At 27.1% G+C, this 101,656-nt stretch overlaps 6 protein-coding genes across 11 annotated transcripts; 3 read left to right on the top strand and 3 right to left on the bottom strand.

Moving 5' to 3' along the window:
• Positions 1-3,033: 3,033 nt before the first annotated feature.
• On the bottom strand, positions 3,034-28,187 carry LOC112602780 (serine/threonine-protein kinase NLK). 2 transcript variants are annotated; one of them, XR_003115129.1, is made up of 9 exons: positions 27,455-28,186; positions 18,781-18,910; positions 18,658-18,713; positions 7,136-7,328; positions 5,992-6,201; positions 5,616-5,804; positions 5,294-5,498; positions 5,025-5,185; positions 3,034-3,383 (listed from the first exon to the last, which is right to left on the bottom strand). XR_003115129.1 is itself a non-coding variant. In XM_025351101.1 (9 exons), exons 1-9 carry the CDS (start codon positions 27,670-27,672, stop codon positions 3,374-3,376), a joined length of 1,305 nt encoding a protein of 434 aa, XP_025206886.1. In that variant the 5' UTR covers positions 27,673-28,187; the 3' UTR covers positions 3,034-3,373. The 2 variants fall into 2 exon arrangements, 1 of the variants encoding a protein (XP_025206886.1); XM_025351101.1 differs by having other exon boundaries at positions 5,092-5,185; positions 27,455-28,187.
• Positions 28,188-36,044: 7,857 nt separating this feature from the next.
• Positions 36,045-47,168, top strand: LOC112602461 (syntaxin-16-like). Of its 2 annotated transcripts, none has more exons than XM_025350533.1 (7): positions 36,045-36,167; positions 36,713-36,990; positions 37,048-37,168; positions 37,244-37,409; positions 37,469-37,755; positions 37,837-38,020; positions 39,764-40,807. In XM_025350533.1, exons 2-6 carry the CDS (start codon positions 36,734-36,736, stop codon positions 38,017-38,019), a joined length of 1,014 nt encoding a protein of 337 aa, XP_025206318.1. In that variant the 5' UTR covers positions 36,045-36,167; positions 36,713-36,733; the 3' UTR covers position 38,020; positions 39,764-40,807. The 2 variants fall into 2 exon arrangements, 1 of the variants encoding a protein (XP_025206318.1); XR_003115112.1 differs by lacking the exon at positions 36,045-36,167 and adding an exon at positions 47,033-47,168 and having other exon boundaries at positions 36,698-36,990; positions 39,764-40,563.
• A 91-nt stretch (positions 47,169-47,259) lies between these two features.
• Positions 47,260-69,170, top strand: LOC112602463 (clarin-3). The gene is made up of 5 exons (XM_025350534.1): positions 47,260-47,484; positions 63,529-63,777; positions 67,337-67,525; positions 67,594-67,729; positions 69,002-69,170. The coding sequence occupies exons 2-5, from the start codon at positions 63,558-63,560 to the stop codon at positions 69,132-69,134; spliced, it is 678 nt and encodes a 225-aa protein (XP_025206319.1). The 5' UTR covers positions 47,260-47,484; positions 63,529-63,557; the 3' UTR covers positions 69,135-69,170.
• Positions 69,171-72,462: 3,292 nt separating this feature from the next.
• Positions 72,463-77,664, bottom strand: LOC112602456 (ubiquitin thioesterase trabid). The gene is made up of 11 exons (XM_025350525.1): positions 77,418-77,664; positions 76,869-77,106; positions 76,577-76,795; positions 76,361-76,505; positions 74,475-74,693; positions 73,969-74,174; positions 73,625-73,901; positions 73,322-73,566; positions 72,904-73,094; positions 72,682-72,830; positions 72,463-72,617 (listed from the first exon to the last, which is right to left on the bottom strand). Exons 2-11 carry the CDS (start codon positions 77,041-77,043, stop codon positions 72,539-72,541), a joined length of 1,905 nt encoding a protein of 634 aa, XP_025206310.1. The 5' UTR covers positions 77,044-77,106; positions 77,418-77,664; the 3' UTR covers positions 72,463-72,538.
• Positions 77,665-79,455: 1,791 nt separating this feature from the next.
• On the top strand, positions 79,456-90,107 carry LOC112602454 (dynactin subunit 1). Of its 4 annotated transcripts, none has more exons than XM_025350522.1 (25): positions 79,456-79,557; positions 79,644-79,882; positions 80,027-80,160; positions 80,250-80,276; positions 80,335-80,587; positions 81,003-81,125; positions 83,011-83,185; positions 83,253-83,664; positions 83,739-83,898; positions 83,976-84,182; positions 84,245-84,427; positions 84,490-84,622; positions 85,378-85,568; positions 85,633-85,770; positions 85,830-86,015; positions 86,100-86,313; positions 86,370-86,569; positions 86,806-87,033; positions 87,138-87,315; positions 87,394-87,557; positions 88,020-88,094; positions 88,160-88,315; positions 88,376-88,465; positions 88,526-88,686; positions 90,017-90,107. In XM_025350522.1, the coding sequence occupies exons 2-25, from the start codon at positions 79,697-79,699 to the stop codon at positions 90,060-90,062; spliced, it is 4,020 nt and encodes a 1,339-aa protein (XP_025206307.1). In that variant the 5' UTR covers positions 79,456-79,557; positions 79,644-79,696; the 3' UTR covers positions 90,063-90,107. The 4 variants fall into 4 exon arrangements, with proteins under 4 accessions (XP_025206307.1, XP_025206306.1, XP_025206308.1 ...); XM_025350521.1 differs by having other exon boundaries at positions 79,458-79,562; XM_025350523.1 differs by lacking the exon at positions 80,250-80,276 and having other exon boundaries at positions 79,458-79,562.
• A 9,886-nt stretch (positions 90,108-99,993) lies between these two features.
• Positions 99,994-101,121, bottom strand: LOC112602483 (zinc finger MYM-type protein 5-like). Its single transcript, XM_025350576.1, has one exon. The coding sequence runs from the start codon at positions 101,119-101,121 to the stop codon at positions 99,994-99,996; it is 1,128 nt and encodes a 375-aa protein (XP_025206361.1).
• Positions 101,122-101,656: the final 535 nt, after the last annotated feature.

Raw genomic sequence — 101,656 nt, 5'->3', positions numbered from 1 at the left:
ATACAATGTAAAACGTATAATAATAAGACACGTACGAACGTATTAAAAAATTTACCGGGAGAAACTTGAGTGTTCGCGGTTTTGATTAAACCGCATAACATCGTATCGGACTTATCGGAGGATAAAATAATACGCGTGCATACAGCGAGATATACATAAATTAAAATAATACCGTAGAAATATATTATAAAACACAGTATAATATAACATTTCAATTAATCGCAATACAATGCTACATGCATTATCCATGATTGTATAAATCATACAAAATGTGTTATACTTATGCGTTAAGGTTAACTATCCGTCGCTATCCCCTCACCGCTCTCTAGAACGGTACTTAACACTACACAGTGGAAAGAGGGTTTTGCGTGTGCACCACAACTGTTATTACCATACTGCCGCCAGAGAAATTAATTATTTCATCACCACCGTATAATAGAATATTATGATATTGTGGTAGGTACTATGATATGCGCATGATAATATAGATCCGGAGATAACGTGTCAGGTCAACGAATCGCAACGGGGCGCGGGCAATCGACCGAATAATAATTAATTATACAACGTGGAAAAATACGTAATAACGGCGGCTGTTGCCTATTACGCCCATACAGTATGTAGATATTTAATAACATATAATATTATACATTTTAATATGTAAATAAACAAATATGAGGTATAAATGGTACTGGATTTCGTTAGACACTGCTTAAATGATAGATGCGGGTTTACTGCAGGGCTAACGCGTGTTCAAAAAGTTTAGAAAAGCGAAGAATATATATTATTAAGTATCTATAGCACGGAGATACGACCCGAAGCCCCCTTTGTTTCGGTAAATGCGCGGTTCAATACTACAATCTAACAATTATTTTTGTATTTTATTTCTTACAATAGTCATACTTAACTGAACTTTGACAAAATTGATCTTAAATTTAAGTTAACACAATACCATTAATAACTAAGAAATTCTTTGTTAGCACACGATTGAAATGAGTTTTAGAAAAAATTACATAATTATAACTCTAGATATTCACGAGTTTACTTCAAAAATAAACGTAATATCTTTTTCGAAATAGTGAATGTCCACTGTTCAAAGAATCCCTCTGTAGTCTATATAAATCACCAAAGCATATACTTATATATTGCGTACGAATAGATCTATTTATACACGATCGAGTGCGGATGTCACTGCATTATAACGATTCGTTTCAGTTTTTCAGCGGGGTGATTGCAAATACCGCGCATTTTGAGTGAGCTAAATTTGACCTTTCGATTGTTTTCCATACCGAGCACAAATTGTTCAACCCAAGAATTAAGTGAAAGTGTGCAGTTTGAGAATTATGCCATATATTCAACAATGACAAGCAGGCACTTGTTGTTTCGACGAAGGTACCACCTAGAAACTACAATACACGGTAAAATATTTAAAAAAGCGATGTTTATAGTATGTGTGTTCTTATAACACATATAAAGTGTACTTTTTAAGTAAATAAATAAAATAATATATATATATAGACACTTTTATATTATAGCACCGATTTATGTTATCTCGTACCACTTAGATTTTAAAAATACAATCAGTAGTAACCAATATTTTGAATTCTACCTCGTCTACACATAAAGAATGTTTTATATCACCTTGTTATATTAATATTAACACATAGAATTAAATGATGTAATATCCATCAGCAACAGTGCGTTTCCACATATCCATGCGAAAAACAGAGAATAACAAACGATAAAAACCGCAAGATTCTCTGAAACGACGCTAAAAGCAGTAATGTGACCAGATGAGAAAATCGTCGAACCATCTCATGTGGTTTTGGTTTCTTATAGGGGCACGGTTTCGTTTTGTATACAAGAGGGTAAATCGCGCGTGATGTTCTTTCGTGAAATTATACGTAAAAAGAAAAAACTTATAAATCAGCCACTAAAGAAGATTTTCGATCGTTAGAAGTGTATAAAAAGTATTACAATGTGTATGTGTAATAGAATTCTGTTGCAGTTGTCGCAACTGACTTCTACTAAAGTACTTAGTACAAAAGTATGGCTAAAAACGACATTTTTTATTTTATTGGTAATTCACTACGTCGTTGAAAAAATATAGTTGTGGTTTTACTATAGGTACATAATAAATAATATATATATCTAACGGTATTATGGTTTTTGCAAACAAGTTTGTAAGGATACACGTAAAATAACATCGTTGAAGCACGAGAAGAAACAAAAACAGAAATATATTATTAAAATTTAATAAATCACCCGCTCTATTTGTTAACAAAAAAAAAAAAAAAAAAAAAATTATAATAATAATAATAATTCACGCAGCTATTACAAATATCATGTTTCAAAAATCTGTGTAATTACATAATAAAATATATATGTTGTTAAATACATGATATTATAGTCCAACCCGTACAAATGATTACTTAAAAACTAACACTCCGAATGTAGGTATGCATTGTGTGTTATTAGGCGTATTTTGAATACAAAATAATATTTATAGTACGTCGATTGAACAATACAGAGATGGATGGAGAAAATAAAATAAAAATAGTGACATAATTACAATACAGCGTGGTCGTTTTTCGGGTTCGCGAAAAAGTACATGACAATTAAGTGCAATTCACATATTATTATAATACACATTTAAAATGTACAAATAATTATTTACATTAAAAAAAAAAAAAATCATTTAAATACGTTATTTACAAAAAGTATTTTCCACGCACACGACCGCGTTGTCGTATTCGTCTTTTACCGCGTTAATATATTATACATAATTAAAAAATAAAAATACACGTCTTTCCGATACATTACATTTTATGACCGTTTAAAGCTGATGTTACGTACTTAAGCCGATAGCGTTCAGCGTGTACGTATGCTTTTAAAAAACATTACCGAATGAGTAAGGTTTAAAAAACGAGTATCATTTATTTTTTCATATCTATAATAAATAGATACGTTATTACAATAAAATATTGGTAAACATCGAATATCAGAGAAAATCGTTTTTATCGTTGGGGAAAAAAATAAAAAAAAAAAAAAAAATATAATAATTATAAGAAAATAAGCGTACTAAAAAAATAAAATAAAATAAAAGTTGGGACACTGAGCTTTCAATCGTCAAAATAAGTAAAAATCAAGCATTTTTCTCACACATACAATAAAAAGAAAAAAAAATTCAGAACTATGTACAATTTTTTTTTTTATGTTTAATCTTCTTGTCTCGATTTCATTGTGTTATGTTATATTCATTCAGTCTCGGTCTCGGGGGGCCCAATTTGAGATCCGGTTATCACGTTAATATAATATATATATATATACAGTGTAAATACATATAAATATAAGGAATTGAGGCAGTCTGCTCCGATCAAACATCACTGAAACACGAGAAAAATCAATTATCACAACATATTATTGTATTATTGTGGTATATGTTAACTAATTTTACTCCATTAGACAGAATTAATTAAAGAAATAATAAATATAACAAAACATAATTGAGGGTCATAACTCTTAAAAATAAAACGCACGTCGTTAAAATAGGAAACCTCTTGTTGGTTACAAAACATCTCTTAGAGCTATAGTATTATATTTTTATTTTTTAGATTTTACTGAAGACTACACTATTGTCATAAAACATAATATTATATTATCTATTAAAAGACATTGACATTATAACCAGTACATCGTCCAGAAACCATACAAATAATGTAATGGGGGGGGGGATGTTATCATTTAAAAAAAACTCTGAGGGCGGAGACAATAAATGAAATAAATCGATACTGTACTATAATGACGTATTCAGTCTAACAACACAATATTGAACTGCAGCTGTCATCACAAAATACATACATAATATACGTATACACACACACACACACACACACACACATTTATATAATTATAATTTATCACCGACAAATATATGGAAATATATTTCACTATCAGCATATGTAATCGGAAATAGCGAAAACTTCATGTTATGAATTGCATTGATATTGTTGACAATTTTAAGTATTCAATTTCAATATGAGAGTTTAAATTACATATGCCAAATTTTTCGTTGGTGAAAAACTAGTAATTAAGCATTTAGTCAAAAATAACACTTCTCATCATATTTATAACATAATTATACGTGAGAAAATTATATATAATATTTAGTTCTTATTTTGGTTATACAAATTTTCCATGGAAATTATTTTATAATTTTTTTAAATAGAGAAAGTAGACTTTTATCTAAATATTGTGTGTATAAGGTTGTCAATAAAAGAAAATGTAGAAAATATAATCGTTAATTATAATTAACAATATTATTTTTAATTATATTAACAATAAATATTATTGTTCTTTGAAAAAATATGACTTGAACTCTAAATTGGTATAAAATAGTATTTATTTTTTTATTCTTTACTATACAAAAATTCTATTAAAAAAGTAATAAGATCAAAAAATATTTCATTGAAATAAACAATACAAATAATATTTGTTTAATGTATAAAAACCTGCGATTTGTTCAAATTTTTGGTTTAATCCAACAAACATTGATATACGCTATTAAAACAATGTACATTGTACAATATGAAATTCGTCATGTTTAAAAATAGAAATTTTTTTTTAAACAATTATAAATGTTAACGCCGAATTTACTATTTTATATTACTGCGCAACGGTACAATATTATCAAGTATCTAACCGTAAACTAATAACAACGAAACGCATATTCTCACATATACATATTATAAAGTAGGTCTTCCAATAAAATTATTCAAAATCAAAACGGTAGTCACGTTTGTGCACATTCACAAACCGATTAAAAATTAAAAACTTTGTTAAAAATATTAAATAAAAATAGAAATAAAACACGTGTATATTTGGATACGTTTCATATCGAAACGGCGACATACATGTATACATAAATGTATATATTTCATAAGATAATTGTTAATTGTACATGCTATGCCGAGATATTATAAAATGTATGTATATATGCATTATGTATACAATATTTATATAGGTACCGGTTAGTCGAGGTGTAGTATGTATATTTGGTGATTCAGAAGAGTTGGACGTTTCTCACAGCCTTACCTCGAGAAACTTTTAAATGCCGCCGACTGGGGATTTATGCACAATGGCACGCGGTGACTGCTCAACTGGTCACCGATAAACTTGTGAAGTTCCTCTGTAAGACATTAAGATTTAGTAAAACGTGTATATGGATACTGTCACCGTAACATTTTCTTGACGAAAATTACAAAAACAAAGTTACCCTATAGGTATACATGCGTACCTTTGACTTGTTGTACGTTTGACATTTTCTTCTCCCATTTGTCATCGAACGTCTGCGGCGCAACCGGTTCATAGTCCATGCAGAAATGCCGGAGACCCGTCAATGGTACCGTGAAACAGCATTTACACATACAACTATGATACCTGAGGCGACCCTCGTCTATATAAGGATGGACTAGTGCGTCCATAACGGACATCCGTTTATCCTGCATGTAATGTAAAGAAAAAACCAGAAGTTAATGAAGAGAAAATGAAAATGTATAGCGGTACATAGCAAAGAGGCTATTTCAAAGGTTTAACTCAAGTTGTATGTATACACTTACCGGGTTGAAAACTAGCATTTGGGAAATCAAGTGAACCGCCTCATGCGTCATCAACGAAGACAAAGAGTACAATAACGACATGGACGGTTTCTTCATGCGTCGTATGAGCATATGGGAACGGGCGGCCGGACACGCGTGGGCCATGTCTTCCATGGTTGGCGTACCGAGCAAGTCCGTTATCAACTCCAACTATAAAAATAAAAAATAAAAAATGTATACATAAGTTAGACTAAGTATGCACACATATAATATTATAATCATTCATACGTCATAGGGTGCGTACACACTTATACTAATAGGTATTATATCACCAAAATGGTTATCATATTTCCCATATCTACAAACACTCAACTATAGGAGTATTTGAGTGACTTACTTGTTGAACCGTGTCTTGGCCTTGGAATAGTATCCGCCGAGTGACGAGTTCGGCGAATATACAACCGACGCTCCACACGTCTATGGCCGATGTGTAGTGTTTGGCTCCCATTAATATTTCCGGTGCCCTATAATATTGCGTTACTACTTCTTGAGTCATGTGTTTCGTCTCATCCGGTTCTTCTACTCTGGCCAGACCAAAGTCACATATCTTAAAACAGAAGAAATGTGAAATATGATATATGTTATAATTGCGTACTTATATTATAAATGTTATAAATCATGTTAATAATTTAAAGGAAAGAACTTTTTCAATTTTTTGCATAAACACGATGCTACAACGTTTGAAAAAAATTATCTACAAAATAGATAAATGAACAAAAAAATTAAAAAAGTATGCGTTTTATCATGAATTTGCTAAAAACAACGGGACGCTCTTGGTGGTCCCAAATTTTATGATAACATTATCATATTATAATGTAGTAGCTTTACGGATTTTAATAATTTTTAACAATTTATGATCACAAGTAGGTACATAGAAATGCTTTTAAAATATTCTCTTTTATAATACCCGGAAATGGCGGAAACAGTATAAACGTACATGGCCAAAGCATAATTTCAAAAACAGGAAAAGAAAACCGAATCAACTATACAAGACAGAGAGAGAACTTAAAACTGTATAACGTAGTTACAGCATTATATACACGAATATCGCGATATAAGTGTATATAGCTAATTTTTATACCTTAATATGAAAAGTTATTTAAATTTTTTCAGGGAATTAAGAGATTTTATAAAAAATGCATTTTTAAACAGTTTTTTTATTATTAATACATGCAGTATTTTCATATATATATACGTATATATATAATATATATAATTTTAATTAAGTTACTACGAAAAAAAAGAAATACCATCCATCGAATCACGTGATGCAAACGACGATAGAACTCAGGCGTGAAATTAAACCGTATTCCAAATTGAAATATAAATTATCATTATTATTATTAAATCTAGACCAAACTGTGAACTCTAATTATGAAAAAAACACGATTTCAACATATCACGAATCAATAAATATTATATTAACGTAAAATACATATATTATACAGTAAAATACTTTTAATATAACTAGACATACATACCTTTAGAATACAATTACTGTTGACGAGAAGATTTCCTGGTTTGATGTCTCTGTGTAATATTCGTGCAGAATGTAAATACTTAAGACCCCTGAGGATTTGATAGAGAAACACTTTTATATGGTCCGGCGACAGCTGCTGCGGTGACACAATAATTTTGTGCAAGTCGCTCTGCATTAGTTCGGTTATCACGTATCTATGAGGATGTTACAAGTCAAGGAAATGAAGAGACGATGATATAATAGACATATATAATATAATGAAATATTGATGTACGCTTTTATAAAGTATAAAAAATAATAAACATACGAGACAGCACTCTTGTTATCCACGTCTAGTTCACTATTATAATGTAAACAAACGACATACGGTGCGGGGGCTGAGTACATGATGACTTTAACATACTGTATTTTTAGAATGATGGATAGATTTTTATAGAACGACACTACCACATGTTTTAAGGGATCTTTTTGTCGTTTTAAAAATAAAAAGAGGGGAAAAATGAGTATTATCGACGACATTACGACAATATTATTAGTTATTACTCAACCGTGGGTATCCAATCTCGGGGACGACGACCGCAGTATATACAATACGAATAGAGTAATGCTAAACGGAATAAAGCTGTAATATCCATTTTATACAGTAGAGACGACCCCATTTTTCATCAAGACTTAAAGTAAATACAAAAATCGAACGCGTCGGAGCTATTTGGTTAATCGATTGCTGCGTCAAGTCTACGACGAAACGTCAGTATTTAATCAAGATCGTATTACCAGACATACATTGTCCGGGGATACTATTATATACTCGTATTCTAACGACGACGCGAGTAGTCTAAATTATAAACTTATTTTATATGTGTCAAACAATAATTATTATTATGCAATATCCGTATGCGAGTACACGTTAATATATTAAGCAATGCCATAAAATTAATGACAGAATTATATAGGTAATAAATAATAATATATTATAATTTATATGATATACATATTACAAACATTACACTATATCCGTGTGCCGAGTATAGCTTTAATTTATGATGATCGCTCGTCAAAAACCGAGGTGAAAGTAATAAAAGAAAAAAAATATGACCGCGTTCAAAATGATTATTATATATATAATATTATATATTATTGTAATAATCCTAGAGATGCAGCTGCTGAAAATTCGAATTTTTAGAGACGAACTAGGGGAAACACAATAGAAACTGCAGCGCGTGCAATGCGTATATATCCTTGACGACGACGGATAAGTATTGTCAACGTTCACTAGTAATAAATTATCTGTACATACTATATACACACTTGATTTGTGTAGTCTTATGATCACGTGGCAATGTATAATCGGAAAACACAAATGAAAAAATACTAAAAAATAACAACAAAATTCCTTAATGCTTTTAAACAATAAGAACTATTATAGAATTTAATATCAATCATTAACACGCGAAGAAACCCGTATATTTCCATGAAATATTGACTTTCTTATTTAAAATAATCGTGTTATCTTGAATGCGCGCGTTTAATCGTTGACGATGAAGACATTATACGAGAATCGAACACAAATCCTCGAAGCACGAATATAAAATTTTTCATCTAAATATATAACATTCAAGGATAAAATAAACGAGTTTAAAAAAAAATTAATAACAATGAAAGACGCGAGAAAAAATATCAGATAATACTATAGATCGTAAAAAAGACATCGTACAACACCAATAGTAATATACGTAATGTAGCACGATACATTGTGATTTTATTCTTCAAAAACTAGTTAATGTGTACATGTTAAATTTTAAGTTTATACTTACAGTTAACTAAACAATTTAACGAGTTAAAATGAATACTTCTCGGTGCTGTAAATAATAAGTGGGTACGATTTAATTTATGTGTAGTAATAGATAAATATATTATATACCAACATTATACAATAGACTAAATGCGTATACACAATGTTGGATACAATAACATTATGTATAGATGTCAATAAAACAGTCACGAGACAAAAATATATTACGCCAAAATCAAGAAAACAGAGCACATTAAAATATATCGGAATAATTTTAAATGTTCGTTTTGAATAATAAGAAAAAAAATACAAAAAGTCAAACGAAGGGTATAGTTATACAAAGAAAAACATTTTATAATAAGAAACTCATGTCTAAATACTATTAGCACATAAGTAAAGAGTAGTCTGCAATTGCAGTGCACCTTAACCTTAACCTAACAAATATATATTTTTCGTAGAGCATGAGAGGTACGTAATATTGAATATACATATACGTATACTATATTAGTTAAAAAATATAAAGCAATGTTAATATGTTTTGGTGGTTTTACAGTAACATTATAAATATATATTATATTAAATAAATAAGACTACCTGAACCAGTTGCCTTCGAGTAAACATTTTAACATGGGTATTTTCTCCCTAAATATCCAACTCCTACAAAACAAAGAGATAGACACCCATGAGGCTGTTATATTTTACTTCTCCCATACGCGATTATAGCCCTCCTCCACTATGTACTGAATACGAAATTTAGGCTACATAAGTATAGTTTTACTTAACAGAAACTTTATCAAAAGTCGAATAAACCGAATAGGGCCCATATTAAATAAATACCAGCGCGAAGAATTTATTGCACATTTGGTTGCCATCATAATATATTGTTATATTGAACGGGAGGACAAAACGAACTAAAATATTTTATACAAGGGGAACGCACGATATTATACTCTGACGACTTGCCAAAAAGAGAGAGGGATAAAGATATATATGAAAGCTATCAGCCAACGGCGGTGATCCAGTGTAATGAATGGGAGCGGGAAAAAAATCCATAGAACGTTTTGAAACAATGTACCATTATTGCATATATGTACATAAATATTAAATGCTTAGTTTAATACAACAATCGTTTGAATCGATTTTCAATTAAAAGTGACGCAATATGGACAAAACTATATTTATGTGTATACAAAGAAAAGATTAACGTCGTACCTAAGCATTCAAAATAGCAATTATCGATTAAATGCGAATAAAATAGATACATTTATATATATATATATACTATTTCGGCTGTAAAGTTTATCTAAATTGTACGCTTGTAATAAATGTATGACAAAAAAATATAATCTGTAGGCGTGAAGCAAGAAAAAATATATAAGATTCACAAGACGATGTCCGCAGTCCAAAAAAATCGAGTATTATATGCTACACCACCGCCACGTGATGACTACCTCGGTTCTTCAGAGGGGGTAAGTAAGAGTGCGAGATTACTAACGCGCACGAACACAGCTACAACTCGCCCCTTTACTTAATGCACGCACAAGTAGCATAATATATAAGGGAGGGCCTGTCGAAAAAATCGAAGGACGTCCGATCGTAAACAAACACAATCTATAAATACGAGTATACCTTTAAAATTACATAAGTACTTGAAAATTTTACAAGCAAGCAGTTTTCAAATAATCATATTGAATGTAGACAGTTAAAAACGTTCAAAAATCAACCATAATTAGAAATTAAACATGTTTTCACGTTTATGTACACTTATAGAAATGAGCCGATCAAAGTTTTATTATGACTATTATACTACTATAATACGACAACGATATAAGTGAAGCTCGTAAGTAACGCATACATGACGCTGAGGGGACGAAATAACAATCAGTGGCAGAGAATTATTTTTTAAAGGGTAGTCGTTGACTATAAGTGTTGCGTCCGGTTTACTAGAGACTGGATGCGGGACGTGTATTTTATTCATAATATATTCGCAAAGTTAATACCGTTGTAGTTAGTACCGTACACACACACAAATATATATATACATTGTGCACAAACGTACAAACTACACGTTATAATAATTCAATTTCCGTCAGTTTTCTACACACATGCCTCTTTGTGTATGTATGCAATGTACGACGCAAAAACACATTTTAATTGCCCAAATCTATTTGTATTTCAACAACACGTGGATAGAGAAGACTTGTGTAAATCACTCAAATAATTTTTAAGTTAATTCACTGATGATGAGTATACAAGGGGGAGAGATTGAGAGAGAACACTATGGGCAGAGTGCAGGGAGGTAGGCGAGGGCACGAAAGAGGAGACAATGTCATATAACCACGCATGTGGCCGTTTTCAACTTGCAGATTGTAAATATTGAATATTAGTGCGCCATATGCATAAATGAACAAATAAACCAAATATTAAAATTTTTATGGAACACAACCGGATAAAATTGTAAATAGCCAAGATTGATGACCTTATTTTACTAAAATATCTACGTATGTGTATCATTGAAACTGTAAGATACGTCATGTATTCAAATGTGAGCTTAAGATGCAATAATCGTATTTTACGTTCTTTAAAATTTTTAAACCCTATAATTAAACAAAGAAACGTTAAAAAAATAATAATATTATTTATTGATTACCTACTGAAATTATGTCACATTATATATTATAAATGTTCCACAGACTATACGAAGATGTTCGCAATGAGTAATAAGTTGTTGTTGCAATGATTCGAACCCAACGAGTTTCTCAACAATAAATATGCGCAAATACTTCATGAATTTGAACGTGGCAATAAGTACATATATGCTGAGCATTTTTAATTCAACGCAATTTAAAGTACACCTCTTAAGAATGTCCATTCAGTTATCTAGTGAACTACACAAAACTCACGACAATAATAACGGTTGAAAAAATAACTAGAAACAAGATTGTATGGCGCAGTTAAAGTGGTTAAATTACTTTAAAAAAATATTTACTAGTTAACATTTTAATTTGATTAATAATTTACAATACATAGAATAAATTATAAAATTAACTATCAAATAAATTCAATATTCTGGTCCCACGAATGCAGTCAAATCATAATATAGTATACAAACGTAATAATAAATCTAAAATAACTCTTTAATAAAGAAAAAATATGCGTTGGTGATTTTTTTCTTTTACTTACTAATTACGTTAACTAAGTATATGATTATAAAACGTTTAACGTGGACGTGGACGCGACGATTTTATTGTGTACATACATATACATAGCACACATATTATGATGATGAATATTGTACTATGGTGCGATAAATAAAAATTCTAATAATTTTACGAGGTAGGTACGTATAACACGATAAACAACAGTCAATAACCTTCCGACGGTTAAAGTAACGTTAATTGAACAGCTCCTGAACTGATTTTATTTGAAATCGATTATCATAAAAATGAGATAACTTAATAACAAGATTACAAAGGATATATGGTGCATGTGTAATCGCTATAATTAATAACACGTGATGACGGTGACACATCTCTAACTTAGTCATCATCATTATTTCCGAGACAACAGCATACCTACCGTCACTTCCGCATGGCCGTTATGGTCATATGGGGTTCGTATATAGGATAAGTTATTTCTAAATGGTTCGTTAAACGTTAGCCGAGTTACATGAATCGAATGATAGGGATTATATTATTAAACCGATTACTGAACAGTTCAAAAATATGATTATTAATATAATATCTGGAGCAGAGAAACGAAGCAGTAATACAAGAAGTAGGAAGTATAAATATGTTTGACCCTTTTCGATTATCTTTGCTCACTTTATACATAGAGAAAATGACTTTTTTACTTTTATATTTTTAGTATACAAATACAAAATATATATTTTAGTGCCTGGCCACAAATGTGTATACAGACATACAATATATAATATAAATACGAAAAGCGCCATGACTACACCGTCTCGCGTTTTTAACGATCTCCCGGGCTCGCAAAATTATTAATCCCCTTCAGGCAAGTCCACACTCCACCACCCCCGTCAACAAACGACCCGTCACGGAGGTATGGTGGATTTTGAAACGGGAAGGGCGGGACACAGCCACCGAGAGGAAACAGGGGCGTCGTCAGTCTCGGGTCGAGTCGCCGGGCCATCTGCCTCGACCGTAACCATGGAGACCGTATCATTACGCCGCGGCCCGCCGCTACCACCGTGGGATTTTAAATTACTGCCCTTTCCCCTCGGTCCAGGCGGGTGGCGCCCACTAAGGGCGGCAAAGGCGGTATACGTGGCTTACTATACTTCCACTGCCACCCTTTCTGCAGCAGCAGCAGCAGTAACCACGCAGCAAAGGCCATACCGCGTCATCGCACGTGTCACACACACACACACCGGACGCGGACTTTAGGGAAAAGCGAAAAGGGCTCCGCAGCCGAAGGATTCGATTTTTTTCTCCTGTTTTTCATCCGTGTATTATATTATAGTTGCTGCTGATGCTGCTGCAGTTGTTATATTACATATACCTATAGCGTATTTGTCAGGGGCTGGGAATGATCAATACGCACCGTTAACAAAGGGGAGAAACGGCTCGATGGAAGTGTGCGTATAAATATATATCTTATACATAATGTTCTTACTACACGCGATGGTTTTTTGGAAATTTGTTGATTGCGGACGGTGAAAACACCACCGACCGGTCAACGAAAATTGAGTGGGAGAAGCCTCGGCAGGTGCCCTTGGAGTGAAGCACTCGCGGGAATGCGCCGGCAACGTGCAACGGTCCGGTCGGGTTCTGGCCGTAACCGATATTGTAGAAAAACCACCGCCACCATGTTCAAGGTTTCTCTTGATTTGAAGTCAAAGAGAGTCACTGAACCGAATCGATTATAATATATTGTGAATGCAAATATGAAGAAAAAAAGAATACATCCCAAAAATACACATATAGTAGACGTAATAGTCAAGATAAGCGACAGTTATACGCGATGACTACTACTGAATATTGTGCGGATAAGTACACTAACGATTCAAGCATCTCGTCTAACCCCGGAGACCGGAAGAAAAGCGTTTCGTAATGTTTTACAGCATTACATATTATATACTATGATATTGTAACCAAAAACTAGGACAAGACGTAAAAACAGTATGAAGCTTATTGGCGTGGAAACAATTCCTTTCGAAAAAAAATACATTTCGCTTATTATGAGTGTGCTCTGGTTTTTCTATGTAGATAGTAACGTTGATCTAAAATCAGTAAAATTTATAATCAACATTTTATTACGTTAAAAAATAATATAAAGACATTACCTATCACTTGTAACACAATTTTTTTTTTACTTCGGCTTCCTAAGGTGTTTCTTAATAAAATTAAGAAATTCTATTTGAAAACTATATGTTAATCTATTTGTAAAATATGTATATGTATTTTATATTTCTCGAGCTAGAATTTTAAATTTAAAAAAAAAAAATTTATGGTTTCGTTTTTTGTTATGTATTTATATGTATAAATGAAAAATAATCATTTTTGAGTTAACAGAAGATAAGTACCCTATTCCAACGCGCACGCTTACGCGACCGTAGAATCGATGTGCACGGGTGTATTATTTAAAATTCCAACAGGCCACAAGTAATGTGTGTACAGTATATTATACAATCTATTTATCTATATTTTACTATTAATCAGACAATCCGATACGTCATCCTTTATATCATTTTCGATGTCGGCGGCACATTTCTCCGAGACAACGAATTTAGAACGTTCTAATAAGCTTATCATACGTATTACGCATCGGAGGACGCGCGTATTCGCGGTGAACGTGCGAATACAGAATGCGTGTCCGTTCACAAAATTAGTCTCGTTCCGTAACCCAAATTAGAAAACACGATATTATTTACCTATATAGTTTGACAAAACACTATTAAAAAAGCCAAAACGAAACGATCGCCGATCCGTCCTCAATATATATAGTTTATACACAACTGCACTGAGTTATATAAAGCAACTGATGACGTTAACCTGGGGGTGGTGAATGACGAAAAATATAAGCGGCACGCGGAATAAAATAAAAAGATTCAACGAAATATGATCGAAAAACATAAGAATTGCACTTTGAAGTATGTGTACACACGCAAGCGCGCAATTACTCTAAAAAATTAACAAATACGTATATTATTATTTATGAGCCAATATTGCAAAGTGCAGTGCGCGCGACGACAAACACATCGCAAAACGGCGGAGAAAAAAGGGCGATGGACATGCACAGTGAACACATTTTCAAGCGTTATTTACAATATTATAATATTGTGTTAAACATAGAATATATTTTATTATTATAAAATATAATAAATACATTATTTTTTTTTATTTTTTTACTCTATACCGAGTCGGCACAGGTCAATTACACCCGGCCTGCAATGCACACGTATACAACAACAATTTTCCCGTCAAGGTTACCAACATTTCGACACCTCCCCCGCACCACCGACCAAGCCGGTCACCAACGGGTGATAGCCGTCTCAACAACAGTGATCGCGTACCGCGCGGCCGTCAGTCGGTTTTGTGTTACTACCGCGCGGCGGCGTCGGGCCAGGCGGGCGGGATACGGTGCGGGGTAGCGACGGCGCGAACACACACGCGCGCGCGGAACGTCTTCGCCCGGGTCTATGGGTCTTTGTACGATGAACCAGTTTTTCCCCCTGTACAGAACTCCGGCGTCAGCGCCTCCTGTACACACTCACGTATACATTCGAGTACATGTGTGTACAATAATAATATTATTCTCAGCAGGTAAGCATACACACACGAACGCGTGACCAAATATATATATGCCTGGATAAATAAGCACCATGAAATACACTTAAACACACACATACACGAACCCAGAGGAGAATGGTGTGTTATACAGACGGACCCTTTTTATAGTGATTTTTTGGAATGCATCCCCAGACAATAACGGATACGATAAATGTATAGGAAGGTACAGGTACCCGCATGCAGTACTGCGCAGTGGCCTTCTGCTGCGCGAGGCACCGACGAAACAATATTATACACGTCAAGCAGAACACTGTAAACTGCAGATACTAGAGAGCTATCACAGCTAATGGAGTATTAGACAGTCGTCGATAAAGAAAAAAATACAATAGAAAAAGCAATTTTCCTGTTCCTACTCGCGAATAGAAGAGAAAGTGTAGTGGCTTCTTTTTATCCATTATTGCAGTCGTTGTCATCATTGTCATTAAAGTTAAAATCATTGGAAAACCCCTGTATAAGAAAATTCCGGGAAAATCAGTTAGCGCCACCGGACTTTTCTTCAATACGCCGTATCGATTACCACACATCAAATGATAAATGTACATAACACCACTTACTATTTTATATATGCATACATGTATTATTTAAGTCTACGTCAATATGAAATGTGCACGAAAACAATTACCAACTTAAGACACATTCAAGTTTTACTTGTTGATAAAAATGTTCATTCAAAAAATATTTATTTATTATTATTAATATTTAAATTAATCTCGCAAACACAGAAAATTATACTTCGAATAAACAATAAATATCACTATTAACTTTTTTATTAAAATAAAAAAGCATAATACGTCAAAATGTGCAAAATAGTTACAAAAATTTTAAGCTATACCAGTACTATACCTACTATAAATCATATGGTATACTATGATATAAAATATAAAGAGATTAATTTTCAAGAATAAAAAAAATCATAATGAATTTTAAAATAACAATAATAAAGTTATCAAACATGTTTTTTAACTATGAATTATGGTTTATTTCACTTAAAACAAATAATAATAATAATATAAAAGCCATATATTGAAATAATAGCAAGGTAAGGAGATTATAAACGCTAATACAGAGAAAAGAAAATAATATTCAAAACAAATTTAATTTGATAAAAATATTTTAGATGTTTGAATGAATTTTTTAAAGCAAAACGTAAATATATTTAAATCTATTTACTTAATAAAAAGAAGTAATAATTGAGTTTCGATTTATTTAAAAAAAAAAAACAAATTTGAATTTGAATAAATTGAGTTAGACGATAAAATATTTTTTTAAGCCAGTACCTATCTATTATAAATACTTACATAAAAAATGTGTACTTTTAAAAAAATAATCTAACTTAGACCAAGTATTTTACACGTTCAAACAAGATAACTAAAACCTAAGCACAATATAATGTTATATCTCCCCTCTCTCTTTATAAACAACTTTAGTATTATTGATTGGAGCAGATGATTATGGGAAAATAGATTTACACAAACGAGGGCTGTTACTGTATTACTCGAATAAAGCCCGCATTCAATATTGAGTACTGAGTATTGTATTATACACGCGTATCCTGCAGCCAACTCAACTGGTTTTAACTCAAAAAAGTAACCGTCAACAAAATAAAAAAAAAAAATTGAAAAGGGGAAAACGTGTACTTGCATGAAGGGCGACCGATGGGAAAACACAAAGAGTTGAACGACCTTCACCCTCACATTTTCAAACGGTCTACTGATTACTATTGCTGCTTTTTTTCGCAGGATGTAACGTAAACGCAGAGATTTTTCCAAACATCACACATAAACGTCAAGAGCCGCCAAGGGGGGTGTAGCTTAGCAAACGTTTACGAATTATTCTACCGTTTATAAACAACTTATTATTCTGAAATTTTAATGTAATAATATCAATATAACAATATTTATTCTCCTTAGACCAAATGTATAACTATATGATTTAAATAAATATTTTTTTTAATTTAAAAGCGTCTGGATTTAAATCTAAAAATAGTACGACAATAGCTGATGTAAAAAATTGTTACCACAGTTAACATAAAGATGTATTATTTAACTTTCTAAATAAACAGGCGGATTTTTTTTGCGATTATTACCATGTATCTTATTTGTATTCATAATTCAATAAAATATAAAAGGGTGCAGTCCTCTTTGCCATCATATTAGTTTACAACAAAAATTGAAGGAAAATCAGACGCCAGAGATCGTCAATTGTATGTTAAAAATATTGTGCCATCCTCATACATATACATTATTCACTACCTATATAATCATTTGTCGTTCTTAGTATCATCATACACACAACAATAATCTCAGAGGTTTATGCATTCGAATGAAACTATAAACACCGTATACGTGCTGTCTACAGTTACAAACACACACAATAGTACCTAGAGACAAAACAAGATTTCAATGTATTTTGAAAATACAACAAAAAAATAATACAATGTACCTTGTTATTATACATATAAATCATACGAATTATTACACACATGCGCGTGTACCTATGTGCACCTACAACAAATTTCTCCAAGTACTCTTATATTTTAAAACTTATAAACAATATATATTTTATCCAAATAGTGAATATGAATGTGTACGGTTACGTTAAACAACCGCCCAGTCTAGGGCGAATAAACCCGCTATTACTAAAGACCTATGAGAAACAAAGAAGAGACAGGAAATACTGGTTTATAATGGCGAGGTAGGTAACATTGTTATAAACCGAGTGACTAATGCGTATTAGCTCGATAGGAATGCACGGTCCTATGCCACTACAATTTAATGTCATCGAATTATCCATCACTTCATCGCGCGCGCGCACACACCGTGATGGTTATTACGGAAAATATAACACATTTTTCCGGATTGTCTATACATGGCGAGGTACTACCTGTGGTCGATTATAACATAATAAAAAGGATACATTTCTTGAAAGAAATCCAAATGAGGCGGTTGCAGAATGTCAAGGGCGGACAATACCTATATAAGAGTAAAAAAAAAAATCATAGTATTTTTAACATTAACTAATAGTTTTTAAAAAACTTACATTTTCGTGTTTAAAATTGCATAACATTTTTAACTCTCTAAAAACTCGTTTCGAGGAAACTAGAGATTGAAAAACATTTGGAAGCTTTTTCAACGCGACTCTTCGTCCGTCTCGTGGATCTGTAACAGCCCTGTAAATACAATTAAAACGATGTTATTATGATATATTAAACTTAGGTAAAGGTAAATTTTAATTTCTTAAATAACGTTAAGAACATCGTTCCTATATATATATAAGTATAATAAAGATTACAATAATTATGCTGATTAAATACAATTTTCATTGAATTTATATGGCCTTGTTAAAAGTTGACTAATATTCTATTCTTACAATATGATTATGAATAAGGAATTATGTTTGGCAAAGACGCAAAAGTCTACGGAAACAGTACTGAATAGAAAAAACACTTTTGGCGCATATGAATCGGTTTCCCCCTTAGGTCAGGGTCGATTTTCAATCATCTATCGCATCGATTTGACGTCTATAAGCTTATCAAACATGATGATGATAATCAACTTTACATGTAATATGAAAGAATATTATTTTCGAATAATATGTACGATAAAAATATAACATATTAAAAACAAATATTAGAAAAATTTACAGATAAAAAGATAAATTGTTTATAGTAATTACATTTAAATACGGCATACTTTAAAATACACCTGGATTCTGGAGACCGGTTTAAAAAAACATTTGGTTTACTTTTGTAATTATTTTGAAGTAAAACACCATACGGGAAGATTATAAAATATTGCATGAAAACTAACAAAACAAAATATTATAAGCCATCTGTCAAAGAATAATATATTATACACATACCTATATATATTAAAAACAAGAGAGAAGGGCATTATTCGTCATTCAAAAATTCGGACAACTGCAAAATGATGAATGCAATAAAATTGATCGTGTTGTGATTATATTTTCCCTTCCATTCACGTATATGTATAAGCATCATGAATCTACATATACTCGTATTTTTTTAACTACAGTACAACTTTTTTAATAACATTTTTCACAGTTATTTGATTATTATTATGTATGAGAGATATTTGACTGTTAATGCTACTGCTTCAGTTCACAGTTGATGGGAAAAAGAAAGCGTAGAGACCGTGTAGAGGTTTCATTGTTATGCTTTCGTTTCATATCAAAACACCAAGTGGAACAATAACCATGTTACATCTCGATTGAAGACGACAACGCGTTTTCCGACCAAATATCGTTTACTGGCAATCATCGTGTCGACCTATCCTATATTTTACACTATATAGAACCGTGTTCCTAAAGTATATTTTTTTTTTGTACACAATTCTAATTACTTAAGTACCTACAATCTACATAGGTAACATTATATGCTATTTGAACTCCGCATTATTACATAAACTAAACCGCCGCTATAATATTTATCGTTAATAATTTATATCATTTGGTTTTTTTCTATTTATTATTATTATTATTATTTTTTTTTTTGGTCAGTACTGCCGTATATGTTCGTGTATTATATACTGTAAGTTTCAAGGACATATTCATTTAATAACTTCTATACGAGCGCTACCAGGCACATACCACAGTTTTCAGACCGTACATATTATTTGATCCGATAAAGATGTGTATCTCCTACTACTCTCACTGCGGTTCCTTCATAATTGTCTCTCCCCACAAACACAACCATATAAACGAGTAAATATATAATTATTATTAATTATTTATATACTGATAATAATTCAACTCCTGTATCAAAACGCCTCGATAACTGTTATTTTTATTTTTATATTTTTTTTATTTAGTCGCAGCGGACTACAAGATTAGGTACACAACTTTTGCGTAAGCGACACCTGTGCCAGAGGAGTTCGAATACTGCCGGCTAAGATCTAGCAGGTGTCTGACACACAATAGCAGCTTGCAATCTTGTATACAGCAGCCGACCACCAGCAGCATCGGTTAGATATTTTCAACCACAAATAAGCATACATACACATACACATTTATGTATATATTATATATATGAACATAATAATAATACACGGCTTCCCCGTTGTACACGCTGCAGAGCATACACGAAATTAAACAATAAAAATAACACATGTGCATCACAAGAACATAATAATAAAATATAGCTAATAATAATAAAAAAATTGTTAAGTGCTGCGTCGTCGCGCGTCACAAGAGTTCTCGTTCATTCACGTACTAATAATCGTCCTTTATTAGCTGAATAGGTTTTTCAACCAGAGTTTGTATAACGAGAGCGAGCAATAAATTCTGGTTGGTACCTAATATGTACCATAAGATACGATCATAAGACGCTTGAGGTATGAGTAGAGGGAAGAGGTCAAAACTGTTTATTTGAAATACGCGTCTGGTCACATGACGGTTTTCTTCGTGGGAAATTAGTGTTATGCCGTGTACAACGGTATACGCATGCGCATATACTGCAGAAGAGTACCGCGGTCGAATTCCCTAGTGGGTTGTCTTTCTCTCCTCGGGTTTTTGTTTATTATGTATACACATAACTATATACTATACAGTTAGGTTATTATTATTATTATTTTTTTTTACATAACAGTAATAATCATTAAAAATACCCTGTGAACAACGTCCCTTCTACACACAAACGCACATTCTATATTATATGCACGCCATTCTAACATAGAAAATTGTTAGGTACAATTGACTTCTAAACGACGGTGTATATGCAGCACACTGAGGCCTATATGGTATGCGAACCGCGTAAATATCGATTCATTTAAAGTAGCAGCAGCGACGGCCGACTCAGTTGTTGTACCCGTCGACCGCCCCACTACACATTATATGCATATACACTATACAGCACACAAACTACTCGAACGGATCACTAAATTAAATATGGTTTGATCAACTTAACAGCGCAATTGTACTATATATAAATATAAATAGTATATGTATATAAAACGATGTGCGTATACTTGTGTACACGCAGTGGTACGATAATGTTAACATTGACCCACGACAATATTATATTGTGTGTAATCTATAAACTGATAAAAGATGTTCGTGCACAAAGGTCTGTTTGTTCGAAATTCGAATTTTTTTGTTTTGAAAAAAATACGTATAATATACTTTGTGGTCCGTACTAAGTTATTTTACACGACGCGATGTGTGTATCAGCTTGATGAGCAAAAATATTACTAAAAAATTTCGAATTTTCAATATTTTCAATCGTCCTGCTATTCGGAAATCCAACTGTGTCAATCAAAGTTCAGTATTAAAACACTTTTGTTTATTCAACACTAAGACTTTTGCACTGAATTATATATACAGTATTATTGTATTCTAAATAATAACTGTACTATAGTCAAACACATTATTTAAGAATATTCATAACATATATCATTATATCAGTTATTTTATAGTGATCAACATTCAACACACATCAGTAGAGAGAGAAAGAGATATTTAATAATAACTAATATTCTGTCATTAAGGAGTATTATATAATATGCTAACCAATAATAATAAATAGTCTAAAATTGAAAACATTATAGTAGTTAAAAAATATTGTTTATCGATTCAACAACGTCATGGCGGTGTTATTTGTTGATTTTCATTAGGTTTCATCACTTGTATTCAATAAATTTTTAGAAAGTACCTACTTACCTAAACACGAAAACAAAGCATAGTGGAAAAACTATGGTAATCCACATCAATACATATAACAATGTTTTGTCATGAATCATATACTATTTTAATAAAATTAAAATTTTAAATGTACCCATATTAGAAGATGATATATAATAATGTAAGATAAAGACTATTATCATGCTCAATAATACATATTAAGTTAAATAATATATGATATAACAGAAAGTTTTTCTAATATTATAATGAGATTAATTTATTATATTTTCAATAAGTATTAAATAAATGTGGATAACAGGAATTATAACATTTACATTTAAATGTGGGTAGATACAGTCGAAGCGTAACGTCTATATAGGGCGGCTCCAGTCTGAATAGGTTTTGGTTCGTTGATTATACATTTATACATTTATACCGATACAAAAACCAGGGCAACCTTAAAAGTTACGACAGAGGCCTCACTGGTAGGTGACTTAGTCTAATATGTACAGATTAAATATAAGTGTATATTATATGTAAAAGCAAATATAGTAATACAAACCATTATGCAATAATAAACTATAATGGCACTTGCTAGTAATAATTATTACAATAAAACAATATCGTATAAATAGTCTCTTTCTTATGTGTCTTACTTCTACGAGAACAAAAGAAATATTAAACATAGGACCAACAGCAAATATTTAATTGGAGAATAAACAATGAATGAGTACCATTTTAGAAGTCCGCCACAAAAACGTTGTAGAGTGATTATAAAATAATAAAATATCAAAAAAATAAGCTACTGACAAAGCCACAAAAGAAAATAGATTTATCGTACAAAGCCAATTAAAAAATACTTGACATTGGCATTAATATAATGTACAAAATATTATATATGCACAAACGAAAAGATTTTTGAACATCTTAACTTATACGCGTGTTATTTATTTTCAGTATACAAAGAAGGCATATGCACAGTGCACATTACGTAATGCCACATAATATAAGGTATAGGTAGAATAGTAGTATAATTGTGGAACTTTATCCCGAAGCAGCTGAGAGTAGGTATACCTGCTTAAAAGGGTCCAGACGTATCCAATAACTGTTTGGTATTTTTCCGTCGTGCACAGATGTTAAGGCTGCATAGCTATAGGCTACGACACCTGCAACTCTACAAGCATACAACAGGCAGCCCTTATGGTCCTTCCAAATCGGTTTTCAAATAACCAAAGACCACGACAAAAAAAACAGGTTTGATCCCTCAAACAGACAATATATGACAACATCTGGCTTCCCAGTTCACCTTGAAATTTTACAATTTTCAACTCGAATTCGAACAACGTACCAACATTTTTTCCGGTTAATTCTATATTTTGTATAGAAATGTAACAACAAAGAATATTATAAAAAATATGGTACCTACTCGTATACTAAAATAGGCAAACTTTCTTTTGTAAATTCTAAATTATCATAATCATAGAAAACGTTTTATACATTAACAACTAAATTAGTTGGTCTATTAAAACAACATAATGGGAAACCTACTTATTATCAATACTTCATTGAAGATTTCTGGGAATGCGTTAGTAGGATTGTACTTTTTCGGCACATTCTCACACACAAATATTAACAATTTTTATCTGTTATATACCTTTGTATTTTTACCAAAAAATACACCAATATTGATAGTAATAATCATGAAATAAGAATAAATTAATATAAATAATATTATTAAATATTGAAACCAAATACAGAATTCTAATTCCCTACCTATTATTAACAGTATAATATGTATCAAAATTAATTGTTAAATATGAATTAAGAATTAATGTGGATCTCAAATGGATTAAGTAATTACAATTTTTAAGTAATCAATGAACAATGATAAGAGAATATTTATTTTTTAAATATTAATTCGAAGAAAATTTAAATGATAAAACATTAAATTCCTTGAAATACGTGTGCATAGTTTTGAAAGAATATTTTGTTTTATAAATCAATTGTTTAGTTGATCTTTTTAAATACCAGATAGTGTTAAAATTAAGTAACCTTCAACTATATCATGGTCAGTTATTTTATAAATCATACATGATTTGGAAATAATATTGTTATAAAAAAGTTCTAAAGCTAAAGAAAAACATAGAAAAATAATTTTAATATTATTCAGCAATAAAGAGTGTAGGTTCATATTCTTAATTTTTTTTTTTTTGGACAAAAAACTATTAAAATTACATTAGGAACATTCATATTATGTTATCAAAAATTCTTGACCCTTTTATATTATTAATAATATAGAATAGATAAGAAACATGAAATACTAGTATTGTCATATCAATAATTTGTGTTAACATTATAATTTTATTTTTACATGTATATAATTATCTTGAATTCAAATTTGTCCATACATTTATATTGGAAATTAAATTAAGCATACTTATTTAAAAATAATAAAATGATTTTATTATTTCTTTACTATATGTAATTTTTAAAGTAAATACAAATAAAAACTAAAATATGATCAAGTATTTGCTCCTCGTAACATTCCTCACCATTGACCTAATTTTAAGAACATAAAACAGAAGCCTCCCGATTACAGATTTTCCTTGAATCAATTTTATTATTTTTCTGATGTTATATAACATATTTATTATCCAAATTAAAATATATTATCTATTAAAAATAGATATGTCTTCATAATATAATAGAATAAGCAACTATAGTTAAATTTTAAATAAATTATAATTACTCACATGGGTAATATATCAAGATTTTTAAGTTTGTGTCTAATTTATTAGTAATATCTTTATACAACAGCCTTTTACATAAAAAAAATAACAACTACATTTTTTTATACTCAGTCAATTTAATATAAGTATATAGAAATAAAAATAATATACTTTTGTCCTTTTACTAAACTTTTTAAAATAATTTTAAGTAAAGGATTGTTAATTAAAAATTAGAAAACACTTTTCTTAAAAAATCTCGATTATAGACTAATAAATTCTTATGTATACTTAACACAGTAATTGGATTTATGAGACCATCAACAAACAAAATTCATATTAAAGTAAATAAAGTCTTCTATTTAAATTAATATTTTAAATGAGTAATACATAATAAACCCGATAATAAGTTTTTACATTAATCATAAAACTTATAACTGAGTTTTACCTGTAATTTTTATCTTCGCATTTTGACAAATGGAGTTAGAAATTATGAGTAAGATTTTTATGTAACTTTAAATTTATTGATTAATATTGAAAACTAAATAGCAAATATATAATATTTGTAGATATTAAAAAACAAACTTAATGCAGTATCAACATGATAAACAATATTTAAATGTTTCATATTAAAAATGTTTTTATAATAGGTTTTTTTAAATTCATAAAACAAAAAAATAATAAGAATATTATAAAATTAATTTTTAGATGAATAAATTAAAGAAGTATATATTAATTTATTATAATTAAACAATTTAAGATAATAAAGAGTTTAAACAATTAAATAACAATTAACATATTATAATAATAGTAGTTAGTAGGTACCACTACCAACCTACCTAAAGTCATTTTTCAAAATTAATATTCAAAGGTATCAATTGTAATTAAAAAAAAAAGATTACGACGGTGTTTATCATTTATTGATATTTACAGTAATAGTTGCGATAACACAACAATTATTAACTAATATCTGAGTTTTTAGTTTTTACTGGCCCTCGAAATTTTTTTTTTGATTTTCTGGACCTCCATAGAATTTAATTGCTGACCCCTGGACTAGGACTATACTGATTTCACCTATAGTTATAACTGTTATAAGCATATAGCGTACATATACCTAAATTTCATACATATTATGTAATTTGTACATATTTGTATACATTTAAAATAATTCTCAAGAAATAAATGTATTCTTAACATAATGTTATGGAATAATAATTAGGTACCTTCCTTAGTTTAATTTTATTGTGTTCATTCACTTGTTATAAAAATTTAAGAATATACATAAGTATAAGATAATAATAAATCTTATACCTAACCGAGTTTATCTTTTCATAACAATAAAATTAAGTGATTATTTTAACAATAATTTTTATTGTAAAGATATTAATGTAAGAATCAAGAATTATGTCAATACTGATCACTCTACTTATAGGCTGTATTAGATATTATTTGCTAACTTAAATTATTAAAATATTAAATGTAATTTCAATTTATCCTCATACTGAGTAATATACAACCTTAATATAATATATGATATTATATCCTACAGTAATTTATTGTTTAGCTATTTTAACATAAATGTATTGAGACACAGTTTTAATTAATCAATTTTATAACAAAATTAGTGTTTATTTTTTTTATAAGGAAAATATATTGTACTGATCTTCAAATGATTTAATCAGTGTTATTATAAAAGTAATATACTAAAAATCTAATAATGTTAACAATGTGATTACAATATCACTTATCAGTTAATACTAAAATAATAGTTAAGCCAACAGATCTCATGCACATATACGACAATATCAGTATAATATTAAACTTGAAGTACCTATAAGGATCATACCTATTATTTGTGTATCTATACATATGGATATAATATAAGCACTTTAAAGACAGTACCTTGATATTTTAGGTTTATCATAGTGAATTAGGTATCAAAATATAAGACATTAGGTACGTCTATTGAATTAAACGAAGTACCATCTTGAATAGTTCATAAAATATATTTGTTAAGCATAACGGCAACTTAAATATATACTGGACAATTGAGTAGAACAAATTATGCCATTTATCTCAGTAGAATAATGTGAAGGGATGTGCCAAAATAACAGAATAAATGGCTGACGAGTAGGTAGCGTTTTGAAGCAGGAGTATACCAGAAGAAATCTATAAGTGGATAGTTTCAATAAGTGTAATAGGTATATTTAAAACATTTACTTAATGATATTTTGTAACACAATAAAGTGGTATGTTGAAAGCTGGATGTGTTTGGTGAGCAAACACATTGCACTAGGTAGAAGTGTTACGATCGTGTTCCAAAAAAAAGACATAACTGATGGTAAACTTACCAGACGACTCCAAAGGCGCCATATCCAATCGGTCTGTCGGGCTTATAGTCCACCGGATGTGCGGTGGCCGATTGCGCGGCATGGTGAGACTGCTGCTGAGCGTGGAAAAACTGTTGCGAGGCACTGGCCTGCTGGTGGTTGCCCACTGGACCGTTCGTTGAGCCCTGCATCAGCGACATTGACACCCTGGAGTGTCGGCTCGGGCCGACCACAGCCATAACAGTACGTCAGTGACGGTTAGTCCACGAATTCCGGCGCACGGCGGGTTTCGTTCTCATTTACGGTGCGTGATAATCGACGACGACGACGACCAGTGAGCTCGCGGATCCACCGACACGGTTAGCAACGTAGATCCCGTAAAATATTGTGTTGTAGTACACTCGTCAACGTACACGTTTTAAATTATTTATGATTAATTATCTCGGAATCGAAGGAAAATTATTGTTTTGTCTAGGCAGTGGGACACTTACGCGCGTGATAAGGACCAGCGGCTGGTAAGACAAAAGACGATAATAATAATAATAATAAAAACAACAACAACGTAGAGTAAGATAAAAAACGACGTACGATTATACAAAAACACAAGAGAATGGGACAATATTATTGCAACCGTATTCGAACGCGTGCCGTCCGGGAGCCACCACACGAATACGAGACGAACAACCGTTTGCCAAGTCGTTCGACCGACACTGAATCAGATTATCAGCATTCAGAATGACTACTACTGATTGAGAAAAGGGAGAATCGGGCGCGCGCGCACGCACTCACTATGACGGCTATACAGCCGCTGCCTGGCGCTCACGCACGCACTACACCGAGCAGCTGCGGGTCAATGGAAGTGATAAATGGTTACAGTGCTGCCGGATGCCCCATCCGAGTGGAATAAGGTCTACGGTAAGAATGGGTTATTATTGTCCTCGCCTGGCAAATCAACGTCTGGTTCGCCGCTCACAACACGTTATTAGATGATTATTATTATTATTATATTTTAGTATTTTACGAACAGATAATAGAGGATACGGATACCCTGAATGACTTCACTAACTACTATAGTATAGCTGCAGCAGTGGCGTCGAGAGACTGCAAGAGGGCTGTACTAAGCTCTAGGACAATAAATCGTCTCATAACTAAAATGTGGCGGTGGTTAGGTACCCAAGTGGGCACTGAGAAAGTGTCGAATACTTTAGAATTTTAGATACTTGAGTATTTTGTATTTATATACAATATAATATATTGTATACTATAAATTATAATTATCTATACTAAATTATAAAAATACTAGTATTTATAATCAATGGTATCACTTAGTAAAAGGATTGCGCTGCGATCGCATTAATTGCTATTTTGTAACTTAAACCGCGTGTAATATAATACACTAGGAAATAGGAATTATTCATGTTTTTACGTTCTTTAATATACATATATGCAATATTTTTATTTTTTAATCAAGCATTATAAATTGAATAGCTAGTAAAATTATAAATTCATGTATACGCACATACAGAAATATACTTCATAAACATTTTATAATTAAATATTGTGTAAATAATGAATTAAACAATCCTGAATTTGTGATCACTGTGTCTATAATATCAATGTCTAAGGGCATTAGGTAGTAATTTTTTTTTTTTTGTAATGTAATCAATTATAAAATTTACGGATAGCTAGAAAAAATATAAAAAACTTTAATATTATATGAAAAAATTAAAATTAAAAGATTAGTAAGTGGACACTACGATCTATTGTACATCTGAACATTAAATGTCGAGCAACTCACTATTATGGAAGTGTTAAATTCGAATTATTGAATTTACAATATGATTTATTTATAATTTATGATTTATCACTGTATACGAAAAGTGATTCTAAGCGGAAATGATCTATCAGCTTATATCATCTAGTGATAATGTTTTTTTTTTTTTTTATAATATTATTTATTATATTAAAATTTAAAATCATTCATTTTAGTTTTAGTATTATGGTAGGTTCATTATAAATTATAATGTTTCTGAAAATATTGCGTTATTAGTATTTAATTATTATTATTAAATGTATTTATACCATATTATCTCAATTTGTAAATAAAACCCAAAGTTTAATAACATCTTTCTGTAAATTTCGCAAAACAGCGTAAAAATAAATTAATAGAACATATAAATAGATATCTTGAAATAAATAAAAATAAGTAGGTATAATAAAATTATTCATAATAATATAATAACACCTATATATAATTCCGTTTTTCTGATTATAAATAAATTATTGTGAAATTTTATTTTAACCTTTCTAAAGTATACCTACAAATTAGATTTTGTCTAAAACTACCCCCAAAGCTGAAACATACATAAAACCCCCCACATTATTGTAAAATCAATACATTTATCGTTTGACTCAGAATCTAAAATAAAATTGGTCCAGGAGCCCTTACAGCCGACAGCCCTAGGGTAAATAATAAATGAATTTTAAAAAGTAAAAATAATAACTAAACAATATTTTGTAATAGAAACTAAGAATATAGTCTGTATTAATATTTAATATAAATAATAAACATATTAAATGGAAAAAAAGGTGCAGGAGATAAAAAAAAACAGGGGCTAGCTCTCAATTAGGCGAGGCCGAGATTAGGTTATAAAACAACACACAGTGAAACTGTTTTTACACAATGAAATCAATGAAATATAGTCATTTTTTGTTCGTTATAATTTTCTATTAGATAGTTTAATAATAATTTATTGTTGTCGTTCTATTGATTTATTAATATGGAAACTATTTAATTATGAATACTTTGTAATTTAATAAAAATTTCTGGTTAAATATATAAACATGTTTGAATGATTATGATTTATGATGAAAATTTGCGTTAAAATAGGCATAAAATGATTCACTAAAATTTATCGATTTTGTCAACTTGAAAAAACTTTTGCCCAGCCTTAGAAGGAAAAATTGCTTGTTCATAAATTATAACTAATATACGTATTTTTTTAGTAAAAGTAAAATGTATCTAGATTGTCAACGTTTGGTTTAGTGTTGTAAAAGTCAATACTAAAACAGTAATGTAGGTAGCAATTTCATATTTTCTGATTCATTTTTAAATTCGGTTACAAGTCCAAGTCTCTGAATTACGCACTACCATGCCAGTAATAAAGACAACCATATCTAATTTAATTTCGAGCCTATATGTATTATACAATATATAAGCATTACTGATTTTTTTTTTTTTAAATTCGTAATAATTTTATTTAGTTAGGTATAATAAATTAAATTCAATACTAATTTCATTACATATAGTTAATTTATTGTTTAAAAACATTTTTGATTAGTTATTATCTTTTAACAAATAAAAAAAGAAAATATATTACGTAATAATATGATTACTGATTAGTTACTAGTTATACTAGTTACCATGATAATAAATCGAAAAGACAACAGTTAAAAAGTTATCAAAAGAGTATGACGATTAAATAAAAGTGTAAGTACCTATGTATTTTATAAATTATAAATTATGAATAAATAAATATAAATTATCTCTATTATTTCTTTTAAAGTATTTAAAATAAATATAATACAGTAAAAAAATGTATTTAGTAAAATTTACAAAATTTTAAGAGAATATATCTATAAATTTACCTGATTTACCCGTAAAATCAATAAATACATTTATCGCTACATTAAAAACCTAAACCTAATATAATTAAAGAAGTATAAAATTGTATAAATACTATAAATGTATACAAAATTAAAGAACTATATTATAAATTAATTTTCTGTTTTATTTATTTTTAACAAAAATAATAACAATATATAGTGTATTATATAACTTATATAGAAGCTCTAGTGACTAGTATAGAACAAGGTAGTTCAGGTCTGTGTATCATCTATTACTTTAAAATTTTCTAACTTAACACATAATTTACACCTTCGCATATACTAAATAAAATTAATACTTAAGATATAAATATGGGTAGAAAATGACTGCGAACGTTTGTCCTTTTTGGCAACACGATTGCATATAAATTTTACCATACACCTAATAAATATTTAGTAAAATATGTACACTTCTATAACAATTAACAATCAATATGAAATAATGAAATATAGGTACCTACCGACTACCAAATGAAAATAACTAAATAATTGTAAAATAATTAATACATAAATAAAATTATCAATAAATATTAATAACGCTTAATACTTCGTACACGATCGTATACTTAGTTAAAAATCAGGTAAAATCGTATGCAATCATGTAGCTTAAAAATGTATCAGCGATAACGAACGTACGCAATCGTGTTTTACCCCATCTCAAATTTCTTATTTAAATTTAACTTCAATTTATTATAATGCTACTTAAAATTGTTAATTGGTATATGTATTTTAAAAAATTATCTAAAATATTGGCTATTAGTAAATTGGAAAACCAAAACCTGGTTGTTACTTGTTGCAGCAATTTTATTGTGTTGGTGGCCTTTGCTATATTAATAAATAATAATTATATAGAAACAAATATAACAGCGTATGCCCGTATAATGTTTTACTTATTCAGCATTTCCATTACCTACTATGTTAATTGGAATTGTTATTTAATTCAATTTATAGGACGCGTGACATATTATTATTTATTTTATTTTTAAGTATTGTTCCGTGTTCAACGTTAATTTTATGTACCGTGAGCATAAACCTGGATATCATTATATAAAATTAAATAATTGAAAATGTTTAGAGTTTTTAATATAAAATGTAAGCAATAAAGTACAGGTAAATAAAAATGATGACAAAGATCAAGGTAGTTTTTTCATCTAAGCAGAACAAATTTAATTACACTTTTCATCTGTAGCCTTAATAAATAAACTAGGTATCTATAAATAAGATTACCAGTGATATGATGATTTAAAAGACCTAAATTAAGGTTCTATTCAACATATAATAAGTAGGTTAATATTAATTCACTTTATTTGTTTATTTGATATTTATAGTATTTTATTTAATATTTTATTCAATTTTGGTAATATTTTTCATTGGATACTTGGATTTCTAAATTGTTATTTACTATAAGAACAAATTAATGAAAAATTGATTTTGCTTGAAATTTAGTTTCAAGCAAAGTTTCAAGTTTAAAGAACAGCGAATCTTATTATTCTTATAACAAAATATATGAATGAGTAGGTTAGAGAACAACATTTCTATAGATGCAATATTATATTTTACATTAAATATCGTATTTTTGAAACGGATTCAGTTGAATTTTCATTCGAATCATCAGGTTTTAGGATTTGGAAAAAGCAAGTATTTTTTGAATTATATATTAGAAATTATACTCTAATAAACTAACAAAGATAACAGTTACTAGAAATGTCTTAAATAAAATCAGTAATGATTTGATTTATTAAAGATTTAAAAATTCTATTAAAAAAGAAATATTTTCCATTTTATAAAAATGTTACAAGTAGCCTAAGAAGTATTTTATTTTACTGTGAACTTTGCAGCATTTAAGCAAAATTTTTTAGCTGTACGGAAAATCAAGATATTTATTAGAACATCTATGCTTTAAGACCGTTTTAATAATCTATTTATTCCTTGCATAGAAAAATATTTGACAAAAAATATCGGTAGTGAAGATATTTAAAAATAAAAATTCAAAATCTCAAGGATAACGATTAACCAATGATCAACAAACATATAAGTTCATATATAGCTCTCATTAATATGTCTATTTTTATATATTCAATGTTAAAAATTGTATTAGTTCTGTAATAAAAAAAGTTACTTAGGTAATAACATAAAATAATACAATTTACAATTAATCAATCAGTTTATACTGAATTTTTTAGGATGAATGTTACAATGATGAATTTATATTTAAGTATATTTTGTAAATATATTATATACCTAATAATCAATTGAAATACAAAATAGAACTATTAAATACCACAACCTTAAAAAATAAAAATAAATTCTCATTTATAAAAAATGTATACCTAGATAGTTAATTATAATTGTTAGAAGTTTTTAAGTTAAGTTTTTATAAGAATCAAGGACAAAGCCTTCCCTCAATGACAAGATTTATGTAAAAAAAAATAGTAGCCCTCCTCAATATTTTTAATGAATTTTCGCTTATGGTACTGTATAATTAAACAATTTAATAAAACATTAAAACCTATTATTTTTTATGCTGATGCATGCCATATTGTTTTGTATTTAATACTATATACATAGTCATATGATATAAACTACATTACTTATAACAGTTATAAAAAAAAATTAATTTTCTTTAAAGTGATGATGATACAGATTTAACGAGAACCGAAAATATTGTTTTTCAAGTCCTTATAGTACAAAATATAAATAGGTACGTTATATGACATAATAAACTAATTAACATATTAATTAATTACCCATTTGGTTATTTACATAAATATACCTATTATTTATTAATGATTATGAATTGTAAGATAGTGGATTATTCTTTGGCCACCCACATTAAATAGATGACAGTTGACAACGTCACATTGAGTGCTTAGTTCAGCTGTGATTGGAAAAAATAAAGAAAACTAAAATCGTATTCAACAGCGCTATCTAGTTGCATGTGTAAATGAAAAAAATTAAACATGAATAATTATTCAGATTAATAATCATATTATTCATATTATATTTTTAGTTCGTGACACGATAAAGGGAAAAATTTTCTTTGTATCGTAGTTCGAGATATAATTAATAGATATACATTTGATTTATGTATCTACCAACTTTATAGTTACTTTGATCGGTCGACGGTCGTTATCGACGTACTCGTATTATAATGGTAGGTACCCAGTTTCCTACGTTTAGTTTAACGTATGGATACTCGGACGAGGTCTGAACACTCGTAGAACATCCTTTTATGATATAAAAAAGATATTTAAGTTTTAAACATTCAAAGTAATTTAGATAATATTCTAATCTTTGATGGTTGAAACACTAACGGCCAAATATCTAAAAATATGAAATATCGACAAACCAAAGTTTGTTACATATTACCAAAGTAAATGTATTGAAACAAATTTTTGCAGTAAAAAAAATAATTAAAATTAAAAAATAAAAACAAATTATTTTTTCCTTTTAACACCATGATACAATCAAAATTATTTTTTTTTTAATTTAAATGTTCTTTATTACTTATTACTTATTAGTTATTTATGAATTACTATATTTTGTTTTATTAGGGTTTTAAATTTATGTATTTTTTGCTATCAAAAACAAAATTCTTAGTTTAAAACTTTTTTTTAAACAATACTTTTAATAATATTTGTTTTTATTAAAAGAATAATAATTATCTATAATTTGATTTATAGAAATTACAACAACGGTCGATATTTTAAGCTGTTAATATTTCAACTGTCAACATTTTAACCTGTCGAAATTTTAATTGTAGATGTTTTGTATCATATCTCTTACCTTTAAATTTCATAGTAGACTGTTTCAATAAAATTTTTGAAATTTTATTTTTCCAGCTTTTACAGTTCATGAATAATCTTTGCTGTTATTACCAGTTCTCTCAAACTAATTTTTTTTTTCTGCTGTTTTCTATTATAGTTCCGATTTAACTTTAATTAAAAAAAAATAATATCACTTAATTTTATAATTATATATGCTTGTACACTATATAAAAATAAATAAATGTATTATCTGATAAATTAATAATTATGTAATATATTACACACTTATTATAAAAATATTATACTATAATATTTACTAAAGAATTAGAATTTAGATTTTTTCCTTGCTTTCTGTTTTGCAAATCGTTAGTAAAATTTAATTGAAATCGATTAACTGTAAAATAGAATTTTCTTATTAGAATATCATTAATGATGTAAAAATTTTTTGAGTTTGGCTTGTTCCATATTTATTTCTTATTTTTATTAGTTGTAAATTGCTTTTTAAATAATTAGCAATTAGGTTACTGGATAGTTAAATTTAATCTAAGAGTAATTAAAGTATTTAGGATTACATTCTATGATTTATAACACCATTATTATTTGTTAAAATTAAAATGTAAAAACTCTATAGTAATTTTAATTTTGAAATATTTGTACTTAATTTTTAAAGCAGGAAATAGAAGTTTTTCCTGATAACTATGGTTATGAATTTAATAAACTTTGAAAATTTATAAATGCGTTAAAATAATATATAAATCATAATTGCAAGACATTTTAGATAAAAAATTGCATTGTATCTATAAAATAATAATATGCATAATGTCCAAAAGTATGAATCAATATTTTTAGACAAAAATGAAATATTTAAAATCGGTTTGAGGAAGAATCGTAAATTTTCTTTTAAGTATTGGATTTAGTCAACACTTTAATACAAAACACATAATTTAATAAAATGTATGCATTTAATTTTCGATAAATTTAAACGTTTATAGAAACAAATTATGAAAAGATTGTTATTGCTATAGCTGTTATAGTGTTATCTATATATATTCAAATATTATCCCTGAAGAATTTTATTTTTATTAAATGTTTGATACGGTTTGGATGATAAGGCCACGTTTTAAATATAGTAGGTACCTAAATATGTCAATGATGATAACGCGAAGTGATAACAGGCGTGTCAATAGTAAAATTAATATTAACTTTTTATTTAGGTTTTTCCATATGTCCTTTTCCTATTTATTTGTACCTATATAGTTTCAAAACAAATCGTGATTCAAGAAGACTTACTGTGTATTGAGGTAAGAATTGTTATAAAATTAATACCTATTTGAACATCAATGTGAATGTATTAATTACCTATTTATTTTTCACTTAAAAAATTTACAATAACTCATAACTATATATAGTATAATATACTTTATTTACTGGGGGTAAATAGATTAGTAGGCATGTATTATCTAAAATAAAAAAAGAGTGCATACAATATTATGTATTATTTCAAAATATATGATTACTTATAAGCGCCTAACTATTTTTTATTTTAACATTTCACAGTCAGTAAACATTTTTCTAATGTTTTTTTACTGTATGGAACTGCTTATATTTTATAGTAGCTTAAATATTTATTAATAAAAGCTCATTGTATAAAATAAGATTTTATTAATATTTATAATTTATAAAAATTAAATAATAAAGGGTTTATCTTCCAGTACTGGAACTGTATACTATTGTATTTTTATAAGCTCAACAGAAGTGCATAACTTATATTTTTAACAATTAAGTTTGTTATATTCTTAATTACTTAATGTACTGTTATAAATTAATTATTTTTGTTATTTTATAGATAAGTAAATTTGAAAATAATATGGCTACTAGAAGTCTTACCGACATATTTTTGTTAATGCGAACAAATTCCATCCAGAGTAGGGGAATTTATTCATTTCAAGGATCTAAACATAATGATTATGATACAGACAGTGATGAAAGTATTAATGATAAAGCAGCGTTGATGGAAGCTGGTCGTTCTATGGTTAAAACAAATTCTATCGAAATGCGTTCTCAGGAAAAAGCTCCACCAACGTGGACAGGATTACTTGAAGATGCTCAATATTCAATTACCAGGTTTTAACCTAATAACTATTTTACTTTAAAAACATGTTTAAAATCATTTATTTTTAGGTTACAGAACAAATTAAAAGAATTACAATCATTACAAGATGCACAAGTATTGAGACCTACCTTAGATGATTCTAGCTTACAAGAGAAACATATCCAAGATCTCACATTAGATATTACAAGAGTATGAATTATTAAGTTTATTACTAAAATAAAGCTAATTAGTTATTAATACTAAATAAAACTTATAACATTACAGATATTTGGTTCAACTAAAAAAATAATTCAACAAATCCGATTACATTCAAATGGTTTATCGGGCAACAAAGAATCCCAACTTTCATACAATGTTTCATCTGCTCTAGTGTCATCATTGCAAAATTTGTTCAATGAATTTCGAAACTCACAACAAATTTATCTTAACAGTAACTTTAAATAAGTTAAACTATTTATATGTTATTATTATGTAAACTTATGTTTTTAGAAATTAAACATAGAGAAGCTATGTCATCACACATGTGTTTTGATACCGAAGAGAACACTTCAAATTCTGATTTACTAGATATGTTTGGTAATAGTTCATCTAATTCTTTTGGACAACAGTTACAGATGCAACAATCAAATCAATCACAAACATTTGCTGCTATACTTATTGAAGAAGAAAACGCTAAAATGGCAGCTCAGTGGGAACATGAGGCAAATCAGATATCTAGTTCTGTTCTTGAACTTAATAATATATTTAAGGACCTTGCACATATGGTTGTTCAACAAGTTAGTTTAAGTTTCATAATTCTTATTTATTTAGTTTCTTTTAATAGTATATGATTCTAATTGCATGTCTGGATTCTATAGGGTAGTGTTTTAGATCGGATAGACTACAATATCGAACAAACTGAAATCAGAGTTAAAAAAGGTGCAGCTGAGTTAATAAAAACTGAAAAATATCATCGAAGTAATAGAAAAATGAAATGTATTTTGATTCTAGCTCCTATTTCAATTATGTTATTAATTCTTTTGGATATAACAAAATTTTAAGGTATTTATCTTATTGTTCTTTACTTCTTATTTACCAAAAGTACTATTTATTATTAATCGTTATTTAATATAAATTTATATGATGTTATTATGTTTATCATTAACACAATTGAAACAAAATGTTAAATATATTATTCTAGCTTAAATATATTCTGCTTTTAATATTTTATTATTGTCAGTTTGTGCCAAATTTTATAAGTCAACCATTTGTTCTAAATTTGTTTTTGTTTACTTGTGCTGGATTTATGTATAATTATTTTATATAATTGTTCATAAATGAATTATGATATTGCGATTTATCTTATAGACTATATAATAGATTTATGTTTTCCCTATAAAATGTATTAAAACTGATTCTTGTAAGAATTGTTAAAAAAAATTGTGACTATGTTTTTTTCTATATTTTTTTAACTGGGGTATGACTTATTTAAGTATAAAAAACCTTGTATTACTATTTCAAGATTTTTAATTTATAAAATTGTATCATACATATGTATAACCAAAATAAAAGTAAAAAATTAATACAAATATCATACAAATAACCAAACTGTTGATAAATTATATTATTAAGTCTAAAAAATTGTAATTTAAGTACTCGGTGAAAAATTTAAGTCTATGCTGTTATTTATTTTTAAATATGATGAAAAAATTATTAAAAAAAATTATTTTTCTTCATTGTTTTGATAAGTACTAAGAATTTTTTACTTTTAAACAATTTGCTATCAGGAATTACTTTCAAAATAAATTGAAGCTTTATTATTTTAAAAAAAATGATAATATACAAAAAAAAAAAAAACACATACATTATTGTAAAATTAATACATTGATAGCATCACTAAGAATCTTAAAAATACATAAACTATATTATTTTATTTAGATGTTGTTATAAAGAGGGGGGGATGTTGATTAATAAATCATGTCAACAGAAAAATACTTATAATATATAACCTCCACTATACATGTTAACGTATTATTATATTTAAAGGAGATTTACTGATTATTCATCAAAAGATCCTAAATAAATATTTAAATTTTTCCACCTTTAAAATTTAATAGGAAAAAGTAAACGTCATAGTAAGACCAATGCATATGAATATAAATATTTAATGATTATGTTTTTATAAGTTTGTTTCTTTTTAAAAACTGTATTATAGTTAATACCAAATTTGTCGAAAACTAATGTTAATGTGTAAATATGATTGCTGTTATTGCTAATGAACTTCTTTAATTATTAGAAAAACTAAAAAGTATTAAAAATTAAAAATGTTTGAATTTTATTTTATTTTTATATAATATAAGTAAAAAAAAAACTGAACATGCATTACATAAGACATATTTAGCATGTGTATATTATACCATATTTGTTGAATTCATATAATATAGTCCGTCTATAGTACTATAGTACACTTAAAACTTTAGTTGATAATATATATTATTGTTGGAACAGTTAATAGTGTAGGTATCTATAAATCTTACAAGTATATTAGTAACATTTTCAAAAATTATTCAAATTATTAATAAAAAAAAATTAAAATATAATATTATTATAACATTATTTTTTTAAACTCGCATAAAATATTACTAGTAAGTACGTATAAAGAATAAAAAAACACCTTTAGGTATAATTTTACTCTAGCACAATCATATTTATATAATATTCTAGTTATTTATAAATATTAAAATACAACAGAATGACGACATCACCTATATTATATGATATTTATTTATTTTACTTATTGCGTAGGTACATGAATCATGAATGGATAATCGATGATGTTTCTTCTCGTGCTCCAATCCTCGAGTCCTTGATATTACCTACCCGATGAATGACATTATCGTGACCACCGTGGGTAAACTTTAATTATGTGATTAATCCATACTGATATAAGTGAATGTAACTTGAAAACGGGGCCAAAGTAACCTCTTTCTAGCGACTATGCAATTGTTTATACATATTGCTATATCGTTACATATTCCCAAACGTTCAACACCGTGGATCTGCTGCGGATGCAGAGGTCGATCAAACGATTGATGCCAGTTCAGTGGCGGCTGTATAGCTAGGCTCAAAATTGGTAAAAAAAATAAGAAAAAGAGAAAAAAACACACAGTGAGTAGATAATTGAGCTGGCGAGCTATTATGATTGGGGACACCTAAACGTTGTTGACGGGGTGGTAGCATCCCTGACGTCTGTGACGCTGCAGGAAGAATCTCCGGACGTGTACCCCTAAGATTTCCAGTGATGGTAGAAATCTCGGGTGGAGATGAAGCCGATCTATGGAGACATGCTGATACAGTATATAGGATCAGCAATAGAGCGTAACCGAACGACTGTGGTAACGCCTTTGGAATCGGTTCAAAAATCGGTTATAATCACGGACATTGAAGAGACAACATCTAAATCCGTACAGACTGGCCGGATTATGCATCTGTCCGTAGAGTAGACGCTGGTTTCCAACATGACTTCTAAAATCTCCTATCAGACAAGCGAAGATAAACGCCGCCACCCGCAAAGGAGTCGACGTTTTCTTCCTTGGATCCAGAAGGTAAACTCCTAAAAAAAGTAAGATTGTATGAGGGTTCTGGTCTGGTTTAAAAAAATTGGTATGCATCAATTCCGTTCATGAATCATGAACCCTGATCAAAAGAAGATTAACTACAAAATATTAGTTTAGTTTTATAGTTTAATCCAAGGAAACTCAACCTTTTGATGTCTATACTTCCTTTTATGCTATATTGTATGAGACCACCATGCCCTCACCTCCTTTAAGGTTGAATTATAATTAATATATGATATATATATATATATACATTATAATTTAATCAATCCAATATAAGGGTATTGGTTCAGAATAAATAAAACTTTTTAATCTTCAATATATTTTAATCAATATAGATATCTAAAAGATATTATTAAAATTATTAAAACTTTTTATGTCTTATGATTTTTAAAATTTTCATGCTTTTCCTGAATCGTTTTCTTATCCTCCTAAGGAGTAACATCCCCAGATCGATAATCAACCCGGGTTTATTCGATCACAAGTTTATTTATAATAATGATTTCGGCGCGTAGTATCGACGGTCGACCGATCGCTTTTGACTGACGAGTTTCCGTTGCGTGCCGGAATAAAATAACGTATCCAACGAGTCGAATGCCGGTGCAGCGGTTCACCGATTTTTCGCTCCGGAAACCCGCCTACTACTATTATTCCTACGGCTACACATTCACAAGTCGTGGTTATCGCGGTGTATCAACGTTTACCATCCACCGTCGCACAGACAACCCGCCTCTGCCGTCTGTTGTAGTTGTATGAGTGTGACACCAGACGGTCTCGGTTGTCTTGTGCCGGAAATTCACGTTCACCCTCGACCCGTCGCGCAAACTATTTCATTTCATACCAGGCCCCGTAAGCATAGGGATACTATCTGGTTTTTATTTCATTCCATTATTGTTCGTCTTAATTTTTAAATTTCATTTTCATTTTTGTTGTCGAAACTATGTTTTATTATTTCATATAGTATACTACCCTACTTATTAACCTATATTTGTATTCACTGAAAATATTTTTCATTCAATCATTTATTTTGTATCATGCATGTAGGTACATTTGTTTGAGCAGGGTCGTAATTTAATTAAGAGAGAATTGCAATGAAATATTCTAAAAACCAACCACAAAAAAATGTATGATTCATATTGTTTTGTCGCATTATTTTTTATTACACCCGTTTTAGTTATATTTTTTGAATTACTTAAATATTTTATCACTAGAAAGTAGGTCGAAGATATTATTTATTTATATAATCTCATAATTTTTTTATATGCTTTAATTAATATTTTTAAATTGTTCGTGTTAAAAAGGTACCTACGTTTGACTTACAATATTTTTCACACCGTTTTATATCTAATAGACTTTAAACACTTAATGCTATTTTTACAATAAATATAACGTTGAAAATTGCAATAGTCATCAGTTTATAATTTATAGCAATAGTCTTTCTAAATAGAAATTGCATGTACGACAAAACAACTATCAAAAGTGTGAATGACCATGTTTTTTACACGAAAATTGTGGACTTCTAAACTTTAAACACTCAAAGATCATGGCATTATAAATATTTCGATGAACTTTAAATCTCCTCTGGGAATCAGAAAACTGTTTCAATATAACAACATAGAAACATAACATATTATGTTATTAAGTTTATAACAGTAAGATATAAACTATCGTTACCTACAATCAAGTTCACGAGTTCGAAAAACATTAAAAAACAGATAATTCATCTAAATGTTTTCACGACTTATATGCGTTAAGTATATTACTTTTTTACACTATTTACGTAGGTCGTAGGTAGGTATTTGTATTATTTCTTCAAACCTACAACGATCCGGTCCATTACTAATGGAATAGTAATGATTCATTATTAAATATTTAATCATCATCAAGTCAGCCTTCGTTTGTACTCCGTACAGTTAGCTACCAGTTACCAACAACGAATTCTAAAAAACCGTCATGAGAAATATAATTCAAATACCTAGTCAATACCCGGTAATGTACATTTTAAACAACAAAATCATTATCTATACTTACCTAATATTGCTTGGGACGAATCCAAAGCAATAATTTTGGGAAGGAGGGAGTATTCGTTTGAATGACACCACAAAAAAAATAAATATATTTTTTAATTTTTTTTTAAAATTATGAAATGATTACCATAATTTTAAATTTATCTTACTTTTAATTATACTTAAATTATTTAAAATGTTTAGAATCAAAGAAACAAATTATTATTTATAAAAATTCCTAATTGTGCATATTTGGTCGTTAAATACATAGATATGTCAGATGTATATTAGTATACTAGTGTTTTATTTTTCTTTGTGTGAACATTATATTAACTATAAATAGCATAAATAATTAACATAGATTTTACTGATTTTACTTATATTTTTTAAATTTCTTTAATTAGTAATTACCCGTATAATTAAATAACTATTTATTTTATTTTAAATTAAATAATTCTTTAGAAAATTTAGAAACATATAATATGTGCTTGTGGTGTAACTCTAAGATTTAGCTCCTAAATATTGCAGTTTATTGCTCTTTAATAATTTCTTATTATATGAAATCCAGAATGATATGTTAACTCGTATGGAATACTAAATACTATTATATTCACAATACGCATTTGTGGTCGTGAATCATAATGACACACGTGTTTACTTTCTCCTAAATGATTTTGAAAACGAATGTTTGTGTTTTCAATATTTGTGAATTAAGTTTTTGTTTAAAATATGTATCTATAATCGTTGAAAATGTAATAACTATGTAAAGAATAAATGCGGATTATGACTTACCTATTCAATTTTAACGGGTATCAACGATTTCTTCATCGTCAGTTTTCAATATGAATAAGTAGTTTTCAGAACGAAACATTCTGCTCTAAGCTATCCAAACATGATATTATAATTATATTGGTTGGTATATTATTATTACGTAGGCATATTTTCGAAATATTATATTATCCACGAAATTTACTGAAATATAAGAATAAGTATAACCTATAATATGTACCTACCTATCTAGCTTTATATACCTAAATATTAAAAATTAGCGGTAAGGCTACACGTACCTATACTTCAACAAATAAAATTTAAATTTATGTACATTAGTATATTTTATTTTTATACTTTTTTTTTTAAAAAGATGTATTTTACTAATTATAATTAAATCAATGTGATATTTTTGGTACTCAAATCGAATAAACGAATATTTAAAAATACTAAATAATTTTTAATTTGTGTTTACATATGAGAAGTAGGTATTACTGTTCTATTCATTTGGCACTGATTCAATAAGAAACCTAATTATGGGCTGTATAAAACACAAACGTTTGATTTATACTTTCTGGTTACCTATAAAATATTGAATTATCAACCATAACAATCATAAAAAAACAACCTATCATACCAACCTTACCCCTACCTTAGTTTATAACCCCTACAACAGCTAATGGCCCTAGTCGCCGAAGCTTAAGTTCAATAAAAAAAAAAATTGAATTTCATTTGCTTGAAATGACTATTAATCGATAACTAATTTTAAAATTTATTATTGCATAAATGCCATAAATGAACATAGTAAACATAATACAAATTATCTTACGTTTTATAAATTCAGATAATGAATTTCTACAGTGTGCACATAGTAAGTACATTATTAAGTATGTTATAAGACAAACAAAAACGCGCCATACCTACTTACGCTTAGGTACGCATGTGATGGCTTGTAAGAGAAATAAAGAATTCATTTTTGGGTTAAAACAAATTATAGGTATTTAAAAATCTCCATTTAAAAAAAAAATATTAATATTTATCCAGTTATCGTTATACAACTATTCAAATTGGTGTGATAGTAAACTTAATTTTGATGACCTGAAACTCTTCTAAGTTTACCTCAGTACTACTGAAAGGTATATTATGTACTCTGCTGGGCCAACTTCAGTATTTTAGAAGCTTTCAACATAACATTTTGGACTCTTGTACCTACTAAATATTTTTACGGGCTCTATACAAAACTTCCAATAATAATTTATCATAGAAAAATTATAACTTTGGAAATTATATATTTTCTTAAGGTATAGACATAATATTGATTAATGAGAGTTCATCATCAGGCATCAGGAGAGTTGAGTTGACTATAGTTTTAGAAATCAGGAAAGATTATTATCGCCCTGAATTTTGTTTCACATATAAACTAATGGCAGTAAGTTTTCACAAAAATGGAGGGTAAAATCTTCTTTTAATTTAAAATAAATAACAAATTGTTGCGAAAAAATTTAATCCATCTGCCCATTTTTTTATTTTATTTTATTAGGTAATTGCAAAATAAATCCAATGTAAAATATATCAATAAAAACTGTACAAATTATAAAAACTGAATGACTATGTATTTCAAGTTAATAATTCGTAAAAAATATGTATTGTAACTTGTAAGTGTATACAATATACTATATTAGGTATTTTTTTTTAGAAAAATAAAATTTTTGACTTAAGTAAATATTTTTTTAAATTTTATATAGTTAATGACAAATATGTTTATTTTATCTTTACAGCTTATTGCTTATATTCCTATATATAGACAGAATATAGACTGACTAGGAACAAGTTAAACCTTACCTAGGTATTAAAGACACTTCCGAATCTTTGTAGAACGATAAGGATACTGATGTCGATTGAATATACAACAATTGTTCAATTATATTACTGAAAAAAAATAATTTTGCTGAGAAAACACGGGAAAAATGTATGAATTTCTAACAAATATTCGATACTGATGGCGGAATAGAAAATCTTGCACTATCGATTACAACCATATAGGTAAATGTAAATGATATGCTATTAAATTTATACATTGTAATTTATATCATTGTAATATTATAAACAAAACAATACATAAAAGTGTCTTGTATTTTGTATGACGTATGAATAAATACTAGTTAAACGAAGATTTAGTATAAATGGATTATTATGCAGAAGAAGCTATCAAGTCATGTTTTTATTCCATGTATACGTAATCATCAGATTTTCTAATAAAATTATATTAGGAATAGATCAAGTTCTGTCCAAATTGGACACCAGAGAAATATATCACGTTAAAGTTCCCATATAATATTATTTTTATATAAACATCTATCGTTCAAATTATATGATGTGAATCGATTAATATAAACTAGAACAAAATTTACGCCATCACTCCCTTTTGGCCTTTTCATAAGGATTTGCTCGATATCTCAAACTGTAATGGAACGAAAATTATATAACACAATAATTAGCGTTTATTGCCGTATAATTTATATTATGTATTATACCTATATAATTTTTTATACAGTTAAATGAATAACAATTTATACTTGTTCAATGATCAATTACATGATGATTAATTAGTTTAACGTAATAGCTGTAATATGAAAAAAAAAAAAATTAGAAACTAATTTAGGCACCCATTTAAAACAAGCGTAAATAGAAATGATTACTCTCTCATAAAACTTCTAGATTTTACATATTTAAATTTATACTTCTACCTAATAATACTTTTTTTTTTATGTTTGATAATAGGCAAATAGTACAGATTTATAAGGTATATTATTATTTTCACTATTCATAACTTTATTTTTAGAATTTGCATCTTAAGTGTTTGGAAAAAACAAATTAAACTATTATGAAAATCAGAAAATATACATAAATATAAAATTATACCTACTAATTATAGTATATATAGCTGTTAATCGTTAAAAAACAAATCAAAGTAATATCCAGTTAGTAAGTAATTAAGTAATAAATAAATAATAACTAGGTTCCATTAATAGATACATATGTGTAGGTATTTTAGTGTTAAGACTTCAAAGAATTTATGTAAAATAACACAATTTGCTATATTTTTATAAGTATATTATGTAAAGATACAAAATTAACATACGGATATCCTAAGTTTAAAATATTAATGAAAGACTCTCTATAAAATACACGAACAAGTCCACTTTTTTTCAAGAAATTATATTTTTGATTGTTTTATACAGTATTTTTTTACACCAACATATTTCAGTTCAAGAACAAGATATTTATACCGTATATTCAATTGATGATTATAGAATTATTATATGCTAATGGACTTCCCTTGGTCACGACTACGATGTTAAGCACTAAAAGCAGATAAGTCCGGACTTATCTGGTTATTTGCTAACGGTAAAATGTGAAAATTTTAACTAATAAAAAGTCATTAAGATTCACTTATGGATTTTATTATCGTACAATTATTAAATGTGTAATAATAACTAGTAACCGCAATAAAATTAAAATATGAAGATGCCGAGAAATTATTCAAAAATAAAATTTCGAATTAATCTACATTGCATTGAAAGAAGATCAGTGCATCGTTTATAAATACTTTGCGTTATCGTTTTGTATAATATATAGGTAATCAATATACTTGTAGGTAAGATTTTTTTTTATGTGTTTAGGAGGATATGACATTTGCTATATCTACTGATGTGGAAAAAAAGAATAAAAATTCACCATGCAACAAAACCTTCGCCCACCTGTTCTATAGTACTAAAGGTTGTATAGAGCTTGTAGTTTTCGGCGTACCTCTATAATATTCCTACAGCATGAATAATGTGAGTGGGGAGATACGACCGGCATGGAACGAGCGGAACTCGGCTACGGACCCATCGTCAGTTTATGTTGAACCCGTCGTGATTCGTCCTCGTTTATTCAATTCGCACCGCTGGTTCGTGTTAACAATGCATTTTCTTTATTGAAAATAGACAAGCTCACGATTCTAATATATTCAAAATAGTTGTTTTGCTTATCAGTTGATTCCTGTAAGCGTGAAGTTACTTTCAACGGTAATTGGCAGAGCAGATAGTTTGTCACTTCGTTACAATTAATATTCTTGCGGAATTCTTATCATGTGAGTATATATTTTAAGTAAAAAACAATAATATTTTATTATTTTATCGTTACATTTTTGGTAAACGTGTAGGTTCATACCTAATATATATTATATTTTTATTTCTAGTAAATCTGTAGAAGTTATAATATGTTTTTGTTTTACCTACATAAAAACTGAATATACCTACCAGTTATATTAAAATTTTGAATTCTCGTAACTCTTTAATGTTTTTTACAAATTGATCCAATCATGACAGTTTACAATTAAAGTATTAATAATAATATACATATATATTTATTGGGTTTTGTGATAATATAGCAGTATATTATTTAGATCAGAGGTAAAATTTGAGATGAAAGGTCCTAAGGTGTATCGTGTATGAATATTTTAATATAGATGGTGTTTATTGATGTTTATTAAAATATCATAATCAATTGTTCCTCGACATTTAAGAATGATTTCATTATTTTTAATTTTTAGCTGATATAAAATGACAAAAATTTTAGTTCATATAGCTTATATATTGTAAGATAAACATATATAAATTGTAATATTAAATAATCTTATTAATAAAGAAAAAATTTAAAATTATAATTTGATGTGCCTAAGTTAATAAACTAAAATTATGACCTATGGGCTATGACTGTTGTCATGTTAACAGTTGAAATCACTGTTCCCAATACCTACCCTTATTTTATAAGATACTAGAACTAGATCAATACTAGATTCTTTACCCTTAAGTCCTAATTGCACCTATCAGTAATTATAATTTTTAAATCTGATTTTTTGTTGATATTATTACTTTCGTAAAATATTAACATTAAAATTTAATGTTCAATAAAAATTAATAACGAGTCCAATTGTTTTGCTTTGCATATTGTAAAAGTATTTACAATATAGGTACCTATTAGGTACCTACTACCTATCATATAATTTAATGTTTTGAAGTTTATTATTCACTATTTTTTTATTTTTTAATTTGGTTATAAGATGATGTATGAATTAAAAAGTTGATAACGGCGGTCGGTGAGATTAAATTTTGATTTTTTTTTTATTGTTTCACGTTGCAATACCAAATAATAAATATCCATATAGATACGTAAAAATGTGTGTAGTAGTGTTTCAGTACCTACGTATCCATAGGTGTGTGCACGTTCAAAAATTTAACTTTTATTAATAATTATTCTGTACGGCTATAAAATATAGTACTAAATCAAGAAAGAGTACTACTATAAAATTAATGTGTACAACCTGTGAAAAAATCCTGTAGGTACATATCATTTATTATAAATTATAATTATATACCTACCTACTTTAAACTATCAACAGTATTAATAAATTGATTACTAACGGTTGGTCCGTCTATCTTCTATTGCAATAATAATACGCTGTATACAAATGGTATTTATATCATATACTCGTACATCTCCGCTTCCAAAATTTTCGAAATGTTTCAATACAAATAATGTACGTACATCACGTACTATATATATATAACGTTTTTCTTCGTAATTCACGCTCGTTTTTTGTTTTATTTTGTTTTGTTTTTTTGTTTACATATATGTACTTAATGATATTACGCACGTATAGGTATAGAATATAATATCCACAGAATAATGAACCTTATCGATTGAGTCCGTGTATAATATCGTTACAAGGTCCTGCATACTATTGCAGTTGCGTACCACAAACCCAGTTTTATCCGTCGTAAATATTGTTATATACCGGCTCGCATTATCAAACTCGTCGTGTACCTGCTTACTTGTTGTACATAAAGTATAAAATGGCTTTTTGTCGGGTTTTCTATCGTTGTTTCGTTGCTGTACAATGCCATTTAGACCGCGTGTGTACCTGTAATACGCACGACTCTGACACAAAAAATGACGGCGACGTTGACTTTTTTGTGTGTCGTGTGCAAATGACGCCATCGTGTAAGCGCTGTAGGTATCTACCTACAAACTTAATGTAATATAGAATTAGCACATACAGGTAATTACGTAATTTTGGATAATTGCGTACAAGAGTCTGTTTACATGAAACACATGATATCATCTATTTTAATATTGTTTAAAATATACATTTCCTCTATACAGCTTCCAAGAGCATATGCCATATTTGCGATTTGTATGTGTGTATATTATTAATAATAATATTATGTATTATAATCGTGAGGAATCGAAGATTCCACTCCGCAACGATTATTTGCAACATTTCCCACGTTAGACGCATAAATACGCGAATATATTATGTGCACATCGTGATCCTGCAGGTTGCGGGGGATCAATATACCGTAGTTTAGTTATGCAATATTATTCAATTGGAACGTTCCGAGAAAGACGCTTCAGAAATGAGGGGAAATTGGCTGAATTGGCATTCAAGCGAATGTTAATATTATTATTATTATTATTATTATTATTATTTTTGTATCCAAATACGTTTATTTGCGATGGGTATAGAACAAAACGTCACGGAGACAACCTCACGTTATTTGAAACGAAAAGGGAATTCCATTGTTTTATAATGAAGGTCGGCGTTTAATCCGCTGCAATTACAAGCGCCTACAATTCTGCAGTCGTAGTCTGTACAACGATATTATTATAGGTACATTTTTATTAGTATACTTTTAAATTTTTTATTCCTAACCAGAATTTTATTTGGAGTATTTTGATGAATAGAAATCAAATTTTGGACAATTATTTAATTAATTATAACTTGAAGTATTTAAAGCTTATAATAATATAAGCAAAGTAGTGGACTTAAACTTCACGGGATATCTATATGGCTGTATCACATTTATTTACTAATAAAAACTTTAAAGACTTATAGCTATGAAATTATTTTGTAAACTAAAATTCAGTTTTTACGTATCGAAATAATTCAAATACAGTCTGCTGGGATTAAAAATGTATGATATCGTTTAATAAAAACTTATAACAATAAAAAAATTTTTTTTTTCCAAAATTTTGTTTTATAACATTGTTAGAAAATATTTTCAAAAACTTTAGTACCTAGTTTATTTATTTTTTTAGAAAGAATGAATATTTTTTGATAAAATAATCGGTATACCTTATACCTAGTTACCTATACAGTATACAGTATATCTATTACTATAATATGTTATACAAGTATCTCAATATAGGTATTTTTTTTGAAATCGAAAAAAAATCATCAATAATAATATGTACCTATGCTGGGCTATGCTACCTAAATTATTATGGTATTATACTATTATATTATTATTATTGGGCGACGGGTCTGCTGCTGTGATTGCCTCGCGCGCATTTCTATATATACGAAATAATAACAGTTATTAACGCCAATATTGCTCGGCGACATTTTACGGTTATAGCACTGCATCGGCCAAAATAATAATAAATAGGTAGCTGTTTAGGTATTTTACCAGTACTACACAGCTGCACTTTCGCCTTCGAACATAATTATTCAAAAAGATGCGCTGTCGCAGTAATTGTTCGTATCTTTAATAATAGTCTGCAGTTTCCAGAGGCAGCTGTATACTTATAGATGTATAGTATAGGCATTGGTGCAGAATTCTCATAGTACCTACCGATTTAATAACAGTCATAAATCGTTGCGATTGTCGTTATTACTGCGTTTAAAATTGAACAGCGTACACACAATCGAATTACTGCATTTATATGCTAGTGAATTGTTAATTATTATATTAAGTACTAGGCAGCTTACCTATATTTATCCACCCTGGATGAAAAACAATAATAGGTATTAAGTATGTTACATTTTTTAAACTGTACACTATAATATTGAAAACGACCAATGTAGGTATGCGTATTTAAATAAGAATCTATGTGTATCTTTGAAAGTATTCAATTATATTTTACGTTACTCGTGACGCATATACAAAATACTATTAAGTTTTAACGTAGGTAGGTAATAATTTAGTATTTAGTAGTCACTGGTTGCTTTCGAGCCTCACTGCGCAGACGACGCTATGACAGGCGACAGTATTGTTGTGTACGAAAGGTTTATGATGGAAACAATAGTTTATCAACCTTGACCGCCGTTGTGCGTATTGTATAACAACGCTAACAGTAGTTGTCTCTTGAAGGTCCGTTTTTGAAGCTGTAGTCCGTGTGTGTAGACAATTAAATAATTACCAAACAATATACATTTAATTAGTCGATAAAACGGTTTGTTGAACATCTTATAGGTTAGTTAGGTATACTTACATTAAAGCTCGACAATACAGAGGGATGATGTATTGATGTCTCCGGAAAAATCTTATCATTGAGAGTTTAAAATTATAGTTAGGTATGTGGTTTTAGGTAGGGCGTTTTACCTATGCATAATATATTTGATGATGTTATTCGTTATGTATGTGTCATTAGTTTTTTAGGACAAAGGATAACGCTGTTTTTAGCCAGCAATACTAGATCATATTATATTTGAATAAAATATAATAAATTTTAAAGTATAAGTGACCAATATGATTATATATATATATATATATATATATATATTTGCGTATGTATATATTGTAATAGTAGAATGTGAATATAGACAAATCTACAAATAGCCAATATCCGTATTACAAATGATATATAAAATCCATCTTACTAAGAAATTATGGTATGTACCTATGAACTCCATGAATTTATTTATCGATATATTAATATACATTTTTGATTGCCATGAAACGCAATATATTATATTGCTGACATATATTACAATATATAATATTTTTTCCCGTTTAATAGTTCTTCAACTTTTTTACAACGCCAGAATTCAAAACTGTTAAGGTACTCAAAATTTATATTAAAGTGATAATCATCTTAATAAATTATTTTAAGGATAGACGTATATGTCTGTAATTGAAAAATTATCTGAAGGTTATACGAAAAAACAAATCATGCCGAGTGGTCGTTATAACAACTTTACTATACGCGTGATGATTTCATTATATCCAAGTGATTAAAGTGCATCGAACAAACTCAGACGCATCTATTGGATTTGGCACAGCATTCTTTAATCTCTAGGGCAAAGTTAATTAGTGCCGTCCACATTAAGAAAAAAAATTCAGGTTACGGTATAAAAGTGGAGAAAATGTCAAAACGTTTAGTCTGTGGTTCGTGATTTGTACGAAGGCAAGGGCCTATATAGGGTATTTATGCGTGTATTGTCTTGTAATCTAATTTAATGAATATTTGTACGGATTCCCTTTTACGGACGACTTGACTAATTTAAATATATATATATATTTATATATTGCATCACGATATAGACGATATAGTATATTATGTCTGCCCATGAACACTAAATGTCTATACAGTTATATATTACAATATATAGGTACGCTTTACGCATTTGTGTTTTTGTTTTCGACAGTGAATTTTAAATAATATATTTTATTGGAAGTACTTAAAATTGGTACACTGGTCGCTACAAAAAATAGTGGTCTCTATAAGCATGGTATAATATATCGTAGCTGTAAAACAGGTTATATTATATATTATCAACTGTTATAGTCTGCAGTGAAAAATATTTCGACTCATTCTATAAGTATATGTGTATATTATGTATAAGAGCAGCCATATAAAATTAAAATACAGCAGCTGCGGAGTGTTTCGTTCAGCGTCAGAGCTGGACGACATTTTTGTAAAGTGCACGTGGCTGTTTTAGTGAACCTAAACTGTTAATACACTGTACGTGTGTGTATACAATAATATACAATATATTATAATATTGATTTTATGCGTAACATTTTATATTGTGTAGCTGTAGCACCATACCCCTTTTTTCGGAGTGCACCTGCCAATGACTGCGATCCCTGTTTTTAATCGAAATACATATAATTATAATGATATTATATAGTATAACTACTATAATAGTACTATATAAATAGACATTATATATTTATATACCTACATTGACGTTTTACCGACAATAATATGAAAACGGAACTCGATTTATTCTCAGACCATGCGTGGTAGCGTGTAAAAAATACATTTTCATGTGCACAGATGCGTTTTTAACGGGGTTAATAATCATTGTAAACAGAGCCTAACCTATATGTTATATAGTTGTATGATGTAATAATAGTTTCCTTATCCCGAACGACAGCGTGTATAATATTTTTTTGTACGGACACCCGATGGCTATGGAGATCACTAAACCATATCGTAGCTGTACAATACACCTACAATACAGATCTCTACATAACATAGATATGTGTTCGGTATTCGATCAATACTGTAATATAATGATTCTCAGATGATCGCAGCGATCGTCATGTAGATGCTTCTTCGTGTAATATTCGTATAAGGCTACGATTGTCTAACAATGTAAATATGTAATATCATTTATTATTACTATACACGTGGGTACCCATAGTCGTTGCGCGTGACGTTCCCATTTTACTTCACACGTACATAAATATCGATAAATATATTTGAAGTTAGATATGTAGTCGGATTATTATTTGGATTTTTAGTTGTATGTAGGTAGTCTCCATCAAGCACACAATATATGCTAATACACAACGTAGTTCATTCAAATTGATGTGCATTGATGCGTTTGATTTTAATATATCTATAGAGAGAGAGAGAATTCTAGGAAATTTAACTTGACCAGCTGCAGTATTCGTTGGTTTGCGTTTAAAACAATGAAATTATCCCAACATCACTACGCAATATACTCGTATATGCTGAGTCAGTGACGCTGCCATATCTTATATTTTATAATAGTGTTTCCATCTATAAGTAATAACTGTATATGTTTTTTTATGATATTATTTCCTTCGTTTTTCATAAAAAATATTTGCATATGTTTTGATATTATACATAACTATATTATGTACTTATATGTGTGTATAGTCAATTAACATTCCAGATGATCATCCATCCGAGATTTAATATATTATAGTCTACATATATTATGTCGTACATAGCTATTGTATTACGCGGCTCAGCATTTGACTTCAGCAGTTCAACGTTATACATTAAGAATGTATTTAAGTATATATTAAGAACATACATTTATTAAAATGATAGTCAACCAATTGCTCATTGTGTTATGATAGTAGATATCTATAATATTTATTCGTATAGTAAAATTTCGATTGTTATAATATTTTAATATACGTAATAGAAATATTTTTCAAGAAGTAGTGATATTTTTACTGTAAGCTTATATACTATACATATTTATGTATTTTGTCATAAGTTATTATACAAAAATATGGTTAACTCATAAATACATATATTATCATAATTCATATTAAATTAATTATAAACTATAAAATAACGAATTTAATGAGTATTCGCGTCTATACTTACAATTAATATAGTATATGCATACCTAGGCAATAAACTTTATTAACTATAAAATATTATACAATATATTAATTGTAAGTATTAATGATATTTGTGATAGATGTTTCAGACAAAAGATTTATTCAAGTATTCAAAGATTACGATTATTATAATGGTATATACACATGTATATGAAAAAATAACGGGTTAGACTATGGGAATTAAATTATAATTTTATACTCTTGTACAGATTGTACTGTATTATTAAACTGTATAAATATGATACTAAAGTCGTTATATTGAATTCTCATTTATAAATATATATAATTTAAAGACTAGAGTACTATAATATATATATATACTGTTGAATATAACAACTTTATTAAAATTTACAAAATAACGTGCACAATAATATGGAAAAATTTTAAAAGCTATGTATAAGTATAATATTACATTGTTTATACAGGATACAGTAACTTACGTAATATTTCCTCTATTTACTGATTAAGAAGTTGTATACATTAATACAATTATAACACTTTTGTCGATAATATTGTCTATACGATCAAATATATATACCTACTTATTATATTATTTATTTATATATATATATATATATATATACCTACGACCTACCTAACTGATTTAAATTGTTTAATTAATTTTGAATGCTAAAAGCTTAAAATAATTTTACGTACCTATTATAAAATATAGTATTATTAAATTTAAAATAAACAAATCTCGTTTATTACATATGAGAATAGTAGATATTATATTGTATAATATGTCTCAATTCTTAAGATCTGTATTGTGTAGCTCATAATATTATAATAATAATTTATTTTTACTTTTTATATAATATATTTTGTAGACTTTGACTTTAGTAAATTATATATGCGTAGGTGCAGTACCATTTATTATTAATATTATGATATAAACTATATATTGTAGGTACCTACTTGGTAGAATTTTGTAACACGACATGAAACTATTAAATTTCATAAATTATAGTGTAATAAAAAATAAAATATTATTCATATAATATATTCTTATTATTAGTACTTACAAAATGCAGTAGTTGCAATATACCTACTTAAAAGTTAAAGTCTATTCAATGGCATCATTGCAATCATTTTCATGGAGTATGAGGGTGTAGATTTGCATCCTACGTCAATAATGAAACTGTTTTATTATATGATTATTTTTAAATCAACAATTTATTCTTAAAAATATATGATTTATGCATAAATATTAAACGTATTCAATAATATCTCTTGTAAATAAAACTGTATAATGTATAATGTATATTGTGATAGCCAATAGGTGTACGATTATGTATCTAATTTACATTTTATAACTGTGAATATTTCAATGTATGAAAGTAATAATTATTATGATATACATATTATAGGTACTACATAAACCATTGATTATATAAATTTAAATTAAACTTTACTACGAGTAGATATAAACTACCATAATACATGGTATTATACTTATCTTTACAAAATAATTTACATAATATATTAGTGGATGTTGGTAGGTACAAAACCGAGGCCTAGAACCTGTAAATTATAGCTAATAAGTAATTGGTAACTAATAAAATCTATTAATAAGTCAAAAATAAACAAAAGATCAATTATTGTTACTTTTTATATAATTTTTATTATGTTTATTATTTATATTATACAAATAATTATTTTGATCACGCTAATTTTATATGTTTACCTATATAAGCTATACCTTATATTATAACAACATCTGTGAAAGTTTGGAAAAATGGTTTACCGGAAAATCATTTTATTTAAAATTAAATCATATTAAAAGGAACTGAATAAAAATAAGTTTTCTTTCATAAAATAAAATAATATACCTACTTATCTTTAAGACATAAATATACGACCCACTATACATTAAAAATTATTTTTATCGGACTGGCTTGCGCGTGGTAATGACGTTAAATGGAGACTTAAACGCCCGTGATTTTTTTTCTTTATTATATATATATATTACCTATGTATTTACAATTAGGTACCTAATCGACGCAATAAATACATCACTTGTTGATCGTCGACTCTAGATCGTATCCGACCTACTTAATGCATTTATTTGTATAAATCTACAGTTTTATGCAATGTGTACAAAATTGTTTTGTATGTCGTGTTTTTTGTTTTTCGTTTTTTTCTTCATAAAATCTTATCGGATCATCTCTTCGATCACGCCGTAAGCCAGTTTAATCGGCCAAACCTATGGTCCGGAGAGCGGTCCAATGACCCTGCTCACGTGTACATCAAATTTAATATGCAAGACGTGGACTCGTGCACCATTTAATATTTTATTTTATACAAAATGATAATACGATAAGACGGCGGGGCGGCGACCGATACTACAGTATATTATATACGTGCATCAGTACATGCTGCATCAACATAAAATTCAAAATTTTGTAATGATTATTAGTATAAGCATAAAATATTATGTACAAATATAGATTATTATTTACGTAGGTGGATATATTCTTAAATTTAATTGTACCGCACATATAATTTTAATATTAGCACGCATACAAGTAACCTTGACCCATTTTCGTTCGAATAATTAGCATTTGTGTACATATAGGGAAAGTGAAAATTCGGTGTACCTATACCGATATTGTATTTTGTACTCAGAGTAATTTAATATTTTAGTTGCAATCATTGTATCGTGGTATTATTGGTAAAATGGTTTTGATATTGCATACGTGAAAGCCAATAATAATAATATGTATAATGTATACATAACCGTATACCGTATACTTTCATATAATAATTATACATTGTAGTAATCATTAGAGCATATCAATAATTCCCCTCGATCTCCAGCAGGCGTTTATATTTAACTTGTGAATTAGGACTATAAAAGTTTTGTGAAATATTTTTTTAAATACAAATATTTAAATAGTTTTTTGGTAAAATTTGTTTTTATAAGAATATTTTTGCAATTATATATTTTAAATGAATACGTACCGACATATATTTTGTGATTCATTACAATATTGTTAGGATAATGTAATTATTAAGCTGGCAGTGATATTGGAACTATGACAATATGATGACGGGATACGTGTTATATATTATGACATCCGAATCAAATCGATAAAAATAATAATCATATTAAATATATATGTATATATATATATATATATTATTTATAGTTAGATGCATACGGTAAAATATGATATTTTTTAGAATCTAAATAGTGTAGTCCGTTCAAAATTTCAAATAACCGCGAATAATAAACATAATATACAATCCGTAGAACATATTAACAGTATAGTATATATAGTATATACTATAATATTTTTTTTCGATAACACTTTTTAAAAATTTGAAAATGGTTAGCAACAATAATACGAACGAATAATTCAAACATGGTTAACGAATTTCCTTCATATACCTAACTATACTGTCTTATTACTGTACTATGTTATAGGAATAAATAGTATACCTATTCTATATTATAGATTCTTTGTAAATATGTTAAAATATAACATTGAGGACATTTCTGTCTTCGCTATGGTCAGGTCACTGTGTTAATTACTTTTTGGACCATGGCTAATTTTCTAGTACTTATCATCGTGTAGGTACATCCGGCGCAGCTCAATTCGATTAACAACAAAACACGGACATGAGTTAATAATTTGGTTATAAAATCATTGAAAATATTATATAGATATACCGCATTTAACGAGTCTAAATACCTATATTCATAATAAATTTATATTTTATATTAGGTATTTTGCATAGTGAAAAATAATAAAAGAGGTAAAGAATTGTTTATGTTTATACCTATATAGTACGAAATATAAGTACTATATCGATAAATTTATAATTAAAGTAAAAATAAACAATAGAAGTATAGGTACTATATTTTAATTTCTATCCTACCTACCTACCTACCAACTTAATCAGTTAAGTATTATTATTACTAAATACTGATGATAAAAGCTTATCATATCATAGTTAGCACATTTATAAATTTGGCTTTGGTGTAAGCAGGTATAGTACATTATAATACATAATATGATATATATGTATAATTAACATACAATATATTATACAAGTATTATGATAAAACTAAAATTTGAAAGATTTATTAAAGAGATATTTTAAAATTATGAATCTGTATTATATAAATAATAAACTAATGAGTAATCACAGTAGTGAATTTATAAAAAAAAAAACGGATGTAGGTATTAGTTATTACAACAATGGGGTAAATTATCATAACAATACTAAATATTTTACCAAAACGATAAAATTTTACCTTATACTATGTCTCTATCTTTTATTGACTATTTTTATTAGTTTAACTGAAAATTGAATTGAAATATTATTAATCAATTAACATGCATTAAACTAAACTAGTACTTAGTTTAAGGTTTAATAAATGGTATTATTGAAAAATTCTAAATTAATAAATTGAGATAACCATAATACAATAATATTATACTAAGTACGATGTAACTTATAGATATAGCCGATATAGAGTGTAGCGTGTTCACTTAAAATTGAATTGTTGAAATTAAATGAAAAAATCCTGGTATAAAATATAAATAAGTAAAGAAAATTTTCATCAAACAAACGAAAGTGTTTGACGTGCCACTTTTTATAGTCTAATTTTTTTTAACGTTATTCCTATTAAATTCAAACATTATTAGTTATTATTTATGTGCATATATCATCACTGAGCCGAGTTTTTGTCGGTTAAAAATTACGATTTACCTGCACACATGGATCTGTAATATTATACGGTGTGTATACTTTGAATATTTTCACAGAAAGGTTTCAGAAACCTCATAGTTCGTACATAAATATAAATTAAATATTGTACTTATTAGTTATATTATGTTATTTTATTAAAGCCATTGTTTTAAAACCTGTACAGTGATGCATATAGATATATATATATATATATATATATATATATAGATGCATTGATGCTTTTTGTGATGTAATGTATGAAATTTAAGAAATTAATAGATATGTAAAACGTTTGGAATAAAAAATACCTTGAGAATTGTTGAGGAAGCGATTTATTTATTTTTTTAATTGGAATATTACATATATATATATATATATATATATATATAATTAAAAATTAAAATTAAAATTTTGTTTTAAACTTAACATTTTTAAAGGGGGTCTAAAGTATATAAATATCTGTTTTATTGTAAAATATATTACATTGTAGGTATAGAGTATAAGACACAATATAAGTATTATATATTGTAATATGTATATCATATTATAAACTAATAGAAACAAATTCTACAGTTGAATAAAATTAATGTATATTAAATAAAATTAAAACATACAAAATAAAATAAAATAAATATATATCTACACACAGCTAGTAGGTAATATATTAAAGGCATCTACAACCGTATATGAGTTTATTACTATAAGTGTATAACTATTAACTATACATGTTGTGAAATTACTCGTATAACCATAAGTTTTATTCAAATTATAACATGTCAAATATATACTAGTGGACAATGTGACTGTCATATTTCTTTATGTTGTTAAACTGAAAACCATAGCGTAATAATTAGATAAACCAAATATGTAATTACTTTGGTACATTTAAAAATACAACAAATAAATCATTAGATTTTTCGAAACCATTTAATTAAAAATTAAAATATCAAACATGTACTTTTTAAAATACACGTTTATAAGAATTTAATTAGGCTATAGATATAATTTTATTAACGTATAACCATTACTTCTTCATAATTGTTTTTAATTTAAATGTCTAAACTATTAACACATTCAGTTAGGTTACCTTGATGTATAGTTTGATTTAGATATAATTATAACATATTCAGGGACATATTCCTTTGTGAAAATAAAACATTTTCTCAGACACTTTTAAATATAAATTATAAACATTTTTGTAAGTACATATTAATAAATTATACCGTATGTAACAGGTTTAATCGAATGAAAATTGTTGCAATAAATCATAATACACCCTATTGTTGAGAAAAAATATGAACGTTTTTTTCATCGTGCAATTGTGTTGGTATATAATTTATAAATAAATAGAAATATAAACGGAGTGGACAAGGTCAATGGCTGTATACTACATTAGGTGTCAAGACTATACCTGTATCCATTAGTCAAGTGCTACTTAATAACTGGACCGTCTAAAGTTGGCACAGCACGAGAATGTAATTTTTTTCTTAGGATTTTAATTTTATGCAATTAGTAAAGATGTGTACCCCTATGTGGTGAGTTCGAAGAAGGAAATCAATTATCAAATATAAATTATAAATTATACAATACTGTGTTCTCAAATAGTTTTTTATGTTTTAATTATGAGCTATTATTCTAACACTCAACACCTACATATGTTATATTTAAAGGTTATAATATAAAACAAAAGTATATCGAAAAAAATAGAAAATAACTGTATAGATATCGTGAACACCAAAATACAATTTTACATTCTTGATATTTTGTACGTCACATTTTCTCAGTTCTCTGTAGCTGATTCTTTCAAAAATAACGATTTAATTCGAGGATTCTACCCTAACAATATAATTTATAATATTATTAAATATTCCAAATGTTTTCACATTTAAAAAATAATAATATGACTGAGAAAGTAGAAACATTTGATCATTTTACATTATTATACAGTAACCATGAAACTATTGATTAGTCCGTAATGTCGTGATAGAAAATAATTTACCGCGAGTACAGAAATAGAAAATCAGTTAAAATCATAGAATTAAAATTATAGGTACGAATATTTTTTCCACCCGTCTTATACTGCATGGAATTCTGGCAACAATCTTATTTCGTACCAGCTACTAATGATAACGAATCTGTGAGAATGAGGAAAATATGTGAAATATGGTAGCAATAAAGTCGCTTTCATAACTTTTATAACATTAATTCACTTATAGTAATATTTATTGAATATATTGTAGATTATTTTATATTTATACAGGTAGTCAATGACCGGCAAATAATTATATTTTTGTCAGGCAAAATGAAATAAATAAGTATCTATAAAAAATTGTTTATAAATATTTAAATTAAATTTGTATGCATACAATTTATATTTTTAAAAACATATGTATATAATTTTTATACACTTTAATTTTATGTTCTCAACGTTTCGAATTAACTATTTAAGGTCTACAAGTATACAACTAATTAATATCTTATGAATTATATATAGTTGATGTAAAATTATGTAATGATAGTTTTATTTTAATTATTAATGTATAACTATAAAATTGTTAATAGAAAATGTGTGTATACTATTTTAACTTTATTCATCAACCATCAATACCTTTGCTAATTAACTCTTTGATTTTTAGATAGTATTAGTTGTGTATAAGCGTGTGTAGCGTAGATATATCTATATATTGGTGTCTACTGGAATATTATAAAAAAATACTAATTAGACAAAAACATTGTACCAATAGCTAAATAGTCACCTGATATACATTTAGTATCTATGAATAACTGTACTGCGAATATTTCAAATCTTTAGACTTATCAGTTATCTACTCGTATATCGAGTAGGTAATATATTATGTGAATTTTAATATCAATAACTTTTAATGTTGTTTCATGCGTATAATATAAAGATGATCAAGTTTATTAATTTTGACTAACGACTAAAAAAACGTCATTTTTTTCGTATAATTTGTCAACGACAAATTGTCGTGCCTACAGTGAAAGTCACTATAAAGAGCGAAATCGTTTTCCACGCTGCACCAAACGTTTAATTGGTTTCTACGACTTCCTCAGTCCTCCACATAGTAATATATATGGTCGATTTCCATCACGGGATGTCTACTTTTTTTGCCGAGTGCTCATAAATTGTATATAGATTATACTTGACGTAAATACCTATTCGAATATATGCGAACGTCATTGAAATATATTTTGATTTTTTTCCCGTTCACAACCTTTTTTATGCATCACCGAAAACGTTATTAACGAATAAGTACTTTAAACGGCATATAATGTATATTATACAACACGTGCGGAAAAGTAACATAATGGAATGATGCGCTCAACGTTATGATTATACGGTACGTACGTATGTTGTATATTGATTGGTATTGTCATTTGTGTGGAGGAAATTAAAATGACAAAGCGTCTTAACGTTAAACTTAAAAAAATGCGATTAATTCTTTCGGGACATACGACATAATAATAATATATAGGTACACGCTAAAGTAAGTTTATACGTACTGGTATGTGCATCACAATATCCTGCAATGGATATCATAATATTCATATCTTATCCATTTTTGTGTTATACCACAGAGTATAATCGTAAGTAGCTATTAGACGTATTCATCATCAAATTAAACGTGTAATTTAATTTGCGAGTAGGTTATTATTATTATTATTATTTCTATCTTCTATTGTAGTATAATAACACGTATGATGTATCTATATTCTATAGTTCATATTATACCTATCTATATATAGACTTGAAAATGCATTACGTTTATTTGACGTAAAACGTGTATACCATGGGTATAAAAAAAAAATTAAATAAATAAATAAATCGATACATCATGCATGTCTATAAAATATATACATAATATACTATAACTTACGCAGGTACGCCACCGTGTTTTCAATCGTGGCGGAAGTCGGACGCGTATATTATAATTTATAATCATTATATTATCAAATATGATTCGCTGAAAGTGCTGAAACGTATCTATATATATTTGTGTTCAATTGATTCGCAGGTGAACGGTTTGTGGCGTCGCTGGGAACGATGAACTTGAACAAGCGCCGGTTGATATTCTGCACGTTTATTTACTCGTGCGCCGCCATCGGGCTCATTGGCGCTGGCCTGGGCTCTAAACGATGGGTCGTGGCATCGGCTCGGCGCACTTCCAACACCACCGAGTCTGTGGGTCAAGTCAACCTAGGGCTGTTCTACGGCGATAAGTACTTAAATATTGGTTATGGACTGCGGACGTACAACGTCGATGGTAAGCGGTATAGGTACTCACGCTAACAATATTGTCAATGAATTATTTTCGAAAATGCAATTTGAATTATAAAATATACTGAAGCCAGCGGTATAAAAATATTTCACGATATTTCCTACCTATTTATATACGCATATATTATGTATAGCGCCTAAATAAATTAATATAATTTATTGGTATAGGTAATATTACGTAAAATATTTTTATATTATTGACTGGATTATATTTTTTGATTTGTGTTGCATTTTCGAAAATAATTTACTCGGAGATACGTAATATGATCTGTTGGCCATAATTTGTTAACTTAAATACATAATACACAAGTACATTGTTGTGACTAGACATTACAAATTTACACTCGTAAGGGATGTTAAAATTAATTACCCGACGATTTTTTTTCCTTCTAAATAATAAGTTATGTAATTATAAAATTATAAGATTTTATTTTCTTGCAATTTTCTTCTTTACTGAGATAAATATTTTTTTGGCTATAACACATAATGTGGGATGGTGATTCTTACATAAAATTTTTGAATTTTATTGGCAAAATTGATTTTGTTTTCTTAATGTAAATCAAAAATTAATTAATGTGAATTTAAATTTTTACTAAAAATTCATACTAGAATTTACTATAAATGATATAAGTTTCGAAATATTTTAAATCTTTATATGACAAAGTTTTATTTATTGGGAACTAAAAAAAAAAGATTAACAGAATTTGTTTTTATTGTGTTATTTCATGAAGTAGCTACTGGGAATTTTGACCCTTTTGGTCTTAATTTGTAAATTTTTTAATTTTTTCAAATTAACATCTTTAAACTAACCTAACTGGGGTTTCTAAAATTAAATTAGTGGTACTTTATTAACAACTTCGAACAGCCTTCTAGTTGTAATTATGTCCTTTTACCTATATGCATATACCTACTGTATACTTATAGTGTATAATAATATCTGCTATTTATATTACCTATACTTATTTAAATTTATTAACATACCTTACACGTTTAATATTATACTTTGTTGATAATTTAGTTTTTATTTTTCATTTATATTTATTGGTTTTTAAATAATTTAAAAATGTGAATTATTTTATAACACAACAATCTAGCATAGTTTCATTAATGCGGGTATAGACGCCTATTTATTTTTTTATTTGTACTCCTGCATCTACTTTGATGATACATCATTGGCCATACCTATACAGTTATTATACATGATTTAGTCACTGAATACCACTAATAAAGCATAAACCATTATGTAGGTGGTAGTAATTGCAATGTACTAGTATGTAGGTAGGTACTATAGTCTATATTGTAGTTATGTATTGTGAGCATTAAACAAATTTCGAACTATGAGTTTTCTAGGTTTTAGCTTTACACATACCAACTTGGATCATGTTCTTATAATAGTGACTAATCTAACCTGTAGGCGGATATATAGGCAGGTACTTGTGTGTACAGTGTACCTATACATACTTCAGCACTTGTTTTACTTATATGCAAAAAAGTAAATCTCATTGTGAGGGCTTAAAAATAACCGAATGAAAGTAGAACAGCTAAAACATAGTTCTCTCGCATAGGTATAGTTTTTCGCGTGGCCCACACAACACACGAATTCGAGATCCATAATTAGGCGTGCAGCCATGCAGATGCTTCACGAATGAATGAAGCCTGTAAGATTTGTAGGTACGTTTCACTCTAAACGCTCACGCAGTCGTTCCACAATGAATTCCGTGCAAATGTCCTGACACCTAGTGGATACATGATTACATAGGTTGAGAGAGTTTATATGCTACCAAATCATTGTATATATCTGTGTATAATATACATGCAAGTAGGTATTATATACTTATCCATTAGACAACAAAAAACTAGTCGTCTCACGAAAGTCGGCAAGTCAATTAGGAATTAGAGAATGCGTCTGAACGATTCTATGCATAAAAGGTAAAATTTGTACGGGTTTTAATGCGTTTAGTGTTGTTTTTCATATATATGATAATGCACGATTTATGAATGTGCATGATATGTAGGAATACACAATATATAGGTATGACTATCACGATATAACACAGTATATTTAAATTTATGTACTAAAATGTACAGTAATGAATTAATAATTATACAGTTATTAAATTGCTCATGGGTATTTAAATAGGTTCCAAATATATAATGTGATAGTGATGGTAGTATTATACTATACGAGTAGATAATATAATACATTGGAACCTACTTTTAAGAGTAATTTAAACACACTTATTTAACATGGTAGCTACCCAATCGTAATATCCGGCACCTATTTCAGTTTGTATATTGGATTATGAGAGTCCTGGCTAAATGACACTGGTGGTAAAACACAAATGGGTAAAAAAAAATACAAATACCTACCACAAACACGAAAAGGCAGTGGTGTCTCTGGGAGTTTCCCGAGTGCGTCCGAAATAAGGTATCAACCGAATGCGTCCCAAGAAAAAAGGTCATATTTTTGATATAGTCTTGGTGCGTACCAGTTCATTTAGAGTTACCCTGCAGGGTGCATCACAAGGAGGTGAACCGGCTTACACCCCAAAAATATTTTTTGATTCTAATTCATAATTATTTATTTTATTTTAGTTTACACCCTTGAATTAAGGTAAGTGTACTAATCATTTTTAAAAGTTTTTTTTTTTTTTTTTTAAGACAAATTTTATTTATTAATTTTCATAAATCATTATAGAAGTTTAAATGCAATTTCCCCATTGTTTCCAGTATTCCACAACCATAGCTTTAAGAATAAAGTATTATAGTTGTATATTTGAACCAACATATTCGATCATCGTTAAATCACTGAAATCTATATCTTGAAAGGTTTATTTGATAATTTAATCTTAAATAGGACCTATAGCTGTGGACCGAGGACGCACTCGTGCTTTTAATATAATTTGTCGATGTAATTGCGGACGCACTTGAGCTATGAAAAAGGTAAAAACTAAAAATGGAACACACTAGGGATATCCCCGTGTCTCCACTAGCTTTAAGTATAATATTGTTAAAATTTTATTGTATAATAATTAGTAATTACTAATTACTATCTAAATAATACATTATGCAATCTGTTTTCGATGAAAATTAGTTCAATCTATCGTATTGCACTATTACCATAAAAGTTCATTACTACATAGACAAATAAAATACTAATAGCAATATCAATACCTACATAAAGGCAATAAAATATCCTTAAAATATAGGATCACAAACTATTTTCTCTTAAAAAAAAATTGTTTTTTATAATATCATGCAAAAAATAATGTTTTATCATTGAACTCAAATTTAACATGCATTTATTAACCATTACAGTGAACTACTCAATTGGAAGTACACTCGACATTTACTCTACAGCTGAGAGACTTATCTGTTTTTTATTTTTGCTAGATTATTATTATTCAATCCCGCATATTCAAAATAACAGTAATTAACACCACTAGATACCAGTTGTTGTATCTATACCTATACAAAAACACATTTTAATTGAAGTCCATTAATCATTACGTGTTTATCTAATTTTAAATTATTTAATTTTTAAGTGATCGAAATGATGAAAATGGATCCGGATATCATGATGTATAGCTTATGGGCATTGACCGTTATTGGGGTACTAGCTGGCCTCATAATGGCCGTGGCTGCAGCAGTATTTGCAGTCATAAACTCTGCCATCACTCCTATATCTGCGCTAGCTGGCATACCTGGTCTTTATTTTTGGAACATCAGTGCAAGTAAATAACCTTCCCTCTATTGTTTGTGTTTTATTTTTTCTAACAGGTTTTGCATATTTTTTTTTCAGTGTTTTTCCAACTGTTGGCCGGCAGTTTTTGGGTGGGTCAATATTTCCAGAGACTACAGTACAATGTGATGAATAAAGACGACCGACGCAATAAATGGACGTCAGAAGGAAACGCTTCACTAGGCTTCTCATTCTGGTTTGTTTCATTGTTTTTCATTTTTATATTAAAACTGTAGTCTGTGGTACAATTATTCTCGAAAGTTAGGTGGGACGGTAGTGACGTTGACTAAAAAAATATAAATTTACAAAAATGCAAAAATAAAGTTATTGTTGAGATTCGTACCAGTCGCAAGTACAAATAAAAATTACAGCGTGCGTCGATGCTCGTTCCTTTAACCGTTACCTACGAAACGCAATAAGCGCGACTCGCTAAACTCTCTCACATTTGGGAGAGGCCGAATAAGAGAACTAGTCAACTGGATATATGGATTGACAACAAAGGCCGCTCTCAGTTTTTCTCTATTCTGTATTCTGTTCCGCCAAAGAATGTACACACGATATACACATAGTCTTACTATCAAATAGTTCGCCCTCTTATTTTTTGTTGTTTAAATATTATTTTTTATTCACAATTAAATTTAAACGTTACCATTTTGCGGTCATTGTCCGTTTAATCCATTTTTTAGATAATATTAATTGACCTTTCAACCACAAAAACCTTCACTGCGAAATAAACTTTAAGTTCCACACGGTTTGACTAGTGACTATCTGCGCCCCGTCCCGAGCGACGTCTATGAATAGTATAAAGACAACACTCCCTGGACGGAACAACTATGATCATAGCGACTCAATTCATCAGAGTCCACGTCAAAATGTATGTTTGAAGAGTTTAAAATGAACATCTGGTAGTCAGAGATAAAGATTATCACAGACCATTTAAGGTAGTTCTAGAAGAATTGGGGAGATCACAATTCGTTGGATAATTGTAGTCGGAGGGTAATACATATAGGGAAGTCATTCAACGAAATTTTATAAAACCGAGAATTGAGAGCTGGAAAGTTAGGTTGGGTTAGATCTAATTGGATAAAATATATAAAATAACATCATAAGAATTAAGAATCCCTATTCAACAAATAATTCAAATGTGCCATATAATTTTTATATAAAGATCCTAAAAGTAATTTTAAGAAGTGTATCTTCAATACAATTTTTTACAAAATCATAAAAATCAAAAATTATCGGAGCAAAAATTACATACAACTATTAGTATAGTATACATACTAGTAAACCATTTATGAAAAAAATTACTGTTCAAACATTTCAAACTGGATATTAAGGAATTAAGGTTATATTAATTAAGATTTGGAAAGTAAAATTACTGTAGTTACATTCAACTAAGAAGTTTATACGCATAAACCAAGAGCCAAATTTTAGTTAAAAATTCTAAAATAATATTTTAATTGTTTAGGTTTATAATTCTTGCATCCATTTTACACATGCTGAATATTTTCATTGTGTTCTGGGCAACTAGTAATCGCTCGAGAAAGTCACCATCGCCAATTATTGAAGAAAAAACTAATGGAGCAATCATGCTGTATTAATATTTAACACTGTATAATTGCCATCAATGTTAATAATAATTTATAAATGTATTTAAGTGTAAATAAATTGTCTTTTTTAAACTATGATATATTTTTATAAGTTACATTTATTAAAATTTAATTTAAGGTACATCTACTGAATAATTACAAATATTTTGATGGATTCAACAAAAACAATGTAATTGATGAAATGTTTGTTAGTCAGAAATACAGATCAACTAAATTAGATTTTGTCAATTTTTCCCCAAGTTATAAATAGTACTTAGTCTAAAACAAATTAATTCTACCTTTTGTCCATTTCAATATTTTTTTTTTATTATTTTAAGTAAAAGTTTAAATATTTTAAATATACAGTATAGTCAGAAATTTAAGGACTTATTTTTGAAAATATAATTTATAATATGTATTAAGTATTTAAATCCATGACTCTTAACTCACAATACTTGTTTCTGTTGATTTATTTAATATTCTTTCAAGTTTTTGTAGTATTGTGATTAATGATTAGTGATTAGATATATTATTGTATTCCATGGAACATATTGTAACATTATATAACATAACAATAGTATTGTAATTTCTCTAAAAATTATAATAAAATAAATCATTCAATGGACAACAAGAAATAAAAACATGGTTACATAAACATTTGATATTTTATTTTATTTTAACAAATTAAAAATATAATATTAACAAAAAAAACCCGACTATTAATTTCATGACAAGTGCCATCAACAAGTCTAACCCCAAAGTTAAATATACAACAACTTATTAATGAAACTAAAAAATAGTAAATACCTATTGACTATGTGTTAAAGCAAAGGCAATCTATACACAATACACTTTATACTGTTTGTATGTGAAAACTAAAAATTAATATAACTATTCAGTAATAATATTATCTTAATAACTATAAATATTATTAAGAATATTTTTTGTCAAATTAAAACATAATTATTAGAAGGCTGAAGATTCTTAATAACAAATAAATAAATAATATTTTGTTTCTTGTTCATAATATATCTAGTAGGCTTAAAAAATTATAATTAAGAGAACATTACATCTGTAGGTGGCTGTCATTTTAAACCGTATAACTACAACTACTGAAGTAGCAAATTTGTGTTCAATAGAATCAACTCTGTTATTTTAACTTTTACAATAAAGTGAATTAACCCATTATTAAATTTAAAGGTAGAAATATTATTAAAGAAAATTTATAGATTTCTATTGAAGTTATTATTAAGCAAGTTATTAAAATTACTTACATTGTTACAACTAACTTTAATATGAATACATCAATAAAAGCTAATGAGATAATCCAAATAATACTCTTATTATTGAGTTTGATAATAGGTTAATTCACTATAATATTAAAGCTAATAACAACAAATTAGTTTGACAGGATAAAAACTATGCTATATTATAAATTTGTTAGGTGGAGACAACACCTAAAATGTAGTGTACTCTTATTAAAATTGTTATTAGTTTAATGTGTTAGAATAACACAATTGTATCTTGTCATTATTTATCTACAACCTTCGATAATAATAAATTATAATACATCAACCTTATATTCTAATTTATTATATGTAATTACAAATAAATGTTTGAATATATATATCACACATTCTGACATTATGAAATTATCATGTATACTAAATTTATCATAAATCCAAATTTATCAATTGACACATAGATCATCCAGAATATAATTTTATTAAAAGAAACATCACTTTTCCATAATATGTAATAGAATAATGCCTTTACAACTTCATGTTCATTAAAAACTGACAAATCAGTTTATTAATTTACAATCATAAACTTAACATGATAAATTTCTTATTTTGTTGTTAGCAATAGTAACACAACAAAATTCAATAGGTAAGTACATTTTTGTCACCCATTTAAGTCAGTTAATAGTTACACATTAAATTATTTATTTATTTATTTATTTGCATTTGGTACAATCAATAAACAGTCTAAGTATTTTCAATGTTCATATTTAACATAAATACAAGAAATTAAATATACAATTTTTGATAATTCTATATTTTAATTTAGTTTTCCCAAATTATAATTAAGTATATTTTAACAAAACCATAATAAACAATTAACCATCTAATAAATAAAATATGTTATTTATAGTTGAAATCTGTACATTAGAAATAATTAAACCATATAATTTTTGAGCTAAAATTATATATTTTAAGTACAATAAATCTAATTTTATCTTATTTATTTAATTTAGAGTGAAAATACCATCTTAGTATTAAATGTATTAATATAAATTGGTATAAAGTATTGAATAACTGGCAGTGCTTAATATAAGTTGGGAAATAGTGTAACCATCAGCCAGTTTGCATTCATTTTTAGTAACAATCAGAATATTTTCTAAATGTTTAGCAAATTTTTAGATGTAAAATTTATTAAAAAATAAATACAAACATAAACTAAATTGAGAACGTATAGCATTAATTATTATTAAAATAGGTTTTTTGTTAATAAGACATCTAATATGTTTTAAAATTAAGATAATAGTCACTCGAGTCTTATGTCAATGTGTTGTCAATAAAAATAAAAAGAAAAAATCGTCATATTAGACATAAAAAGATAAACTTGACTAGAATTAGAATAGTTTGTTATAAACTCTAAACATAGTTAAAGAATCAAATGAAATATAATTTTAATATTTTGATTAAAGTAATAATAGACTTGTGAATTGTGATTAAATACGCAAGCAAATTTAATTAAAAAAGTAAATTTCAAAATTATAACATAACATTTTTTAAAATGTATTAAATAGGTACACACAAATTATACATTACATAATATATAAGTATAATATATTAAATTATCACGAATATTTATTATTAATATAATAATAAATTTTTAATCCTACAATGTATTTTATTTTACTTGCATTTAAATATGTTGCATATTTATTTTTAAACTATAAAAATATACCTATATTATATTTGATAATCTTTTCATTTTTTTTTTTTTATAAATAATAATAATATATAATTTATTAATTAATATTTATGAAAAAATGTTTTTTTTTTTTTTTATAATTTTTTAGTATAGTTTTAAATATTCAAGTTTATACTAATTTCATTGTATTCAACTTTTTGGGAAATTTATTTAAATGAAAATTTTGAATGAATAATATAATATACGTTAGTTAAAATAATGGAGCAGCTCAAATAAATATTAATAATTTCTTTGAACCCTGTTGAGGTACATAATAAACATAAACAAAGTTTTATAGTACGACTTTCAAAAAAAAAAAAAAAAAATCTAATAGTGATAAGCATAATTAATAATAAAAATATTGAGATTTAAAGATTTATTTGTACATCATGAAATATTGTAAATATAGGAAACTCACTACACTGGCTAAGCATAAGCTATTCTTGTTCAGATTCTCCTTCACTTGAATAGTCTTGAATTGAAATAGGCCGTGAAAATGGCGTGATTGTCATTTGACTAGAAAATAAATGATTGAAATAAACTATTTTGTGCTTAAAAATTATGTTTAAATTATTCTTACGCTTGCTTTCTATAATAGTTTAACCATTCTTCAAGCATTTGAGCAACCAACAATGGTCGTTTATGCAAACGTTGTCGAGCTAATAACAAACCATTTTCTGTTAAACAAACATCTAACCATTGTTTTAAAATATTCTCTTCATGTCCCATCTATAAATTTAAGATTAAATAAATAAATAAAAATAATGGCATTGAGAATTTAAAAATATATCAAACACTTTACTTCAGATTTGGTAACAAAATGTATTGGTAATAATTTGTGATCATGATCAACAAGTGGCAAGTATGTAGTACTCTTTCCTCGAGGTAATGGTTCAACAGGCACCAATGAAGAAAAATGTCCTCGCGTATAAGCTAAGGTTATTGGAGATTTAATACAAAAACTTGATTCCCATAAAAGTGGTAAGTAAACTCCTAAAACCAAAAAATATATGTGAATATTTATTAGTTTCAACTTTAATACTTAAAACATTTGAAATAATCAGAAGATATTTCTGAATAGATAAAATATTATTAATAAATAATTTATTCGAAAAATATTAATTTTGAAAGATATTACATATTTTAATAGCATATACTAAAAATATTAAACTAACTTATTATTAATTATAAGTGTATAATATAATGATTAAATGTATTACCTTCAAAATTTGTATAACCTAGACGATCACCGCGATAATTTTTCACATATTTAACAGCATATACAATAATTGGTCGACGCAGCACATGAGCTAATGCAAATACATGAAGTTGAGCTAAGCTAGACCCAGGTCTTTCGGCTTGAGATACTAATGCAGCCCAATCTTCAGCCCATTGATATTCATCCAGACAAAATTCTAACTGTTTTGCTTGCCATGCTTCATACTCTTTCCATCTTGGATAAAACCTATACCAATCATAAACCATAAATTAAATAACTCAAAAACGATTTAAATGCTACTTACAACATATTGCTTTCATGTAAACAATCAGCTAAAGCTTTTCTTAGTATATTGTCTTTATCGAAAATACCCCAAGTAGACTGCATTAAGGAATCCAGTAAACAATCACCAGCTGAACGATTCCACAATGCATATAGTCTAGAACATAATCCATCACAGACCTCAGATGACCAGTTAATTACTGGAGGGACTTCTTCAATTTCTAATTCATGTTGAACATTGCGATCAAGAAGTTCATCGAGTAGTTGCCTTTGAACTGGTCTTGGAAGTTCTTCAATTTCTAGAAGTTAAAAAATATATTTTTTTAATTTAATACATTTTTACTGTTGTATATTTGATTAATTTACCATAAGGTAGGGAAAATGTTGCGAATTCTGTAACAAATGGACATGGCATTAAGGATTTTCTTATACGTATGGTTGAAAGAAAATGTTTTCCTATTTCATCTGCTAGTTGATGAGCAACATGAGAAGGTACTCGTTTTACAGTTGTTGAACTACTAGTAGCATTGATTCCATTCAAAAGATTTGATAAAATTTCTTCACGATGAAATCTAAAAAAAAAGTATAAAAATTTAAGCACTTGGTTTATTTTTTTTAATTCTACAATATAATTTTGTGAATTATATAGAACATTAATTCATAATAAAAATAATAAATATTTAAATATATGCATTTATTTTCAAATAAAATAAATAATATATTAATAATTATAAACACTACATAAATACTATTTACAACAGCATTAAATTCTTAAAAAAAGAATACAAGTAGTATGTATCAATATAATAATACAAAATATTTATTAACAGACCTATAATTAATTGTAATAATTAAAAATAATGATACTTTACCTAACAGCAAGGTGAACTAATGTGTGTCCGGTATCAAATGCCGATGGTCTATTAAGTAGTGTTACTTCAGTTGATGTCAATGACCTGGTTGGATCACCTCCTGCGTGTAAATAAGCTGCAATGGGACTCCAGTCACCTTGAACTACGCCTACACAAGCAGCGAGCCAGGCTCTATCATAGTTGCTATTAATGTCATCCAAACGACGTCTTGATGAAGACCTACAATAAAACAATATTTATCTGTAGGTGCATAGTTTAAAATATAAAAAATACATCAATAAAGTAATAATTCTTAAATTTTATTTTAATAAACTAGGTACCTTTTAAGATTTAAATTCAATATAATTTTTGAAGAAACAATAAAATTAAAATATTTTTGTACAACATAACTCGTTTACATTTCAATTTCTTTATATTAAAAGCAATATTAATTTAATTTCCAAAAAAATATTATTTTTGGGTACCCGGAATAATTTTATACATACACTTTTTTTTTTATGTCAAAACAAAATTAATAATAATGATAATAATGATAATATAAATATATTGTTAAAAAATAATTACTCAAGGATAGTAAAGTGAAAAACAAAACCTTTAAAATTGTAAAAAAAGAAAGTAATATATATATATATATATATGTATTAAAATAATAAAATATACATCAATTTTCTAAAATAAAATACAAATTTTCACCTTAGAACTGAAATAAAATAAATAAACAATAATAACTTGTTGTATTAGACTATCTTAGTAAACAATACATCTAACTATTACTAAAATAATTATTTTTAGACTGAGATATGATTGGAGGATTTTACCTGGAATTGAAAAAGGTAAAGTTAAGACCCATTTTTTTAATTTTTTTTTTTTGATAATTCCAAGCAGTCAGTATTACTATTTAAGAGTTTATAAGCAAAAGAACATCAAATACTAACCATATGATCTTTAATAATGATTATCTCATAATAATAGCAATATTACTAGAATTATAATAAGGTACCTTAATTTTGTAGGCATGAAAAACCTTAACTTTTCTGGACCTTCTTTTTTAATTAATTAATTGAATATAACTGATTAGGATTTCATAATACAGTACCAAATTCAAGCTAATATTTTACAAGTAGGTAATATAATATTTTAAAACACAACAGATCATTAAAACCATGGCAGGTACGTTTGATGAACCCTAAAATATGTAAGACATTTCTCACAAATTACATTATAAAGGATAAATCAGCTAATGGGATAATACCTAGATCACATACTTGAATAGCAAAGTGGAGAGAGCTACCGTTAATATAATATTGAGAATTTATAAAAGATTTAAAATGGTAGTATAAAATGTGAAAACATTTGGCAGTGTTTAATGATATACTAGTTAACAAGCATAACTGAGAAATTATCTTAATTATGTTGAATAAGCATAAATAATTTTATATCATCCTTAGATAGTAAAAACTTACTAGGGATGAAACAACTATTTAAGTTATCAATAAATTAAAAGAAAAGTAACGGGGATAAATAACATCCTTGGAAAATACCTGATGTAAGATTAATTATATTTAAGACAGAATTATTAAATTTGAATAATTGAGAACGATCATTTAAACATGAGGACAGCCATAATAAAAATTGATACTTTATGCCTAGTTTACACAATTTAGCAAGAAATCTAACCTAACTTAACCTAGCTAGAGTTTGCTTTAAAATTATGTTTTACAAATATTTTTAAAATAGTTTTTTATTATATTATTGTGTAAACAATATTCAACAAGGTATTAGTAAAATATATGTTTACATGCAAAACAAAAAAAAATAAATAAATTGAATTAATAGTTTTAACAAAAACAAAATTTCATTATGTAAAATGATAAAAATAAACTAACCTTTTTAATGTACAAATATTTGAATCTGTATTAATAGTTGCGGCTAGATCTTTCTCTGGAGATTTAACTCGTTTTGTAGTGATAGTAGGAGGTTCGCATAAAGAATGATCAGGTGATGGAGATGTTTTACGAGGTCCTCTTGTTCCTATTAAATAGATTTAGTCATAAATTAAGTTATATTAAAGTTAAAAATTTTATAAAAAAAAAAAATCTTACCACACATGATGCATTTAAAACTTTTAGGCCAATTTTGATATGTACATGCACTACAAGACCATTTGACAAGTGCTAATGTATCTAAACTAGATGAAGCTGCTTCATTTTCTGGTGAATTAGCTCTATCACTGATTTTCAATTCATTATTGAATTGTTCGTTAAGTGCATCAACCAGATTACTATCTAGTAGTTTATCACAGTTATCAATATCTCCAGATGCTAAATTTACAACAATATATAATCAATAATACTTAGTTAATAATAATTATATTATATTATAATTAAATTTTACCTTCAATTAATTGAGATTGGGGTTCAACAGGAAGTTCATCCCTAAGACTATATATGTCTTGAGCTTGAGACAACTGCAGTTTGGGTCTCCTACACATGACACATTTCAGTGATGAATGGTAATTATCGTAAGTGCAGACATCACAAGACCATTTGGAATTTATTTGGGTGGTCATTATTGGTATTGAACCTTTCAATTTATATTATTTAGATTCAAAAATAATATTTTATTCATAACACTGTAATTTATAACAAAAAAATTAGTACAAACATATATAAAATTGTTTACAAACATAAGTAAAGCTAATATTTTAATATTAATTTATTTTAAATTGTGGCCTACATTTAACAAAAAAAAAAAAAAAAAAACGATTTTTGGGTCTGTAATTACGACCTAGTTAAAATAGATTAATAATTTGATATTTCAAAATCAAGTTGAAGGTTTGGCTCGACGCCGTCAAAGCGTGCCCGAATATTTTGCGACTTAATAATATTGTTCTTATGACATAGCGGAATAGAAGAATGCGATACGATGAACCATAGCACTTACTTGTAATGCAACTGGATAATAATTTGATGCCAAGATCGTAAGCTATACAGACAAAAATTATAATGATTATTGATTGTGCATTCAAAAATAATTCAAAATGTATCACCGCGATATTTTAATAATAATATAATTAATAATAATAATAACAACAACTAAAACTAAAAAACAAATTTACTAACAACCATTGCCCACGGGAAAGGGGACAATTCTGAAAAAAAAAATAAAAAGAGAAAGAGGAATATGATTACGGTGATAAGATGTTTTGTTCGTAGTCTACGTACTATACTACTATAGCTAAAAGTTTAATATGCTATTATAGTAAAACGGGGAAAAAATACAAAGCAATCGGTCGTGTCGTCATTACGCACTAGATGTTAGGAACGTGTCAACAGCTGATTTCGTCGCCGTAACTTGTAATAACTATAATCTATATTATTAATATAATATTTTGTACTTTGTACTTTATTCACTTTGTTGTAAGTTGTAACTTGTATAGTATCAAAATCAAATAGACAATAGACAATTCACAATACTACAATAGTATACTACGACATAGCGGTTGACACTTGACAGTAATTTATTGTGCAATAGTTGTAATTTGTAAATTGTAAAACTGCTAACTAGTAACTAGTAAAGTAGTCACATTGAACACGTCATGACCTGTAATGATCTTACCCGCATTATTGACGATCTCGCGTCACTTATAAAACTACTACACTACAGTATTTCAAACTTCAATCACAATCTGTATTCATTATATCAGTGTACGTAGTATGTACATGTATCGAATTGTCAAGTATTGAATTCCTGATTTACAGGAAAAGGGAAATCAAAGTTTCGGCTGTGATCAATAGACCGCTTACTGCATCAAAACTCGGAATAAATCAGTTGTTTTTTTAATAACTTTGCTTCGTATTAGTCGAGGATAAATATAAATTCAACAATTTAAATTAAGATTTCCTTTATTTAAAGTAACTTACATAACGTGTACCTATCCGTTTTAGTGGTATTGTTATATTGTTATTTTAAAAATAACGAAATTTCAAAACGATATAATTTTTAAACTCTAAGCAGAGTGATTTTTATAATTTATATTCATTATTCAATATTGTATATTGATTTTATAGTGATGTGTTTTTTCTGTCTACTATCATTTTTTGGAGTAGTAAAAACAATTTTTAATTTTCAGCGTTGGCAGTTATTTCTAGTAGCGACTAGCGAATTGAATTTAGTTATCTACTTTGAGGGAGTGGTGTCAAAAGTCTGGTTATTGTTTGTCAATTGTTTATATAGGTACCGATAATAAATATTTTATTGTACACTGTTAATTGTGTTCAATAAACACATTTATCGAAGAGTATCATATTTAACGTGAATTTATAATTAGAATTATACAGAAGTATGTATAGGTTAACAGTTGTTCACCATATGGCGAGTGTAAAAACATTTATATTTTAGAAATAATAAAATATTTCTTATTTAATTGAAATTATAATATACCTATTTTCAAATTTTAGACTTTTAATTAGGTATAAAAATTAAAAATGATATGCATTTTTATTTATGTACAATATGCACATTTGTATAAAATTACAAAATCGATTTTATCAAAAAAATTATTATTCGTGATTTATTTTTGCATTATTTTTTATAATAAGAAAATGTTATACCTATTTCAAAATAAAGTTTCAACTAAATCTAATTTGTAACCAGAACACAAAAAAATAATAATAATAATAAAAACTTATGTTTTATAATCAAAATATTCATTACTTTTCTTAGGATCTAAAAGGTTTTTTTTATGAGGGATGGATAATATAATTTACAGATTGCATATATCCGAATCACAACTAGGTTCAAATTAGATATTATTTAAATTTTACCTCCTTTATTTAATATGGATTATTAGTTATTATCAATGAGTGCTATCAGTTTTATTTTAGTATTGATAACTCGCGATTAAAATTTAGTGTTTTCACTTTTAAATTTTCTTAATTTTGGAAATTTTTAGAATTTATTTTGGTTAAATATTAATTGTATAACTATATTTTTATTACAATATTTCAACATGAATTGAAATTAAAATTAAAATTTGTAAAAGTGTTTAAGCATTAGTAACACATGTTACATATTTTATAGTGTATGGTAATTTTGTTTCAAACTTAAATAATTTTACGAAATTTAAAATTGTGTTTATTTAATGTGTACCTATTATTGAAAATTCAGATTAAAGTAAAAAATATCCAAAAAAAAAGTAATTCATCGAAAACCAATTCAAAATGCCAAAATTGGAATTAGGATGCAGAGTTGAGTTAACTGGAAAAAATGTTCAAGGCAAAGTAGCTTTTATTGGACAAACACAATTTGAAACAGGAACATGGATTGGCATAATTTTGGATGAGCCTAAAGGCAAAAACAATGGTTGTGTTAAAAATCGTCAAGGCGTATCAAAAACTTATTTTGAAGTAAAAAACCAATACAATATTTAACTTTTTTAGATTTTTAATTATATTCTAAGAATTTTATTACCAATTGTATAACTTATAGTCCCTTAAATATAATAGGTATTATAAAATTAAGATTAATTTAATTTGTTTTTTGTTAATCAGTGTGAAGAAAATCATGGTATATTTGTGCGACAATCACATCTTACACTTATTGATGAAACAGGAGCACGTTTTGATATGTCTGCTAGCACAGAATCTTTGGTTCCAAAATCATCTGTCAAGTCACGAATTAGCAGGTAAAATAAATTCTTTATTTTTTAAATTATTTTAAAAGTTAAATTATCTACCTACTTGTTTTCATTTGTATGGTTTAAATACCATATAGCTTGCGAAAAAAAATTGATACAAACACGTAAGTTTGTTTTACTATGTTTAAATATTTTTCTAGATGTTTATGATTTATTTTTTAGTTCTAGACAGTCCTTATCTGGTTCAAGTAGATTAAGCTTGGTTGCCCCTAAGAATAAGGATGATACTTCACCAGTATCTCGTACTTCTTCCCAGTCATCATTGGTTGGTACAAGCCGTACACCATCGCAGTCATCAATTGCTCTTCCTTCTCGTACATCATCACAGTCTTCAATGCCTGCACCATCACGTACATTGTCACAAACATCTCTTGCTGGAATAGATTCAACACCCAAGCGTTCTTCTTTTGTTGAGGTATTTTGATTTTTGTATATTTATTTAATAATTCTTTACTACTGTTATAGTGTGTTCAATTATTCATTTTAATACATCATAACATCATAAATGCACTATTTTGAAAATTTTGATGTTTATTTTATTATAGTTGTTCACCATGTTTAATTTTGATATGTGTATGATTGTTTGACAAAACATAGATGCTAACTATGAGAATTACACTATATTATTTATTAAACATAAACATGTATATATATATATATATTACATAATTTCATTACTAGATAATATTATGTGTTCTATCTTAAATAAATTGTAAGTTTAAAAGGAATAATAAAATTTAATCTTTAAATATTTTGAATAGTTTTGAATACTTTTGTTCCATTGTATTCTCTAGGAACCTTAAGTATTTTGAAATAAATTATGTTTTCAGCGAACACCCAACAATGAAAAGACAAGTCGAATGTCTAAACTAATATCACCAAAAGTGAAATCGGCTGTTAAAACGCCAATGACAAAATCATTGACTTCATTAAAAGATGTGTCTGACACTAAAGTAATTTTTATTTTTGTAAAAACAAAAGGGAAATTGTAAATGTTCTATATGGCTTTTAATTTAATAATAATTTATTATGCTTTATGAATACAATTTAATCTATGTTTAGGGCTTAATATAAATATTTAAAAAGATTTATAATTTATTATATTATGTTAGAATAACTTTAAATTCAAGCATTCTGAATAACTTTTTTAATATAGAACAATCATTATCACAGTGAATCCTTTGTTTTTTAAATTTTAATTATAGTTTAGTCTGTGTATTATGTATATTATTTTCAATTTACATTTCAAATTAGATACATTTTTATAAAAATATTATTTTTTATAGTTAAGATCAGAAGTTTGATGTAATAAAAAATAACCTATAAAACTAAGTTTTAGTCGTATTAACTGTAAGTAATTATAAACAAAAAAAATCTTTTCTTAAAAATCATTATTCATTCATCACATAATATATATTTCATTTAATTATTCAGCATCAGAATACACATATGAACTATATAAGTTTAATAGAGTTTAAAATAACAAAACATAATAGTAAAAAATTAATTTGACTGTGATAATAAATGTCCTATACAAAAAAAATAATTGTGTATAGATCTAATACTTTTATTTTTATAAATTAACTTTTTCCATTACTTAAAATAATCTTAATAAAAATAAAAATTAGCAATTATTTATTTCTTAACTATGTATGCTCTAAATATCATGAAATAATAATTTATAGTAGTATACATTTTCCATTCCATTCATTATAACTAAAACTTAATTTTCATAAACTATTCAGTAATGGAAAAGGTTAGATAAATGTAACTAAAGAAAAATAAGTAAAAATACATTATAGCACTGCACTAAAATAATTACTGCACATATTTTCAGCTTAATAATAATATAAAATTAATTTTCAAACTCAATTTAGTATTTATAAAATAAAATTGTTGAATTAATGATCTAGTTTATTCGTTTCAATGTCAAATAGTATTACATTATAACTTTTCGTTTAATTAAAAAAGTTACTTGACTTGAGTTTATGTTTACTGTGATTACAAGTCTGTTTAATTATTTCAATTTAGTCCAAATCTGATAAAAATTAATTGTTTTAGTTTATTGCCCAACATATTTTAAAACAAAAATTTATCACATATAAACAATTTGAGAATAAGATTTTATACTTAGTCCCTTAAATTAAAATATTTCAAATATTCGTTTTATTTGTGTTACTTACATTATGTATTATTTAGATGATTATGTTATTATAAATTTGTATATATTTAATTATTGTTTTTAAGTCAATTTTTCATTTATCGTCTTATTGAGCTGTTAATTATCTTTCAATTAAATATTTGTAATAAATTCAATTGTTTTCAAAAAAATGTTATCTTATAAATCATAGTTTATAAAGTTATAGTGATGGTTTTATAATTGTCTTATTTCGATTATAGAATGATTATTCCAAAAATAAAGACTTAATATTATTTAAAATTTCTAATTTAATAAAAAGTCATAGGTTTTATAAAAAATATTTAAATTTTAGCATTATTTTATTGTAATTTGTTTCATTCAAGTTGAATAGTTTTAGTAAGAATTTATCTACCATTTAAATACAATCCATATCTCTTACATGTTATTTGTACATTTATTGTAGATACTGTACATTTGTTTCTATGTTTGCATGTATTTTATGTGGATGTATTCATGTACAGAATGAGTATTAAACTATTTTTCAAAATATCATTGTTATTTAATATTTGTTGTTATTATGAATTTGCACGTTTGCTTTTGTGTTATTCAATATTAATTGTTATGGTGATAAACTAATAAAATTATCTTATTGAATATATAATATAGCATTTATACAATTTTATTTTATTATTTAACAGACTGAATTTGTTGAAGCCCTTAAACCACATTATATACCTGGATCAGTTGTTTCACCAAACAATCTTTCAACTACTCCTACCCAAAGACCATCTTCTAATTTAGCTGATGCAGCTGAAATTCAAAATCTAAAGGATCAAGTACAAGATTTAACAGAGAAGTTGGATGTAGTTAAAAGTAAAATACATAATTTTTTCAGTGGTTTATTTGTATTATTGTGTTTATTATTATTATTATTATGTAGCAAGATTAAAAGAAAAATCTCATGATATTGATATGATGAAACTGCAGTTGGATCAAGCATCAGAATTTAAAATTAAAATTATGGAATCACATTCAGGATTGAAAAAGGAATTAGAAAAGGTTAAAATGGAAAAACAAGATGCTTTAGAAGGAAAAGATGAGTATAATGAAATGGCAGAAACTTTAGAAATGGCAACTCTTGATAAAGAAATGGCTGAAGTTAAAGCAGAAACTCTTCAGCTAGAATTAGATCAAGCGAAAGAGCGCATTGAAGAATTAACAGTAGATTTAGAACTCTTAAAGGCTGAGTTAGAAAAAGGACATGAAGGTGAAGATGGAGGAGATGGTGCCAACTCTTTTAAAGTCAAGCAACTTGAACAACAAAATTTGCGTCTTAGAGATACCCTTGTTAAGTATGACATAATTTTGTGCTATTATTGTTATTTAATATTGTTTCCTTTTGAGATAACACTCATTTAAACTTTAGATTACGAGACTTATCCGCCCATGAGAAACACCAAACACAGAACTTACAAAGAGAGATTGAAGAAAAGACCAAACAATGTAATGATTTACAAAAATCTAACGATAAGTTAACAGCTAGAGTTGAAGAACTTGTATCTCAAGTTAATGATTTGCATGAACAGGTTTTATAATAGTTCTTAAATAGAGATAATTTTAATTTTAATTAAACTATAATAACATATTATTATAATATTTATAGGTAGATGCAGCTTTGGGAGCAGAGGAATTAGTTGAGCTTCTAGGTCAACAAAAGATGAATTTAGAAGATAAAGTGGCAGAGTTAGAAGAAGCAGTGACTGATCTAGAAGCCATACAAGACATTAATGATCAACTTCAAGAGGATAGTAGAGAGTTGGAAATGCAATTACGTGAAGAATTAGATATGGCAAATGCTAACATTAGAGAGGTTTTAAATAGCTTTAATAGGGATTTTATTTTTTTTATTTATAAGATATATTTATATTAAAGTGCGTCAAAGAAAAAGAACGAGCACTGGAAAGTTTAGCCGATCGAAGTTTAGTTATTGTAAAATTTAGAGATTTAGTTAATGAACTACGAGAACAAAATCAAGATCTACAAACTCAATTAATGAGAGAATCTGCATCAAAAGATGAAGTTCGGTCGTCAATCCCAGAAATGCTTGACTTTAAGGTTAACTTTAAGCTAAAATATTTACTATAAGAAAAATTAAATAAAAACTTATTATTTATTAGAAAATGTTTGCTGAAACTAAAGCTCATAGTCGAGCAATTGATTTGGAATTACGTAGAATGGAAACACAAGAAGCTCAGCAACATATACAGTATTTGTTAGCATATATGCCGGATTCATTTATGTCTCTTGGAGGTAAATATGTTTTTATTTTAAAATTTTTTTTCGTTCATAGGTATTTTTTAATAATAAATATAGTATATTACTTAAGTATCATTAAAATATACTTTTGTTTAAAATTATATAATATGTATGATACATTTTAGATATTGAGTATATTTTCTATTTTTTTTTATGTTTGAATATATTAAAATCTCGATATTATTTATAAATGTAGCTCATTTATAGATCAGACATAGTTAATATTGAAAAATAACTTGAGTTTTCTGTTCTTTAATGATTATAGAAAGTGATAATTTGATTTTATAATTCTTCTGTTTTAAATCAATAAATATTAAATTTAGTCATACTTTAGAAGACGTTTTTTATTAAACACTTTTGACCTTTAGATTTACATTTAGCGGTATCAATTTGATGTTGTTTGCATAAATATTATAGTGAATTGATCTATTATCAAACCTAACGGATATATTACCTTTTTTACCTTCCAGTTTAATAATGATAATAGATCAATTAATTTTAATGTTATACATTTATAACTAACAACATAGAATTAAAACTTTTAAATACAAATTTAAAAATTTTAAATGCAAATTACTGATACACAATGTTTTTTCATAATATTGTATTGTTTGATATCAATATAGTTTAAAACACATCAATATTTAACATATTATATTTTACACAATATTTATATTATTTTTAATATTGATTATTATGTAAAGTTTATATATTATTGTCAAAATAATATATATTTTGTATTTTTTTAGGTGATTATGATGCAATATTATCTCTTTTATTATTGCCACGTATGATTTGGAAAAGTGAAATACTTATGACACATGTCCGTGATAAATATCCCGATGTTCAAGAAATTACTAAAGAAATTCTTATGAAAGACCATTCTGTGGAACAATTTGCAACTCGATCTCGTTTATCATTCTACTTATACAGTTTGCAGGTTTATATTAAAATTTTCTATTACTTTTTTATATGATTGTACCAATAAACATATTTATTTTAAGACTGCATTAAGACAATTTGTTCATGGAATGAACACAACAACACCAGAAACATTAATAAAAATTGGTGAATCATACCCAGACATGACAATTCAAGAAAAAGTTTTAAATGGATACATTGAAATGTTAAAAATTGATCAGGTGATTTTGTGTTCCTTGTAATTGTGATAAACATATCTAAATGTATTGATTATGTTTAGTTGGATGAAAATGTCAATACTGAAAACTTAGAAAGATGTGTTGCTTACTTTAAAAATGTGTATGCACCTCTTATACAAGATTTCAATCCACATTATGAGCATTTATTATTAGATAATATATTGGTTTTGTCGGCAGCCTGTAACACCATCCAAACAGATGCTAATATAATAAAATGTGTCCTACAAGTAATTTTTATTGAAAATAATTAATGCTATTAGTATTATGTTATATAGTCATTTTGTACTAATAATTTTCTATATTTATTTTAGTGTGAAAATTCCTTGAATGTTCAAAAGTTTTGTGATGATGTATCAGTTGCTTGTGAAGTAATTAATCAACATTTAAAACAAATGAAAAAACGTGCTGATATCAATAGTGTTATAAAAGTAGATTTAAGTTCTTGTGTCCAATATGCAGAAAAATTAATAACTGTATTAAGAGAGACAGCTAAATGTGCAATCAGTCAAATCTCATTAGGAGCAGGTATTGTTAAAATAAAGATTAATTTAATTTTTAATCTAATATTATAAATGTTTTAGATGATAAAAAAATAAACAGTGAAACCATTATGCAAGTAATGAATAATTCAGCTGAAAAAGTTTTTGAAAAAGAAGAATCAAGTAAAGGAGTGACAGTATGTTTAAAAATGTGTATTTCTACTCTAGCTGGAGAAATTGCTAATGCTGCTCAAGTTATACTAGAAGCCGATTTGACATTACCCACTATCGATAAATCTAAAGTATACTCATGTTTTAATCTTATTGGTTGACAGAAAGTTTAAATTTTTAACCAAATATAACCTATAGTTAAAAATTCAATTTTTAACAACGTTAAATTTAATAAAAGTATTATCATATTACTGATATTAATTCAGTTTTGTATTAAGATGAATACAAAAATAATTTGGTTAAATATTTAAATAATTGATTACTAATTTTTAAATAGCAGAATTTAAAATTTTTTATTTTTTTTTAGAATATTCCACCAATTACTGAACGCGCTAAACAAATTAAAAGTGAACTAGAAGAAACTAAAGCTTTGAGAAATACTATCAAATCTAAAGAAAATGATATACTTGAATTAAAAATGGCTCTTCGATCTAAACAAGAAGAAATTGGTGAACTTAATGTTAGGAAGGAATTAGCTGAAAAAAAACTTTCTACTACTATACATGAATCAGAAATATCTATAGAAAAACTACAGGTATTATTTCTTAATTATAAATTATATTTTTATAGTTCATAATTTATAAAAAACTAAGAATAGTTATTTTTGATTATATTTAAATAATTTATTAAAATTTTTAGAGAAAATTGGATGAAACTCAACAACAATTAAAACGAAAGTCAAAAGAATATGAAGAAACAATGGATCATTTGCAAGCAGATATTGATTCACTAGAAACAGAAAAAGGAGAACTTAAAAATAAACTTAAAAATTTCTCAAAGAAAATTCTTATTGAGGGTATAAACAAATCTGCATCAAGTGAGTTTTATGTTTTTAAAATAAAGTTCATAATTATATGTTACATGCTAATTTCTATTTTTTTTTTTTTTTTTTTAGTGACTGCTACTGCAAATGATAGTAATAAACCATACCAAGAATCTCCATTCTTGCTTAATGAATTAAAATTAACTAAAATGGCATTAAAGCATGAAATAGATCAAAAAGCCAAGCTTCAAAATAATTATTGTGAACAATTATTTTCTCAATTAAAACCATTGCCCGTAAGTTAATAAACTCATTTTTATTTATTAAATTACAATGGTAATGGTCAGGCCTCAGAAATTGTAGTACTTGTTTATTATTTTATATGCTCTTGATCTATAGCAGACCATGCTAGAAATACGAATTATACAATGGAGAGTTTAAGAAATAAAAATTTTAAGTGCATATTTTCATAATTTTAAGAAAAAGTTGCATTTTTAATAAATTCTAAAAAATAATTTTTTTCTTTCTTAACCTATGTATTTTAAATAACAAATATTAAATTCAATATTATAGTTATTTATTGTTAATTTTGTAAAATATACATATCGATATCTAATAATTTCTATTATTTCTTTGTTAATAAGGCAGTATTCAAATTAAACAAATTCAATTTGGCGCATAATATTTATAATTTATAATTATTCTCATAATTTTAAGATAAATTTACTGAAAATTAATAAAAATTTGATGATTTTTAGGTGCCTAGTGAACCGTCAGATGAAGAAAAACATAGAGTAGTTGAACTAAAAAAATTAGGAAATGAATTATTAAATGTAAGTATACATTATTTAATAATTGTTGTATTACATCTTATACTACTATGTTTGTCTATGATTAGGATTTCCACAAAACATTAACTAACATAAATGTTTTGGATGTAACCAAACGTGTACCAGGAAGAAAACTTGTAACTGATGATAATATATCAGCTAAACAACTTCTGGACAACAGTTTACAATGGAAACAGCTCCAAAAGAGATTGGATATTTTACAAGTAAGCATTTATTGATTCAGAAATTATTAAGAGTGTTAATTTTTATTTTTATTTTTACAGGATAATTATAACAAAGAGATAATTAAAAGACAACATTTTGGTTGTGTTGAAACAGAAATGACTACTTTCCCGACACCAGAATTGAAAAAGGTATAAAAAAAATAATTGATGCAATATGATAGATGTTTTTAATTTAATTTTTAATTATAGGCATTAGAAGAAGAAGAACCTGTATTAGCTGCCGAGTTTGTTATACCAAAACCTCCTAACTGGACTGGGCCAACAAACTTAAAAATTGAAATGGACACCAAAGTATTAGCTTCATTACAAAATAAAATTACTAATGCTGCTCAAATAAATCCACATGTTCGGTAAGTAGTTAAAATTTTAACTAATCTAATAAAATAAGTAATTTTTATTTGCACAAAAAAAATAAAATAATTATTTACTCTAGAAATTACTATAATTATATTTGTTTACAATCTTTACATTACATTGATTTTTTTTAAGAAGTTAAATAATTGAATTCTGAAATTATTTAGATTTAATGTTTCTGTTATTTTAGTTGTATATAAATATTAAAACACAACTAAGATACTTTATTAATATTAATCTTATTATTTAAGATTTTCCATTAATATTATGAATTTTATTTAATCTAGTAATGTATTAATATTAAAAATCCTAAATTTTTTTTATTCTATATTTAATATAAAAAACGAGTTTGTGCCAAGTAATATAAAGCAATTATGGGTAATTAAAATTAATGCAAAGTATAATTTTAATCATTTAAAATATAATTATTCATTAATTACTTAACTTTAATAATCATTGTTTGACTATTATAAATATTAATATAAAAATTAATTTTTAAAATCAGTTATTGTTATTAAATAAATTTTATCAAACAATTTTATTAATATTTTAATAATACATTATATATTAAGAGCTAATACAATATAAGTAATAACTAGATTACACCAAATTTAAGAAGTCTAAAATTAATCAACTAAATATTTTATTTTAAAATATTAAATCTTTAGACTTAATTCTTTCCTTAATATTTCAAGTATTTTACTTTTCTTCCGCTTTCTTAATTACATTACATAAAGTCATTTCATGCTAATTTCTTAAATTTCTTTATATTTTCATGTAATTTTCTTTATAATTGCCTTTATAACCAAGGCTGATTTCTTAATCAAATTTCTTAAAATTTCTTTGATATAAAAATTTTCCTATGTTTTAAATTTTATCTTTCACTATAATTTAAATATTTTTTAAAATTATGGAAAATGTTTACAATCATACAAACATAGGTTTCATTAAGACAATTATAAATTTTGAAATTATTTTACTTCTACTAAAAAGATTAAAAATCTCAAAGTGTAAACTAATTTTGCCAAACTCATTTTAACCATTTACCTTGAGTTTTTAAAATCTAACTTAATATCCATAAAATAATTAATGGGTGCTTTTAAGCATTTTTTAAAGAACTTAATATCTTAATGTTTATATCAAAATACAATGATTCAAAACTAAATAGTTTATAAAATTTAATAAATAAACTATTTTAGTAAATTATTTCAATTTTAAAAAGTAGATTAATGTTTAAGAAAAATTTGCTAAAAAAAAACTTTTTAGTAAAAATGTTTAAAATTGTGGTTAATATAAAATTTAAAAATATTTTTTATTGTCTTTCAGTTATAATTTTGCTTATACAACTGAAGAACTTCTTGGAGCTAATTGAATAACTATACTTAAAATCAAGTTAAGTGTATTATTTTTATAATAAATTACTATAATAAATATAAATTAATTTAACTAATTAAATTATTATGATATTTTAATTTTGTTTTAATGTGATACTGTACTCTAAAGATTAACTTATTTTGTATCTTATATTGTATAATTAAATAAAAAATAAATTGTAAGCAATATATTTAATAATTGTTAAAAAAAACTTAATTTAATTACCATAAAATTATAAATTTAAATTTAAAAGCTTTTCAATTAATTTTAATAATGACTCTACAATAATATTGTGTTTATGTAGAAAGTGTCTTTTATTTTTATATGCAGGCATGTAGTTTTAATTTTTTTTTATTTTGTGTGTATGATATACGAGATAATTTTGTCTATTATTAACCACTCTTTATTTCAAAAAGTATTAAAATTTGGGTGAGAGAAGTAGTAGACCTTCATTCTATTTCTACAGTATATCCCTGTATCACTCCACTCTGCTAGTCTATACTTTAAATACTTATAAATTATAACTGATAAATTACTTGTCCGAATTTCGATTATTAATCAATAATTCCGAAAATTATTCTACTTCAAAATATAAAATTAAAAATGTATAATGTTGTTCAAAAAAGTAAAAAACTTAAAAAAAATTTAAGGATAGAAAATATAATTTTTTTTTTTAATGTTGTATCATTTTGACTGTAAATCAAATGAAAGAAATATTTTCCGGAATGTAAATAATTTTTGAAATAATGAATGGTTCATGATAAATAAAATCATCTTGCAGGATACTGGCTTTCGAAAAAGTTGGCAAGTGTTTGTGAATTGTAAATTATGTTTAACTGAACAGCTGCTTGGATATTTGTAATTTAGCTCAAACATATTACACAAAGTGGTATTAATTTGGTCCTAGCAAATTGGTCGATATTATTTATTGATTTGTCCTAACATGCTTTTCTCGATTTTTTTCTGGACTGTTGTACATGCCATTATATTACTCTAAAACCTATCATAAATTTACAATAACTGCTGTATGTTATCGTGAAATTTTTAGTGATTGACTGATTTCTAATCGAACCAAGTTTCAATGAACACGATTTGATTGATAAAACAAAGGTTTATTTTTATTAAATTTAACAAAACAAATTTTTATTGAAAATGCAATGTAAAATGTCGAAGATTATACGACAAAAAACTTTTTGGTACATTCGAATTGGCGTAGACTGCAGGTAAGTAACAGGCTTCTATAACCTTTTCGTCATCTGAATCAAGTGAATCTGTTTACCTGTGTAAATTGTTCGGGGTGTTTTATTTAAGCATAAGTCATATGAATTTCGTGTATAGAGGTGGTACCTACATTATTCCTACGTGAATAACTTACCGAGGTCACATGCGTTTTAGTCTTGGCATTAGAGATAAAGTAACACACCTAATACTAGCTTCACATGGGTACTCTAGCGAGGTCACTACGTCGTGACTTCAACTAAGTTCATAAGAATGTAGTTGGTGGTTTGGTGCATCGTGTCTTTTGTTTCGCGACCAAAATACTAACTCTAAATGGAGCGCGCATGAGGCAAAGAAAAATGAGATGAGACAATGCGAGTGGACCGATCACACTTTTGTGCTCGAGTCCCTTCTGTGAGAGTATAGGGTTAGCAAAGTGATTAACTTCCTTTCCATAAAGATCAATAACCTGTAAAATGTGTATACTTTGGATTTGTTAAAAACATGAAATTGAAGATTTTTCAAATGTTTTGCATTCGTGAAAAATTCTATTGAGAAACTTACGCTAAATTTTGATTCTTTTTTACAGTCATTATACTCTAAAAGATAACCTATAAGTATTTTCTATTAATTACGTGCGTTGCTATGGAAAAAAATGGGACCAGTCACTAGTCAGTAGTTATAAAATATTTAATAATAATAATTGTTGTCTAAAGATGAATAAGATGATTAGAACTTATAAAAATATTCGAATTGGCGGGGACGTTTAAAATATAGTGGACAGGTGATTAAAGTTACCTAGATAACTTACCACTAAAAAAGGGTTGGGTGGTGAGTAGAAAATCCCAATTTTACAAAATATTAAATAGGCACCCCTACTAGTGATACTTGTAATAGGCGTAATCGGATTTCATGGATTATCCGAATAAATTGGATATTCAACTCAATTACAAATAACAAGTAAATGTTGAAGTTATGATAAATACTGTAGTTAAAAAAATTTAAATGTGAACTTATTGTTTTAAATTTTTATTACAATAAATTAAAAATAATTGCTAGTCATATCAAAAAACAAATATATAAATTCGGAAAAGCATAATAAGAATTTGATCAAATCCAAATTTAAATTTCCGGATATCCAAATTATGAAAAGTAATACACCTACCTAGTAGTTAACTCACCAAAAAAAGGGGGTTCAGGTGGTAAAACCTCCCAAGAAAATAATTTTAATAATTTGGATTTTTTAAATAAATAATGAAATATAAAATTCTTTCATTCTTAACTCATAATTTATGTCCATGATGTCCATGATTAAAGCCAAAATGGCAAATAATGGTAAATACTAAATATTTATGAGAAACTGTCGCACTTAAGTACTAACATTGTTGATCTTTTCTATTTGTACATTTATTTGTCAGTATACCCATCTATTTTTAAATTAATTTATTCTAAATGCTTATTATTTATGTTCAATATATGGTTAGATTAATGAGAATTGCATATTGAACATTTGTATAAATATGTACTTGCTTTTAGTTTAAAATAAAAAATAAAAACAAATAGTTATTCTTAAAATTATATTTACTTTGTACAATAAGTTAAAATTCAATTATTTCAGTTTTGATTTAAAGTATATACAATAAGGAAGCTATTTGTCTTACAACGATAAATTTTTTTTATCTTTGAAAACCATTATCTTTCGGGTATTGAATTGACAATAAGCTTTGCGTAGGTATTTTTAATTTGATAGATATTTAAATTTTTCATTAAAAGATTTAAAAAAAGTTACTTTTTGATACTCTCAATTCTCCCCAGTTTAAATAAACTAAAAATTACACAGAAAACAATGAATTTTCAGAGGGATTTGTAAGCGAATGAAATTTTTTACTATTTTTCTTAGTACATAATATATAAATGCCTATTTCTAATAAATAGAATAATATACTATTTTCCCTAATTTATTTTGATATGTTTAATATTCCAGTATTTTTCTACGTAGGTAGTATGATAGGTCTATTATTGCTGATTTGTTTATTTTGATATACCTATACAGATTAAGTCTTTTTTATTGGATTTAAGTTTGGCAATCGTATAATTTCGTAGACTCTATCTTAGATGTTTATACTAAAAGTATATGTTGAACAGATACACGCAGGATATAGTTCAGATTTAAAAATGTGGTAGCAAAACACGGTACGAAACTATAATTTTTAAACCGAAATTAGCAGAATGGTGATTTTAATCTATGTGATTATTAGGAACCGGATTTATGTGCTCAAAAATCCTTAAAATATGTTTCTAAAAATGCTGTAATATGCTACAAAATATGAATTTTTATATTGAGCATGCACTGAAAATTAAATCGAAAGTATTTTAATTAAAATTATGTAAAAAATAAGTATTATTAATTAAGTATTAAAAAAGGTATAAAATGTTTAAAGTATAAAAAAGTATTTCGTCATCTTCGCCATTTAACGTTTTTTATCTTCAATCTATAAAATATTAGCTCACAATAATAAAAAATTTTAAAAAAATTGATCTATTTTAATATATTATGTATAATGCATATGTAATTTTATCTTGGGCAATAACGACCGGTCTTAATTTTATCAATATTATGTGGTTGTGAACGTGAAAATTAAAAATACGACGAAAAACAAATATACGTGCTATTATAAATAATAATATACATTATGAAACTACTAATATGCATTTAATAGGTAAAATTGTTGAAATATGCAAAATATGCGAAATACAATCAATGTTATTTTAATAAGAATGATCTAAATCAGGAACAATTCTCAACAGATTTCAAGATTTCAAAAACCTTATTCCAATACATATATGCAAATGGCATGTAATCCGGTCCCTATATAGTGATTACCTTCTCAAAAATCATAACAAATAATTTACGTGAATGCGTTTTACCTATGTTACGTCTGAATCGATTGGATTTGAGAAAAAAAAACAAATATTGTGCTGATATCTTCTCTTGTAATTTATAAAGAATTTATTATATTTATAGTAGTAGGTAGTAAGTATCTACTAATAAATTACAATATTAGACGTAATTTATTAAATAAATTCTTATATTGTTATAACTATTAGTTTAATTATTAAAGTATTAGGTGTTAGCTTTACTATCATCAAAAAAATTTAAATATTATTAAATTCTGTATTAATATATAGGTAGGAAACCAATTTTATTTAACTAAAATTTATTTGTACAGTTGCATCTATATCATAATATATGAGATAAAATATTGTAATTACTAGTGAGTTTTGAGCAGGAGTTCCAACGACTTAACATTTTCAATATGAATTGTATCTTATGTTTAAACATATACTAGCTTTTATATAGCAATATTTAGGTAATATTAATATTATATATTATATAACGCTTACAGATTATCATAAAATTCATTTTTTATAAACTTTTTTAATACATATGCGTAGACATGTAGTTAAAAATTTTTAATATTAAAAATACAATTATTTAGTGTATTTATAGTATAATATCTATAAATTACAACGCATTAACAGTGGCGTTGAATCTATACTTGAACTGAAGCGATCGCTTCATACAATAAAGAGGGCGAGTAGTTTTATTTGTATGTGTTTTTGTTTTTACATTACTTAATACCTATACTAAATAATTAAATAAATAACTAAGTTATTAGTTATTAGAGGTAGACATTATCTTCAGTGGTGGGTGTTTGAGTGGGTAGGTGTGTAAATATTTTGATTTTGCTTCACTTAAATTTATGACAAGGCGCCAATGTGCATTAGGTACCTATTCAGATAATGTATACATATATAGGTACTATGGATTGTATTAATTGTATAATATGCATACTCTATAAAAAAGGATAGTTAAAATTTAGTTGTTTTTTTTTATACCTACGTATAATTTATAATTCTAATATTTCTAATGTAATATATTGATAAACTATATAATTTATAAATTTATATTATTATTGAAATATCGTTGCTAAAATCTACATTTAGTTTAAACTTGTTTTGGGTATGCAAGTAAAAAAACGTTAAATGTAAAATTATGGTTTTACGTAAATCCATTATAACATACATCACACACATTTAGAAGACGCGCAGAAGAAAATATTTGGCACAACGTCGTATTTAGATTTAAAAAAAATAATATGTTTATCAACAGTGCTGTGTAACCTATACATGTAACCTACATAAGTTTGTTATAAACGTGTGAACGCGTAAATACCTATATCTTGTTTATAAAGGTCAAAGGCCAAAATATTTTAATAAGTCACAATTGATTCAGTTTTTATTCGAAGTAATTATTGTTGCTTCATACCAGTGGCGCAACTAGCTTAATTGTTTTGGAGGGAATGAAATCCCACATTTTTGTGACTGACACAGAAACAAAAAAAATTTTAAAAGTGCTGAACATTTTTGGGGGGACTAAGTCCCCCAAGCCCCCTATTTACGCAACTACTTCATACCTCAAGATAATAAAAAGTATGTTCGTAATACCATAATTAAACAGAAGTAAAATACAGTATAGGTACTATTTATATCATATATGTGCATGATAAGTTTAATACTTATCTTACATTATAAACTAAGACTTTTTGTAAATTGGTAAGCCTTTTCAAATGATAAGAAAAAGCTTCTATTTAGGCTTCAAAAAAAAATTATAGTTTTATAATGGTAGGAATAAATATCTAAAATGGTTATAGTCAAAATTTAGAAAAGTAGTTGGAGAAGAACTGACAAGAGTTAAATTTTAGATTCTGAGTAAAGTGATTTTTACGTAAATCTAATTTTTAACAAAATCGATACTTGACATTTTCATCAAACGTTTATATTATTATTTTTAACGATCAAATTTTCAAATTTTTTTTAGCTATTAATAGGCATATCTTTTCAATTTTTTTTTTTTTTTGTTTAATTTCTATAAATATCGATAAAAAATTATTCACTGGTTAAAAATTCTTGAAAATTGTTAACAAGGTCTCATATAAATTATTCTTATATCTTTATAAAAATATTAATAATAGATGGCCACAATTTTTTTTATATGTACATTTGAAGTTAGAATTTTTAAAAATCACAAAAAAAAAATATATATTATTTTCAATTTTGTAATAAGAAATTCATAAATACTTTTCTTTTTATATTAAGTTTTAAAAATTTAATATAAGATTTCTCATAACTCATAAGTAGTTCATACTGAACCATAAAATCTAAAATAAATATATATATAAACAATTATTATTTATAAATATTTTAAGTTTAAATTTCAACGATAAATAACTATGCTAATTATTTTGTTATAATTTACAAACATTATTCGTGGGGACTTAAAACTTTTATGCATATTATAATATATTATATTGGGTATACATTTTTGATTTTTCTTTGTGTAATGACAAATATATTATTTATTTGTAGTATAAACTTATTTTAACTGTTTTAAGGTATTAATACATTTTGAGTACCTAATATAAGTTGATATTATGATATGGTATAAATATATATTTTTATAATAATTTAACACTAATATTTCAATAAATGTAATATTTTTCAAAAAAATATTCTTGGTAATACAGGCTGATTCACAGTCCCGAATTAACATTATCGTAGGCTCTATATACAGATGGTTAAAAAACCTTCTTTTTGAGAGAGGAAGTATTGAATTTCACTGTTAAGCTTTTTAAAACAAAAGTATTTTTGACATATAAATCAAATCTTAACTTTTATATCATAATCATTTTCTTATATACATAATATTTTAATTGTTGTGCTAACGTGTATATTAGCTTACAATAATAATAAAATAAATAAATAAATAATAAAGAATATTACAAAAAAATTGTAGCCACGCATTTTCGTAGGTCCAAAAATGTTCGTAGGCCCTAGACACGCAGTGCCTTTAATATCTAATGGGCAATGGTTAATACGGCCCGGCTGATTCATTTTTGCTCAGAATTGTTTTTCACATATAAATTATAAATATATAATAATATATCATTGAATTTTAATATTAACATACCCATAACAACGACCTACTTGACATCCAATGACAGCTCAACGGTATCCATTTATTCCACTTACCTTCCTTTTTAAAAATAAAACTTAAATTTAAATAGGCAATCAAAATAATGGATTCGTACAATTATGAGGGCGTATAGTCGCGTAGATGCATATGATATTATTAAACCTAGATAGGTATATGTTTTAGATATTTATGATTCATTTATCGTTAATTATATCTATTTAGATATATTTCTGTATAATAGAAAAATAAAATTACAAATTATTACAAATTGTTTTAATATGCAATAAGCTTATAAAATAATGGGCAATTTTTAAAAATTGTTTAAGAGGTTTGAAGGAAAATGGAGGATTACTGATCATGCGTATTGATTTATATAAATATTTAATATTATATTACATAATATGTAGATGTAAAGCAGCTGCAACTGCAGCACGTATAGAACATAGGTAAATATTAATATGATATGACGTAGTTAGGTAAGTGTAAAGGTGTAATGTTATTGTTATTTATTAACAACTGACATCGTTGATCTTTGTGAAAAATAAATAACTGTTATTAGGTATGTTTTAATTATATTGTTTTAGGCTTAACCGTTAGACACTTTTACGTTATAGTTATAACAAATACTGTATTACTGTATACAAAATATATACTCGTTAATAATTATTAGTTATAATCAGGACCGAATTTCGGAATGTGGGAGCCCTGGGCCTATAAAAATTATTTTTTAATTACATATATTTAATATATAGTTATAATTTATAAGTTGTAAGTGAATTTAATTTAATTATATATAAAAATTTATCACAAAACAATATTTTATTAGAGAGTATAGTTTAAAATTTTTTGAATTTAAATATAAAAATAATAATAATAATAATAATAATTTATACAACATATATTTAATATAATGGTTTTATCAAAATTTAAAACCACGGATACCAAATAATCGATATTTTACATTATTATAGAGTTTATCCTATTCTACTTGTCCATAATAATTGATCTTAAATTTATATTTGTAAACTTTTTAGGTACTCACTTTTAAGTTTTATGCATTTAAAATAGTATATAAATATATTATTAATTAAAAATAACATTTATTTATAAATTTATGACAATATCAGTGATTGAACATTTTTATTCAAGTTGTGAATTCGTGATTTAAATTTATTTTGCAAATATTACATTGTGTTTTATACTTGGATATAAAAAAATCCCATTAAGTGGAGGTCCCTAGGTTCTCTTTACCCTTAATCCGATATTGGTTTTAAATTTAGGACTCGGATGTTTAAGCACTTAAAACTACTGTAATATACATGCATTTATGTACTAAAAAATTACGAAATATGCGCTAAAAATGTTATTATTTATTTTAATACAATTTTAAATAAGTTTTTTAAATTTACATAGCGTTTTAATTACTTTAATTTACATTATTATTTATTAATTAGGTATTACCATTATTAGCGTTATGCTGTGCTACTATAGTTTTTTTAATTTATTTAAATTTGTAACTGCGTCTATTGTCGTTAAGTAAATTTTTGTAATGTGAAAACCTTCGTTCAACATCAATTGTTATTTTAGACCTTGTCCAATAAAGTATACTGCTATTCCGAACAAACACGATAAGTCGATAATAAACATTTATATTTTACGTCAATACTTGGTAGATTGTAGACTGTAGTTACCACCGCATAAAATTATACATACAAAATGTGAAATTAATTGTATAGTTCGTTAATTAAATTGTTTTTTATAAAACATTTACTGTAATATGCTTTTTTATTTTTAAAATCCCAAAATATGTAAAAATATGCAAAATAAAAATAGTATTATTTGATTCAGTATAACATGGATTTAATTTGTATCCAGGTTAGCATTAAATTGGATAAATAGAAAAAAATATGCAATTTCATGAACATCCGAGCTCTAATTATAATCTAATGAGTAATGACTAACTTATCATGAGTAAAATGTGTGCAGTTACGTGCAAATCTTACTTTTCCATAAACTATATACTTATACGGTTTATTAGGTATTTAAGTATAGTATAGGTACCTACTATTTTTATAGCAATGTTACATCAATTTGGAGTTTAAATAATCTGTTTCGGGATGAATATAAATTTTATTTAGTTTAATCAATTAAACATGAACAGTTATTGTTGAATGGTTCAGCAATCGGTAAAATATCAATATATCATATTGAATTTCCAACTTGTTTTAAAAATTATACAAGTAACGTGGTACCCACATTGACATAGTAATGCATTCGCTGCACAGCTAGGACGTAAAATAATTTTTTGCCGTTCAGACATAAAAAAAAATATGGACGAGCTTAGCGAATCCACTAATCCAGTCCCCGAGTGTTCGCCTTCACACCACGCTCGTCGGGGCTCAGGCCATAGCTGCCGTGTTCTCGATTCCGTTTCGTGCACCGGTAAAAACAAGGTCAGATCCGCGTCGGGGTAACCGGAAAACGATAATAATATTATCAGGGCCGGCGCTAAGTATTTTGCCGCCCTGTGCAGTTAATAAAATGCCGCCCCTTTCAATACTTTTTGTCATATAATTAGTACATAGTATTATTTATTTTATACAAAATTAATTATAAACTGGACTAAATTGTAGGAGAATAGGAGTTTAAACGGTGAAATAAATAATCAATTTATTTATTTACATTCTCCAGTACTATTTTCAACTGAAATAAAACCAAGAAAATGTTCACGTATGGTAACTTTTGAATCTTCAATTGACACAAAACGAATAATAATAGTCATGAGCTCCGAGTGACTTATATCAGGAGTACAATCTAGTATAATACTATAATACTTCGCTTCGCTAACCATAGTAACTATGCGAGACTTAATAGACTGAGCTAATAAATTAATCATCTCATTTTGAATATCTTTTCCTAAATAATGGCTTATATTTTTTTTACTATTAATTATTCTTCTTACATGTTCAGCCATCACAGAATCATACTTAGCCATAAGTTCAATTAATTTTAAAAAATTTCCATTATTATGTTTGAATAACTGATCAGATGATCCACGAAAAGCTAAATTTTGATGACCGAGAAATTGTACTACCGACATGATACGTTGTAAAACTTCATTCCAATGCCTACACTCAGATTCTAAAATACGTTGGTTTACGTCATCAATTGTTTTTGTTTTTTTTAACCTCAATGACAATTCTAACCATGTACTATATGCGGTCAAATGATTTTTTGATGTTTCATGTCCTTTTAACATTTGTGTACAATGCCTCCAGTCATTATACCCTTCTAAAGCCAACTTAGAGTTTGAATTATCAAATAGTTTACAGCAAAAACAAAATATTACGTCATTGGAAATAGAGTATACAAGCCATGTTCTTGTGACATTTTCTCCATTACTCATACTTCGTTTGTAATGAAATTGTGTGAATTTTCGTCCTTGATCATCTGAAGGAAATACAAAATATGCATTTAACGGAGCAGGAGGGCCTTTTTCAACCAACAATGTTTTAAAGTCGTTATTAATAATTAAAGGCCATTCCGCAGGGTCTGTACTGATAACATTTTCTGTTGAACTTTTGGCTACTGTAGTTTCAGAAGGTACAGTGGCATCTATAACTGAGAAAGAGTCAACAACTTCACTAGGTTGTACAACTACAGCATTTGAAATATTTAATGAAGAGGAAGAACCCGTTAAAAATTTTTTGATAGAATTAGACTGTTTTTTAATTACAGCTTCTTTTTCACGTTTTCTTTTCCTATATTCTGCACCTGAAAGTCGCTGTCTACCATCCGACATATTGGCGCTTTCTTAACTTTTTACTACATAAATAAAAAATATAATTTGTTAAAAATAAGCATGTCACTAAAACATGGATAAATGATCTTTGAGTCTGTATTTAATATTTTTGCCGAGAAACTTGAAAATTGACACTTGTCATTTTCTAACAAAAATCATCTCAAATTTCTTTAAAAAAAAAATGTGATAGTTTTAAAAAAAGGGTAACTTACTAAAATTTTTTTAAATATATGTTGACGTATGTATACGGTTGAATTACATAAAATGAGAACACAATGTATGAAAATAATACAGTTTTTCAAAACCCCAAACAAACAATACAATTATTATTATTGACTATCCTAATTCCTAGAGTCAACCCAAATAATAAAATAATAATATAGCTAATAGGTTTTTAATTTTGAAAATTAAAAATTCACTTCCTAAATATATTAGGAATATATAAATACATTCAAAATTTAAAATCAGATATCGGGATGTATTCTTTTTTCTTAATTTTTCATTGTATTTACATAAATTACCTACTTAATATTAA

Source organism: Melanaphis sacchari, unplaced genomic scaffold (assembly GCF_002803265.2).
Source record: "Melanaphis sacchari strain LSU unplaced genomic scaffold, SCAv2.0 Contig8_pilon_pilon, whole genome shotgun sequence".
In the NCBI taxonomy this organism is placed as follows: Eukaryota; Metazoa; Arthropoda; class Insecta; order Hemiptera; family Aphididae; genus Melanaphis; species Melanaphis sacchari.
This window is presented reverse-complemented; position numbering and strand designations above follow the sequence as displayed.

What these genes read in the sequence shown, in the direction of transcription:
- LOC112602780 (XM_025351101.1), bottom strand. Translation starts at nt 27,672, where the DNA reads ATGGCTGTGGTCGGCCCGAGCCGACACTCCAGGGTGTCAATGTCGCTG. An exon ending in GCAATTTTAAACACGAAAAT is followed by an intron (nt 18,714 to 18,780) that starts GTAAGTTTTTTA and finishes ACTCTTATATAG; the next exon opens with GTATTGTCCGCCCTTGACAT. An exon ending in AAATGCTAGTTTTCAACCCG is followed by an intron (nt 5,499 to 5,615) that starts GTAAGTGTATAC and finishes CATTACATGCAG; the next exon opens with GATAAACGGATGTCCGTTAT.
- LOC112602461 (XM_025350533.1), top strand. Translation starts at nt 36,734, where the DNA reads ATGGCTACTAGAAGTCTTACCGACATATTTTTGTTAATGCGAACAAAT. An exon ending in TCACATTAGATATTACAAGA is followed by an intron (nt 37,169 to 37,243) that starts GTATGAATTATT and finishes ATAACATTACAG; the next exon opens with ATATTTGGTTCAACTAAAAA. An exon ending in ACAACAAATTTATCTTAACA is followed by an intron (nt 37,410 to 37,468) that starts GTAACTTTAAAT and finishes TTATGTTTTTAG; the next exon opens with AAATTAAACATAGAGAAGCT.
- LOC112602483 (XM_025350576.1), bottom strand. Translation starts at nt 101,121, where the DNA reads ATGTCGGATGGTAGACAGCGACTTTCAGGTGCAGAATATAGGAAAAGA.
- LOC112602454 (XM_025350522.1), top strand. Translation starts at nt 79,697, where the DNA reads ATGCCAAAATTGGAATTAGGATGCAGAGTTGAGTTAACTGGAAAAAAT. An exon ending in TTCATTTATGTCTCTTGGAG is followed by an intron (nt 84,623 to 85,377) that starts GTAAATATGTTT and finishes GTATTTTTTTAG; the next exon opens with GTGATTATGATGCAATATTA. An exon ending in AGAGATTGGATATTTTACAA is followed by an intron (nt 88,316 to 88,375) that starts GTAAGCATTTAT and finishes TTATTTTTACAG; the next exon opens with GATAATTATAACAAAGAGAT.
- LOC112602463 (XM_025350534.1), top strand. Translation starts at nt 63,558, where the DNA reads ATGAACTTGAACAAGCGCCGGTTGATATTCTGCACGTTTATTTACTCG. An exon ending in TTTTTGGAACATCAGTGCAA is followed by an intron (nt 67,526 to 67,593) that starts GTAAATAACCTT and finishes TTTTTTTTTCAG; the next exon opens with TGTTTTTCCAACTGTTGGCC. An exon ending in TCACTAGGCTTCTCATTCTG is followed by an intron (nt 67,730 to 69,001) that starts GTTTGTTTCATT and finishes TTAATTGTTTAG; the next exon opens with GTTTATAATTCTTGCATCCA.
- LOC112602456 (XM_025350525.1), bottom strand. Translation starts at nt 77,043, where the DNA reads ATGACCACCCAAATAAATTCCAAATGGTCTTGTGATGTCTGCACTTAC. An exon ending in TTAGTTCACCTTGCTGTTAG is followed by an intron (nt 74,175 to 74,474) that starts GTAAAGTATCAT and finishes CTTTTTTTTTAG; the next exon opens with ATTTCATCGTGAAGAAATTT. An exon ending in ATTTTGTTACCAAATCTGAA is followed by an intron (nt 72,831 to 72,903) that starts GTAAAGTGTTTG and finishes TTAAATTTATAG; the next exon opens with ATGGGACATGAAGAGAATAT.